This window comes from Erinaceus europaeus, chromosome 4, assembly GCF_950295315.1.
Source record: "Erinaceus europaeus chromosome 4, mEriEur2.1, whole genome shotgun sequence".
Lineage (NCBI taxonomy): Eukaryota > Metazoa > Chordata > Mammalia > Eulipotyphla > Erinaceidae > Erinaceus > Erinaceus europaeus.
In genome coordinates, this window is record NC_080165.1 from 78,390,694 (window position 1) to 78,534,872 (window position 144,179).

The following is a 144,179-nucleotide window of genomic DNA, read 5'->3' on the forward strand; positions in this document are numbered from 1 at the left end:
GAATTTAAACTAAATGGAAAACAAATAAATTATTGAAAACTACATTTGTCTGACCAATTATGATCACTTTGAAAGTATGGTATGGGATTCTGGAAGACGGTGGAATGAGAAGCTGCTAGTAGCTTGAGCTCCAACCACATCTACTGGAAAGAGTAGGATTTTTTGCTTTAGTAGGCCAGTCAATAAGGGGTCCTAGTGGTAACACCAAGGAGGTGACTATAACTCAATTTTGGTTAGAAAATAGAGTAAAAAGAAAGGGAAAATAATTTCTCTTTTAAATTTTTATTCCCAAAGCCCACCCCTCCCCCTTCCCCCCATAACCAGTCCCTGGGGGCCAGAGATCTGCTCCTAGCAGGCTCCCCTGCTGAGCTTCTTTATCAAGATTCCTGTCCCACCAGGGAGTGTCATTCATTCTAATTCTATTCCCTTCTGAAACCTTTGGCCTTTTTTCTTTCTAAGTAGCCAACCGGCTGCCTCTGCTCAGGGGGCCTGAGGCAATCTGTAGCCATCCAAGATGAAGACAGGACAGGTTTTTTACTCTGTTCTATTTTATTATCAATAGAAGATAAACTAAATGCGTACCCCTTTCCCCCCCTCCTTCAGGTTGACCAGAATTAACTCTTAGTGTATTTTCTATTGCTAGGGGACTAGATGTCTTATTCAATGCTAAATTAACTTGTTTCACTCTTCCTACCACCCCTACCTATTCTTTCCCTCCTCCCCCACATAGTTAATTAAATAATAAATAAATAAATAACTTTCCTTTCACTGCTATTTTGTTACTGTTCTTTTTCTTATCTTTTTCTTTTTTCTCTCTCTTTTTTTCTTCTTTTTCTCATTCTTGTCATCCTTTCTTCCTTCCTCCTTCAGCTTTCTGAATTCACTGATACACATTTGGGAATTATTTTGGGGAAGAAATCAGACGCAGAGTGGACTCTCTCTGCATGTATCTCTGCTCTACTTCCCTTTATCCTTTACCTACCCCTAGAATATACAGTGGATAGTACATTTGCATAACTGTCTATTCCTGCTAATCTTTTTTTTAATTTAAAAAAATATTTATTTTATTTATTTATTTTTATTTTATTTTTTAATTTTTTATTTCTTTATTGGGGAATTAATGTTTTACATTCAGCAGTAAATACAATAGTTTGTACATGCATAACATTCCCCAGTTTCCCATTTAACAATACAACCCCCACGATGTCATTTATCATCCTTCATGGACCTGTATTCTCCCCACCCACCAACTCCCACCCCAGAGTCTTTGGTGCGATATGCCAATTACATTTCAGGTTCTATATTGGTGGTGAGAATATTTCGCAGACATCTATCACATGAAACTCAGAATTTGTGCCCGTTTAGATAATTGCTTTATAAACTATACCCCACCCAATACAAAAAAAAAAGTCAGCAAACTAGGTCTCATTCTGAATTATCAGTGTATTAATTTCTTTTTTTTTGTGCCTTGTTTTTTTATATATTTTTTTCTTTATTGGGGAATTAATGTTTTACATTCAACAGTAAATACAATAGTTTATACATGCATACCATTCTCCAGTTTCCTATTAAACAATACAACCCCCACGATGTCATTTATCATCCTTCATGGACCTGTATTTTCCCCACCCACCCACCCCAGAGTCTTTTACTTTGGTGCAATACACCAATTCCATTTCAGGTTCTACTTGTGTTTTCTTTGATATTGTTTTTAAATTTCTGCCTGAGAGTGAGATCATCCCATATTCATCCTTCTGTGTCTGACTTATTTCACTCAACATGATTTTTTCAAGGTCCATCCAAGATCGGCTGAAAATGGTGAAGTCACCATTTTTTACAGCTGAGTAGTATTCCATTGTGTATCTATACCACAACTTGCTCAGCCACTCATCTGTTGTTGGACACCTGGGTTGCTTCCAGGTTTTGCTATTACAAATTGTGCTTCCAAGAACATATGTGTAATCAGATCTTTTTGGGTGAATGTGTTGGGTTCCTTAGGATATATCCTCAGGAGAGGAATTGCAGGGTCACAGGGTAGGTCCATTTCTAGCCTTCTGAGAGTTCTCCAGACTGTTCTCCACAGAGGTTGGACCAATTGACATTCCCACCAGCAGTGCAGGAGGGTTCCTTTGACCCCACACCCTCTCCAGCATTTGCTGCTGTTACCTTTTCTGATGTATGACATTCTCACAGGAGTGAAGTGATATCTCACTGTTGTCTTTATTTGAATTTCTCTGACAATCAGAGACTTGGAGCATTTTTTCATGTGTTTCTTGGCCTTTTGGATCCCTTCTGTGGTGACTATTCTGTCCAAGTCCACCCCCCATTTATGGGTGATGTTATTTGTTGTCTTGTTGTTGAGCCTGGCAGGCTCTTTATATATGTTGGTTATTAAACTCTTATCTGATGTATAGCATGTAAAGATCACCCATTCTGGGAGGGGTCTCTTGGTTTGTGGTTTCTTTTGCTGTTAAGAGGCTTTTTAATTTGATGTGGTCCCATAGGTTTATGCTTGCCTTAGTCTTCTAGGTCTTCTTAGTCTTCTTTGTAATTGGATTTGTTTCACTGAAGATGTCTTTAAAACTTATGTGGAAAAGAGTTCTGCCAATATTTTCCTCTAAGTATCTGATAGTTTCTGGTCTAACATCCAATGCTTAATCCACTTGGAATTTAGATTTTTATTTGGTGAAATACAGTGATTCAGTTTCATTCTTCTGCATGTTTCAACCCATTGTTTCCAACACCATTTGTTGAAGATACTCTGCTTTCCCCATTGAATAGTCTGGGCACCTTTGTCAAAGATTAGATGTCCATAGGTGTGGGGCCTCATTTCTGGGCTCTCAATTCTATTCCACTGGTCAATGTGTCTATTCATGTTCCATTAGCAAGCAGTTTTGATGACAATGGCCCTATAATACAGTTTGAGATCTGGGAGTGTGATGCCTCCGGTCCTGTTCTTTTTTCTCAAGATTGTTTTGGCAATTCTAGGTCTTTTTTGGTTCCAGATAAACATTTGTAGCAGTTTCTCTATTCTCCTAAAAAATGTGCTTGGGATCTTGATAGGGATAGCACTGAATTTGTAGATGGCTCTGGGTAATATATTCATTTTGATGATGTTAATTCTTCCAACCCATGAACATGGAATATCTTTCAACGTCTTTGTGTCTTTTTCAATTTTTTTGAGTAGTGACTCATAATTTTTGGTATACAAGTCTTTCACGTCTTTGGTTAGATTTACTCCTAGATATTTTATTGTTTTTGTTGCTATAGTAAAAGGAATTGATTTCTGGATTTCAATTTCTTCTAACTTAATGTTTGCATGGAGGAATTCCATGACACTGACTTTGAATCTTAATTTTTTAGCCTGATACCTTACTGTATTGCCTGATGATATCCAAAAGCTTCTTACTGGATTCCTTAGGTTTTTCTATGTATACTATCATGTCATCTGCAAAGAGGGAGAGTTTGACTTCTTCTCTCCCAATCTGTGTGCCTTTATTCCTTTCTCCTGCCTGATTGCTAGGGCAAGAACTTCCAACACTATGTTGAATAGTAATGGTGATAGTGGGCAGCCCTGTCTAGTACCTGATCTGAGTGGAAATGCTTCCAGTCTTTCACCATTGAGTATGATGTTGGCTGTAGGTTTGCTATATATAGACTCCACTATCTTCAGGAATTTTCCATCTATTCCCATTTTTTGTAGTGTTTTGATCATAAAGGGATGTTGGATTTTGTCAAAGGCTTTCTCTGCATCTATTGATATGACCATGTGATTTTTGGTCGTGCTTTTGTTGATGTGGTGGATCACATTGATTGATTTACGTATATTAAACCAACCTTGCATGCTTGGGATAAAGCCCACTTGGTCATGATGAACAATCTTTTTGATATACTGTTGTATCTGGTTGGCTAGAATTTTGTTCAATATTTTCACATCTATGTTCATTAGAGATATTGGTCTGCAGTTTTCTTTTTTTGGTTGTGTCCCTGTCTGCTTTTGGTATCAGAGTGATTTTGGCTTCATAGAAGCTGGCAGGGAGTATTCCAGTGTCTTCAATCTTCTGGAAGACTTTTAAAAGTAGAGGTATTATTTCCTCTTTGAAGGTTTTGTAGAATAGATCTGTAAAACCATCTGGTCCAGGACTTTTATTTTTTGGGAGATTTTTGATAACTGTTTCAATTTTATTAGCCATGATGGGCCTGTTGATGTTATCCACTTCCTCTTTACTTAGTTTTGGAAGTTGGTAGGTATCTAGGAAATCGTCCATTTCTTCCAGGTTCTCTAGCTTGGTGGCATATAGTTGTTCATAGAAGCCTCACACGATATGTTCAATTTCTGCAGTGTCTCTTGTGATATCTCCTCTTTCATTTACTATCCGATTTATTTTTGTCTTCTCCCTTTTTTGTTTTGTGAGTCTGGCTAAAGGTTTGTCGATTTTGTTTACCCTTTCGAAGAACCAACATTTACTTTCATTGCTTTTTTGTTTGGTTTTCCTAATCTCAATGTTATTTATTTCTGCCCTCACTTTAGTGATTTCTGACCTTCTCGTTGCTTTAGGGTTCCTTTGTTGTTCTTCTTCTAGGTCTTTAAGATGTGCAATCAGGCTGTTTATTTGTGCTTTTTCTTCTTTCCTAATGTGTGCTTGTATAGCTATGAACTTCTCTCTTAGGACTGCTTTAACTGTGTCCCAAATATTTTGATTGCTTGTGTCTTCATTTTCATTGAAGTCTTGAAACATTTTGATTTCTTCCTTGATTTCCTCTTTGACCCAGAAGTTGTTAAGAAGTGTACTGTTGAGCTTCCACATTTAGGGACTGTTACTAATCTTTTGTTGATTGTTAAGTGTTAGTTTAATTGCACTGTGGTCTGAGAAGATGCTTGGGATGATTTCAATGCTCTTGAATTGGCTGATACTGTCTTTGTGGCCTAAGATATGGTCTATCCTTGAGAATGACCCATGTGGATTTGAGTAAAATGTGTATTCCAGTTTCTTGGGATGAATGACTCTGAAAATGTCCAATAGTTCTAGTTTATCTATCTCTTCATTTAGCTCCCTTAAGTCTTTATTGATTTTCTGCCTGGATGATTTGTCAAGTTGAGAGAGTGGGGTGTTGAAGTCCCCTACTATGATTGTGTTACTGTGAATATATTGCTGTAGCTCTTTCAGTAGAAGTGTGATGTATTTAGATGGCTTCTCATTGGTGCATAGATGTTAATAATTGTTAAGTCCTCTTGATTGACTGATCCTCTGAGAATTAAGTAGTGTCCATTCCTATCTTTTGTAATCTTATCTATTTTAAAGTCTATCATATCAGATATGAGAATAGCTGTTCCTGCCCTTTTTTGTGGGGCATTGGCTTGTATGATAGTTTTCCATCCTTTCACTTTAAGTCTGTGTTTGTCTTGTTGATTTAGGTGGGTTTCCTGTCGACAGCATATTGTTGGGTTGTGTTTTCTGATTCATCTTCCTACTCTGTGTCTGTAATAGGTGAATTCAGGCCATTGACATTTATTGATATCAAAGATTGAAGATATTTTAATGCCATTCTTGTAGAGTTTTAGAGTGTTTTGATATATGTCCTATTTGTGGTGGTCTGATTGTTTATAGGAAACCTTTCAGAACTTCTTTCAGGGCAGGCTTAGTGATAGATGATTCCTTCAACTGTTGCTTGTATGAGAAGATTTTGATGCCTCCATTTAGTCTGAATGACAGTCTGGCATTATATAGTATTCTTGTTTGAAAGCCTTTCTCATTGAGCACTCGATAGATATCTTGCCATTCTATTCTGGCCTGTAGTGTTTGTATGGAGAAGTCTACTGCTAATCTTATGGGTTTTCCTTTGTAGGTGACTCTTTGTTTTCCTCTTGTAGCTTTCAGGATCCTTTCTTTATCCTTATTCCTTTCCATTCTAAGTATGAGATGTCTTGGTGTCTTTAGGTCTGGGTTAATTCTGTTTGGGAGCCTCTGGGCTTCTTGAATCTGTATGTCTTTGATGTTGTCTAGACTAGAGAAGTTTTCAGCTATTATGGCCTGGAAAATGTTTTCTTCCTCTCCTTCTCTTTCTTCCTCTGATATGCCAATAATGCATATATTGTTTCTTTTGAAGTCATCCCATAGGACTCTGTTGTTGTTTTCAGCATCTATTAATCTCTTTTTCAGATCTCTTACTTCTTTTTTGTTGTCTCTAATTAATCCTCAATCTTGTGAATTCTGTCTTCAGCCTTATAGATTCTATCCTCTCTGCCCTCTACTGTTTTGTGGAGTTCATCTATTTTGTTGCCCTGTTCTGATACTGTTTTAGCTTGTTCAATTATTGCATTCTTAGCTGAGTAAGGAAAAGAAAGGATCCTAAAGGCTGCAAGAGAAAAACAAAAAATCACATACAGGGGAAAACCCATAAGACTATCAGCAGGCTTCTCCACTCAAACTCTAAAAGCCAGAAGAGAATGGCAAGATATCTATTAGCCCAGAGTGAAAAAGGGTTTCACCCAAGGATAACATATCCTGCTAGACTTTCATTCAATCTAGATGGAGGGATCAAAACATTCTTAGATAAATAACAGTTAGTGGAGGCAACCATCACCAATTCTGCCCTGAAAGAGGTTCTAAAAGACTTTTTTTTTCTTTATTTTTTTTTATTTAAGAAAGGATTAATGAGGGAGTCGGGCTGTAGTGCAGCGGGTTAAGCGCAGGTGGCGCAAAGCACAAGGACTGGCATAAGGATCCTGGTTCGAACCCTGGCTCCCCACCTGCAGGGGAGTAGCTTCAGAGGCAGTGAAGCAGGTCTGCAGGTGTTTATCTTTCTCTCCTCCTCTCTGTCTTTCCCTCCTCTCTCTTCATTTCTCTCTGTCCTATCCAACAACAACAACAACAATAATAGCTACAACAATAAAACAACAAGGGAAACAAAAGGGAATAAATAAATAAAAATAAATATTTTTAAAAAATTTTTAAAAAGAAAGGATTAAAGAACAAAACCATAAGGTAGGAGGGGTACAACTCCACACAATTCCTACCATCCAATCTCCATAACTCACCCCCTCCCATTCTCTATCCCTCTGAGAGCATGGACCCAGGGTCATTGAGGGTTGCAGAAGGTAGAAGGTCTGGCTTCTGTAATTGCTTCCCTGCTGAACATGGGTGTTGACTGGTCGGTCCATACTCCCAGTCTGCCTCTCTCTTTCCCTAGTAGGGTGTGTCTCTGGGGAAGCAGAGCTCCAGGACACATTGGTGGGGTCTTCAATCCAGGGAAGCCTGGCCAGCATCCTGGTGGCATCTGGAACCTGGTGATTGAAAAGAGAGTTAACATATGAAGCCAAACAATTTGTTGAGCAATCATGGATCCAAAGCTTGGAATAGTGGAGAGGAAGTGTTAGGGAGGTACTCACTGCAAACTCTAGTGTACTACTGCTTTCAGGTATATATTTTGCAGTACTTTATGGATATGTGTGAGCATAAGCTCTCTCTCACAGAAACTGGTGTATATCTAGATTATGGGACTTTGTTAGAAAGTGAACCACCTGAGATGAAATTAGAGTGTACTATAAAAGGAAAGGTCTCACCCGAGTAATGAAGCTGAAGGGTTGTCATTCCACACGTGAAGTCTCTGCACAGTCTGAGGTGAAGCATGTTGAGGTGGCAATCGTTGCGTTGGGTAGGTTGTGATTGGCGGATGCAATATTATTTGGTATGGATTGAGAGAGGCATATGGGAAAATGGGCCCTATCCAAGGGTTCCAGGACTGGGGGAAGTAGGGCTCTATAGTGGAGATGTGAGGTTCCTGCTGTCTTAAGGTTCATAAAGACAATCGGTAGTTAATGTTATCATCACATTATTTGGTAATTGGGTTAACTTTGAAAAGTCTTTTTGTTAAGGTTTGCTGTACAGTATCCAGTATCTTGTATATAGCTGTGCTATTGGATGCTTCTAATCTACTTGGTCTAGGCTTTTGAGAGAGTCCGCATATCAAATACACAGCCTATATATTAAAAAGATTCAGTTTGTGTTTTAGATACTTTGAGACATACAACTGATTTTCCCCTCTCATATTAATTAACTATTGATTTATATGTCTACATTTTGCTAGGAGTGTACATAAACACCATTCCCACCACCAAAAGACTGTGAGCCATCCATCCCACCCACTCCCAACCCCCACTGGCCCAGGAAGCTGCATGTCTATCCCTCACCACAGGGTTTTTACTATGGTGCCCTACTAAAACACTTCTTATAAACAAGAACATCACCATAATACTTGAAATATATCAGAGCAAACATAAACTTGTTGAACAACGGCACTACCAACATTAAACCCATAATATCAATAAATGTCAATGGCTTAAACTCACCCATCCAAAGGTACAGAGTGGGGGGATGGATCAGAAAACATAACCCAACCATATGCTGCTTGCAAGAATCCCATCTGAAACAAGATAAACACAGACTTAAATTGAAAGGTTGAAAACCTATCATAAAGGCTAACAAACCACAAAGAAAGGCAGAAACACCCATTCTCATCACAGACACAATAGATTTTAAATTAAATAAAGTAATAAAAGATAGGCAAGGACATTACATAATGATTAGAGGATCAATCAGCCAAGAAGACTCAACAATTATTAACACCTATGCACCCAATGAGGGACCATCTAAATATATCAAGCACCTACTGAAAGAATTTCAAAAATATATCAATAGTAATACAATAATAATGGGAGACTTTAACACCCCACTCTCATACTTAGAAAGATCAAGAAAGCAGATAATCAACAAATAAATAATAGAATTAAAGGAGAGATTGAAAGACTAGACCTCTTGAATATTTTCAGAGTCCTTCACCCCAAAAAACTGGAATACACCTTCTTTTCAAATCCACATAACACATACTCAAGGATAGACCACATGTTAGGCCACAAAGATAGCAACCATAAATTCAAGAGCATTGAAATCATCCCAAATATCTTCTCAGACCACAGTGGAGTAAAACTAACATTTGACAACAAACAGAACATTATAAAAAGTCACAGAATTTGGAAACTAAGCAACATACTTCTTAGGAACCACTGGGTCAGAGAGACACTCAAGCAGTAAATACAAATGTTCCTACAAAACCTAAATACACTAATTACAGACAAAGAAATTGAAACTGTTATCAAGAATCTCCCCCACAGCAAAAGTCCTGGACTAGATGGTTTCTCAAATGAATTCTACAAAACTTACAGGAAACAGCACCCATACTTCTTAAGCTTTTGAATAAGATTGAAGAAACGGGAATACTCCCTTCCACCTTCTATGAAGCCAACATCACCATGATAGAAAAAGCTGATAGAGACACAACAAAAAAGGAAAACTACAGACCAATATCTCTGATGAACATAGATGCCAAAATATTAAACAAGATCTTGGCCAACCGGATACAGCAGCATATCAAAAAGATTGTTCATCACGACCAAGTGGGATTCATCCCAGGAATGCAAGGCTGATTCAACATCCGTAAGGCAATCAATATCATTCACAACATCAATAAAAGCAAAGCCAATAACCACATGATTATCGCAATAGATGCAGAGAAAGCCTTTGACAAAATCCAACACCCATTCATGCTCAAAACCCTACAAAAAATGGGAATAGATGGGAAACTCCTCAAGCTAGTTGAATCCATGTATAGCAAACCCACAACCAACATCATACTCAATGGACAGAAGCTGAAAGCATTCCCCCACAGATTGGGGACTAGACAGGGCTGTCCACTGTCACCATTACTCTTCAACATAGTGTTGGAAGTTCTTGCCATAGCAATCAGGCAAGAGAAAGGAATCAAAGGAATACAGATTGGAAGGGAAGAAGTCAAGCTCTCACTATTTGCAGATGACATGATAGTATAAATAGAAAAACCTAAAGAATCCAGCATAAAATTACTGGAAGTTATTAGGCAATATAGGTATCAGGCTACAAAATAAATGTACAAAAATCAGTGGCACTTCTTTATGCAAACACTAAAACTGCAGAAGAAGACATCCTGAAATCACTCACATTTACTGTCTCAGCAAAATCAATAAAATACCTATGAATAAAGTTGAACAAAGAAGTGAAAGACTAGTACACTGAAAACTATGAGTCTCTACTCAAGTAAATAGAGACTTATACCAAGAAATGGAAAGATATTCCATGCTCATGGATTGAAATAATAAATATCATCAAAATGAATATTCTCCCCAGAGCCAAATAAAATTTAATGCAATACCCATCAAAGTTCCACCAAGCTTCTTTAAGAGAATAGAACAAACACTACAATAATTTATCTTAAGGAAACCATTATCTTAAGGAAACCATCTTAAGGAAAGAAACAGAAATGGAGGCATCACACTCCCAGACCTTAAACTATATTATAAAGCCATCATCATCAAAACAGCATGGTACTGGAACAAAAATAGGCACACAGACCAGTGGAACAGAATTGAAAGCCCATAAATAAATCCCCACACCTATGGACATCTAATCTTTGATAAGGGGGCCCAAAGCTTTAGATGGAAGAAGGAGGCTCTCTTCAATAAATGGTGCTGGGAAAACTGGGTGGTAACATGCATAAGAATGAAATTGAACCACTTTATCTCACCAGAAACAAAAATCACCTACAAATGTATCAAAGACCTGGATTTCAGACCAGAAACAATCAAATACTTAGAGGAAAACATTGGTAAAAGAGTTTCCCACCTATACCGCAAGAACATCTTTGATGAATTAATCCCATTTGCAAGAAAGACTAAAGTAGAAACAAACCAATGGGACTACATCAAATTGAAAATCTTCTGCACATCCAAAGAAACTATTAAACAAACAGAGAGATCCCTTACAGAATGGGAGAAGATCTTCACATGCTGTACATAAGACAAGAAACTAATCACCAAAATATGTAAAGAGCTCAAAACATAGCACCAAAAAAGCAAATTACCACATCCAAAAGTGGGCAGAGGATATAAAAAAAACATTCACCTCAGAGGAGATCCAAAATAACAAACATATGGAAAAGTGCTCTAGGTCACTGATTATCAGAGAAATGCAAATTAAGACAACATTGAGATACCACCTCACTCCTGTAAGAATGGCATACATCAAAAAGGACAGCAGCAACAAATGCTGGAGAGGCTGTGTGGACAGAGGAACCCTTTTGCATTGCTGGTGGGAATGTAAATTGGTACAGCCTCTGGGGAGAGCAGTTTGGAAAACTCTCAGAAGGCTAGACATGGACCTTCCATATGATCCAGTAATTCCTCTCCTGGGTTATACCCCAAGGACTCCATAACACCCAACCAAAAAGAGGTGTGTACTCCTATGTTCATAGCAGCACAATTCATAACGGCTAAAACCTGGAAGCAACCCAGGTGCCCAACAACATATGATTGGCTGAGAATGCTATGGTATATATACACAATGGAATACTATGCAGCTATCAAGAACAATGAACCCACCTTCTCTGACCCATCTTGGACATAGCTAGAGGAATTATGTTTAGTGAGATAAGTCTGAAAGATAAAGATGAGTATGGGATGATCCCACTGACCAACATATGTTGAGAAAGAAGATCTGAAAGGGAAACTAAAAGCAGGATCTAAGTTGAAAGTAGGGCACCAAAGTAAAAACCCTGTAGTGAGGGGGAGAGTGGACATGCAGCTTCCTGGTCCAGTGGGTGTTGGGGGTGGGTGGGTGGAATGCGACGTAGTCTTTTGGTGGTGGGTATGGTGTTTATGTACACTCCTAGTAAAATGTAGTCATATAAATCACTAGTTAATTTATGAGAGGGGGGAAATTAATTGTATGTCTTGAGGTTTTTAAAGCACAGACTGAGTCTTTTTAATATATAGCCTGTGTATTTGATAAGCGGACTCTCTCAAAAGCCTAGACCAAGTAGATCAAAAGCCACCAATGGCACAGATACATACAAGATACTGGGTACTATACAGCAAACTCTAAAAAAAGGACTTTTCAAAGTTAACCCAATTACCAAATAATGTGATGATGACATTAACTATCCATTGTCTTTTTGAACCCTAAGAAACCTCACATCTCCACTAGAGAAACTATATTTCTCCCATTCCTGGAAGCTTAGGATAGGGCCCACTTTCCCGCATGCTTCTCCCAATCCATATCTAATAATATTGAATCAGCCGATTGCAAGCTAATCAATACAACGATTGCCACATCAACATGCTTCAGCTCAGACTGTGTCCAGAGACTTCAGGTGTGGAATGACAACCCTTCAGCTTCATTACTCAGATGGGACCTTTCCTTTCATAGTATTCTCTAATTCCATCCCAGGTGGTTCACTTTCTAACAATGTCCGAAAACCTGGATACAGACCAGGTTCTGTGAGAGAGAGCATATGTTCACACGTATCCATAAACTAGTGCAAAATATATACCTGAAAGCAGAAGTACACTAGAGTTTGCAGTGAGTACCCCCCTTCCTCTCCACTATTCCAAGTTTTGGGTCCATGATTGCTCAACAATTTGTTTGGCTTTGTATGTTAACTCTCTTTTCAGCCACCAGGTTCCAGATGCCATCAGGATGTTGGCCAGGCTTCCCTGGATTGAAGACCCCACCAATGTGTCCTGGAGCTCTGCTTCCCCAGAGACACACCCTACTAGGGAAAGAGAGAGGCAGACTGGGAGTATGGACAGACCAGTCAATGTCCATGTTCAGCGGGGAAGCAATTACAGAAGCCAGAACTTCCACCTTCTGCAAACCACAAGGACCCTGGGTCCATGCTCCCAGAGGGATAGAGAATGGGAATGCTATCAGGAGAGGGAATGGGATAGGATATGAAGATTGGGTGGTGGGAATTGTTGTACCCCTCCTACTCTATGGTTTTGTTAATTTATCCTTTCTTAAATTAAAAAAAAGTATGGTATGAATGTTTTCAGTTAAACTTTGGATTGGATGTTAGACTGATAGCACCATGAAAACACTAAAGAAGATATAAATATCCTTTTCTTATTACTAACTTAATGAAGTTTATTTAAAATGTAGGACAGGCTTCAAACAAGTTCTAAAAAGTTTTGAGTAAAACATAGAAAATATGTTGAGTTACATCTGTCTGAAAAAAAAATATAGCACTTCTCCTTACACAAGTTCATAAAAAATGTGTGGGTTTTAAGTCTGCTTTTTATGTTATTTATACTTAATACATCTCCCCAAAAATGTTTTATTATGTTTTGAAAATGAATAGAACCTCTATTTCTCAAAGTTAATGTAGATAAAGTATTATGAGCACGCAAGAAAAAAATGGATGTGGACAGATAGCATAATGGGTAAGCAAAGAGACTCTCATGCCTGATGCACCAAAGACCCAGGTTCAGTTCCATGTACCACCATAAGCAAAGCTAGCAGTGCTTTGGTGTTGGGGTCTCTGGTGGGGTAATCTTCAGGGGAAAAGTAACAGACCGGTTCTTTCTCCTTCATGACAGGGGACAACATGAAGTAAAAGACACCAGGGAGACCTGCAGCATGCTCAGACCTCAGATCTCAGGTCTCAGGTCTCAGGTCTCAGGTCTCAGGCCTCAGGTCTCAGGTCTCAGGCCTCAGGTCTCAGGTCTCAGGTCTCAGGTCTCAGGTCTTGTTTATTAGCAGGTGGACATGTGTTAAATAGAAAACCAAACAAAGGGAATTATTGAAATATGTCAGAAATTACAGGTTTCTTAAAGATCATCTTGCCCTTATGGTAGTAGGCTGGTATGACAGGAATTGATGAGATACAAGACAGTTATTCTCCATGATGCAAGCAACTTAATTATACAAAGGTATTTGAGAGAAGCATAAGGGTTAAATCAGTAGTGTGAGACAGAGAGAAGATGGATATCAAAAGGCCATATAGTTTGGAATTTCTCTTGTCTGGGGTCTGAGGTGTATGATGGAGTGTGTGATAAGCTGTGTTCTTCTGTGATCAGAGGGTAAGTTGACTTTGAGTAAGTGAATCTTAAAGTAGGCAGCCATGTGGCCTGCAGTTCATGGGGAGAAGTATTGGGGTTTCTGTGGGCCTGAGAGTCAAGAAGAAAAGAACTAAGTCTGAGTTTCTCTCCTTTTTCTCACCTCGGTTGAGAGAGACTAACAAAGAGGGTATCTTCTCAGACCTCTATCCAACAATGGGAGAGTTCTCCCTAAGCTCTATCAAGCTTAAACATAGTCCCAACACTTTGGTAAAAAAAAGAAAGAAAATGAAATTAAGAATAAAATAAAATGGCAAGATAAATTCAGTTGTATTTTATAATCTATGCAACTATAAATTTCTTCTGAAATAATATATAATGTTGAAGTGATTATTACAATTTAGTTAAGTAATAATAAGTTTTATGCGTTGTTAATATGAGTTTATGAAGAATATATTGCCTTTTAAATAGAATGTTTCATTTTATTATCACCCTTATATGATACAATCTACTTATATTCTTTCTAATGTACAAGAAATGTCAGGTTTGAGTCCAACCTCCTCTGAAGAAAGCTTTGATTCTGAGATTTCTGTACTTTTCATTCTGCCTTTCTTTCTCTCTCTAAAAAAATAATCAGCTTGAGTAAGTGAAGCCCCAGAGATAACAAAAAATACATATATGTATATATATATATATATATATATATATACACATGTCTATACACATATATATATACTTCAGATTTATAATTAATAATCATCTAAATGTAACAAAATATATCTGAAATAGGAAATAATTACTATTTTAATCTAAGTCAATTAATTTTGTATTTTAATGTCAATCAATGTAATTAATGTAAAATTATAAATATTATCTTGCTTGTAAGTGCTTCAGTTTACTTATATATTCTATACACTAACCCTCCAGAATATGAATATTTATGCTACTCTTTTTAAAAACCAGCTATTTTTTTAAGTGAGACAAGTTATTCTATTTTGGTGAAAACAATTTTCCTTGATTTATTTTCCTCATTTGATTGGTGACTATAAAATATTTTAGAGAAGTAAAAGTATATAATCTATGGGAACTTTTTGTTCTTTTATTTCTTTTTTAAAATGTTATTGATCTATTTTGTGTAGAGAAATAAAGAAGTTGAAAGAAAAGGGAGAGATAGAGAGAGAGAGAGCAAGAAAAGTGTGAGGTAGATAGTATAATGGCTATCCTTGAGGCTCCAAAATCCCAGGTTCAGTGCTAATTAATGCTCTGGTAAAAAAAAAATGTAAATAGTATTTTAAAGAGAGGGAGAGATAAATATAAATACCTGCAGCACTGCTTCACCATTTGTGAAGCTTGCTTACCTACAGAAGGTAAGTGGGTACTTGAACCAAGCTCCTTGTGCTTTGTACTATGTTTACTCTGCCAGTGGCACCACAACCCAGCCCCCTTGTTTTTATTTTTTTATTTATGTTTTTGTTATATAAGTGCAAAGACTACCACATGTTATTTCACAACTCCAGGGTTTTGTTATATAGGTGCAAAGACTACCATACGTTATTTCACAACTTCAGGGTATTTTTTTATTGTTCTTTTTTAAAATGTTATTAGTTATTTCATATTTATTTACAGGATTACATGTCAACAGAGATATAATTCCATACCATTCCCACCACTGGAGTTCTGAATCCCCAGTCTCCTTACTTCAAGCCATCACAGTTCTCCTAATGTTGCAGAAATGGGTCTACCCTCATCTCTACAGCTATCTGTCTACATTTGTACACAATTGCATCCTTTTTCTTCCAGGCCCAGTCTTCTCTTCCCCTCCAAGCCACTCATCACACCATTACTACATCCAAATGTCCCTCTCCTTTTCCTCCTCTCTCTCCTGGTGCTGATGGAACTGGAGTTCATTTCCCTCGTATCCTCTTCTCCCTATCATTTCTCCCCCACTGGGAGTATAGAAAAAGATTATTTTGGGGATATAGAAAGTAGTTCTGGCTTCTGTAATTGCTTTTCTGGGGGACTTGGGTGTTGACAGGTCTATCCATACCCTCATCTTATCTTTATCTTTCCCTAGTGGACTAGGGATTAGAAAGGGGTATCTCCGTAGCACACTGGTAAGGTCATCTGCCCAGAGATGTCAGGATATAATCATGGCAACAACGGCAACTTGGTGTCTGGAAGGTGGTAGGACATAAAATGAGACAAAATGATTAATGAACAGGAACGAGAAAACAGCAACAGAGCAGATGACATTAGAGATCTTACAGTGAAAGGAAACAAACACCTCATCACAAACCCCTGCAAGCATAAACCCGGCTTTGACCTAGCACGTTATGATTGGGCCCTCCTCAATCGCTATCGAACAGGCCATGGCCTGTGCGCCGCTATGTTCCATCACTGGGGAGCCAGAGACGACCCGAACTTCCCCTGTGGCTACAGACAGACTATAACCCACATAGTCAATGACTGCCACCTCTCCAGATTCAAAGGAGGTCTTGAAACTTTACATCAGGCTCAACCTGATGCTGTTGACTGGCTACGGAAGAAGGGCAAACGCTAGAAGAAGAAGAAGAAGTGAAAGGAAGCTAGAAAGTCCATTTTAGGGGCCTACAACTATGGTAGTTATGCCTGAGTTTGACAGCTAGCATGAAGTTGGATAGATTATTGTCTGAAAAAATGGTGGCAGAGTAGAGAAAAGGGCTACAAAGTTGGATAAGGGCAGTAAGTATCTCCCATTCTTGAAAAAGTGCTGTGAATAAAATTAACTATTTATCTCCATCCACCCAACCCAGGACATATATATATATATAAATATATGTGTGTGTGTGTGTGTGTGTGTGTGTGTGTGTGTGTGTGTGTGCGCGCACGCGCGCTCTGCAGACTCCCCTCTCCAAAGCTCTATCCCACTAGGTAAAGATAGAAATAGGCTGGAGGTATGGATAGGCCTGTGAACACCCAAGTCCAGCAGAAAAGCAATTACAGAAGCCAGAACTACTTTCTATACCCCCAAAATAATCTTGATCTATACTCCCAGTGGGGGAGATACATACACACACACACATACACACACACACACACACACACACATATAATGTTACATTTGTTATATTATATTTAGAACTAGATCATGCTTAACCTCTCAGTTTCTTTTAGTCTAAGCTCACAGCTCATGGTCATGGCTGAGGACATTGTAGGCTTCACTCATTTAAGGACCTGTCTTCCTTGAGTGGCTGGGCAGGATACTCCAGTCTCTGTTCAGAGAGACTGGGGCTGTCCCTGTCATAGCTGCTTTACTGTGAGGGCAAGGTCCAAGGAAGGCCCATGATAGGGCTTATGATAACCTTCCAGATGGAAGCTACTAGTGATGGTGTATAGAGGTGTCCATTAGAGGTCTAGGCCTATCATGTTTGTCTGGGAACCAAAAGGTCCTCTGAATAGGGCCCTAGATGATGAGGTGCTGTGATATTCACCAAAAGGACCATTATTAAGTGAGCCAGTATCTTGACTTCATCCAATTTTTGTAGTTATCTCTTTGTTTGATGAACTTAGACTTTCTCTCAGTTGTTTAAGCATTGAGTATCATTTGTTGAACCCAACCACAATTAGTTATTTGGGATCTGTCTTCTTTGGGCCTTTCTGATATATTGCCAAGCTAATTTGGTCTAAGTCTAATCGATTAGAGAATTTATGATTGATGCCTTCTTTAGGCACTTCATCCTGCTGCGACATGGAGGAGAGAGAGAGAGAGAGAGAGAGAGAGAGAGAGAAGATCCGGAGCAGAGAAAGAACACAATTCTTTATTCGTGTGGGCACCTCAGAGTTGGGTGCACCTCACGCAGCACACTTTTCTGCTTCTAACCACTGAGGTGGAAACTGGGCGAGAGAGAGAAGAGAAGAATAAGAAGGGCTTTATAGGGCAAAAACCAGGAGTGACGAGCCGGGACAGGATTGGTTGGGAAGGGCACTTGGAGAATATCGTATTAACTCTCACAGGAACTGGCACTAGCCTGAGGGGACAACATAGTGGAATGGGCGCTCCGAGAATGTCCCAACTCTCGAGGGAACTGGCACTAGCTGGAGGGGACATCTTCACAGCATCTCCCCCTTTCTTTTTACCTAATAGCCACAGTATAGGAACCTTCTGTTTTGGTTATCACATTAGGTTCACTTGTATTACTTATGATATGGTCTATTTACATAATCACTGTTTTACCTGGGTCCTGCCCTGCCTGCAGGGTATTGGTTTAATCCCCACTGGTTAGATGGAAGCTTTCTATGTTCTGTTTTCATTCTTTTTTTTGCTCTGCCCCCTCTCCTAGTCATTTCCTTTCTCTTACCACTTGCGGTGAAAAGATGCATAAAAGGCGATGTATCTGATTAATAAACAAGATACTGCTTCCCAGCTCAGTCATGAGTCCCTGGTCATCTGTCTCCCACCTGAAAAGCTAGACTGACAACTGGCGCCCCAAACTGGGACCGGCAACACTTCAACTAGGATTCTAGGTTTAGTAGATCTAAGACTGATCACCAGAGATTACAGAGTGTTATTACTTTGAATTATGTAATTGTCCCTTGTTTATGGACACATGTTCAACTGCTCTTAGTGCCCTAAACCCTAGCCTACTCTTATCTGTATCTTTGTTAAATGATGTGCCATCTAACATGGATATACGAAGTCGCATGTGTTAGGAAACATCTCACCACCTTTAAGAGTTGTGAGATTGTTATCTCAGGCTTGGTACCTCTGGGTACAGTCCACAGTCATAATTCAGTAGCAGCATAATGTGGGATAGCGGCACTAGTCGGTTGAGATCAACAGAGGTGGTAATGCAGTAAGGAATCATAGAGAAGAAATACCAAGAAGTATGGGCATAGTCCTGGAGGTTCAAGGACTAGGAGAAATGAGAACCTTTAAAGATAATGCAAGGGATTTTTGTAGACTTAGAAAAAGTTTAGAATAGCAATAATTACTTTTTATCATAATCAGGTTAGTTGGGGGTTTGTTTTCTATGGAAATCCAATGGTTAGCATCTATAGTAATATACTTGACCTCACTATGTTTTGTACTCTTTTAGTGTTATCTGAACATCTTCCTATTTTAGATACTTATAGGGCCAAATGGTCTTGATCTGTCTAGCCTAAAGTTGTAGTTGACTTAGGTATTTAAAAAGCTATATATGCAGATATGTTTTAGAGTTTCTTGAATAAGCCTATTCCCAATGTTTGATCATCTTATTGATCTAAGGTATTAAATACTTAGGCTAATGCAAGTATCTGTACTTAGGGATATGGTCTAGGCAATTAGAGAACTTGAGGTATTAAATCTATTTTCCCCCTAATATGTCACATTAATAGACATTTATGAAGATATAGATCAATAGGATTATATTTTCACACCTTTCCCATCACCAAAAGTCTGTGCCCACTCCCCTAGGTAACCATTATAACTTTCCACAGTCCAAATATAGGTTGTACTTTTTTGTTTGTGTGTTTCAATAATGTAAGTTCAGTTCTCTAAACTCCATATATGAGTGAAACCACGCTGTGGTTTTCCTTTATATCCTTGCTTACTTTGCTGAGCATAATGTGCCCAAGTTCCGTTAATTTTACCCCATAGGATGTAAAATCATCTTCTTAAATACTGAGTAGTACTCAATTAAGTATGTATTCCATAAATTTTTCATCCAGTCATCTGTTGAAGGGCATTTAGGTTACTTCCGAATTGAAGGTGTTGTGAATAATGCAGCCGTGAATATGGGGTAGATATATCCCTTCAAATTAGCATTATTATCTCTTCTGGATAAATGCTTAGGAATGGAATTGCTGATGATAAGACATTTCCATCTGTATTTGTTTAAGGATTCTTCATACTGTTCTCCATAGTGGTGTACCAGTATGCATACCCACCAGCAGTGCAATGGAGTTTCTTTCTCTCCACAGTCTCTCCAACACTTATCCTTTCCTGTTCTGTATATGAATACTATCTTCATAAGTGTTTGGTGGTATCTCAGTGTGGTTTTAATTTGCATTTCTCTGATGATGATTGAGTTAGAGCATAACCTTAAACCTAACCATAATACTGACAAAAACAATAGGATAAGAGGGGTACAACTCCACACAATTCCCACCACCAGAACTTTGTATCCCATCCCCTCCCCTGATAGCTTTCCTATTCTTTAACCCTACGGGAGTATGGACCCAGGGTCATTATGGAGTGCAGAAGGTGGGAGATTTGGCTTCTATAATTGCTTCCTCTCTGAACATGGGCATTGACAGGTCGATCCATAATACCAGCCTGTCTCTCTCTTTCCCTAGTGGGGCAGGGTTCTGGATAATCAGGGCTCCAGGACACATTGGTGGGGTCATCTGACCAGGGAAGTCCGTTTGGCATCATGGTTGTATGTGAAACCTGGTGGCTGAAAGAAGAGTTAACAACATATAAAGCCAAACAAATTGTTGACTAATGATGAATCTAAAGGCTCTAATAATTCATGTGAAGAGTCAGGGGTCTACATTTTGCAGATATTTAGTAGTCCTATTTTAGTTATATTCCAAATATCCCATTACTAGTTTTTTTTTTTTTTTTTTTCCCTGAGCCTGACATCTGATATGCAGGTGGATCCAAGTTATTGTCTGGGGAGATAATGTCATGGCTGGAAAAAGGACCAGAAAGCTGGATCAGGGAAGAGAGTCTAGCTCCCAAATACGGGAAGGTTTATAAATATTGACTATAAACCCCATCAATTTGATCTGATCTGGGGCTCATATTCAGCTTAGGAACCTATGTGACCTCTGCATACCTATAGATCTTAGCTCACATTCTGTGCTCATGAGTAGGAGCGTTCCAAGCTGCCCCAATATCAGGACCCATTTTCCTCAGGTGGAAGATAGAATATGTTGTCAAGCCTCCCTTCAGAGGATAGAACATTCTCTGTTGTTGTTGATTCACATTGAAGGCAAGGTACTATGGGGGCCCACAAAGGGGTCTATTATGTTGTTCCTGATAGAGATGACTGGTATCAATGGAGAGAGGGGTTTATTCAAGGTCTAGGCCCACCATGACTATTTTGGAATCTCAACACTCCCCGACTAGGGCCCCAGCAGATGGGGTGACCTGATAGTAACTAAAGAGTCATCATTAAAGTATGCCAGTCTCTTGCCCTTATTCAGCATTTGTAGTTCTTACTTTGTTAAGGTTAGCTTTGGAGTGACTGAGGGAAGTGTGATAGGAAGTAGGTGAGGAGGGTATCTAAGTCTAAGTAGACACTAATTCATTAGGAACTTTATGGTGTCTTTTTAGGTCTTTCTACTTGCTTGGTGCATATACTGACTCACTGCAGACTATTGTGCACTTTTGCTTTCAGGTATATATTTTTCCCTAATTTATGGATACATAGTGCATATGCCCTATCTCATGGGACCTGATCTATATCTAGGTTTTGAGACTTTGTTAGGAAGTGACAACCTGGAATAGAATTAGAGAATCCTATGAAAGGAAAGGTCTCACCCGAGTAATGAGGCCGAAGGGTTGAGAAAGAAGAACAGAAAGGGAAACTCAAAGAAGGATTTGACTGAGTTTGGAGTAGGGCATGGAAGTGAAAATCTCTGGGTAGAGGGTGAAGGTGGATGTTCAGCTTCACTTGTGGTGGAGAGGACTGCAGAGGATGGGATGGGACACAGTCTTTTGGTGGTGGGAATAGTGTTTACGTGCATTATCTTGCTTTGTATATAACCTGAAGTAAGATATTGTGATGCTCCCATATTTTTGTGTGTTGCCTTAAGAATACTTTTGCTATTTTGAATTTTGAAAGTTCCACAAAAAAATTTATTTATAAAAATAAATAAATAGGGTTCCCAGAAGATGGCGGACTGAGAAGCTGCTAGTGACTTGAGCTCTGACCACATCTTCTGGAAATGGTAGGATTTTCTACCTTTAGTAGGCCATTCAATAAGGGGTCCTAGCGGTGACACGAAGGAGGTGACTATAACTTAATTTGGGTTAAAAAAGAGTAGAAAAAGAGGGAAAAAATTTTCTTTCTTTTAAATTATTAAGCACCCCTCCTCCCCCTTACTCCCCCCCATAACCAGTCCCTGAGGACCAGCTCCTAGCAGGCTCCCCTGCTGAGCCTCTTTCTTTACCAAGATTCCTGTCCCACCAGGGAGTATCATTCATTCGAAGTCTATACCCTTCTGAAACCTCTGGCCTTTTTTCTTTCTAAGTAGCCAACCCCCACCACCTCACCCAACATAGCTAATTAAATTATTAAAAATAAATAAATAAATAAATAAATAAAAACTCTTTCCTTTCACTGCTCTTTTATGACTGTTCTTTTTCTTATCTTTTTCTATTGTCTCTCTCTCTTTTTTTCTTTTTCTCATTCTTGTCATCCTTTCTTCCTTAATCCTACAGCTTCCAAAGCCACAGGCCCCATCCCCCACATCACCAAACAGTGTGCTTTTTTGAATTCACTGATACACATTTGGGAATTATTTTGGGGAAGAATTCTAATTCAGAGTTGGACTCTCACTGTGAGTATCTCTGCTCAACTTCCCTTCCTCCTTTAGTTACCCCTAGAATATACAGTGGATAGTAGATTTGCATAACTGTCTATTTCAGCTATCCTTGTCTAGTCCTGAGGTTTTTTGTTTTTACCCTGCTCTATTTTATTATTAATATTATATAAAGGCATATAGTCCCCCCCCTTTAGGTTGAACAGAATTAACTCTTAGGGTATCTTTCATTGCTAGGGTAGTGGGCATCTTAACTATTGTGGGAGGAACTTGTCTCGTTACTCCTACCTCCTCTTCAGACTCTCCCCTCCCTCCACCTCCTAGCTAATTAAAAAAATTAAATTAAACTAAATTAAAAATAAAGTAATAAAAAAACTATCCTTTCACTGCTCTTTAACTACAGCTCTTTTTCTTATCTTTTCTCTTTCTTCTTTTTTTTTCTTTTTTTTTAACTTGTCATACATTTATTCCTTCCTTCTTCTTTGCCTTTCTGAATTTGTGAATTATTTTGGGGAAGAAATCTGACTCAGAGTGGACTCTCTATGTGTGTATCTCTGCTCTACTTCCCTTTCCCCTCTTGTTACCCCTAGAATATACAGTGGATAGTAGATTCGCATAACTGTCTATTCTTGCTATCCCTTCTTTCTTTTTTCTTTCTTCCTCACTGGGATTTGGTTACTATTTTTTCATGGACTAGAGAAATTGTTTAGCTAACTGGTAGTGATTAAACTGCTTCAATAGTTGCTTCAGTTGCTACTGTAATACCTGAGGTTGGTGAGTGCAATTGTCATAAAGGTATTTAGTACAGTGTTGCTTGTGCTCAAGACACAACAACTGAGGAACAACAGAGCATAAAAAGAAACACATAAATCAAAAAAATGGGTAGATCAAAAACAAATAAAACTGCTACTCCAATGAATGAAGACAAGAGCCCAGAAGAAACTACAAATCAGCCATAAGTAACCATAGATAAGAAAAGTATGCAAGCAATAATAAACTTATTAATCACAGAAATGAAAACAACATTTGAGGAAAGGAATGGCAGTATTAGGGAAACAACAGTTGAGACCCCCAAGGAAAATACTGATTATCTTGAGGCAATTAGAGAACTGAAAGCTGAAATAGCTGTAATGAAGAAAGAAGCTGAGGCAAGGGAAAGCAGACTAACAGAAGCAGAAAACAGAATTAGTCAGACAGAGGATGAGTTAGAGAAAACTAAGAAAGAGGTGAAAGAGCTCAAAAAGAGATTGAGAGACACTAAAAACAACAACAGACACATATGGGATGATCTCAAAAGAAGTAACATTCGCATAATTGGCCTGTCAGTGGAAGAAAGAGAGGAAGGGTAGGAAATATTCAAGTGTAAATAATAGAAGAAAACTTCCCAGACCTGAATAACAGAAAGGACATCAAGATTCAAGATGCCCAGAGAGTACCAAACAGAATCAACCCAGACCTGAAGACACCAAGACACATCATAGTCACAATGAGAAGAAGTAAGGATAAAGAAAGGATCCTAAAGGCTGCAAGAGAGAAACAAAAAGTCACATACAAGGAAAACCCATAAGATTATCTGCAGACTTCTCCACTCAAACTCTAAAAGCCAGAAGAGAATGGCAAGATATCTCTCGAGCCCTGAATGAAAAAGGGTTTCAACCAAGGATAATATATCCTGCTAGACTTTCATTCAAACTAGATGGTTACTGTTATTCTTATTATTCCAAGACAGTAAGAAACAGAAAGACAAAGAGATGCAAAATGTGACTCCACAGGACTGCTCTACTACTTATGAAGCTTTCCCTGTAGAGATACTCCTATTTGATGCCCAGGGGTTTTAACATGGTTATCTCAGTCCCATTTCTCATTTATAAAATTTGAAAACAGAATATAACAATTTTTTTGACACCTGCAGACCTGCTTCATGCACGTGAAGTGACTCCCCTGCAGGTGGGAAGCCAGGGCTCAAACTGGGATCCTAACGCCTGTCCTTCAGTGTGCTTAAACCACTGAGCTACTGCCTGACTCCCAGAATATAACAATTTTGATTTGTTGAATTTACAAGTAACCGTGTAATGTGTACTACCAATCTCTCCTTTTTTGAAAAAGTCATATACTTCCAAAGAGAAAGAAATTAAAAATTTGAAAGTGTATAGATAGATCAATTTGCTAACAAAAATGATTTAAGAATCATAGTTGTCAATCCTTAAGAAATTATGTGAAATTAAAAAAAAAACTTTCTTTATTAATCTTCTTTATCCTTCTGAAAAACATAAATGAAGTATTAGTTACACACAGACTTTTCAAATCATTATTAATTATAATATATTTCTGCTTAGGGGCCTGGTGGTGGCATACGTTTGCATGCACAAAGGCTAGGCTTCAAGCCCTTGCTCCCCACATGCACATTGAAAGATTTATAAGTCATGAAGCAGTTATGCAAATGTTTCTTTCCCTCTCTCTTTATCCCCTTGTCCTATTTCTCTCTATATAAACAATTTAAAAAATGAATGTCTACTTATCTAAACAGAGAGAAATGTGATTATCCCATTTGATCATTAGACTCTCCACTGTTAGTAATTCTATGAATTATAAGAAGTAACAAAATATAGTCTCTGTGCATAATTGGGTCATCATGAAGATATAGAAGCAAGTTTTCATGCACTCATTATAAATCATACCCTTGAGAAAAAAATATAAGCAATTGATTCTATTTTGATTTCTTCTAAAAACTCCACAATATAAACCATCTCGCTATTTTTTTTTAGTTTTAAGGCCTTGAACAGACATAATTTCTACACTTCTGCTTCTCCACTTTAGATTTGATCTTACATTATTGTAATATAAATTATGTTTTATCTTTGTAGAGTTGCTTTATATAGTTATATACTTTTTAAAGACTTTTCTTTGAATTTGTATATTACCACTATTAACTGTTTAAGGAAATGTAATACTCTGGCATTATGTGCTTTTATTGCTTGTCTGTCTTTTAGTTCAAGAGACAGAGAGAAAGTTAATGAGACCATAGCACTGAAGCTTCTTTCAATGCAGTGAATGGAAACCTCAAACCTGTGTCATGTACATTGCAAAGAAGCACACTAACCAACTGAGTTATTTATCTGGACCAGTTATTTTTTCTATTCAAAACGATTTTCTTCCTTACATTCTACAGAGCCTGAAATTTGACTTTAGAGAAACTTAACATGGTGGGGGGGGCAGGTGCACCTGGTTGAGTCAACATGTTATAATGTTCAAGGACCCAGGTTCAAACCCCGAGTCCCTGCCTGCAGGGGGAAAGCTTCAGGAGTAGTGAAGCAGGGCTACAGGTGTTTTCTCTGTCTCTCTCCCTCTCTATCTCCCCCATCCCTCTTGATTTCTGGCTGTCTCTATCCAATAAATAAATAAAGAAAATACAAAAAAAATTAAGAAATAAAAGATAAATTTAACATGATGCAGTGTTATGTTTCAGTTGTTTTCCCATATGTATAAATGGAAATATATAGGCATAGAGGAAAGCACTATGAAGAAAATTCTTTTTATGATGTTTGTGTCTGGGGCTGGATGGTGGTACACCCAGTTAGTTGAGTGCTTATGTAACAATGTCTAAGTATCTCAATACAAGCCTTAGTACAAGTCCTCACCTGTAGGAGTGAGAAGCTTCAGGACCAGTGAAACAATGTTTCAGGCTTCCCTCTCTCCTCTGTCTCCCCCTTCCTTACCAATTAATTCTCTGTCTTTATTCAGTGATTAAATAAATAATAATTAAATACATTGTGTTTTACATTGAAACAGTTATGTGCAATTCTGTGATGTCTGGTTTGAATCTGATTACTTGCATAATTATTGTCCTATATTATGTTCCCTCCTTACCCTGCCACTTGTTGTCCATAGCTCTTTCAATTGATGTAGTCTAATTAGATCTTGTAGTACTGTTAACCTCATGCTCATAGGTCAGACTTTCTATTTTCTGTATTACTTACTGGATCACAAAACATGTTTGTATTTTCTAGCTTTACTGAATCATGATTTGGGCATAAGTATATAAATAGTAAATTAACTGAATACATTTGTAAGGACCATACTGTCTTCTGAAGAATGTTTATAAATTGTAATACATCATTGTTTGTTAACTTTGATCCATAAACCTATGATATCTAGTTCTTAGCTGAGATTTCTCAACTCTATTGAATCAGATATCAAATAGGTAATAGCAAGGTCCATTATCTCCTGTACCCAGTTTGACTCCCATAAAACATAGAATGACCTCATAGAAATAAATGTAATGGGGGCAGGTGGTGGCACATCTGAGTTAAGTACACACATTACAGTGCTCAAGGACCTGGTTCAAGTCCCTGGTCCCTATATGTAGGGGGAAAACATCACTAGTGGTGGAACAGGGCTGCAGGTGTTTCTCTGTCTTATTTCCTCTGTATCTCCTCCTCCCCACTCAGTTTCTCTCTGTCTCTATCCAATAATGAATGGATAAATACAAAAACAGAAATAAATTCAATGTAAAATCTTATTGTCAAAGGTATGCCTTACTTTGATAAATTCACTTATTCTCCTAAACTAGTTTGACTCAAGAGTGTCACAATTATAAAAATTGTGGTCAGGGAGTCAGCAGGTTAAGTGCATGTGGGGCAAAGCACAGGATCCCGGTTAGAACCCCTGGGTCCCCATCTGCAGGGGAGTAGCTTCACACAGGATCCCGGTTCAAGCCCCCACCTGCAGGGGAGTTGCTTCACAGGCGGTGAAGCAGGTCTGCAGGTGTCTGTCTTTCTCTCCTCATCTCTGTCTTCCCCTCCTCTCTCCATTTCTGTCTGTCCTATCCAGCAACAACAACAACAATAATAACTACAACAATAAAAAAACAAGGGCAACAAAATGAAATAAATAAGTATTAAAAATTGTGGGTTTAAGGTCAAAAGAGAAGATAGTGGTTACGCAAAAGATGTTCATGTCTGAGGTTCTGTAGCTGAGGTTCAATCTCTGGAAAAACTGGAAGTCAGTGCTATTCAGTGTCCTGGCTTTAAATAAAGGGGGGGGGGTAAGGATTTTATGAAAATAGCTAAAGAATACACACTATTTTTATTAGCAAACACAGTGCCTTACTAATGAGGTGTAATCACTTTTAATAGGAATTTACTAATATTCCTTATAGCATCCATTATAAGGGATTCTTACATTAACAAAAAAGAAAAGAAAAACAGCTTTGTGGAGATTATGGTCTTGATGTGAATAGATACTGTCCTTGAAGTGATTCTTTTCATAATTTAATCTTATCTCTCAAAAGATGTTATCCTGATAGTGAAGATACTTTAAATGATTCAAGGGATGTTATAAAGCTTTCTGCAAACTCTTTACTAGTTCAAGCCAAAATATGCTTTCCTTTGATTGGCACTATATTCCCTTCAACTTTGTTCTTCTCTTTTCATTCAGTCTTGTACAGAGAAATTCTTTTTAAAATGCAAATTAGATCATTTTATTCCCCTGCTTCAGTTGTATTTCATTGTGCTCAAAACATAATCTACAGTTCTCTTTATGATCAATAAGGCTGACTAACTTCATTCTAACTAAATCTCCAACTTCACTCCTTATTGTGACCACTATGAGTCAATCTAGTCCTGCCCTAGTGAAATTGTTGTTTCTTAAACAAGGCTAGTCTATTTGGGACACCAAGAATTTTTACATTAGTATTCTTTTATCACATGAATGAATCATTCTATCCATTCAGTTCATATGTGAAAAATCTAGATAGGCTTTTTTTTTTAAATAAAAAAAAGTCTATTTAAGCTCACACATTCACATAGCAGAAAGAAGGATTTATCCTCACCGCCATTTCTCTAAATGGTAGTGTTTGATCTAATTATTGATGTGTAATGCATAAATCAGCTTCTTTTTTCCTTAATATTTATTTTGTTGGAATGTAATTTATCCTGTTAACATCTGTGCAGTTCACTTAGTAATTGCTAGGAAGCCTGAAGTTTGTTTGTTTGTTTGCCTACAGGGTTGTCCCTGGGGTTCAGTGCCTGCACTATGAATCCACTACTCCTGGAGACCATCTCCCTGCTCCATTTTGTTGCCCTTGTTGTTGTATTTATTGTTATTGTTGTCACTGTTGTTTTTATTCAATAGGACAGAGAGAAACTGAGAGAGCAGGGGAAGACAGAGAGGAGGAGAGAAAGACAGACACCTGCAGACCGGCTTCATCACTTGTGAAGCTACTCCCCTCAGGTGGGGAGCTGAGGGCTCCAGCTGGGGGCTCGAACCGGGATCCTTAAACTGATCCTTACTCTGATCCTTTCGCTGGTCCTTGTGCTTTGCACCAAGTGCGATGAACCACCAAACTCCCTGAAGACTGAGGTCTTTATCCTTTAGTGTATGTGTCCAGTTGAAAAAAGCTTTACATGATCTATGTCATTCAATGCTGTTTTAATATAGCTGTATCTTATATAACGACAAGAAAAGTTGCTTCTGGTCTCTCTGGTCTAATTTATAGGTGATTTGATATTTAAAAACATAATGATTAGAAAAGCATTAACAATTTAAGCCCAATGTTAAAATTCAATCAGGTGACTAATTTGAAACCTTAAGTGCTTAGATAGAAGGATGTATACTCAGACCTGAATTCTATATATTTAAAAGCTCAAGGAATTCAATCTAGTTCCTCTCTCATATTGATTAAATAGTGATTTATAAGACTATAAGTATATTAACACCATTCCCACCACCAAAGGTCTGTGTCCCTAGCCCCATTTCCACATAGTGGAGCTGAAAAATCTACCCTCTTCCTCCCCCCAAGGTTTTTTACTTTGGTGCAGTACTCCAAATTCAGTCAAGTTCTACTTTGCATTTCCATTTCTGATATTCTTTCTCAACTTCTGTTAATGAGTGAAGTCATCTCATACTCGTCTTTCTCTTTCTGACTTATCTCATGTAACATAATTCCTTCTAACTCCGTCTAAGATGTCTAATAAGATGGATTCAAAATTCTTAATAACTGAGTAGTATTCCATTAAGTGCAATAAGCAAGTTGAAAGACCTAAAAATGATATCATAAATACTCCTCTTCCCTGACCCAGATTTCTTGTCCTACTTCTAACTCTGACACCATCTCCCCAGACAATACCTTTACCCCACCTGCATGTTAGCTGTTGAGCTCAGGGAAAAATTAGTAAAGTCCTGGGCCCTTGGAATATACCTAAAATAGACTTCCTAGCTTTTTCCAACATGAAGACCCCAAATCTGTTATATTCTTACCTTTAGTTTCCTGTTTGTTAAACAACTTGTTCTGCTCTATATCCTAATGCTTTTCAGCCATCAAGTTGCAGATGCTACCATGACATCAACCTGAATTCCCTGGGCAGATGACTTCACCAATGTGTCCTGGAACCTCATCTCTCTAGAGCCCTACCCCACTGGGGAAAAATAGAAGCAAGCTGGGGTAGAGATCAACATGTCAATTCCATGTCCTACAGAGAAGCAATTACAGAAGCCAGACTTTCCACCTTCTGCACCCTATAGTGACCCTGGGTTCATCCTCCCAGATGAAAAATGAATAATAAAGCTTCCAGTGGAGGGGATGGGTTACAGAACTCTGGTGGTAAGAATTATGTGGAATTGTACCCCTCTTATCCTAAGGTCTTGCTGATAATTATTAAATCAATAAAAAAGGAATGTCTTTCAGAAAATTGAGAAATTTTACACATGTACCAACAATTGTATTTGCTGTTGACTGTAAATCCTTCATTCCCCCATTAGAATTTTTTTTTAAAAAGGTCCTACAATACATTATCAGTGAAAATATATTGAAGCAGACTTCTCAAAAATACTGTCAGTGAAAATACATTGAAGCAGACTTCTCAAAAATACTCAGAGAACTTGCTATTGAATCTCACCTTGAATCTTTCACTGTTTTCAACATGATGAAACAGGATGTGGAACTTAATTAATGAGAGTTCATTCTTGAAGACTGAAGGTGAGAAAGGTCTGAAGAATCAAAATGTCAAAAGGAATATTTAACTGGCTAGACAGATGAAAAGCCTGATTGAGAATTGTGAGTAGGAAGAAAATGCTAGAAAACAAAAGTTATTTAGTCTATTTTTCTTGCTTATTTTCTATTTTTACACTCTGTTAATTATAGTTATCACTCAAAAAATCAGAAAGACCTTGTGCTCCATTTCCAACCTTTGTTTATTCCAGCATCTCAGATACTTACACAAAAATCTTGAATGAATGAATAAATGAAGTATGTGATGGCATAAAGAATGAAAAAAAAAAAGGATGGGAACAAGCAGTGGCATACCTGGTTAAGTGAGCATACTACCAAACTCAAGTACCCCAATTAGAACTCCTGCTCCCCACCTGCAGTGATCTGCCTTCAGGAACAGTGAAGCAGATCTACAGGTGTCTATCTTTCTTTCCCTCTATCTTCCCATCTTCTCTCAATTTCTCTGTCCTATCCAGTTAAAAGGAAAGGGAAAAAGAAATAAAGAAGGAAAGGAAGGAAGGAAGAAAAGGAAAGGAAAAATGGTTGCCAGGAGCAGTGGATTTGTAGTGCTGGCACTGAGCCCCAGAAATAACCCTGGTGGCAATTAAGAGAGAGGGAGAAGGAGGATGGTAAGGTGGGATTAGAAGAAGTAAATGAAGGAGATGGAACCAAAATATCAAGATAGGTAGATAATCAAGAGTAGGTCAGTTTATGTTATGAAAATCAATAATATAAACATTCACAGAACAACAAATAAAGCTTATTTATGTTCTAATTCTGAATATGTTATCAATTATTTTAGCTTTTAGAATGAACTTAATCTGTAACTAAGACAAACAGAGACTTCTTTCAGGCTATGTTTTTACTATTACTACATCATGAAGAAAGGTAGCAAGCCCACAGGATCTTGAAGTTTATACAGATAAGTTATTTGTGTTATCTCCATTTATGTTTCATTAGATAAAATTGACATATAATTTCAAATATTGCACAGGGACTGTTAACATACTTGCAACACCAATTACATGCCTCGATTATGTGGGTTGAGCTCTAATTTTTACCCAAAATTGTATATTTAAGAAATTGTTTAATCAAGTTCAAAAGGCAAATATGATAAACAGAACAGAGTGTAAATGGTTAATCACTAACAATCACCTTATTCAACGTATGAATTTGACCAACATATACTATTGATTTTGCCTCATAAAATGTTATATTACATATGATGGTGTATGTACATTGCCCAGATGCTTCTAAGAAAGGCCTAACTACAGAATTTAGCTGAGTTGAAAAATAAGGCTAGATATTCTACAATGATAAGATTTTCACTTGTAATTTTACCCTTGGAAAATATTGAATAAAAACTACTGAATTAACACTTAACTCCCAGAGCCAGATTGTGGCTTACCTAGTTGAGTGAACATGGTACAATATGCAAGGTACAGGGTTTGAGCCCTAATACCCACCTGCAAGGGAAAGCATTTTGAATGCTGAAGCAGTTCTGCATGTGACTCTCTGTATCTTTCTTTTCTTTTTTATTTATTTATTTATTTTTAATATTTATTTTATTTATTTATTCCCTTTTGTTGCCCTTGTTTTATTGTTGTAGTTATTATTGTTGTCGTCATTGTTGGATAGGACAGAGAGAAATAGAGAGAGGAGGAGAAGACAGAGAGGAGGAGAGAAAGATAGACACCTGCAGACCTGCTTCACCGCCTGTGAAGCGACTCCCCTGCAGGTGGTGAGCCGGGAGCTTGAACCAGGATCCTGGGGCTCGAACCGGGATCCTTATGCCGGTCCTTGTGCTTTGCGCCACCTGCGCTTAACCCACTGCACTACAGCCCGACTCCCTTCTTTTTTATTTTTTTAAAGTTTTTTTTATATTTATTTATTTTCCCTTTTGTTGCCCTTGATGTTTTATTGTTGTAGTTATTATTGTTGTTCTTGATGTCACCGTTGTTGGATAGGACAGAGAGAAATGGAGAGAGGATGGGAAGACAGACAGGGGGAGAGAAAGACACCTGCAGACCTGTTTCACCGCCTGTGACGGAACTGCCCTGAAGGTGGGTAGCTGGGGGCTCTAACCTGGATCCTTACACCAGTCCTTGCGCTTTGCGCCACGTGCGCTTAACCCGATGCTCCACCGCACGACTCCCTGTCTCTTTCTTTCTATATCACCCCCTTCTCTCTCAACTTCTGACTGTCTCTATCCAATAAATAAATAATTAAAAAATAAAAAAAACTATTTAACTCCCTATTTTTCTTAAAGCTCTTTTTTGTTACATTGTGTTTTACTATGATATAATATCAAACTAATAAATAAATACCAAAAAGTACCCACATATCCTATTTCCAACAGTAATAAGTGGTCCAGATGTACAGACTTACATGTGCTTAGGTAAATTTTATCCCCTATATCTTACAATATTATTGTCTTTGTTGAAGAAAACCTCTAACCTGTCCCCATTTATTCCTACTCTGAATAAAAGAGAAATTGGTTGCTGAATTTCAAAAAAGGAAATGCATTTTATATTATTCTCTTTATTTGTAAATTGTGTCTTCTTGGACTGAAGGACAGTTATGGTGGGTCACTTGTTCACGTCATAAATTATCCAAGTTCTGGCTTTTGGATTGAGAGGATTTGGGTTGATTGGATTGGATTTGCCGTTATCCAGCATAACATGAAGCTGGTCAGATATCTTCCAATTTCCCTTATTTGGGGTTTAGAAACTTCATAAAGATGAATGTGCAGGTTTCATTGAGCATTATCATCAAATATATTAGTGATATGTACACTTGTGTATTTTATCCCTGAAATTAAGTAATAATCCTGAAAGATGTGATCTTCAACTCCAAAAATAAACAGGCTGAAATCTTGGAAACCTTCATTTCCATGGGAAACTGGTAGGATTATCTAATAGTTGTGGAAATCCAAATTTGAGTTTTTCATAAGTAGTGCTCTATTCTAAGGAGAGTACTCAAGCTGTTTGTTGGAATACCTTTGAAATTGATACCTCTTACAGTCCATCAATTGTACATAACAATCTCAAGATGAAAAAGGTGATTCATTTTTTTCTTGGAGGCCCCAAATGTGAATGCATCTTATTTGTATGATCCACACATATAAACTCAAATGAAAATACTGTTTAAGTTCTCAAATGTCTCAGAAATCACACTGTATTCAAAAAGTCAGTTAAGGCCTCTAACATAGCTTTGAAGTACTTTTTTCTGTTATTCAAACTTTGATATACTCACATTGTGAATTATGTGTTTGAGATTGTGTCTTTGGGAATTATAATTAGCCATGTTATTATTTATACACATATCTCACTTTATCTTAATAGGGTGAAGACAAGCAGAAGTGCAATTTTTGGTACAATTAAATGCCAATGAAATAAAAAGAAAAGAAAAAATAAAGTGATATTAAGAGGGATGTAATTTTTGCAATGTGCCTTACAAATGAAATTCATGCCAGTTAATAGGTAATATTTTCCAGGTTTCAAAGTATCTAATTTTTAATTTCTTTAGAATATGTTACAAAAAACAACTAAAATAATATAAATAAATGAGGAAATTATCATTTCAAACATACAGTAAATTTCTGTTGTTGATATCATATGGCCAGTGTTCTTCCACAATTTTCTGTTTGTTTTTTTTTAAGACAGATAACTTTCTTTATAATGACTTCTGTGTTTTAGCAAAGTATGTAAATATTTCTTTTTTCAGACTTTGTCTGAAATTTTCAAATTTTCACTTAAATGTCATAATAAAAAAGTGAATAAGAACTCACTCTGCAGAGCACTATGGCACAAGGTCCTAGGCTGAAGCCAAGACACCATATGGGAACATTCTGGATCAGCTACGGAAAAAAGCTTCATGAGTGGAGGAATATTGATCTGGTATCTTTCCTCTCCCAATGTCATTTTCTCTAAATAAAAAAAAAATGGGTCTAAGCGGCTACTCAACGGTATTGTGCATCCATGAGGTCAAATTCATTCCTCAGTAGTTCATTTAAAAACAATTTTTTAAAACAATGTTTTAATTGTTCATAGCACAATTCATAAAAGCTAAAACCTAGAAGGAACCCAGGTGCCCAACAACAGATGAGTGGCTAAGTAAGCTGTGGTATATATACACAATGGAATACTATGCAGCTACTAAGAACAATGAATTCAACTTCTCTGACCCATCTTGGATGGAGCTAGAAGGAATTATGTTAAGTGAGCTAAGTCAGAAAGATAAAGATGAGTATGGGATGATCCCACTCATCAACAGAAGTTGAGAAAGAAGATCAGAAAGGGTGACTAAAAGCAGGATCTGACTAAATTGAAAGTAGGGCACCAAAGTAAAAACCCTGTGGTGAGGGGGAGGATGGACATGCGGCTTCCTGGGTCGGCAGGGGGGTGGGAGTGGGGGTGGAGGTGGGCAGATGGGATGGGACACAATCTTTTGGTGGTGGGAATGGTGTTTATGTACACACCTATTAAATTGTAGTCATATAAATCACTATTTAATTAATATGAGAGGGGGGAAATTGATTGTATGTCTAACAAAGAGACTTTTCAAAGTTAACCGAATTACCAAATAATGTGATGTTAACAATAACTATCCATTGTCTTCTTGAACCCTAAGACAGCAGGAACCTCACATTTCCACTATAGAGCCTAAACTTTCCCCAGTCCTGGGACCCTAGGGTAGGGCCCACTTTCCCATATGCTTCTCCCAATTCTTTTCAGATAATATTGCATCTGCTGATCGCAACTTAATCAACACGAGTGCCACCCCAGCATGCTTCACTTCAGACTGTGTCCAGAGACTTCAGGTTTGGAATGACAAACCTTCAGCTTCATCACTTCAGGTGAGACCTTTCCATTCATAGTATTCTCTAACTCCATCCCAGGTGGTTCATTTCCTAACAAAGTCCCAAAACCTAGATTAGATATAGACCAGGTTCCAGGAGATAGAGCATATGTCCACACGCATCCATAAACCAGGGCAAATATATACCTGAAAGCAGTAGTACACTAGAGTTTGCAGTGAGTACTCCCCAACACTTTATCTCCACTATTCCATCCTTTGGGTCCATGATTCTTCAACAATTTGTTTGGCTTTGTATGTTAACTCTCTTTTCAGCCCCCAGGTTCCAGATGCCATCAGGATGCTGGCCAGGCTTCTCTGGACTGAAGACCCCACCAATGCGTCCTGGAGCTCTGCTTCCCTAGAGACCCACCCTACTAGGAAAAGAGAGAGGCAGGCTGGGAGTATGGATCAATCAGTCAACGCCCATGTTTAGCGGGGAAGCAATTACAGAAGCCAGACCTTCCACCTTCTGCAACCCACAATGACCTTTGGTCCATGCTCCCAGAGGGATAGAGAATGGGAAAGCTAGTGGGGAGGGGATGGGATATAGAGATTGGGTGTTGGGAATTGTATGGATTTGTACTGCCCCATCCTATGATATTGTTAATGTCTCCTTTCTTAAATTAAAAAAAAAAATAAAAATAAACAATTTTCACATAATTGTAGTTTATCCCCTTCATTTTGAACTGCTTAAATACTTTATTTTTCATGTGATTTTTCAGTTAGTTACATTTTGTTAGGTCAGCTAGGTGAGACTATCAAATGCAAATTTACCAAAGATAATACATCTTTCCATTCCCATCATTTTTTCATAGTCCCTTAAAGCTAGTGCATATCTTAATTAATTGTTATTAGTTTTGTCTTCTTAATGCACAACATAGCAGAAATTCACTAGCAACAAAAGAACAAAGGAATCTTACATTTCAGCTGTATTAATGAGTTAAATAAACTGATCAGAAAATGTGTTGTGCATTATACAGTGAAGAATGTGTGTTTATGGAATAGGAGTTAAAAAAAGTAAGTTGAGTAGAGATAATTTGCATAAGAAAGGCTATGAGCTCATTTACTTAATTAACCAGTAAGCATTTATGCAGTGACTAAAATGTGCAGAAACTTAGATTCATGCTGGAATATAACTCTGATCCGTATTGTCTTAATAAATGAATAATTTTTCAAAAAGAAAAATTGGAAAAGTAATGATAGTGCATTTCATTAACTATTGTGATAACACATATACATTAATGTTAATTGTTGTTTATTGAAACAGTCCACAATTTACACACAGAAATTTTACATACAGTTTCTCTGAAAAACACAGATAATGGACCATCTCATGAAAGTGCATTTGAGTGGGATCTGAAGTACACATAATGGGAAAAATAGGATTTGTGAACCACAGAAATCTTTTTAAGCACCAAACTAAATTTACATATTCAGTGTTTCAAATACTGGGAGGACACTTATCCCCTATAATGAAAGAAAAATGCCACCCAAAAATGTTTCTATCACCAAGACAAGATCAAGCCAAACTAAGTACATCCTATCATTTAGGGTATGTTCTGAATCTACACCAAAGATGGGAGGTTTTTTTTTTTACAATTATTATTATTATTATTGCCTCCAGTGTTATTGCCAGGGCTGGGTGCCTGCACCATGAATCCACTGCTCCTGGAGTCCATTTTTCCGCTTTTTATTGCCCTTGTTGTTTTATCATTGTTGTGGTTATTATTATTGTTGTTGTTGTTGCTGTCATTGGATAGGACAGAGAGAATTCGAGAGAGGAGAGGAGACAGAAAGGGGGAGAGAAAGAGAAGACTTGTTCACCACCTATGAAGCTATTCCCCTGCAAGTAGGGAGCTGCGGGCTCAAACAGGGATCCTTATGCCAGTCCTTGTGCTTCGTACCAGGTGTGATTAACCCACTGCGACTCCCGGGAATATTCTTTTGTCTTCTCAGTAAAGTATTCATGATTCAACTGTCAAAAGAAATATTAGAGTACATGTCCACAGTGTATGTACACACTATGTTAAAAGTATGAAAAAAATACATTTTCTGGACTTGACAGATAATTAGCTAGGTAAGAAGCTTTGTCTTGAGCTCATACCCTGTTCAAGTCCTAGCACCATATGGGAATGTCTTAGCAACAGTCTAAGGTCTGATCTATCTCCCTATGTATATACCTTTTCCTTTCTGTGCCTTGTTATTTCTGTCTATATATATTAAAATAATAGTAATGACATTGGTACAAAAGCAATGACATTGTACTTATGGAAGTCCCTGATTCCACAAAACCAAAAATAAATGCATCACATTTTATTTGAAAAATAATTTATCAGCTTGTTTATTTTAATTAACTTATTTGTTTTCATGACAAAGAGACCAGAGGCAAGATGTTGGTATTGGGACTGAATCTGGGAACTCTAAGAATCTCAGGAATGCATAAAAGTTTAGTGCATTGGGCTGGGGAGACAACATAATGGTTATGCAAATGCCTTTCAAGCCTGAGGCTCTGAGGTCCCAGCTTCAATCTCCAGCACCACCATAAACCAGAGCTGAGCAGTGTTCTGGTTAAAAAATAATAATGATAAAAATTAAAAAATGTTTAGTGCATGATGCCGGGTGGTGGCACACCTGGTTAAGCACACATGTTACAGTGCACAAGGATCCAGGTTTAAACCCTGGTCCCCACCTGCAGATGGAAAGCTTCATGAGTGGAGTTGCAGGTGACTCTCTGTCTCTCTCCCTCTGTGTCATCCCCTTCCCTTACCATTTCTGGCTGTCTTTATCTAATAAACAAAGATTTTTAAAAGTTTAGTGCACTACAAATACAATATATGCCTACCAGCACCTTATGTGTTTTTTATACTGTTCTCACAAAAATAACTTTGATACTTTTAAATTTTACTTATACCTTCTTTTTTTAATATTTATTTATTCCCTTTTGTTGCCCTTGTTGTTTTTTTATTGTTGTAGTTATTATTGTTGTTGTCGTTGTTGGATAGGACAGAGAGAAATGGAGAGAGGAGGGGAAGACAGAGAGGAGGAGAGAAATATAGACACCTGCAGACCTGCTTTACCTCCTGTGAAGCGACTCCCCTGCAGGTAGGGAGCCGGGGTTCGAACCAGGATCCTTATGCCGGTCCTTGTGTTTTGCGCCACCTGCGCTTAACCCGCTGCGCTACAGCCCGACTCCCTACTTATACCTTCTTTATAGGGACAGAGAAAAACTAAAAGGGAAGGGAAAAATAGAGGCAGTGGAGAGAGAGAAAATGAGAGAGAGACAGACAGACACACACACACACACACACACATACACACAGATACATGAAGCGCTATTTCATTGCTCCTGAAGATTTCCCTTGTGCGAGAGAACCAGTCGAAGTTGGGTCTTAACTCACTAATTTTCAAAGAGATAATGGAGTAATGAGATATAATTAAATGAATGCATCCTTTTAGCCACACTCAAAAAAAAAAAAATAGCTGTGTCTATGTATCACCTCAAGTGAGAAATAACTAAGATGTAAAAATAAAAGTAGATCAAAGAAAAGGCAAAAACAGAGGTACATGATGCAATAAGCATGGGGATGACTTGAGAGCTGGATAATATAAGTTTATGTTACAAACTTATTGATCTGGTTTGTGATACTATAAGCAATTTCAGTAGACAAATTTCATGGTAAAGGATTTTATCTTGTGTTTGTTGAAATTATATGTCACTATGTAAAATCAAGAGGAAAATTCTAGCATGAATAAAGTTACTTTTGTCTTGAATACTTCAATTGAATATGATTTTATAATATCTTTCTTTGCACAGAGAGAATAGGCTTACTAATGGAAACCATAATTCTATAACCATGAATCATTCAGATCATATTTAAAGATTCAGACATCTAGATATCACCATCTGAGACATTTTCACAGAACAGTTACTTTACTTTTATATGTTCTTAGAAATTTCTATGCATTTGTGAGGTAAAGTATATGCCTATGTTTGCATCATCTTGCAATACATGCAAATGATTATTTTAAAAGTTTCAACCCACCAGAATTTCAAACATTTATCATGACTCAAATTATAAGGAAACTATCTCATCTCAGACATTAGCAATGATGCAGTAGAATCTTATATGCCCTACACAACTACTCCACCACTCCCAGCAGGCCATATTTGTTATTTTTCCTTTGATAGTGAGAGAAGGAGAGACAGAGAAGGAGGAAATAAGATAGAAAGGAGACAGCAGCAGCACTGTTCCAATGCTAGTAAAAGCTTTACCTCTTCATGTGAGAACCAGGTGTTTGAACCTAAATCCTCTTACATAGTAAGGTATACATTCTACTCTCAAATTTTCATTACTATTTATCATAATTATTCATATCACTTTACCCAATCATTTCAGATTTATTTTTATCTTAATATGCAGCATATTTAGCAAAATACAGTAGTACTTGATAATTGAAATAAAATTAGTATGTATGTATATTAGTCAGGATTGTTTAGGAAACAATAGAATGTATGTATGTGTTCATGTATGTTATAGAGATATAGTATAAGGAATTTATTTTATAATTATCTAATTTAGAAGACAGAAAATTTCAAATACTTAATATAAATCATTAATATTAATTAAGTAGTAATACTGAGTTCAAAAAATTTTAAATAATTTAAAAGTATAATACAAAATTGTGATAAAATATGATAGAACAGAAAAGATATATTAAAGATGAGAACAATTCATAAAAAAGAAAATAAAAGTACAATAATGAAAATAATACATAACAATACATTAGAAGACTTACTGGGAGATAAAACATTGAATTAGTATATTTTCTAAATAAAATAATCAAAAGATATTATGAGTGAAAGATTTTAAAATAAACCAAATAAAACCACAGGTAGCTCAGTAAAATGATTTTTAAAAAGAGCTCTCCTATATAAATGTTTGAGACATTTCAAAACACTAAACATAAATGTTAATAAAATATTCTTATTCTAATTTCCTACTTTTTAGTTTCTATACTAGAAATAAGAACCTAAAAAGGAAATAGAGATAACATGACAGTATAGAGGACCTGAGATTCCTGCCATCAGAAATCAATGACATAGACACAGCAATGCATGGAAATAAACCACGTAGAAAAAGCTATTTACAGCAAAGCACACAGACAATCAAAATCTTGGTGGTAGTATACAGAGAAACAACCTCTACCAAGAGGATAAAAAGTCCCTCCACATGACAATAATTATAATCAGAAGAATTCTGTAAGAAACAGGAATCTAATTCAATGAACAGTGAACAGACTGTACTAAAATCTGAGAACCCCTACCCCATTCATACATCTCTACAGTAATACAAAAAGGAAAACTTAATCTGTAAAGGAGAAAAAAATAGGTCATGGTAGAGGTTTTTGTTGACCCATGATATCTTTTACTGTACTGTTGTACACTATACTAAAATTCAGTTTCTATAGTGTCTTATACTGTGATGCATTATTGAACAGTCTTGTCTTACCAACACACAGCCTTCCAGAATCTAAATCCTGCCAGAAACAGAGTGAGTACTGTACTATTACTACCGAAACTGACTTTCCAATCATATATCAACCCTGAACTCCCACCTACAGCAACCTAGTTGAAGATACACACATCATGATCTGGACATCACAGGGGATCAAACCCAGATCCCTGGGTTCCAAGTTTTCACAGACTATCAAACATAAAGAGAAGATAGAGTAAATCGATAATATTTTTTTTAATTTTAATTTATAAAATGGAAATATTGATAAGACCACAGGATAAGAGGGGTACACTTGCACACAGTTCCCACCACCAGAACTCCATATCTAATCTCCTCCCTTGATAGCTTTCCTATTCTTTATCTCTCTGGGATTGTGGACCCAGGATCATTATGGGACATAGGATGTGGAAGGGCTGAAGGTCTGGCTTCTGTAATTGCTTCCCCACTGAACATGGACACTGACAGGTCGATCCATACTCCAGCCCCCCCTCTCTCCCTCTCCCTCTCCCCTTCCCCTTTCTTCTCCCCCTCCCCCCTCTCTCTCTCTCTCTCTCTCTCTCTCTCTCTCTCGTCTCCAAGGTTATCACTGGTCTCGGTGCCTGCACTAGGAATCCACTGCTCCTGGACATTTTTCCCATTTTATTACCCTTGTTGCTAGTTGTAGTTGTCATTGTTGAGAAATCGAGGGGGAGGGGGAAACAGAGGAGGAGAGAAAAAAAGACACCTGCAGACCTGCTTCACCATTTGGAGGATCGTCTGCCCAGGGAAATCATATTAGCATCATGGTAGCATCTGGAACCATGTGGCTGAGTACTGAAGATACAATATTGTTAACAGAGACAGCAACTGGGAGAAAACGTAAAGGTTAGCTGATCTATGCAAACTTTCTAATATTTGATCAAAACTAAAAGTCAAAGGACATTCTCTAAAACTAGACGCTCAAGGACAGATAATCATAGAATGGGTGAGAAAAACCAACAGAAACTAGAAAAGTAAATAATACAGTAGCTGAATTAAAAACAAACAATGAATGCATTAAAAAAGTTCACCCAAGGGGACTGAAGTAAGGATCCAGGTTGGAGCCCCTAGCTCCCCACCTGCAGGGGGGTCACTTCACAAGCATGAAGCAGGTCTGCAGGTGTTTATCTCTCTTTCTTCAGCTCCTTCTCAAATTCTCTCTGTCCTATCCAACAATGAGAGCAATGACAACAATAACAACAACAAGAGCCACAAAATGGGGAAAATTGTCCTCTGGGAGCAGTGGATGTGCAGTGCAGGCATGCTCAGAGCCCCAGCAAAAACCATGGAAGCAAATTTAAAAAAAGAGTTCACTCACAGAAAAACAGAAACCATTGATAAAGTAGTAAGTTAGAAGATTCCACAGAAGAAGTTATTTTTTTAAATCCCAGCAAAAAAAAAAACTGAAACAAATGAAAGTCACACAATAAGAGCAGCAGTATTTGCATCATGAGAATTTCATAAGAAAAAAAGTATAGAAAAGGACAGGACTGTTACTGCTCTTTCAAATAAAAAAATAATATATATGTATATATATATTTTGTAATATAAGTGCCTTATTTATTCTAATTCACTGCTACACTTAAAGAAAGTTGTTCCCTATGACCACAACCACCAAATTAGTTATTTTTAAAATGGCAAAGATAATGCAAGTGCTTAAAGAATCCTATTAAGAGAGACAAAAATTCTAGCTAGTTGGTTTTTGCCATTCAATATCCAGTTAAAAGAAACTCTGATAATTACTCACTACCTTTCAAAGAAGAGTTACTAAATTACTATCTGGAATCTCACAACATTTAAATAATGGCTTTATTTTGTCCAGAATATTGGTTAAAATACCTGGGCCCCATTATATGTATAAAATTTCTTGTAAAACTTTCTATCTTAGAGACAGGCTGGGAGTTTGGATCAACCTTTCAATGCCCATGTCCAGCAAAGAAGCAATTACAGAAGCCAGATCTTCCACCTTCTGCTTAATGACCCTGGGTCCAAACTCCCTGAGGGATAAAGAATAGGAAAGCTCCCAATGGAGGGGAGGAGGTAAGGAACTCTGATGATGGGAATTGTATGGAATTGTAGCCCTCTCATCCTATGGTCTTGTTGATCATTATTAAATAAATAATAATAATAAAAACTTCCAGGGTTGGGTCGTGGCACACCTAGTTGAGCGCACATGTTATAATGGGTGAGAACCCAGGTTTGAGTCCCTGGCCCCAACCTACAGGGGGGAAAGCTTCATGAGTGGTGGAGCAGTGTTGCAGGTGTCTCTGTTTATTTTTCTATCACCCCTTCCCCCAATTTCTGACTGTCTCTATTCAATAAATAAATAAATATAATTAAACACTTTTTAAAAAGTTTCTATCTCATAGTTTCATGTTTTCCACTATAACTTGATGATTAGTGGTTAAAAAAGAACTTCTTATAAATTTTTAAATGAAGAAAATATTACAATGAAAGACAATGTTAGTGGTAATAATATACAGAAATATGTTGTGTATCTTCTAAGTTCATATCAAATCACATCCAAAAAATGTCAATAAATTTATAGCAAAATTTTTGTTTAATTAAATGAAAACCATTTTATGAAAATTGGAAAAATCTCTGAATCTTTATTTAATATTTTTCATACATTTTATGATACCTTATTTTATTTCCTCAACTTTGGCATTAAACTTGCATTTGCATTGCATAAAATTCAAAGTGTACATTAAGAGGCACAACAAAAAATAAAATAGATTTTTTTTCCAGGGCAGTTAATAACTCAAATTCAGTACTAAATTGCCACAGCTTTATAGTTCACTTTATAGTTACAGGGGTTTATTATAACCAATAGTATATTTTCTAGTTCAGAAAGTCTCCTCTTAGTAATACAGCATGCTGTTTCTATTCTGTATAATATAATATCATAATATAAGACAACAAGTGGATGGTTTCACTTATATGTGGAATATAGAGATCGGATACACATGACATTGGAAAAAGAAAAACAGAAGCAAGCAAACTGTTTTTACAACTTGTGAAAACTATGATGGTAACCATTGGGAAGTGAGAAGGTGGAGACACAGATCTTTGGTGGTGGATGTGGTGCAGAACTAGACACTGTATATTCTCTCTCTCTCTCTCTCTCTCTCTCTCTCTCTCTCTCTTTCTCTCTCATTTCCCCTGAGCCTGACATTTGATATGCAGGTGGATCCAAGTTATTGTCTGGGGAGAAGATTTCATGGCTGGAAAAAGGATCAGAAAGCTGGATCAGGGAAGAGAATAGCTCTCAAATATGGGAAAGGTGTATAAATACTGTTTACTGTAAACCCCATTGATTTGATATGATCTGGGACCCATATTCTACAAAATGGAGGACCCCCCCCCAACTCTTCATCTGCACTATTCCAGCCTTTAGGTTCATGATTAGTCAACAATTTGTTTGGCTTTATATGTTAACTTTCTTTTCAGCCACCAGGTTCCAGATGCTAGCATGATGCTAACCAGACTTCTCTAGACAGATAACCCCAACAATGTGTGCCGGAGTTACGATTTCCTAGAACCCTGCCCCACAAGAGAAAGAGAGAGGCAGATTGGGAGTATGGATCAACCTGTCAACGCCCATTTTCAGTGGGGAGGCAATTACAGAAGCCAGACTTTCCACCTTCTGCATCCCACAATGACCTTGGGTCCATACTCCCAGAGGGCTAAAGAATAGGAAAGCTATGGGGGGGGGGGGGATATGGAGTTCCGGTGGTGGGAATTGTGTGGAGTTTTACCCTTCTTATCCTATGGTTTTATCATTGTTTCATTTTTACAAATAAAATAAAATAGAAAGAAAGAAAGAAAGAAAGAAAGAAAGAACTAGACACTGTAATCTTGCAATCTTTTAAGTTAATATTAATGACAAATAAAAAAAATGAGGGTGTGTGTAGTGGTGCACCTGGTTGAACTCACATGTTACAAATAAAAAATGAACAAATAAAAAAGAATATCATAATTTAATTTGAAGACATAATCTAATTATTTTGTTGGTTTGTTAATTCATGATAAATCAATGAATGGTGATCTTTGAATATAAATTTCTGATATATATATACATTACATTTGGTTGTAGATGGAACTCAAAGGAATCACCTTAAGTGAATAAGTGAAATAATCCAAAAAGAGGCAAATATCTGAAGATCTCATTCATAGGTAAGATTTAAGAAACAAAGAAATGGAAAATAAATGGTGAAACTTTAAAAGGATATGATCAATTGCAGCTAATTCAATGATTCTATAGAGTCGGTTGAATCACTACTTTAGTAGTGAGACTGCCTGAAGCTAATTTTGTGTAATAGGAAATGACCTAGTTAGTCAAAGATAGGGTATATTGACACCTATCATGGGGAATCAAGAAATTTTACTACAACATTCTTTTTTTATCAATATTTCACCCAGTGAAGTCATATATTAAAGAATAAGGAAAAAAGAATGTAGTATAAATCTTTTAGAAATAATTGGGCAATGTAATAAGATGACTTCTAGCAATAATTAAAACAAACTAACAAGTAAAACAAAATTATTACTAGTGAGAATCACAGCAAGCATTCAAAACAAGGATAACTCCAAAAGTAATTAGGTTTCTATTAATTATTAATGAAGAAGATACAATTTTCAGCATATTATTTATTAATTTATAAATCAGGAAATTGAACACAAGTTTAAATTGCAGTAATCAAAGATTACTATAATACATTCACTCCTATTTATTTATTTTCAATATCTCAGCTTTGTATTTATTCTTTTTATTCTATTTTAATTATTTCATATTCTTAACTTTATTTATTTGGTTTCATGGGACAGAGAAAAACTTAGAGGGAAGGGGCAGATAGGGTTTTCAAGAAACAGAGAGACACTTGTAAATCTGCTTCATGCCTTTTGAATGGTTTCCCCTGAAAGTGGGGACCTGAAGCTTGAACTCAGGTCCATGAGCACTGTAATGTTTGCACTTAACTAGATGTGCCAACTCCTGATCCATGCATTTATTCTTTGACTAACTTCTTATACAACTAATTCTTCTTCTTCTAGCGTTTGCCCTTCTTCCATAGCCAGTCAACAGTGTCAGGTTGAAAAGCTTGAAAGCTGTCAGGAGCTGCTTGTTGCTGACTTTGAAAGTGACTGGGATCCATGTGGATTCAGTCGGCTAGGAAGAATCGTCAGTTTCCCCAATGAATGGGTACTCACGGGATGCACTACAGGAAGGTCGATCCAATGCACCCCTATACAACTAATGGACTTCTGGAACTAAATGGGATAAAATTTGTGCTGAAATACATACTGATCTTGAAATCTAATAATAAGATTTTGAAAGTAGAGAAATTTTCTTGCTATGGAGGTACATTTTGAATGCAACAATCCAGGAGCTTCAAAATGAGTATTTTATTGGTTGTATATATGTGTATACAGAATGTCCCTTAGATTGCATACAAATTACATACAAAGATTACATTACATACAAACAAATGCACATTTAGTTATATATTTGTTTTCTCTTAAAATTTAATACAGGCAGGAGTCAGGTGCAGTAGGTTAAGCGCACATGGCACAAAAAAAAACACAAGAACCAGTGGAAGGATCCCAGCTCCCCACCTGCAGGGGAGTTCCTTCACAGTCAGTGAAGCAGGTCTTTAGGTGTCTCTCTTTCTCTCCCCCTCTGTCTTCCCTTCCTCTCTCCTTTTCTATCTGTCCTAACAACGACGGCATCAACAACAATAAAAAACAAGGGCAACAAAGGGGAAAAATAAATAAAAATAAATATTTAAAAAAATTTTTTAAAAGAAATTTTAAAAAATGTAATACAGGCATGATATTGTTAACGTATGTGTAATAACAATTTATTTTATATAGCTGTACATTATTATTACTGTTGCTATTTTAAAGCTAATATTAATTTTGCTCTATGTGCCAGCTACTATGCAAAGCATTTTTATAACTACCACAGGCTGATAAGCTATTTTATTCCCTATAACAACATGGTGGAACAGACACTGTTATTCTCATTTTGCTCAGGAAATAAACAGGACTTTTGCCTTTAAATAATGTGTATAAGAATATACTGGGAAAAGTTACATAAATCCTTTTGAAACTGGATCATATAATCAAGAACTAGAACTCTGTTCAAACACACAAACTTTATATTGAAAAAAAAATCTTGTTAAAGCAAAGTAACAAAAGAGCCAGCTGTTTTGATATACTGATTTGATATATATCCCTTGCTAATTTTATTCATAGAATAATCAGTGGAAGATTTATTAGGTTGCTAATATAATAAAATTCTAACTTTTCATTTTCAGTTTAACTAGTACACCAGTGAAACTTCTAAAGAGGGAAAATATCAGTTTAGCAGGGCAGGTAGGATATTACAACAGTAGTAAATCATGCTTGTATGGCTGACACCTGGAAATCTCAGATTCAACGCATGTTACCACCATATGCCAGAACCAAGTGGAGGTCTTGTCTTTCTTGATCTTTCTATGTTTCTCTCTTACACATGTAATAAATGATTAACTTGCACTGCACTTTCCTTTTCTTATAATTTTAAGACCCTGCACTAATTTGCATGGTATTTGCTACAGATGATGAGTTAATATCAATCCATTATAACTTGAGTATTTATGTGAAAATGTCCTGTACTTTTGGAAGTTATCTTCTACATCTGCAACTGTTCCAAAAATAAAACTAATAGTTTAAGAAATTATCATCTGTAATTTTCAAGTAAATTGATGTGATTGTTGTTGTTGTTGGATAGGACAAAAAGAAATGGACAGAGGAGGGGAAGACAGAAAGGGAGAGAAAGATAGATACCTGCAGACCTGCTTCACCACCTGTGAAGCGACTCCTCAGCAGGTAGGGAGCAGGGGCTCTAACTGGGATCCTTACATAGGTCCTTGAGCTTGCACCAAGTACACTTAACCCACTGTGCTACTGCTCAGTCCCTAACTTTCTATTTTAAGTATGAATATATCATCAAGAAAATATAAGAATATGGGATTATCTAACTCTCAGGCAGAAGTTGAAAAACAAGATAAAAAGAGAAAACACTAAACAGAAGTTGGACTGGAGTTGGTGTACTGCATCAAAGTAAAAGACTGGGGAGGAGAGTTCAGGTCCTAGAACATGATGGGAAACTAGTGGGGGTTATATTGTTATGGGAAAGAAAAGAAGAGAAGAGAAGAGTGGAGAGGAGAGGAGAGGAGAGGAGAGGAGAGGAGAGGAGAGGAGAGGAGAGGAGAGGAGAAGAGAAGAGAAGAGAAGAGAAGAGAAGAGAAGAGAAGAGAAGAGAAGAGAAGAGAAGAGAAGAGAAGAGAAGAGAAAAGACAGGACAGGGAAGGGAAGGGAAGGGAAGAGAAGAGAAGAGAAGGGAAGGGAAGGGAAGGGAAGGGAAGGGAAGGGAAGGGAAGGGAAGGGAAGGGAAGGGAAGGGAAGGGAAGAGAAGAGAAGAGAAGAGAAGAGAAGAGAAGAGAAGAGAAGAGAAGAGAAGAGAAGAGAAGAGAAGAGAAGAGAAGAGAAGAGAAGAGAAGAGAAGAGAAGGGAAGAGATAGGGAAGGGAAGGGAAGGGAAGGGAAGGGAAGGGAAGGGAAGGGAAGGGAAGGGAAGGGAAGGAAAGGAAAGGAAAGGAAAGGAAAGGAAAGGAAAGGAAAGGAAAGGAAAGGAAAGGAAAGGAAAGGAAAGGAAAGGAAAGGAAAGGAAAGGAAAGGAAAGGAAAGGAAATGTGTGACTCACTAATCACTATGAATCTGCCTCAACCTACAAGTAGCATAGGCTTAAACATTTTACTTAAGAGAAATTTTATAATTTGCTATATATTAATATTTTATCTTTTACTACGTATATGTAGATATGTTTTAATAATTCATATATTCTTTTAATATTTTATTATCTTTATTTATAGGATAGAGACAGAAGTTGAGAGGAGGAAGAGAAATAGAGGCACCAACTGTGAAGCTTTCACCATGCAGGTGGTGACCAGGGGTTTGAACCTGTGCTTGCACACTGTAACATGTGCACTCAACCAGGTGTGCTACCACCTGTCCCCTCATATCTTCTTTGTATAGACTATGTGGGGTTACATGTCTTATGAAAATAATAGAAATGTTTAATACTTATTTTATTCCACTGATTATTTAGTTTGATTAGAAATATTTAATTTAGAGTGAAAATTATTCAAAAGACAAGCTTAAGCAGTTAATTTTATCTTCATTTTTATGATTTTTTTAACATTCTTTTTTTATGTTTTTATTTATAAAATGGAAACACTGAAAAGACGATAGTGTAAAAGGGGTGCAACTCCACACATTTCCCACCACCAGAACTCCATATCCCATTCCCTCCCCTGATAGCTTTCCTGTTCTTGAACCCTCTGGGAGCATGGACCCAGGGAATTATGGGTTCAGAAGATGGGAGGTCTGGCTTCTGTAATTGCTTTCCTGATGAACATGGGTGTTGACAGGTCGATCCATACTCCCAGACTGTCTCTCTCTTTCCATACTGCGGCAGGTGTATGGGGAGGTGGGGCTCCAGGAGACATTGGTGGAGTCGTGTGCCCTGGGAAGTTTAGTTGGCATCATGGTAACATCTGGAACCTGGTGGCTGAAAAAGAGTTATGATAGAAAGCAGAGCAAATTGTTGACTAGTCATGAACCTAAAGGCAAGAATATTATGCATAGAGATTTGGGATCTTCATTTTAGAAAAAGCTAGTAGGTCTACTTTATCTTCTATACACAGTCACATTTGTAGCTGAATTTTTGATTTTTCACTTGGGTTGCAAACATGAAGACTGATATAATTAATGTATTTGTTTAAGGATTAAAGATAATTTTTTACTAAACATAACAATTCCAGGGCTACTTGTGAGATTTAATTATTAGATCAATGAATAATCTGAACTTGGTATTATAGAATTTGCATACACTTTATTATGAGGTTAATAAACTACTTTAGAGATACATTGGTATGTTTGTATAGGTGAATATTTGTCAGATAATTTGATAAAAAGAACTACAATTTTTATCATAGGTTTCATTATAAGTGTAGAACCTTCATTAAAGGAAATATTATATATAATTAATTGTATAAGCCATGCAATCCAAGAGGTGAATTTATCATTCTTAATAGCTGAGAATTATTTCATTGTGTGTATACATCAAATTCCTTAGCCATTTATCTACTGTTGGGCATCTAGGTTGTTTCTAAGTTTTGGCCATTATAAACTGTGTTGCTATGAATATAGGTTTTCCTTTTTTGGATGAGTGTGTTTGACTCCTTCTTAAGATATATTTTGAGGAGAGGAATTGCTGGATCATATGGTAGGTCCATTTCTAAAAGGTAGGTCCTTCTGAAACTTCTCCAGACTGTGCTCCACAAGAGGTGGACCAATTTATATTCCCACCAGCAGAGTAAAACTGAAAAATATTCATAGAAGTCAAATTTCTCATTTATGTTTGTTGTAATTGCTACCTCTCCCTCTCTGCCCATCTCTCTCTCTCTATCTCTATATCTCAGTCTCTCTCTCTCTCTCTCTCTCTGTGGTGTGTGTGTGTGTGTGTGTGTGAGTGTGTGTGTGTGTTTGTGTGTGTGTGTGTATTTGTATGTGTTTGTGCAACATAAAGCACCAAATTACTACTACTAGTTGAAAGTGGTTACTGGCCAGTTAGCACATATGACTGCTTTTAGGGAAACTTAATTATCTCCACAACATAGGTCTTATAGCTAAGACCTATATAATAGAACCAGAATTCTGAAATTGATCTACATCATCTCTCTGATTCTTCAAGTCTGCATTTCTCCCCCCTCCACCCCTATTTCCAGGGAAACAAACAATGATATTCTTCAAATTCAAGTTACTTCCTAACCCATTAGGCTAATGCCTGAGGCCTTCACAGCCAGAAAATAGAAGAAGGGATACATGGAGTCTATGCTAATGTAAGTTTATGAGTTTTATTGCTCTCGCTTTAAATGATTAGACTTGACATTAAAGGAAAGGTCAGGGGGATACTGGGGATGTAGAGAGAAAATATGTATACTTATTTCTTTAGTAGTTCCAATTTTTGATTAATCTGTTTTTTTAAATTTTTTATTATTTATTTTCCCTTTTGTTGCCCTGTTGTTTTGCTGTAGTTATTGATGTTGATGATGTGGTCGTTGCTGGATAGTACAGAGAGAAATCGAGAGAGGAAGGGAAGACAGAGGTGGAGAAAAGAAGGACAGCTGCAGACCTGCTTCACCGCCTGTGAAGTGATTTCCCCTGCAGGTGGGGAGATGGGGGCTTGAACCAGGATCTTTGCACTTTACTCCATGTGTGCTTAACCTGCTCTGCTACACCCAACTCCCAATCTGTTTTTTTCATAGAAAAAGCTTTTTTAATTCAAAGTCCCGGGTTGAATCCCCGGCACCACAATAAACCAGAGCTGAGCAGTGCTCTAGTTTTAAAAAAAAGAGCTTTAAAAAAAAATCTATGGATGATCATCAGAGAAAAATTACTATTAGTTAAATAACTTATGTAACTAAAAAGGCTTGCAGTCTTCAAATTCACTTAAAATAGCTTTTGTATACTAAATACGTTCTACTTCCCATAATGTGGGTCTTTTTTTTCTTTTTTTTATTTTTTATTAAAGAAAGGATTAATTAACAAAACCATAGGGTAGGAGGGATAAAATTCAACAAAATTCCCACCACCCAATCTCCGACCCCCTCCCCTGATAGCTTTCCCATTCTCTATCCCTCTGGGAGCATGGACCCAGGGTCATTGTGGGTTGCAGAAGGTAGAAGGTCTGGCTTCTGTAATTGCTTCCCCGCTGAACATGGGCATTGACTGGTCAGTCCATACTCCCAGTCTGCCTCTCTCTTTCCCTAGTAGGCTGGGTCTCTGGGGAGGCAGAGCTCCAGGACATATTGGTGGGGTCTTTAGTCCAGGGAAGCCTGGCCGGCATCCTGATGGAACCTGGTGACTGAAAAGAGAGTTAACATACGAAGCCAAATAAATTGTTGAGCAATCACGGACCCAAAGTTTGGAATAGTGGAGAGGAAGTATTGGGGCGGTACTCACTGCAAACTCTAGTGTACTTCTGCTTTCTGGTATATATTTTGCAGTACTTTATGGATATGTGTGAACATAAGCTCTCTCTCACAGAAACTGGTGTATATCTAGGTTTTGGGACTTTGTTAGAAAGTGAACCACCTGAGATGGAATTAGAGTATACTATGAAAGTAAAGGTCTCATGCAAGTAATGAAGCTGAAGGGTTGTCATTCCACACATGAAGTCTCTGGACAGTCTGAAGTGAAGCATGTTGAGATGGCAATCGTTGTGTTGGTTAGGTTGTGATCGGCAGACACAATATTATTTGATATGGATTGGGAGAGGCATATGGGAAAGTGGGCCCTATCCAAGGGTTCCAGGACTGGGGGAAGTAGAGGCTCTATAGTGGAGATGTGAGGTTCCTGCTGTCTTAGGGCTCCAAAAGGCAATCGATAGTTAATGTTATCATTACATTAATTGGTAATTGGGTTAACTTTGAAAAGTCCTTTTGTTAGGGTTTGCTATACAGTACCCAGTATCTTGCATATAGCTGTGCTATTGGTTACTTCTAATCTACCTGGTCTAGGCTTTTGAGAGAGTCTGCATATCAATTACACAGCCTATATATTGAAAAAATTCAGTTTGTGTTTTGAAAAACTTCGAGACATACAATTAATTTTCCCCCTCTCGTATTAATTAACTAGTGATTTATATGACTACATTTTACTAGGAGTGTACATAAACACCATTCCCACCACCAAAAGACTGTGACCCATCCCTCCCACCCACTCCCAACCCCCACTGGCCCAGGAAGCTGCATGTCTACCCCTCACCACAGGGTTTTTACTTTGGTGCCCTACTTACAATTTGGTGAGGTCCTGCTTTTAGTTTCCCTTTCAGATCTTCTTCCTCAACTTCTGTTGATGAGTTGGATCATCCCATACTCATCTTTATCTTTCTGACTTATCTCACTTAACATAATTCCTTCTAGCACTGTCCAAGATGGGTCAGAGAAGGTGGGTTCATTGTTCTTGATATCTGCATAGTGTTCCATTGTGTATATATACCACAGCTTTCTCAGCCACTCATCTGTTGTTGGGCACCTGGGTTGCTTCCAGGTTTTAGCTATTATGAATTGTGCTGCTATGAACATAAGGAGTACACACCTCTTTTTGGTTGTGTGTTATGGCATCCTTGGGGTATAACCCCAGGAGAGGAATTACTGGATCATATGGAAGGTCCATGTCTAGCCTTCTGAGAGTTTTCCAGACTGCTCTCCACAGAGGCTGTACCAATTTACATTCCCACAGCAATGTAAAAGGGTTCCTCTGCCCCCAAAACCTCTCCAGCATTTGTTGCTGCTGTCCTTTTTGATGAATGCCATTCTTCCAGGAGTGAGGTGGTATCTTAGTTTTGTCTTAATTTGCATTTCTCTGACAATCAGTGACCTAGTGCAGTTTTTCATATATTTGTTAGACTTTTGGATCTCCTCTGTATTGAATGTTTTGTTCATATCCTCTGCCTATTTTTGGTTGGGGTCATTTGCTCTTTTGGTGCTAAGTTTGCTGAGCTCTTTATATATTTTGGTAATTAGTTTCTTGTCTGATGTATGGCATGTGAAGCTCTTCTCCCATTCTGTGAGGGGTCTCTTTGTTTGTTTAATAGTTTCTTTGGATGTGCATAAGCTTTTCAATTTGATGTAGTCCCATTGGTTTGTTTCTGCTTTAGTCTTCCTTGTAATTGGGTTTGATTCATCAAAGATGTCCTTGAGGTGTAGGTGGGAACGTGTTATACCAGTGTTTTCCTCTAAGTATTTGATTGTTTCTGGTCTTACATCCAGGTCTTTGATCCATTTGGAGTTGATTTTTGTTTCTGGTGATATAAAGTGGTTCAATTTTATTCTTCTTCATGTTACCACCCAGTTTTACCAGCACCATTTATTGAAGAAAGCCTCCTTCTTCCATTTAATCCTTAGGGCCCCCTTCTAGAAGACTAGATATCCATAGGTGTGGGGATTTATTTCTGGGCTTTCAATTCTGTTCCACTGGTCTGTGTGCCTATTTTTGTTCCATTACCATGCTGTTTTGATGATGATGGCTTTATAATATAGTTTAAGGTCTGGGAGTGTGATGCCTCCATTTCTGTTTCTTTTCCTTAAGATGGTTTTGGCAGTTCGAGGTATTTTCATGTTCCAGATAAATGATTTTAGTGTTTGTTCTATTTTCTTAAAGAAGCTTGGTGGAACTTTGATGGGTATTGCATTAAACTTGTTTATGGCTCTGGGGAGAATATTCATTTTGATGTTATTTATTCTTCCAATCCATGAGCATGGGATATCTTTCCATTTCTTGGTATCAGTTTCTATTTCTGAGTAGCGACTCACAGTTTTCAGTATATAAGTCTTTCACTTCTTTGGTCAACTTTATTCCTAGGTATTTGATTGATTTTGCTGAAACAGTAAATGGGAGTGATTTCTGGATGTCTTATTCTTCAGATTTAGTGTTTGCATAAAGGTATGCTACTGATTTTTGTAAATTGATTTTGTGGCCTTACAGCTTGCTATATTGCCTAATAACTTCCAGTATTTTCTACTGGATTCTTTAGGTGTTTCTTTGTATACTATCATATCATCTGCAAATAGTGAGAGCTTGACTTCTTCCCTTCCAATCTGTATTCCTTTTATTCCTTTCTCTTGCTTTATTGCTATGGCAAGAACTTCCAATACTATGTTGAAGAGTAACGGTGATAGTCGATAGCCCTGTGTAGTCCCCGATCTGAGGGGGAATGCTTTCAGCTTCTGTCCATTGAGTATGATGTTGGCTGTAGGTTTGCTATATATAGACTCCACTATCTTGAGGAATTTCCCATCTATTCATATTTTTTGTAGCATTTTGAGCATGAATGAGTGTTGGATTTTGTCAAAGGTTTTCCTGCATCTATTGAGATAATCATGTGCTTTTTGGCTTTGCTTTTATTGATGTGGTGAATGACATTGATTGACTTACGGATTTTGAACCATCCTTGCATTCCTGGGATGAATCCCACTAGGTCGTGATGAACAATCTTTTTGATATGTTTCTATATCCGGTTTACCAAGACTTGTTTAATATTTTAGCATCTATGTTCATCAGAGATATTGGTCTGTAGTTTTCCTTTTTTGTTCTGTCCCTATCAGCTTTTGGTATCAGGGTGATGTTGGCTTCATAGAAAGTGGAAGGGAGTATTCCTGTTTCTTCAATCTTATGGAAAAGCTTAAGAAGTATGGGTACTAACTGTTTCCTGAAAGTTTTGTAGAATTCATTTGTGAAGCCATCTGGTCTAGGACTTTTGTTGTTGGGGAGGTTCTTAATAACAGTTTCAATTTCTTTGTCTGTGATTGGTGCATTTAGATTTTGTAGTTCTTCTTGGTTCAGTTTTGAAAGTGCATATGTTGAGGAATTGTTCCATTTCTTCCAGATTATCTAGCTTGGTGGCATATAGTTCTTCATAGAAGTTTCGCAGGATTCTATGGATTTCTGTGGAGTCTGTTGTTATAGCTCCTCCATTGTTTACAATTCTATTAATTTGAGTCTTCTCTCTTTTTTGTTTGTTGAGTCTGGTTAGGGGTTTGTCAATTTTGTTTAATCTTTCAAAGAACCAACATTTGGCTTCATTGATCTTTTGTATGGTTCTTTTATTTTCGATGTTGTTTATTTCTGCTCTAACTTTAGTGATTTCTGTCCTTCTGGTTGCTTTAGGGTTCCTTTGTTCCTCTTCCTCTAAGTACTTGAGGTGTGCAGTAATAAGGTCATTCATTTGAGCTTCTTTTTGGTGTTTAATATGTGATTGTATGGCTATAAGTTTCACTCTCAGTACTGCTTTAGTTGTGTCCCAAATATTTTGATAGGTTGTATCTTCATTTTACATTTGTTTCCAGGAACATTTGAATTTCCTGCTTGAGTGACTCTCTGACCCAGTGGTTATTAAGGAGTATGTTGTTTAGTTTCCAAATTCTGTGACTTTTAATAATTTTCTGTTTGTTGTTAAATGTTAGTTTTACTCCACTGTGGTCTGAGAAGATACTTGGGATGATTTTGATGTTCTTGAATTTATTTATGCTGTCTTTGTGGCCTAACATGTGGTCTATCCTTTAGTATGTGTTATGTGGATTTGAAAAGAAGGTGTATTCCAGTTTTTTGGGGTGAAGAACTCTGAAAATGTCCAAGAGGTCTAGTCTGTCAATCTCTTCATTCAATTCTCTTGTATCTTTGTTGGTTCTCTTCTTTGTTGAACTGTCTAAGTGTGAGAGTGGGGTATTGAAGTCTCCCACTATTATTGTATTACTATTGATGTATTTTAGAAATTCTTTCAGTAAGTGCTTGACGTATTTTGATGGTCTCTCATTGGGTGCATAGATGTTAAAATTGTTAAGTCTTCTTGGCTTATTGATCCTCTAATCATTATGTAATGTCCTTGCCTATCTTTTATTACTTTATTTAATTTAAAATCTATCGTGCCTGAGATGATAATGGCTGTTCCTGCCCTTTTTGTGGTTCGTTAGCCTGTATGATAGTTTTCCATCCTTTCACTTTAAATCTCTGTTTATCTTGTTGTGACAGATGGGATTCTTGCAAGCAACATATGGTTGGATTATGTTTTCTGATCCATCCCCCAACTCTGTGCCTTTTGATGGGTGAGTTTAAGCCATTGACATTTACTGATATTATGGATTTAATGTACTGTAGTGCCATTGTTCAAAAAAATTTTTTTTTTGTTTGCTCTGATATATTGCCAGTATTATAGTGATGTTCTTGTTTAGAAGAGGTCTTTTAGAACCTCTTTCAGGGCTGGTTTGGTGATGGTTGCCTCCTTTAACTGTTGTTTGTCTAAGAAAGTTTTGGTTCCTCCATCTAGTTTGAATGAAAGTCTAGCAGGATATATTATCCTTGGTTGAAACCCTTTTTCATTCAGGGCTCGATAGATATCTTGCCATTCTCTTCTGGCTTTTAGAGTTTGAGTGGAGAAGTCTACAGTAATCTTATGGGTTTTCCCTTGTATGTGCCCTTTTTTTTTTTTTTTTTATCTCTTGCAGCCTTTAGGATCATTTCTTTATCCTTACTTCTTCTCATTGTGACTATGATGTGTCTTGGTGTCTTCAGGTCTGGGTTGATTCTGTTTGGTACTCTCTGGGCATCTTGAATCTTGATGTCCTTTCTGTTATTCAGGTCTGGGAAGTTTTCTTCTATTATTTACACTAGAATGTTTCCTTCCCCTTCCTCTCTTTCTTCCTCTGGCAGGCCAATTATATGAATGTTACTTCTTTTGAGATCATCCCATATGTCTTTGTTGTTGTTTTCAGTGTCTCTCAATGTCTTTTTAAGCTCTTTCACCTCTTTCTTAGTTTTCTCTAACTCATCCTCTGTCTGACTAATTCTGTTTTCTGCTTCTGTTAGTCTGCTTTCCCTTGCCTCAGCTTCTTTCTTCATTACAGCTATTTCAGCTTTCAGTTCTCTAATAACCTCAAGATAATCCGTATTTTCCTTGGGGGTCTCAACTGTTGTTTCCCTAATACTGCCATTCCTTTCCTCCAATGTTGTTTTCATTTCTATGATTAATAAGTTTATTGTTGCTTGCATACTTTTCTTATCTATGGTTATTTCTGGCTGATTTGTAATTTCTTCTAGGCTCTTGTCTTCATTCATTGGAGTAGCAATGAAAGATACCCTAAGATTTAATTCTGATCAACCTAAAGGGGGGGGAAGATATATGCCTTTATATAATATTAATAATAAAATAGAGCAGGGTACAAAAATAAAAACCCTGTCCCAGATTACCTCAAACCTTGTGATCAGAGGCAGCTGATTGTTAAGAAAGAGAAAAAAAACAACAACTCAGGACTAGACAAGGATAGATGAAATACACAGTTATGCAAATCTACTATCCACTGTATATTCTAGGAGTAGCTAAAGGAGGAAGGGAAGTTGAGCAGAGATACTGGCAGTGAGAGTCCAACTCTGAATCAGAATTCTTCCCCAAAATAATTCCAAATTTGTATCAGTGAATTCAAAAAATCACACTGTTTGGTGGTGTGGGGGATGGGGCCTGTGGCTTTGGAAGCTGTAGGATTAAGGAAGAAAGGATGACAAGAACAAAAAAAAAAAGAAAAAGAAAGAGAGAATAAAGAAAAAGATAAAAAAAAGAACAGTCATAAAAGAGCGGTGAAAGGAAAGAGTTTTTTATTTATTTATTTATTTTAATTATTTAATTAGCTATGTGGGGTGAGGTGGGGGAGGGTTGGCTACTAGAAAGAAAAAAGGCCAGAGGTTTCAGAAGGGTATAGACTTAGAATGAATGATACTCCCTGGTGGGACAGGAATCTTGGTAAAGAAAGAGGCTCAGCAGGGGAGCCTGCTACAAGCTGGTCCCCTGGGACTGGTTATGGGGGGGGGGGAGGGGGAGGAGGTGTGCTTAATAATTTAAAAGAAAGAATTTTTTCCCTTTTTTTCTACTCTTTTTTAACCCAAATTAAGTTATAGTCACCTCCTTGGTGTCACCACTAAGACCCCTTATTGACTGGCCTACTAAAGGCAGAAAATCCTACCATTTCCAGAAGATGTGATCAGACTCAAGCCACTAGCAGCTTCTCAGTCCACCATCTTCCGGGAACCCCCCTGGGTCTGTTTTTTAGTATTGATCTGCATAGCACTTTTTTCCAAGAGTTAGATTTCAACCTCAAAGCAATTTTCTAAGAAACAATTTTTTAGTTATTAACAATAGCTCATAACCATTTTTTTAATTTAAAATAATTTTAAGGGAGCTGGGCAATAACACAGAGGGTTAAGAGCATGTGGTGCAAATCTCAAGGACCTGCGCAAGGACTGGTATAAGAACCTGGTTCTAGTCCCCAGCGCGCCACCTACAGGAGGGTTGCTTGACAAGCAGTGAAGCAGGTCTGCAAGTGTCTTTCTCTCCTCCTCTCTGTCTTTCCCTCCTCTCTGGATTTCTCTCTGTCCTATCCAACAACAACAACAGCTATAACAACAATAACAACCACAACAAGGGCAACAAAATGGGAAAAATAACCTTCAGAAGTAGTGGATTTTTAGTGCTGGCACTGAGTCCAGTGATAACCCTGGAAGAAATAAATAAATAAATAAAATAGAATAAATATAATTTCCTTATTCTATATTACTCTAGCAATATACTAATTATTTTAACATTATAGTCATGTATATCTAATTTTCATTGTCTCTGTTTCTGATCTTGGATTAACTATCTTTGGGAGTAGAGGCAAACTACATTTTAAAAAATGACAGATAACTATCTATTTCTGCTGACCCTATGTTATGTTTTGATTATAGTGGTAAAAAAGAAAAAAAAAGTACTTGTGGAATCCTTTTAATGGATAGGTTTAAAGTTGCAGACATTTTACCCCTAAAATCAAGGGTTATTACATAATGAATGCTGTTATAATAGCTTATTTTCTCATCTAGAACAAAAGTTGTTATTAATATTTTGCTGCTTATCTTTTAAATAATTAAGATAGTAAATGTTTTCTAGGTATAGTTTTTATCATGAGTATGAGTATTTAGATTTAGGAGCTATCTAAAACACATAATGAGGCTTCCAGATCAGAATTTTTCCACATAGGATATTTCTTCTCTGATGCGCTTGGGAATACAGTTCTCTTTTGTTTACTAAATTAACAGTGTATAGATATATTACTCCTGAATTAAAATTTGGTATTATTCATGTAAAGCAGAAATGTTCAAGCAAAAGAGACTTGATTATCATAATTTAAATTCCTGGCAGTACTTAACCTTTCATTCTTTAAATACTCAGTGGGAAAAGAAACACCTTTAAAAAATACCTTTATTCGTACCTTTCTAATATAACCCTAGTTATAAACTCTAGAAAGCAAAACAACAACTAAAAATATTGATGAGAGTTGGGACTGGGTTTGCTTGTGGGAAAACACACACACACACACACACACACACACACACACAAGCCAAAGTGGTTCAGGAGGTGGTGCAGTGGATAAAGCACTGGATTCTCAAGCATGAGGTCCTGAGTTCAATCCCCGGGAGCACGCATACCAGAGTGATGGCTGGTTCTTTCTCTCCTCCTATCTTTCTCATGAATAAATAAATAAATAAATAAATAATTTTAAAAAGAAATCCAAAGAATCTAAAGTAAAATAAACCATAGCCCTACAAATATTTTCTTAAAACTTTCACATATGTAAGTATGCAATTCTTGAAATATTTTAATAGTTTAACAGATAATCTACACAATCAGTTTCACTTCAGAAATATATCATAATTCCATATATATATATATATACACACACACACACATATACATATGGATTTGTATATCACTACAATAATTGACCTAAATATTATACATAGTAAATAATAGTTTATGAGTATTCTTTTATCAATAATATCTCATAGATTAAAGTTCACTTGGTATTCCTTTCAAAATCATATATAATACTATCTATACAAGGGTAATTTAAATAGAAATTGTAACAAGAAATAGATATAGAAAACATAAACCTCCATTTAAAAAATTCTATTTTTGTTTATTTTTACTTAAATACATAAACAAAAATATATTTTAGTGATATAGATGTGCCCAGTCCTTACAAAATCATGCAATATTTCAAAAACATGACTTTTCTAAACAGTTATTTAAATATGGTCAGACATCTGTTACCTAAATGAGCTGCTAATATTTTTTGAATAATGGTATTTTCCTAGTAAATCATTCTGCTGTGAATTATTTGATTTTGAGTGATATGAAATGACTAACATACAAAGTGCTGTATTCTTCAAGCTTGTTTTAAGTACTCCCTGTGCCAAGGTAAGGAAAATAGACACTTTACGCTAATCTGCCATTTACATTTCCTTCAAATGCAACATTTCATATTTTAGATAAGCATAGTTCATGAAATTCCTCTATTTACTTTTCGTATTTCAAATTTAGATACTAAAAATTCTAGAAATGTATTAAAGGGTACTTTATAGTTCAGGTTGATATATCAAGTATATACTGCATCCATCATGTAGAGGAGAAGAAAAAAAAGAAAGCTCTTTCCTCTTAAACTCTGACTTAATTTATTTCCTGAATAAGTATCCATTATTTCACTAAAAGTTTTAAAATATAAGTGCATATGAGCACCTACTGCAAAAAGCATGACAATTATTTTTAATACATCCATTAAAATTACTTAAATATCTGCCCTTCTTAGTGAATTATTGTACAACTTTCTTTCAATAAAAATAACAGAAGAGAGGGAATGTTGGGCCATGAGGTAGGACCATTGCTAGAATTCTGATGAATCTACAGGCTCTTTCCCATAGACATTATACCAATTGACCTTCCTACCAGCAATGCAGGAGAGTTCCTTTTTTCCCTCAGCCTCTCTAATAGTTGTTATTTCTGTTTTTTCTAATGTATACTATCCTCACTTAGCCAGTGAAAACAAACACACCTATCTGAAAAGACCTATGCACACCAAGGTTCATAGCAGCACATTTTGTAATAGCCCAAACTGGGAAGCAATCAAGATGCTTAAGGACAGATGAATGACTAAGAATGTTGTAGACATATACACAAGCAATACTACACAGCTATTAAAATTATGATGCCATCTTCATTGCAATATCATGGTCAGAAATGGAAGGCACCATGTTGAGGGAGACAAGTTAGAAAGAGTAAGACCAATAACAAACAATCTCACATACAGATAGAATTTATAAAGAACTGTAAGGGAGGACATAAAGTTATGTTTGGACTGGGTGTTCCATATTGCACCAAAGCAAAGGACTCTGTGGAAGGAGGGAAAGGGACAGATAGGATGATAGGACATTGGGGATTTATTGTGTGTATCTCTGCTCTACTTCCCCTTCCCTTCTTGCTACCCCTAGAATCTACAGTGGACAGTAGATTTTCATAATTGTCTATTCCTTCTATCCCTTTTTTCCTTTCTCTTTCTTTTTCATTTAGATTCGGTTGCTATTTTTTCTTGAACTGGAGACATTGTGGGACTAACTGGTATTGGTTAAACTGCTACAGTCATTGCTTTAGTTACTATTGTAATTTCTGAGGGTGGTGATTGCATTTGTCATAAAGGTATTTAGCATAGTGTGGCTTGTACATAAAACAAAGCAACTGAGGAACAACAGAACATAAAAATAAAAGACACATTAAAAATGGGTAGATCAAGAGCAAATAAAACGGCTAATACAATGAATGAAGACAAGAGCCTAGAAGAAACTACAAATCAGCCAGACGTAACCATAGATAAGAAAAGCATGCAAGCAATAATAAATTTATTAATCACAGAAATGAAAACAACTTTGGAGGAAAGGAATAGCAGTATTAGGGAAACAACAGATGAGACCCTCAAGGAAAATACTAACTACCTTGAGGCAATTAGAGAACTGAAAGCTGAAATAGCTGTAATGAAAGCAGCTGAGGGAAGGGAAAGCATACTAGCAGAAGCAGAAAACAGAATTATCCAGAGAGAGGATGAGCTAGAAAAAACTAAGAAAGAGGTGAAAGAGCTCAAAAAGAGATTGAGAGACACTGAAAACAACAGCAGAGACATATGGGATGATCTCAAAAGAAGTAACATTCATATAATTGGCCTGCCAGAGGAAGAAAGAGAGGAAGGGGAGGCAACCATTCTAGAGGAAATAATAGAAGAAAACTTCTCAGACCTGAACAACAGAAAAGACATTGAGATCCAAGAGGCTCAGAGAGTCCCAAATAGAATCAACCCAGACCTGAAGACACCAAGACACATCATAGTCACAAGGAAAAGAAGGATAAGAAAGGATCCTAAAGGCTACAAGAGAAAAACAAAAAATCACATACAGGGGAAAACCTATAAGACTATCAGCAGACTTCTCTACCCAAATTCTAAAGGCCAGAAGAGAATGGCAAGATATCTATTGAGCCCTGAATGAAAAAGGGTATCAACCAAGGATAATACATCCTGCTAGACTTTCATGCAAACTAGATGGAGTCATCAAAACCCTCTCAGACAAAAAACAGTTAAAGAAAGCAACTATTACCAAACCGGCCCTGAAAGAGGTTCTAAAAGACCTCTTATAAACAAGAACGTCACTATAATACTTGCAACATATCAAATAAAAACTTGTTGAACAATGGCACTACAACACATTAAATCCATAATATCAGTAAATGTCAATGCCTTAAACTCACCCATCAAAAGGCACAGAGTGGGAGGATGGATCAGAAAATATAACCCAACCATACGTTGCTTTCAAGAATCCCACTTGACCCAACAAGATAAACACAGACTTAAAGTGAAAGGATGGAAAACTATACTGCAGGCTAATGGACCACAAAAAAAGGCAGGAACATTCTCATCTCTGACATGATAGACTTTAAATTAAATAAAGTAATAAAAGATAAGCAAGGTCATTACATAATGATTAAAGGATCAATCAGCCAAGAAGATATAACAATTATTAACACCTATGCACCCAATGAGGGACCATCTAAATACATCAAACACCTTATCAAAGAACTTCAAAAATATATCAATAGTAATACAATAATAGGGAAGATTTTAACACCCCACTCTCACACTTAGATCAACAAAACACAAAATCAACAAAGAAACAAGACAATTAAATGAAGAGATGGACAGACTAGACCTCTTGGACATTTTCAGAGCTCTTCACCCCAAAAAACTGGAATACACATTCTTCTCAAATCCACACAACACATACTCAAGGATAGACCACATGTTAGGCAACAAAAACAGCATCAATAAATTCAAGAGCATTGAAATCATCCCAAGTATCTTCTCAGATGACAGTGGAGTAAAACTAACATTTAACAACAAACAGAAAATTACTAAAAGTCACAGAAATTGGAAACTAAACAACATACTGCTTAGGAACCACTGAGTCAGAGAGACAGTTAAGCAGGAAATACAAATGTTCCTGGAAAGAAATGAAAATGAAGACACTAGCTATCTTTATAATAATATTTACACTAACTGTGTTTATAATAATATTTGGGACACAGCTAAAGCAATAGTGAGAGGGAAACTCATAGCCATACAATCACATATTAAACAACAGGAAAAAGCCCAAATAAACAACCTTACTGCACACCTTAAGTACTTAGAGGAAGAGTAACAAAGGAACCCTAAAGCAATCAGAAGGACAAAAATCACTAAAATAAGAGCAGAAATAAACAACATCTAAAATAAGAGAACCATACAGAAGATCAATGAAGCCAAATGTTGCTTCTTTGAAAAATTAAACAAGATTGACAAACCCCTAGCCAGACTCACTAAACAAAAAAGGGAGAAGACTCAAATTCATAGAATTGTAAATGATAGAGGAGATATCACAACTGACACCACAGAAATCCAGAAAATCATGCGAGACTTCTATGAAAAACTATATGCCACCAAGCTAGAGAATCTGGAAGAAATGGAAGAATTCCTAGAAGCATATGCCCTTCTAAAACTGAACCAAGAAGAACTACAAAACCTAAATGCACCAATCACAGACAAAGAAATTGAAACTGTTATTAAGAATCTCCCCAACAACAAAAGTCCTGGACCAGATGGCTTCACAAACAAATTCTACAAAACCTTCAGGAAACAGATAATACCCATACTCCTAAAGCTTTTCCATAGGATCAAAGAAACAGGGACACTCTCTTCCACCTTCTATGAAGCCAACATCGCTCAGATACCAAAATCAGATAGAGACACAACAAAAAAGGAAAACTACAGACCAATATCTCTGATGAACATAGATGCCAAAATATTAAACAAGATCTTGGCCAACCAGATACAGCAGCATATCAAAAAGATTGTTCATCAAAACCAAGTGGGATTCATCCCAGGAATGCAAGGCTGGCTCAACATCCATAAGTCTATCAATGTCATTCACCACATCAATAAAAGCAAAGCCAAAAACCACATGATTATTTCAATAGATGCAGAGAAAGCCTTTGAAAATATCCAACACCCATTCATGCTCAAAACAGTACAAAAATGGGAAAAGATGGGAAATTCTTCAAGTTAGTGGAATCCATATATAGCAAACCTACAGCCAACATCATACTCAATGGACAGAAGTTGAAAGCATTTCCCCTCAGATCAGGGACTAGACAGGGCTGCCCACTATCACCATTACTCTTCAACATAGTATTGGAATTTCTTGCTATAGCAATCAGGCAAGAGAAAGAAATCAAAGGAATACAGATTGGAAGGGAAGAAGTCAAACTCTCACTATTTGCAGATGACATGATAGTATACATAGAAAAACCTAAAGAATCCAGTAGAAAACTACTGGAAGTTATTAGGCAATATAGCAAGGTATCAGGCCACAAAATCAATGTACAAAAATCAGTGGAATTTCTATGCAAACACTAAAACTGAAGAAGAAGACATCCAGAAATCACTCCCATTCACTGTTGCAACAAAGTCAATAAAATACCTAGGAGTAAAGATTACCAAAGAAGTGAAAGGCTCATATACTGAAAACTATGAGTCATTCTTCAAGAAAATAGAAACTGATACCAAGAAATGGAAAGACATCCCATGCTCATGGATTAGAAGAATAAATATCATCAAAACGAATATTCTCCCCAGAGACATATACAAATTTAATGCGATACCCATCAAAGTTCCACCAAGCTTCTTTAACAAAATAGAACAAAAAATACATTCATTTATCTGGAACCATAAAACACCTAGAATTGCCAAAACCATCTTGAGGAAAAGAAACAGAAATGGAGGCATCACACTCCCAGACCTTAAACTATATTATAATGCCATCATCATCAAAACCTCCTGGTACTGGAACAAAAATAGGCACTCAGACCAGTGGAACAAAATTGAAAGCCCAGAACTAAACACCCACACCTATGGACATCTAATCTTTGATAAGGGGGCCCAAAGTATTAAATGGAAGAACGAGGCTCTCTTCAATAAATGGTGCTGGGAAAACTGGATTATAACGTGCAGAAGAATGAAATTGAACCACCTTATCTCACCAGAAACAAAAATCAACTCCAAATGGATCAAAGACCTGGATGTCAGACTGGAAACTATTAAATACTTAGAGGAAAACATTGGTGAAACACCTTCCCACCTAAACCTCAAGGACATCTTTGATTAAACAAAACCAATTGCAAGAAAGACTAAAGCAGAAACAAACCAATGGGACTACATCAAATTGAAAAGCTTCTGCACAGCCAAAGAAACTATCACACAAACAAAGAGACCCCTCACAGAATGGGAGAAGATCTTCACATGCCCAACATCAGACAAGAGACTAATCACCAAAATATACAGAGAACTCAGCAAACTTAGCACCAAAAAAGCAAATGAACCCATCCAACAATGGGCAGAGGATATGAACAAAAAATTCACTTTAGAAGAGATCCAAAAGGCTAGCAAACATGAAGAACTGTTCCTGGTCACTGATTGTCAGAGAGATGCAAATAAAGACAACATTGTGATACCACCTCACTCCTGTGAGAATGGCATACATCAAAAATAACAGCGGCAACATATGTTGGAGAGGCTGTGGGGATAGAGGAACCAACCCTTGTGCACTGCTGGTGGTAATGTAAATTGGTCCAGCCTCTCTGGAGAGGAGTTTGGAGAACTCTTTCAAGGCTAGACATAGACCTTCCATATGACCCAGTAATTCCTCTCCTGGGGATATACCCCTAAGATTCCATAATGCCCAACCAAAAAGATGTGTGTACATCTATGTTCATAGCAGCACAATTCATAATAGCTAAAACCTGGAAGGAACCCAGATGCCCAACAGTAGATGAGTGGCTGAGAAAGCTGTGGTACATATACACAATGGAATACTATGCAGCTATTAAAAACAATGAGCCCACCTTATCTAACCCATCTTGGACAGAGCTAGAAGGAATTATGTTAAGTGAGCTAAGTCAGAAACATAAAGATGAGTATGGGATGTACCCACTCAGCAACAGAAGTTGAGAAAGAAAAACAGAAAGGGAAAATAAAAGCAGGATCTGATTAAATCGAGAGCAGGGCACCAATGTAAAAACACTGTGGTGAAGTGGAGTGTGGCCATTGGGTTTCCCAGCACAGCAGGGGGTGTGGGGACGGGGGTGGGTGGTGGGGATGGGACACAGTCTTTTGGTGGTGGGAGTGGTGTTTATGTACAATCATATTAAAGTGTAAACATACAAACCACTATTTAATTAATATGAGAGGCGAACAACTGGTGATATGTCTAGAACTTCTTAAAACACAGACTAGACTGAGTCTGTTTAATACATAGGCTGTCTTTGATATGTTCTCTTCCAAAAGCTTAGACCAGGGAGAACAGAAGCAACCGGTAGCACAGCCATATACAAGATGCTGGGTATTATACCTCAAACCCTATCAAAGGGACTTTCCAAAGTTAACCCTATCACCAAATAATGTGACGATAACAATAACTATCCATTGTCTTCTTGAACCCTAAGACAACAGGAACCTCACATTTCCACTATAGAGCCTATGTTTCCCCCAGTCCTGGAACCTTAGGGTGGGGCCAACTTTTATGCATGCTGCTCTCAATTCAAATCAAATAATATTGCATCTGTGGATTGCAACCTAATCAATGCAATGAGTGCCACCCCAGCATGCTTCACTTCAGACTGTGACCAGAGATTTCAGGTGTGGAATGACAACCCTTCTGCTTCATCACTCGGGTGAGGCCTTTCCTTTCATAGTATTCCCTAATTCCATTCTAGCTGTTCCACTCCCCAATAAAATCCCCAAACCTAGATATAGTCCAGGTCCCTTGAGATATAGGTTCACCCGTGCCCATAAACTAGGGGAAAAATATATACCTGAAAGCAGAAGTACACAAGAGCACGCAGGGAATACCCCTCAACACTTTATCTGTACTATCCCAGTCTTTGGGTCCATGATTGTTCAACACTTTGTTTGGCTTTGTATTTTAACTCTCTTTTCAGCCACCAGGTTCTGGATGCCAGCAAGATGCTGACCAGACTTCCCTGGACATACGACCCCAGCAATGTGTACTTGAGCCCCACTTCCTCATAGCCCCACCCTACTAGGGAAAGAGAGAGACAGGCTGGGAGTATGTATAGACCAGTCAATGTCCATGTTCAGTGGGGAAGCAATTACAGAAGCCAGACCTTCTACCCTCTGCAACCCACAATGACCCTGGATCCATACTCCCAGAGATATAGAGAATGGGAAGGCTATCAGGAGAGGGGATGGGATATGGAGATCAGGTTATGGGAATTGTGCGGAATTGTACCCCTCTTAGTCTATGGTTTTGTTAATGTCTCCTTTGTTAAATAAAAAAAAAAATCAAAAAAAAAAGGAAATAGTAATAAGGCATACAGGATAGTTTACCTAGGAAAGCCTGTGACCTAGCTTTTACCTTTATTGCTATATGCCTTCCTTTCTCTTACACTGTCTCTCATTTTCCAGTTGAAAAAGTTAGTGGTTTCTTAAAAATGTCCTACAACAGAGCCAAGTGCTTTAAACATATCAAAAAGAACCAATGCCAAAAACAGTGATAAAATATCTATTTTGAATATTTAACAAAAATAGACTATTATCGTATAAAGGTGCTGACTCCAGAATTTATTTTTGGGATAATTTTAAATTCAGTAATTTAATCAGGAATACTTAAGCACATAGTTCAGCTAGTAGAGTACAGAGCTTTAATACCTGGGACTTTTTATTTTATTATTTTTTTATTGCCACCAGGGTTATTTCTGGGGCTTGGTTCTTGAATGATGTATCCACCTTTTCTGGAGGATATTTTTTCCTTTTTATTTTTATTTTCTTTCTATTTTTATTTGATGAGACAGAAATAAATTGAGGGGGGGTAGTGTGAAACACCTGCAGACCTGCTTCACTACTTTTGAAGGGTCCCCCTGCAGGTGGAGAGCAGGGGCTCAAACCTGGAAGGCAGCATAGTGAAATGTGCCCTTAACTGAGTATGCCACCACCATACCTGATACTTTCAGCTCCATGTTGGAATGATATCATTAGTTCTCTGTCTCTCATATATTTTAAATTAGAAAATAAATCTTGGGAGTTGGCGGTAGCGCAGCGGGTTAAGTGCATGTGGCTCAAAGTGCAAGGACCAGCATAAAGATCCTGGCTCGAGCCCCTAGCTCCCCACCTGCAGGGGAGTCCCTTCAGAGGTGGTGAAGCAAGTCTGCATGTGTCTGTCTTTCTCTCCCCCTCTCTGTCTTCCCCTCCCCTCTCCATTTCTCTCTGTCCTAACAACAACAATAATAACTACAACAATAAATACAACAAAAGGGAAAATAAAATTTAAAAAAGAAAAAAAGAAAAAGTAAATAAATCTTAAGACAAAATGATACTTGAGTTTGTGTTACATTATTAATTTATCAGTAACATGTTACTATGCTTTGTTGCATTTTTTGCCGGGGAACCAGACCCAGCAAATTATTAGAATAACCTGAAAGATGAGAGGTATCAGTGTGGAATGAGGAAGAATGAGAGACAAGTGAGTTGATGCTGAAATAACCTTAAGCAGACATCTGTCATACTAAAGCAGAACCCTATTTTTATAGTCTCATAAGGCTTAGATCATTAAAACAAAAATCACCAAGGTATAGATTATTAAAACAAAAATCACCAAGTAAGAACAGCATAGGTAGGGAACACCCCCTGTTTTGTGGAACATTCTCATTCCAGGGGTATTTTTCTCCCTAAAGACACATCACAGTTTCTATGTCTTTTGTTATTCCTGTACCTGTGTGCTAGGAAAATGTCCTATTGATTTAGATTAATATTCTACCTCTTTGTTTATGCCATCCTTTTGTCCCTATGCAACAGAAGTCATGGTTCATAGAAAGTTCAAGCTTGTTATGTTTCTAGGGGCCTTAAACAAATTGAACAACCCATTTTTCATAAAATATGTTCCACTGTTTGATTAAGGAGTTTTCTTCCTTACTGAGAAGGCACCAAGGTGGTGCTGACCTGGCCCACCTCTCCATAAAGTTAAGCTCTCTAACTGGAATCCATCTTCTGTGTATGCTCACTGTGTGACTTAGGTTCTTGTGTACTATTCCTGCATAAGGAAGTGGAAGTATAGTGGTGGGTGGTAGATTAAAAGGTATACTTTACTTTTGTGGCTCCCTCCTCAAAACTTATATCACATTATAATAGTGAACTTCAGAAATCCTCAGTGTGAGAAACTAAGGAAACAAACAAACACTAGACCAATATCACTCAAAACTCTCAAATTTGTAATAAATCAGGATATTTCTTAGAAATTGTCATGGCCAGTAAAGGACTAAAGAGATATGATTCTAAATAAAACAATGTTGACACAATAGCTCTTTTTAGATAGTATGCAACATGCAGCTTTGTCATGTGAATAACTGATGTTCCAGTCTAGACTCCACTGCGTTAAAGGGAACTTCATTGCTATGCTATCTCTTTCACTTTTTCCCCCTATATCTCTATTAAATATAGGATCTGGAGACATGGTAAAAATATATTTGGTAAAAAGTCAGGAAATATGGTTATAATATATGTCTCAATTAATGATTATCAATATTTTTTCTTTGTGGAAAACTATACATGAGTGGTGGCAATAATTGTTTCTATGGGGACTCATTACTGTAGCTGCATTTTTTAAAAATCTAAAATATTCTAAAGTATATTATTAAAACTGAAATGCATAGGGTTGGGTGGCAGTACACTTTAGTAGAGTGCACATACTACTGTGTACAAAGATTTGGGGTTCAAGCCCCTTTGTCCTTAACTGTATGGGGTAAATTTAACAAGAAGTGAAGCAATGATGCAAGTGTTTATCTCCCTCTGTCTCTATTTCTGTAACAAAAGAAAAACAAAACTACTACAAGGAACATTGAAGTAATAGTGGAGGTGCCTAACTCTAGCAGTAAAACTGATGACTAAAATGAGAATGCGTCCCACAATTCAACTGAACTCACTTTGAGGAAAAACAAAACAAACAAAAAATGAAGAATAACTTACCTCCTTTGTTCCACTAAGTATTCAGGTGTAGCATACTCAGAGGATCCTGCTGGATTCTTGCTGGTGCAGTATATTAGCATCTGTTCTAATGTTTGACTTTTTCTTTTCTTGTATCTATCAAAATGGATACAAACAACTATTTCATCCCAAAGATATGCCTAATTAATTTAGCTGATGTGAGACAAGGTAATTTGAGAATGTATGATTTGATAATGCTGCAAATAAAAAGGTCCCTAGAATTCTTCTGACCTCAAAACATAATAAAAATAAAAATAGAAAGGCTGGACAACGGGCCTCTTATTCTTGATGTGCACACATGTCTGCACATGTATCTTCTTTTTAATGCTGCCTTACTTCAGTAAATGCTTGCTTGGCTTGACACTCAATATTGACTTTGTGATTCTTCACTGGTGTTTTTCTGTGACTCATCCTATAAATTTTCTAGTGGAATCCCTAGACCTGTTAGCCTCCTTTACCTTCAGCAGTGCATAGATTTTATTCATGGGCTTTGTCTGTAACACAAATTTGGGTGAGAGACTATGAATATAATAGTCATTCAATTAGATTCTTTTTCTAAATGCCTGGCTACATGACACTTTACCCATTTGACGCATTTTTTTCCTGTGAGTGTGATTACTCTGTGAGTAGGTAGCTTCTTCTTTTTTTTTTTTTTTTCCTAAAAGCTCTGTGGTTAATTAAACAAAGTTTATAGAATGTGGCACTTGCTGAATTCTGATTAGCAAGCTAACTCTACTTCTTGTTATATTAAATGTATGCATAGCTGCACTGATTTGTTAAATAGGCAAGTAGATTCTGGTGTTTTCTTTTCTTTCCTGGCTTTGTGTAAACAACCCTCCTCTCTTACACTCCCAACTCCACAAGAAAAGATACAGAAACAATTTTAGTGTTTTGAAGATTCTGTCATTTCTCCAATTTATTCTCTGTGATACGAGGAAATGAATGCTTTGGGGTTCACTGAAGTGTTGCTTAGGAGGGGGATATAACTCAGAATTTCAGTTACTTAAAGGTGGATCACCTAATAGTTTCATATCTCCAAACTGGTCTATGACACACTGTATATTACCACAGAGCATTAACCTCAGTGAATTCAAGGCCCAAGGTAACAAAAGGATACGACTTTTACTCTTTTTTTATTTCTGGTAACCATAGACTTCTTATTTCAGACTATGAATGAGTATGTCATTGTCTTATATATCCTCAAATATTATAATCAACCCAGTATATTGCAATTTTCTGCCATCTGCTCCTGCCTTCCATGGGAAGAGATATTTTCAATTTCTCTATCTCTATTGCTTTTTTCTATTTGTATTTTTATTTATTTATAAAAAGGAAATATTGACAAAACCATAGGATAAGAGGGGGTACAGCCTCTCACAATTCCCACCACCAGACCTCCGTATACCATCCCCTCCACTGATAGCTTTCCTATTCTTTAACCCTCTGGGAGTATGGACCCAAGGTCATTGTGGGATGCAGAAGGTGGAAGTTCTGGCTTCTGTAATTGTTTCCCAGCTGAACATGGACGTTGACAGGTTGATCCATACTCCCAGCCTGCCTCTCTCTTTCCCTAGTGGGGCAGGGTTCTGGAGAATTGGAGCTCCAGGACACACTGATAGGGTTGTCTGTCCAGGGAAGTCTGGTTGGCATCGTGCGTGCTTAAGCAGGTACACCACCGCCTGGCCCCATGTCAGACACTCTACATTTTTTTTTTGTTAACTCTTCAAGCCCCCTCAGGGTTAGAACCAATAAAATAATTTACTTAAGGATATAGATAAGCTTCAGCTTTGTCACCCAGGGTCCTACTCAAATCCCTACCAAAGTGGTAAAAACATATCATGAGCTGCCACCAGGTTAACTAGAAGCCCTCCCCATAAATGCAATAGCTAAGGGTACTAACTCCAAAGAAGAGGCCAAAAACACGAGAATCGGGGGCCAGGTGGTGGTGCACCTGGTTGAGTGCACGTGTTATAGTGCGCAAGGACCCAGGTACAAGCTCCTGGCCCCCACCTGCAGGGGGAAAGCTTCACTAGTGGTGAAGCAGTGCTGCAGGTATCTCTCTGTCTCTCTCCCTCTCTATCACCCCCTTCTCAATTTCTGACTCTCTCTATCCAGCAAATAAAGATTAAAAAATAAAAATAAAAAACAAGAGAATCACTACATGTTGACTGATACGGCAACAAAAGCAATCACCTGTGACTGCTGGAAGCACCTGACAGACCATGTAGAAGACATTCTAAAGAGGGTGGAAAAGCTAATGACACCTGAAAACCCACTTCTGGCGATAACGTCTCAATTCACAGTTAGTTCCAAACAAAAGAAGGTAATGGACTGATTTCTGGGGTGGCTTCTGACAGGATACATCCTGATGTCTGCAAGAGGTGAAGTATATTGGTCTCATAACTTAATCCATATATATATATGATTTATTTTTTACTTGGGGGAGATCCTGAATGTCCCATTTCATTTAATGATAATTTTGATACTGGCAGAAATTGGCTAACCCTACCAGATAAACTATCCAATTGTGGTGAGGAAGGTTGTTATGGAGGAAAAGGATATCAAAGTGGCTGACATATGTTGTTTCTGGTTTTTTTTTAACAGAGAAATTGCCTATAAAGATTTTCTTGATATTGTATCCAAGTTGCCCCTCAGTGGCACATGAATTATTTTCAAGGCAACTGTAGCACAGAACATATTAATGTTATCGAACCTTAAATGTTTATACAAAAAGCAGAGGTCCCTAGACAAATACAGACTGAAAAAAAACCTCACACAAGCATGATGTTAAGTGCTATTTCATACACTTTTAGCAAATTTACTGACCTTTCTTGGGGAGTCTGGCACTCTGTTAATTTAACCACCTAGTCTACGTTAAATAATTAGACTGTAGAGAACTGGGGCCACAAGGCCTTCTGGTTCAGGAATGTAATGCTGTTTGGAACTTTAACTATTCAGGACTGGCCACAATGTGAAATTCTAGCTTAGCAGGTCCACTCCTGAGACTTCATAAATTAGAACAGTTTTCCCATTTCAAAAATTATATCTGTATAGTAGCATTGCCATTTTTCCCCTGAACTCATAGGGACATAATAATAATATTTCATGCACAGCCTTTTACACAGGCATGCTATTGTTCTCACCCATAATATAATGATATACACCTTCAGACTTTATGTATTTGCTATTATTAATGAAGCCCCTAGTGTTATTAGTGTATTTAACTAGCCCTACAAGTCAGATTATTGATAATTTTAAGATACCTGTCCCTGTCAACTAGACCTCCTTAACACTTTACCTACCACAGTATTACTTATTTATACATTACTTTGTGTTTTGTGTTAAAACAAAGGGCTGAAACCTAGTGCCTGAAATCTTACCCATGATGGTTGGATGACTATGCATTAGCACAGATTACCTCTGCATTAGAACATCTGAGGCACACTAAGAAATTACTTGGTCTTCTACTCATTTTTATTTTATTTTTCAAGGAGTGTATATTAACACCATTTCCACCACCAAAGGACTGTGCCCCCCCACCCCCAGTGAAGCTGAACATCTACCCTCACTCTCCACCCAGAGATTTTTATTTTGGTCCCCTACTCCAAACTCAATCAATTCTGCTTTTTGAGTTTCCCTTTCTGTTCTTCTTTCTCAACTTCTGTCTATGAGTGGGATCATCCCATACTCATCTTTGTCTTTCTGACTTAACTTATTTAACATAATTCTACTCATTTGTATTACTGTTGTCACAGTCATGGTGGCCACAGTTGCTATTGTATTGGCAATTCTTCCACATGTTATACAGATAATCCAACAGATAGATGAATATTTTCAGAATGTTACCACTAATGGTGCAGTGGTGCACCTGATTAAGCACAGAATTTACTATGAGCTAGGGCCTGGGTTCCAACTGCTACACTCCACATACAGGAAGGAAGCTTAAAGCTGTGAGTGTGACTCTCTTTTTCTCTATCTTCTCCTCCCCGAAATGGCTGCAAGGTACAGTGGATTTGTAATGAAGGCACTGAGCCCCAGTAATAACCTGGGTGCAAAGAAGAAGGAAAAAAGTTGCCTCTAAGTCACACTAAGAGAACTATTGGTGACTTACAGAATTGCCTACAGATACAGATGACTTGATTCAAACAAGAGCCTCAAATAATGACAATAAACCATCTAAATGATTTGACATATTGGCTCAACCCCCAGAATTGGTTTTCCAGGCTAAAATTTCATTATTGGATTCTCATGCTATTTAATCATATTTCTTTTATTTCTGATAGCCTTCAAAATGATTTGTCCTCTAGTCCCTCACTTCTATAGTGGTACATGTTCAGAAAAGTCACCTCTGGGTTTTCAATTAGACATTAAACTCATCTTTCAGAATGATCTTTGGGCATCCTGCATCTTCAAATGCAGCAATGAAACACATTCATATTATAGGTTTGAACAAGTATATCACAATATACACATATTCATTATAATTATACCATATATCCTAGTTTAATGCCTCCCCCCCAAAAAATGCTATCTTAACTATTTATCTCTCCTTTTCCATGACCACTGGTAAGCACACTTTTTTTCTTTTCTTTTCTTTTCTTTTCTTTTCTTTTCTTTTCTTTTCTTTTCTTTTCTTTCCTCTTTACTGGGCCATTGTCGGTCTAGCTTTGCAGGCAGGAGACAGACGACCAGGGACTTATGGCTGAGCTGGGAAGCAGTATCTCGTTTACTAATCAGATACATCGCCTTTTATGCATCTCTTCAACGGAAGTGGTAAGGGAAAGGAAATGACTAGGAAAGGAAGTGAAGCGAAAAAAAGAGCACGAACAGAACATAGAAAGCTTCCATCTAACCAGTGGGGATTAAATCAATACCCTGCAGGCAGGGCAGGGTCCAGGTAAAACATTGATTATGTAAATAGACCACATCATAAGTAATGCAAGCAAACCTAATGTGATGATCAAAACAGAAGGTCTTATAAGCAGAATTTAGAAGCATACCAACAGGCCATGGTTTCACTTTATCTAGAATGTTATATGGTTAAAATTATATACAATTGTAGTACTTTCACATTAGCATCACCCAGCTATAATATTCATCTATCTTATGTACATTCATGACTTAATAGCTCATTTCATTTAATGTTCAATAGTGTTCTATTGCTTAGATGTGCAACAGTTTATCACACATTTGCCAAAGCACATTTTTGTTGATTCTAAATGTTTAGATAATTTTAAATGAAATGGATATAAACACATATGTTCAAGGTTATGTGTAGTATTATGTCTAACTCATTTGTTTAAAACTAAGATGCATAACTGTTGGGTCATGATAACAATAAGTTTATCTATTTTAGAAACCGTCAAACTGCATGACAATGTATCTGTAAACTCTGTATTCTCATCAGTAATAAAGGAGTATTTCTTTTTGATACCCATTCTGTCTAAATTTGGCATGCAAGTGTTCTGAATCATTAATCATTCTAATAGGCTTATAGTCATATCTCACTATGGATTTAATTTGCATTTCCTTAATGATATGTGTTGTGAAGGATGTATTTTTTAATTTATTTCTTTATTGGGGAATTAATGTTTTACATTCAACAGTAAATGCAATAGTTTGTACATGCATAACATTCCCCAGTTTCCCATTTAACAATACAACCCCCACTATGTTATCTATCAGTGAAGGACATTTTATATACTTACTTCTAACTTGTACATATTCTTAAGAAGTCATCAACTAAATGTTTGACTCATTTCTTTTAAATTTGTGACTTTGCATTGTTGAATTTTAGGAGATATCTTTATATCTTAGATTACAAGCTTTTTTTCTTTAATCAGATGTATCTTTTTGCAACTATTTTTGACATGTACATGATGCATCTTGTCCTCTGCTGAAAAGCAGAAACTACTTCCTGAACAACAGAAACTTTTAATATTAATGTTAATGAAGTCCAGGTTATCAATTATATGTATCTATTTATCTATTAATATTGTTTCATCTATGATAGTGCTGGGGATTTAACTTGGGACTTTGGTACCTCAGGCATGAAAGCTTTTTGGATAACCAAGATGCTATCTTCTCAGATTTATTTATTTATTTATTATTTTTATTGCCACCAGGGTTATTCCTAGGGTTTGGTGCTTGCCACTGCTCCTGGGTTTACTCTCCTCTTATTATTTCCATATATATGGAAATATATATATATATATATATAGAGAGAGAGAGAGAGAGAGGGAGAGAGAGAGAAAAGGGGGGAGAGGGAGTGAGAGAGAATGAGAATGAGAGGGAAGCAGGTAGAGTGGGTAAGGAAGAGACTTGTGAAACTGTTCCACCTCTCATGAAGTTTCTACTCTTCCCCTCAGGCTAGAACTTAGGTACTTTTGCATGGTAAAGTATGCATGCTACCAGATGTGTTACCATTCAACTCCTATAAATTATTTCTAGAAAGATGCAATTTATTTGTTTTATAAGGGAGAGAAAAGGAAACTGCATGGTCAGAGCACTGTTCAACATTGACTTATGGGGTGTCGTCAAAGGTTGAAGCTACCATACTACATACCTCTGCCTATTTTTCCTGCCTCTGTTATTTCTAATAAACACAAAGATTATGCCTCTGGTGTTGAACCAAAAATGTCATTACCATATCCAAGTTTAAATAGTTTTTTTTTCTATTATATTATCTTTTATGTGTTTATAATTTTGAGTTTTACATCTATGTCTATGACCTACTGCTGGGAAATTATGCAGATGCAGTCACATCTGCCATGTTGTTCCCTCAGGCTACTGCTAGTTCCTGCGAGAGTTGGGACATTCTTGGAGTGCCTGTTCCACCATGTTGTGCCCTCAGGGCATTGTCTATTTCCCCGCGATATTTGGAATGCTTTGGTTACTCCTCCCCCTCCCATTCTCACGAGAGTTATTATCCTATCCTGGAGTGCTATGGTTACTCTTCCCCTTTCCCATTCTCACGAAAGCTACTCCTATAAAACCCCTTCTTCTTCTGCATCTTGCTCTCTTGCCGGCGCTTCACTTTGGTGCTCAGATGCAGGAAAGGTTACTGCGTGAGTCGGCCATTTTTGCTACCTCCACGTGGCCCAACCTGTTTCTCTAGCACCCAACTCTGAGGTGCCAGCGCAAATAAAGATTTGTGTTCCCTCTTTGCTCCGGACCTCGTCTTTTTCTTCTCCGCTGCTCGCACAACAACAACCTACTTTGAATTAACTTTTATGCAGAGTATAGTATGTCTGCCAATATTCTTTATGTTAATGAAGATTTTCAGTTCATTGGCAACATTTGTTGAAAGAGTATCATTTTTTATTTGTACCACTTGCTCATTTTTAAAAACATGAGTTGGGGACCCGGCAATAGTACATTTAGTTGAGTGCACATTTTACCCTTACAAAGATCCAGGTTCAAGTCCCTACTCCTCACCTGCTAAGGGGGAATCTTCATTAACAATGAAGGAAGGCTGTTGGTATATCTGTTTCTCTTTCCTCTTTATCTCCACCACATAATTTCTCTTTCCTATCAAGAAAAAGAGAGAACAAGGAAAGAAGATAAAAAATAAGAGGAAAAGAAAAATAGCCACTGGGAAACATGGCCCTATTTTGCAGGCACCAAGCTCCAGAAATAACCCTGGTGACTAAAATAAATAAATAAATAAATAAAAAGATTAGTTGAAGGACCAAGTAGTAGCACCCTTAGTAAACATAGATATTGCCATATGCAAGAAATCTAGTACAAATCCCTGGTCCCTGCTCAAGCAGTTAAGCAAGTCTGAAGGTGGCTATCTTTCCCTCTCACATATCCTTTTTATTTGTATTTATTTTATTATTATTTGTTTTTTTATTTAAGAAAGGATAAATTAACAAAACCATAGGGTAGGAGGCGTACAACTAGAAGCATATGCCCTTCCAAAACTGAACCAAGAAGAACTACAAAATCTAAATGCACTAATCACAGACAAAGAAATTGAAACTGTTATTAAGAATCTCCCCAACAATAAGAGTCCTGGACCAGATGGCTTCACAAACGAATTCTACAAAACCTTCAGGAAACAGTACCCATACGTCTTAAGCTTTTCCATAAGATTGAAGAAACAGGAATACTCCCTTCCACCTTCTATGAAGCCAACATCACCCTGATACCAAAAGCTTATAGGGACAGAACAAAAAAGGAAAACTATAGACCAATATCTCTGATGAACATAGATGTCCAAATATTAAACAAGATCTTGGCCAACCGGATACAGCAACATATCAAAAAGATTGTTCATCACGACCAAGTGGGATTCATCTCAGGAATGCAAGGCTGGTTCAACATCCATAAGTCAATCAATGTCATTCACCACATCAATAAAAGCAAAGCCAAAAACCACATGATTATCTCAATAGATGCAGAGAAAGCCTTTGACAAAATCCAACACCCATTCATGCTCAAAACTCTACAAAAATGGGAATAGATGGGAAATTCCTCAATGTTGGTATGTATGAGACCCCTTCTGTTTCATTTGGTTTAAATCCCCCCTGCTTAACACTATTCTATTTACATAACCACTTCATTCTATTTATATAACCGCTGTTAACAAGCACCTCCCTCCAGGGCATTGGTTCAATCCCCACTGTTTCATGATATGTTTTTGCTCCACCCCCCCTCCTTGTCACACCCTGATCCCTTCTTTATCACACCCTGATTTTCACCAGTCACTTTTCTCTCCACCCTCTCTATGTCACATCCTGTTTCCACCCTACTTCGCAAGTATATATAAAGACAGCATTGTGAGTTTTACAGTACCTTTAGTTTAGCTCAGCTCGGCTTAGATTGCACTGCGTCCTGCATGAATAAAGAGATACTGCCTACAGCTCAACCATGAGTCCCTGGTCATCTGTTACCCGCCCGTGAAGCCAGCCTGGCGAAAACAACATAACCCATCGAAAACAACACCTCAAGATAGTGGAGTCTATATATAGCAAACCTACAGCCAACATCATACTCAATGGACAGAAGCTGAAAGTATTCCCCCTCAGATCAGGGACTAGACAGGGCTGTCCACTGTCACCGTTACTCTTCAACATAGTGTTGGAAGTTCTTGCCATAGCAATCAGGCAAGAGAAAGAAATCAAAGGAACACAGATTGGAAGGGAAGAAGTCAAGCTCTCACTATTGCAGATGATATGATAGTATACATAGAAAAACCTAAAGAATCCAGCAGAAAGCTACTGGAAGTTATTAGGCAATATAGCAAGGTATCAGGCTCCTTTTTATTTTTTTAATCTGCCCTATATAATCATATACAAAAGGAAAGAAAAAAGAAAAGAAAAAACATGTCCATTGGGAGCAATGGATTTGTAGTGCTGACACTGAGCCCCAGTGGTAATCCTAGTGGCTAAATAAATAAAGTAAATTAAATAAATTAATAAATAAAACACAACTGAATTCTTAATAGAATAACTTGCACATGTTTATAGTTTTTCCTCACTATCCAAAGTTACCATGTCCCTATTTGGTACAATTGGGTAGCTTTTTTTCCTTTTTGTTTATTTAACTAGGGGGTTATTATTACTCTTAATTTACATAGAAATTATAAGAGAATTCTAAGGAATTTACCAAATCATGCCAAATGCAAACATCCTTTTTCCAAATAACAATGATACTGCACATACTTTATTTATTACAGCAGTTTGATGAGTTAATTAGCTTATTTTCCTAACATTGTACTTAAAGGAACAAAGCCTTGATTAGACTAAATTGTCTAAGATCATTGAGCCAGAAGGTCCTAGAATCAAAGTTTACTGTGGGCAATCTGCTTCTAGATTCTGACCCTTAAGGAGATGTGCTACATAAACTCATGAATAAAATGTTTCCTTGAAGAGAAAAAATACGTGTGGACATGTAGACTCTGGTAAGCAACATGACTCATGCATCTGTGAAAACTCCTAGTAGTGACAAGTTTTACAGAACCTAGCATCAATTCTGAGAAATGGTTTGCTATATAATATACATCTGCATTATAAAAACACATTTTATTAACATTTTCAAAATGGTACTGTTTTATAACTTCTGTCATCCATTGTTGAACCAGAAATCGGCGATATATTGAGTATTAATACAGACAGTGTTACAAACTCTTAAAACAGACTGACACTATTGTTAGAAGATAAATTATGCAAGCTTGGTCATGTACATCTGTTGATTTGCCAGAGAGCTAATTAAAATGCATTAAAGCCATTATGCTGGTTAAAGGCACTTTTTGAAATTTTATAAAATGTCATTTATCTAGTTAAAACCCATACTTGTTTTGCTCTGTTGCTAAAAAAAAAAATCACTAAGGGCACATATTTTGCATATAAATCTACCTCTAAAGAAGATATGTAAGCTTCCTTTGCCTTTATTTTGAATAGAATACAGAGTGTTTTTATGTACTTATTTTTTTGCCTCCAGGGTTATTGCTGGGGTTCAGTTCCTGCACTATGAATTCATTGCTCCTGTAGGCCATTTTTCCCATTTTGTAGCCCTTGTTGATACCCTTGTTGTTGTTATTATTATGGTTATCATTGCTGTTGTTGTTGTTAGAACAGAGAGAAATTGAGAAAGGAGGGGAGATGAGAGGTGAAGAGAAAGACAGACACTTGCAGACATGCCCTGAGCAATTCAGCAGGTTTAGATTATTATTATTATTATTATTATTATTATTATTACTCAAGAGTTATTTCTGGTGCTCAGTGCCTACAGAAAGACTCTATCACTCCTGGTTTTAATTAAAAAATAATGCATAATTTTAGTTAACTGATAAGTTTAGTTGATATCACTACTATGTAATCATAACTGTGCTTTATGAAATCAGGAAATGTCAATTCAATTATTTTTCAGTTATTTATGCTATATTAAGGTGAATAGATTCTGTATTAACTTTAGTAGTGTGTGTTTTTGGTAACAGTTACATTAAATTTTAGTTAAAATTGGAAAATATTACTGTCTTACCAGCATTAAGAGAAATTTTCTAATCAACAGAACTGGATATTTCTTTTTCTCTTTTGCCTCAGGGGTTATTGCTCGGGCTCAGTGCCTGCACTATGAATCCACTGCTCCTGGAGGCCATTATTCCCATTTTATTGCCTTTTGTGTGTGTGTGTGTAGTTGTTATTGTTGTAGTTATTGATGTCATCACTGTTAGATAGGACAGAGAGAAATGGAGAGAGGAGGGGAAGATAGAGAGGGGGAGAGAAAGATAGGCACCTGCAGTCCTGCTTCACTGCCTGTGAAGTGACTCCACTGCAGGTGGGGTGCCAGGGGCTCTAACTGGGATTCTTAAGCCGGTCCTTGCACTTTGTGCCACTTTCGCTTAACCTGCTGTGCTACCACCCAACTCCCCCTCAAGATACAATTTTAATATTGTCTAATTCAATAATTTCACCAACTTCATTATACTGTGAAGCATATCTGTAAATTTTTACTTCTACAGTTTCAATTTACTTTTTTATAAATTCAAAATATTTTTCAATTTAGTACATAATCTTTAATGACATCTATATGTTAGCCTTGAGGTGGTATGGTAAGTAAATAATTGGCTTTATAAGTATGAGGTCCTGAGTTTGACCCCAGCATCATATGTGTTATAGCAATGCTCTGGTTCACTCTCTTTGACTCTTTCTATCTCTGATTTTCCTTGTGTGTTTTTATATTATTAAACTATAAGTAAATATTTTTAAACTACTAATAAAATTAAAACTTCAGCTATTCTAAAGGGGATCTAATTTTTGGCTATATGCCATAGAAATAATTGTATTTGTGCGCATAAAGGAGACAAATACTTATAAGAAGAAAAATGAGAGAAATATTCTTAAACTCAAACTATTAATCAATAGGAAAATTAATAACAGTCATTGTAGCTATACAATAAAATATTTTCTAAAAGTTGGGCATTCACAAAATAATAGCAAGCCTATCTATCTCCAAATATCCCCCCCTGGAAAACAACAGTAACTGATGAGCATAATTGAAATAAAAAAAGATGAACTAAAAGTTAACAAAGAGATCCAAGAAAGAGAAATACAAAAAGAACCCTGAAAAAAATCATAACTCCATGTTGACTGCTATAGTATATTATACTATGCCCTGCAATGTGCTTTAAGAGTCGGTACACATTGACAGAATAGTTAATGAAAGCTACTAGACAATCAAACAAGTAGCATAAAGAACATCAACTAGAAGTTCTAGAGAAAAATAATAATCCATATATGTATTCTCTATAGTGGCCTCCCAGTGGCCGAGCAGTGTGGAGGGAGCCCACGCCAATGCCCTGCACGCGGCTGCGAGCTAGTTCATGTGGGCGGGCAGTGGGCAGAAAGCAGTGTGTGGCCCAGAAAGAAATGTTCCAGAAACAGAAAAACAGTCTCATGAAGAAAGGGCAGAGGCCTTTGGAAACCTCTTCACAGTCAGAAAAGCAGCCCATAATGGATTCACTTATCTGGGGGATGCGCAGGTTAGGTCCCATGTTGAGCACCATATGTCATTAGAGTTCAGGGCGTCAGTAGGCCGGGGTAGCTTCACGGCGGCAGTAGACAGAGACTCGAGGACACGGCTGAGCAGGGAAGCTGTATTTCTTTATTCAGGAGCAATGATTCAAAAACTAATCTAATCACCACAAGTTCTGTCCTCCATCCTTCTCCTCTGGCGACTGCGGCAGGAACTCAGGAAGTACGTAGGGTAGGGGGCGGGGAGAAGGGAGAAGCACGAAAAGGCAAAGACTAAACCACAGTCTCCCAGGGGGAGGGGGAGTGAGACCAAACCAATATGAAGCATACCGATATATACACATATTGATTACTAATAATATAAAAATACAACTTGAATTTATAATGTAATGACACTCAGTAAAATGCATACCTATGTGCATGAAAACACTCATGTAGCACATGACTGAAATTGTAAAAGTTCATTGTACATGAATTGAAGTACTACCAAGAGACAAAGGGAGCTGACAATAAGTAAAATTTGAAAAAAGTTCTAATTGATAATTTCTTAGAATGATTAAGTGTATCAAATTAGAGTTTGCAAAATATGTATGAAATCAAATCATGCTCTCCCCTTCCCATCTTTCCCACACTCCTCAGGAGAAAGTTCTCAACTTGGACTTTTCTTCTGTACTGTACCATGCTGACCTCAGATAAATGTTTCTTCCTCAGAAAAATAATACTGCTGTCTTTCCTATCATCTGCCTTTTTTATTTTTCATTGTTGAAGGTCTGTTTATCTGAGTTTCAGGTCCTCTGTGTAAATCACCCATATGTAGTTGTACATTTGTGGTAATTATTTGTGGAAGTAAGGGTAATGCCTCCTCCATGTTCTGCTACCTTGAAACCACTGTTCTTTAGTTACCTTATATATAGATTCTCCTCTCAAACAATTTATCCAATTTTATCTCTAATTCTGAAGCCACTGAAAATTATTCATTTATTTGATCTTCTTATAATACATTGATGCATGCCTGGTCATGGCTAACCAGGTTAAAAACACACATTTCTATGCTCAAGGATCCAGCTGCCAACACCCCCCTCACCTGCAGGAGGGACCCTTCAGGAGCACTGAAACAGATCTAAAGGTACCTGTGTCTTTTCCTTTCTATCTCCTCCTCACTCTCATTTTCTCTCTGCCTTATAAAATAAAAAGAAAAATGTGGTCAGCAGGAGCGGTGGATTTGTTGTTCAGGCACTGTACCCTAGTGATAACCCTGATACAAAAAATATATATGTATACATATAGGCATTTATAGCAATATCTGATAACATGCAAGCATATTCTCTTTGATTATATAAATATCTCCTCTGGAACACAGTGATTTTACACATAACCAAGTTAAATCTAAAGATATACTTTAAGTTTTCTTATTTTGTGAATTGTTACTCATCCTGTGATAATATAACTTACAACACTTAATATCTCCGATTAGGGATGTAAGGCTATTGATGATAATAAAACCTGAAAATTTGAACAGGTAAGTAATTTCAATATAAGGCTCTATAAGTCATGGTGAATAAAATAAGAAATTGAGAGGGATATGAAGTTATAGTATGGGACCTGACTATAATTATTTTTTATTATTTTCTAATGGAACTATTATTAAATTAGAGGAAAGCAATGTATTTTTTTCTAAAGAAAAAATAGCAACTGCATCTTTTCTACTTGTGAATTTTGATGTTTAGGTCTTCTTGTCTTACCCAAATGGAGGTCCACTGTCAAATGTTGAGAAAACAACAAAGAACAACTTAATAGTTAAATGAGTTATCGTTTGTTTATATAAATAAAAGAGTAGTTTCTATATTAATTTATAAAAATATATTTTAAGCTCCTACTTTGTATTTATCACCTGATATTAGGTTCTACTTTTCTTCTTCCCTTGTTTTTTTTTTCTGTTTCATTGAACATTTCTTTACATAGGCATATACATACTCATATTCCTGCTTAAAAAGGTTAAATCAATCTGAAGTACCTTAGCATGGTGGAAGTGAAAAAAATCTGAGTTTATCACTTAAAACACCAGATTAATTAATTGTTGTTATATAGAAACATGATGATTGACTATGGACATCGAGCATGAAGTATCCCAATAACCTATTCACATAGAAATAGCTTTGAAAAAAAATTTGAAAAATATTAAATTCTTTAGAAATAATATCAAGAACAAATAAAAATGAAAAGCATTTACATAAAAAAACTGATAGCAGAACTGACATGGTTTTCAAGAAAACAGAGAAATTAAATAAATAAGGGCTTTATCAGAAATTGTGCAGTGCTTGGGAAAATCCTCAATGATAGAACAAAGTGTGTATGAAGTCTTGAGTTAGATTCCTGGCATCACCGAATTCTCTCTCTCTCTGTCTCTCTCTCTCTCGTTCTCTCTTCCTTGAATAAATAAATAAATAATTTTTAAAAATATTGAAATAATAAAGAATGAAAAGTGAATAAGAGGCATTTAAAAGCAATCTGCATATTAAGGCATTTTGTATATAGTAGAAAACCAGGCATAAGATATACATGAAAAAAACTTTTTTTTAACATGAAGAATTTTTAAGCAAGAATTAATGTGAAGAATTGCTTTCAGAAAATAAGCACTTAATGAAGCATTTTACTGCATTAGTATATTAGCCATTTTTATGATCCCAGTGTATAAGTAAAGAAAAAAAAAGTAGGTCCAGGCAGTGGCATACAGGATTTAAGCACAAATAGTATGAAGCTCAAGGACACGTGCAAGAATACTGGTTCAAGCCCTAGGCTCCCCATTTGCAGTGGGCTCACCTCACAAGTGGTGAATTAGGTATGCAGGTGCCTATCTTTCTCTCTCCCTATCTTCCTTCCCCTTTAATTCCTCTTTGTCTTATCCAGTAAAATGAAATTATTGGCCTTCTGTATCAATAGATTTGTAGTACGGGCATTGAGCTCTAGTTCTTTTTTTTTTTTTTTTTTTTTTATTTAAATTTTTAATTTAAGAAAGGATTAGTGAACAAAAGCATAAGGTAGGAGGGGTACAACTCCACACAATTCCCACCACCCAATCCCCATAACTCTGAAGGCAAAAAAATAAACAAGGACCTGAAAAATAATGGTCAGTGAAAAAGACAAAGACTGTCCTATCAAAATTACTTTTGATCCAAGATATCTATTTGCATACTATAAATCACAACTCCTTGATAAACAATATCATAGTTTTTAAACAGTGTCTTGTTTTTTCTTTCTGACAAGATAGTTTGCAGGGAAAGTATGTTTACTTTGTTATGCATTTCAGCCCAGCCTCCCATCACACTGAATGAAACTTCAAAGCTATAGTAACTTCCAATCTTCTACTCTCTTCCTATCTAAAAAAGCCAGCCTTCAGAGTTGAAGTGTCAGCTGCACACACACACACACACACACACACACACACACACACACAAAGTATTATGGTTTAATGGGTGGAAATAGAGATATGAAATAATTTATTCATTAAAATTAAATAAGTAAATAATAAACTTTAACCTGTGATTACTTTGTAGTCAGTCTACAACATATGATCTAAAATATGTTTCTTAAAACAAGCAAACCAAAGACAGGTAGATGCAAAGAGAAATAGATAATAGATATACAGATTAATAGGTAGAACTATAAGACATGCAAAGAATTGTAACTTATATGCTTAAAAAAATACAGGTAAAGATAGACCTGTTTTGACGAGTTTTTTTGTTTGTTTGTTTTTTATTTAAGAAAGGATAAATTATACCAAAGGAGACTACCCAGGAACTAAACAAGACAGGACTAGAATGACCACAGGAAACCAGTAAATCAATGATGAGTACAAACACGTGTGGCTGGTGACAGAAAGGAGAGAGGAGCCTAAGGAGAGATTAAGTGGCTGCTAACAGTTTAGCAGTTTATCAGTTGAGACACCACCTCCAGTCTGCTCCACCAACAAGGGGACAGCTTAAGGGAGGAGAGGACTCCCCAGAGACTCACCAAGTGCAACTCTGAGTCTCCATTGTTACGACCCTCAGAATCTGGAGCAGCGACAGGGAGGGACACCAGGGGACAGAGATCTAACTCAGGAGAAATCCTATACCTCAGTGGCATAGCTGAGGGGCTGTGAAACTCTCTTTGCATAACCACTGGATTATCTCTGCCACACCCTGCTTTATCTCTTGGTCAGGAGTCAGTGATTAAGCTGAAGCCTATTGATAGTTTAAAAGCCCTCAGGCTCCCATAGCCTACAGGGAAGAAAAAAAAAAGGCTTTTAAACCACTGAGCTCCAACTCAGAGATTTAAATACTATTGAAACAACTGTTAACTTCCACCACTGTGAAACCTTTAATTAACTTACTTAGACACAAGTCAATCCAGGCAATAGTGATTAATAATTTGAAAAGTACTGATAAAGGGAGCTCATAACATAATATATAAAATGGTTAAAAAAAAAAGAAGAAGAAATATTGGAGAATTGAACCAGGACAAGAGCCCAGCTAAAAGTCCTCCAGAGGGTGAAGCACAAAATAACGGGTTAACATCCAAACATTAGCTAAGGAAATAATAACAGGAGTGAGTAAAGAATTTGAAAAACTTATTATCAGAAATACAGGAACAACAAATGAGAATATGGAAGAAAATACTTATTATCTCATGGTTATTAGAGAGCTGAAAGCTGAAATCACTGAGTTAAGAATGCAACTAGCTGAACAAGCTAAAACAGTATCAGAGCAGGGAAACAAAATAGATGAACTCCACAAAACAGTAGAGGGCAGAGAGAATAGAATCTATGAGGCTGAAGACAGAATTAGCAAGATTGAGGATGAATTAGAGACAACTAAAAAAGAAGTAAGAGATCTCAAAAAGAGATTAATAGATGCTAAAAACAACAACAGAGTCCTATGGGATGACTTCAAAAGAAACAATATATGCATTATTGGCATACCAGAGGAAGAAAGAGAAGGAGAGGAAGAAAGAATTTTCCAGACCATAATAGCTGAAAATTTCTCAAGTCTAGACAACATCAAAGACATAAAGATTCAAGAAGCCCAGAGGGTCCCAAAGAGAATTAACCCAGACCTAAAGACACCAAGACATATCATACTTAGAATGGAAAGGAATAAGGATAAAGAAAGGATCCTGAAAGCTGCAAGAGAAAAACAGTCACCTACAAAGGAAACACATAAGATAGCAGCAGACTTCTCCATACAAACACTACAGGCCAGAATAGAATGGCAAGATATCTATAAAGTGCTCAATGAGAAAGGCTTTCAGCCAAGTATACTACATCCTGCTAGACTGTCATTCAGACTAGATGGAGGCATCAAACCCTTCTCAGACAAGCAACAGTTGAAGGAAACAACCATCACCAAGCCTGCCCTGAAAGAAGTTCTGAAAGGTCTCCTATAAACAATCAGACCACCACAAATAGGACATATATCAAAACACTCTAAAACTCTTCAAGAATGGCGTTAAAATATCTTCAATCTTTGATATCAATAAATGACAATGGCCTGAATTCACCTATTAAAGACACAGAGTAGGAAGATGGATCAGAAAACACAACCCAACAATATGCTGTCGACAGGAAACCCACCTAACTCAACAAGACAAACACAGACTTAAAGTGAAAGGATGGAAAACTATCAAACAAGCCAATGGCTCACAAAAAAAGGGCAGGAACAGCTGTTCTCATATCTAAAATGATAGACTTTAAAATAGATAAGATTAAAAAAAATAGGAATGGACACTACTTAATGCTCAGAGGATCAGTCAATCAAGAGGACTTAACAATTATTAACATCTATGCACCCAATGAGAAGCCATCTAAATACATCACACTTCTACTGAAAGATCTACAGCAATATATTAACAGCAACACAATCATAGTAGGGGACTTCAACACCCCACTCTCTCAACTTGACAAATCATCCAGGCAGAAAATCAATAAAGACTTAAGGGAGCTAAATGAAGAGATAGATAAACTAGAACTATTGGACATTTTCAGAGTCATTCATCCCAAGAAACTGGAATACACATTTTACTCAAATCCACATGGGTCATTCTCAAGGATAGACCATATCTTAGGCCACAAAGACAGCATCAGCCAATTCAAGAGCATTGAAATCATCCCAAGCATCTACTCAGACCACAGTGGAATTAAACTAACACTTAACAATCAACAAAAGATTAGTAACAGTCCCAAAATGTGGAAGCTCAACAGTACACTTCTTAACAACTTCTGGGTCAAAGAGGAAATCAAGGAAGAAATCAAAATATTTCAAGACTTCAATGAAAATGAAGACACAAGCTATCAAAATATTTGGGACACAGTTAAAGCAGTCCTAAGAGAGAAGTTCATAGCTATACAAGCACACATTAGGAAAGAAGAAAAAGCACAAATAAACAGCCTGATTGCACATCTTAAAGACCTAGAAGAAGAACAACAAAGGAACCCTAAAGCAACGAGAAGGTCAGAAATCACTAAAGTGAGGGCAGAAATAAATAACATTGAGATTAGGAAAACCAAACAAAAGAGCAACGAAAGTAAATGTTGGTTCTTCGAAAGGGTAAACAAAATCGACAAGCCTTTAGCCAGACTCACAAAACAAAAAAGGGAGAAGACCCAAATAAATCGGATAGTAAATGAAAGAGGAGATATCACAACAGACACTGAAGAAATTCAACATATCATGTGAGGCTTCTATGAACAACTATATGCCACCAAGCTAGAGAACCTGGAAGAAATGGACGATTTCCTAGATACCTACCAACTTTCAAAACTAAGTAAAGAGGAAGTGGATCAACATCAACAGGCCCATCACAGCTAATGAAATTGAAACAGTTATCAAAAAATCTCCCCAAAAATAAATGTCCAGGACCAGATGGTTTCACAAATGAATTCTACAAAACCTTCAAAGAAGAACTAATGCCTCTACTTTTAAAAGTCTTCCAGAAGATTGAAGACTCTGGAATACTCCCAGCCAGCTTCTATGAAGCCAACATCACCCTGATACCAAAAGCAGACAGGGACACAACCAAAAAAGAAAACTGCAGACCAATATCTCTGATGAACATAGATGCGAAAATATTGAACAAAATTCTAGCCAACCGGATACAGCAGTATATCAAAAAGATTGTTCATCATGACCAATTGGGATTTATCCCAGGCATGCAAGGTTGGTTTAATATACGTAAATCAATCAATGTGATCCACCACATCAACATAAGCAAGACCAAAAACCACATGGTCATATCAATAGATGCAGAGAAAGCCTTTGACAAAATACAACATCCCTTTATGATCAAAACACTACAAAAAATGCGAATAGATGGAAAATTCCTGAAGATAGTAGAGTCTATATATAGCAAACCTACAGCCAACATCATACTCAATGGTGAAAAACTGGAAGCATTTCCACTCAAATCAGGTAAACTAGACAGGGCTACGCACTATCACCATTACTATTCAACATAGTGTTGGAAGTTCTTGCCATAGCAATCAGGCAGGAACAAGGAATTAAAGGGATACAGATTGGAAGAGAAGAAGTCAAACTCTCCTTATTTGCAGATGACATGATAGTATACATAGAAAAACCTAAAGAATCCAGCAAGAAGCTTTTGGAAATCATCAGGCAATACAGTAATGTGTCAGGCTATAAAATTAAGATTCAAAAGTCAGTGGCATTCCTCTATGCAAACACTAAGTTAGAAGAAATTGAAATCCAGAAATCAATTCCTTTTACTATAGCAACAAAAACAATAAAATATCTAGGAGTAAATCTAACCAAGGAAGTGAAAGACTTGTATACTGATAATTATGAGTCACTACTCAAAGAAATTTTAAAAAACACAAAGAAGTGGAAAGATATTCCATGTTCATGGGTTGGAAGAATTAACATCATCAAAATGAATATATTAGCCATAGCCATCTACAGATTTAATGCTATCCCCATCAAGATCCCAAGCACATTTTTTAGGAGAATAGAAAAAATGCTGCAAATATTTATCTGGAATCAAAAAAGACCTAGAATTGCCAAAACAATCTTGAGAAAAAAGAACAGAACCAGAGGCAACACACTCCCAGATCTCAAACTGTATTATAGGGCCATTGTCATCAAAACTGCTTGGTACTGGAACATGAATAGACACATTGACCAGTGGAATAGAATTGAGAGCCCAGAAATGAGGCCCCACACCTATGGACATCTAATCTTTGACAAAGGTGCCCAGACTATTCAATGGGGAAAACAGAGTCTCTTCAACAAATGGTGTTGGAAACAATGGGCTGAAACATGCAGAAGAATGAAACTGAATCACTGTATTTCACCAAATGCAAAAGTAAATTCCAAGTGGATCAAGGACTTGGATGTTAGACCACAAACTATTAAATACTTATAGGAAAATATTGGCAGGACTCTTTTCCATAGAAATTTTAAAGACATTTTCAATGAAACGAATCCAATTACAAAGAAGACTAAGGCAAGTATAAACCTATGGGACTACATCAAATTAAAAAGTTTCTTCACAGCAAAAGAAACCACTACCCAAACCAAGAGACCCCTCACAGAATGGGAGAAGATCTTTACATGCCATAAATCAGATAAGAGTTTAATAACCAACATATATAAAGAGCTAGCCAGACTCAACAACAAGACAACAAATAACCCCATCCAAAAGTGGGGGGAGGACTTGGACAGAATATTCATCAAAGAAGAGATCCAAAAGGCCAGGAAACACATGAAAATGCTCCAAGTCTCTGATTGTCAGAGAAATGCAAATCAAGACAACAATGAGATATCACTTCACTCCTGTGAGAATGTCATACATCAGAAAAGGTAACAGCAGCAAATGCTGGAGAGGGTGTGGGGTCAAAGGAACCCTCCTGCACTGCTGGTGGGAAAGCAAATTGGTCCAACCTCTGTGGAGAACAGTCTGGAGAACTCTCAGAAGAGAGTTCTCCTACCCTATGATCCTGCAATTCCTCTCCTGGGGATATATCCTAAGGAACCCAACACATCCATCTAAAAAGATCTGTGTACACATATGTTTTTGGCAGCACAATTTGTAATAGCCAAAACCTGGAAGCAACCCAGGTGTCCAACAACAGATGAGTGGCTGAGCATGTTGTGGTATATATACACAATGGAATACTACTCAGCTGTAAAAAATGGTGATTTCACCGTTTTCTGCCGTTCTTGAATGGACCTTGAAAAAATCATGTTGAGTGAAATAAGTCAGAAACAGAAGGATGAATATGGGATCTCACTCTCAGGAAGAAGTTGAAAAACAAGATCAGAAAAGAAAACACAAGTAGAACCTGAAATGGAATTGGCATATTGCACCAAAGTAAAAGACTCTGGGGTGGGTGGGTGGGGACAATACAGGTCCATGAAGGATGATAAATGACATAATGGGGTTGTATTGTCAAATGGGAAGCTGGGGAATGTTATGCATGTACAAACTATTGTATTTACTGTTGAATGTAAAACATTAATTTCCCAATAAAGAAATAAATTTAAAAAAAAGAATGGATAAATTAACAAAACCATAGGGTAGAAGGGGTACAACTCCACACAATTCCCATCACCCAATCTCCATATATCCCACTCCCTCCCCTGATAGCTTTCCCATTCTCTATCCCTCTGGAAGCATGGATTTAACCATATAAATGGTATTTCAAATTACACATTATACATCTTTTCAGAGATCTTAAAGGTAGTATAAAGAAAAAAAGACTTGAGGCTAGGTGGTAGTATACCTATCACGCACAAGAACCTGCGTTTGAACCTCTACTCCTTAAGTGCAGGGGAGGAAGCTTCGTGAATGGTGTGGGTGTCTTTTTCTCTCCCTCTTTGTCTCTGCTCCTCTCTCAATTTTTCTCTGCCCTATCAACTATAATAGAATGACTTTAAAAAAAAATGGAGTAAATGTTCAATGGGAGTGGTGAATTTGTAGTGCCTGCACCAAGCCCCAGAGATAATCTTGATGGAAATATTAAAAAATAATAATAATAAAGAAGAAATGAAAATAAAATCAAGAAGAAGAAAAAAAGATATGAAGAGTATATTGTACCTATTAGTTCCTATGGGAAAAATAAAACAGAAATTGTATTTCTAAATAAATAAGAGTTTAAAAATACAATGACTGAAATATAAAATGTCATAGTGAGTTTTATTGTGTATTTGAACTGGCAGAGGAGTAATTAGTAGATTTGAAAATAAATTTATAGAGAACATGTAGAAGTCAAAGAACAAAGATGAAAATATCAGATGAAGGAAATTAGAGAAATATGGTACAGTTGTAAGAATATCCTATATATGCACAGAGAGGATAAAGAGAAACAAAAAAAGTCTGATAATTTTATATCTACAAACTTTTTAAGTTTGTTGAGAAACAATAATGTATACATTCAGGAACACATTAGAGTCAAGTAGGATAAACACAAAGATCAACAGACATTATAAAATTTGCCTTCGAAGACTGAAATGAAGATTGCATACATAGCCATAGCAATAAAACTAAACAATATTTAGTTTCATGGTTATACATGACTGTATTAAGCTGCAAAAAATGTAACTGGGAACATGGAGGAGTAAATGGTATATACTAACTGAATTACATTTCAATAGCTATATGTACAAAAAAGATATATATTTAGCCCTCAAAGTTTCCCTATTAAAAAAAAGAACACAACACACACAAAAAAGTAAATTCTAAATGGGTCAAGGACTTGGATGTTAGACCAGAAACTATCCATTACTTAGAGGAAAGTATTGGCAGAATTCTTTTCCATCTAAATTTTATTGGCATCTTCAGTGAAATGAATCCAATCACAAAGAAGACTAAATGAAAAGTAAACCAGTGGGACTACATCAAATCAAAAAGCTTCTGCACAGCAAAAGAAACCCCTACCTAAACAAAGAGTTCTTCCACAGAGTGGGAGATCTTTACCTACAATATAGTAGAAAAGAGGCTAATAACCAAAATATATAAGGAGCTTGCCAAATTCAACAACAAGAAAACAAATGACCCCATCAAAAATTGGAAGAAAGTATCAACAGAATATTCTCCATAGAAAAGATCCAAAAATGGAGTTGGGCAGTGGCACAGCGGGTTAAGCACAAGTGGCACAAAGCACAAGGACCAGTGTAAGGACCCCTGTTCAAGCCCTGGATCCCCACCTGTAGGGGAGTCCCTTCACAAGTGGTGAAGCAGGAGTGCAGGTGTCTTGTCTTCTCTCCCTCTCTCTGTCTTCCCCTCCTCTCTCCGTTTCTCTCTGTCCTATTCAATAACAATGACATCAATAACCACAACAATGTTAAACAAGGGAAACAAAGGGGAAAATAAATAAATATAAAAATAAATAAAAATTAAAAAGAATAAAAGATCGAAAAGATCAATGATCATATGAAAAAATACTCTAAGTCAGAGAAATGCAAATAAAGACAACAATGAGATACTACCTCACCCCTGTGAGAATGTTATACATCAAAACAACAGCTGGAGTGATTGTGGAGACAAAGGAACCCTCCTGCACTGTTGGTGGGAATGTAAATTGGTCCAACCCCTGTGGAGAGCAGTCTGGAGAACTCTCACAAGGTTAGAAGTGCACCTTCCTTATGACCCAGTAATTCCTCTCCTAGGGATATATCAATGGGACTAAATCAAATTGAAAAGTTTCTGTATAGTAGAAGAAACCACCACCCAAACAAAGAGACACCTCCCACAATGGGAGAAGATAATCTCTTAAAACTATTTTTCCAAACATCTGGTTAATTTCAGGATCATGAATGCTAGCAATAACAAGTACATTATTTTCTGACAGGGGTTGTTTGTAGACCTTATTCAAATATTTAATTAAGGAGTGTTATCAAACTCCTAAATTTAACTGAAACTTTATTGTCCAGCCATTCCCAGTTATCTTCTGTTTGTATGTATGTTTATCTCAACACTTAAGTCTGGTTAAATTTAGAGTAAATGAATGCTGACATACATATTTTGATCAACAATGAAAAAAAAAAGTCCATATTTCAAAGCCATTGTATCTATCAAATAGAAATTCTAAACGGCTTAGCTCAGTGTATATATAAGCTATTAAAAATATTCTACTTTGACAAAAGAAGAGAAACTGAACTGAGAAGAATTTTCATGTATTTTGATATAAATTGACTGTATCTATAAATATAGTTACTGAAATAATAGTCAACATGTAACCTTGGAAGAACTATTGCATTTTACAATGGAAGAAGTAGAGACACAGAAATCTTGTGGTGGGAACTGTGTGGTATGGAATTATATCCTATTATCTCGTAATTTTATAAATCAATATTAAATCACTAATCAGATTTTTAAAATAATATATTTAGAGGTGTTCTGAGAAAATAATAAATTGAAAAACCACTTACTCCTTTCCAATGAATATTATTTCTTACTAGAGAACCATCAGTTTATAATTCATTCATTATTAAAGGCAATCAAAGTAAGTTTATTTTTATAGTAATAGTACATATAAATCTATATTTTACATACATCTTACATAATATGTTTGCGAATATTTTGCATGTATCCAATTTCACTTTTTACTAAGTTCACCAAAATTTGTTAACAAATGAACTGGGCAGGGGAGACAATATAATGGTTATGCAAACAGACTCTCATGACTGAGACTCCTAAATCCCAGGTTCAATCCCCCGCACCACCATAAACCAGAGCTGAGCAGTGCTCTGGTGTTTCTCTTTCTGCCTCTCTCTCTGCATCTATCTCTCTCTCTCAAAAAAAAAAAAAAAAGAAGAAAGAACTAATACAAACTATCAATCATGAACCAAGTATCAACTGTTTTTGTAGCTTTTATTATAAAGCAAAAATCGTTGAATATGAAGTATCTGAGTTCAAACTGAATGTTTAGTCAATAACAAATTAATTTAAATGTTCCAGTGTGTATTTTCCATAAAAATTGATCAATAGTGAAGTATAGCATTTAACTTGAAGTGGTGAAAATAGGGTAGTATATAGAGTTGTTAATTTTAATGATGTATGCATGTTAATAAAACTTTGCAACAGAAAGAAGTTAATCACATTATAATGATAAGGAATATTCAAATTACTTTTTAATAAGTTTCTATCATGAATATGTTAAGTAAAAAATTCTATATATTTTAATAATATAATTTATAGCCACCTGCCCCTCAGAAGAAAAATAATTATTATCTCCAAAAGGATTTCATCTTGCAAAACAAAAATCTGGCACATGTGAAGACAAATGGATAACTTCATTATTCAAGGAGAAGTTGACTTGACTTATGTAATTGTTTACAGGAGGGTTTATTTATTTATTTATTTATTCCCTTTGTATTGCCCTTGTTGTCTTATTGTTGTTGTAGTTATTATTGTCATTGTTGATGTTGTCATTGTTCGATAGGACAGAGAGAAACGGAGAGAGGAGAGGAAGACAGAGCTGGGTAGAGAAAGATAGACACCTGCAGACCTGCTCCATTGCTTGTGAAGAAACTCCTCTGCAGGTGGGGAGCCTGGAGCTCAAACCCAGAACCTTATGCTGATCCTTGTGCTTTGAGATTCTTAACCCACTGTGCTACCGCCTAACTCCCTCGGGTTTTTTTTAAATAAATTTATTGGAGGCTAAATGGGTTACAGTACAGTTGTTGACACTTGGGTACAATTGCCCATCTCCCCAAATAGCTACAGCTATTCACAAAGCATTCTCTGCCTCAATGTAGGTTACTTTTCTCCATTAAGCAGATTAACCTAACACTCTCTGCAACCCTTCCTTTGTTTTCTTCCCCAGAGTCCTTTTCTTTGGTGATGTATACCACACTCAGTCCAAATATTACTTTATGCTTTCACTCTTTGGCCTTGTTTCATAAACCCCATGTGTATATGACATCATCTGCTATTTGTCTTCTTTTTGGCTTATCACATTTAACATGTGTTCTTCAAGTTGCATCCATGATAAGGGAAATCAGACAACAGTTATCTTAAACTCTTTCAATTTTGGCATAGTAGTGTTGGGAACCTTTACTTATGGTGAGCAAAATGACTGTGGGACATGAATGTAATTAGTAAATGGCTGACATCAAGAACATAGGACAGACAGATATAATAAGCAAATTCACAAGAGATTATGGGTACAAGAGACTATTTAAGCAAGCACTTGGCAGCAGTTCAGTTTTTATGTCTCTTTTGTTTGGTTCTGTGCCTGTTGCTCTTTGCCTGCCCTCTCTGCCTTCTCTAGAACCCTTACTCTGCCATTACCCCTGGGACCAGAACATGTGTATCTAAATATTGGTCACTAAGCTTAAAGGCTCATAGCTCCCCACCATATAGGTAGCCTATCTTCCCCCCTTTGCTTATTTTGCTGCCATAGTTTTATGCATCTGAATAAGCCTGCATTGTAACAAGCCTCACATCTTGTAGATCCCTAACAAAAGAGCACCACAGAAGTCTTCTTGTTTTTTAGTTGCTATATATGGGCCAAAGGTGGAGCATGAACCCATGCCCCTGAGATTAAGAGTTTCATGCTCTTTATATATGGCTTTGTATGGCAAAATAAATATCTTGAGTCCAAACTTTCCAATATGCTTTTTTGTTCTTAGAAATGATGACCAACAATACAAAAACATGTACATTTGTATTATTTGAGGTAAGCATTTGGTTTTCTAATAGTCAAGTATTCTAAAAACAGTATGGTGTTTCTGTCATGCTTCACATGTATCTCTTGTTCTTTGATATTTTAATGTTAAATTTTTATCTACAAAAATATAGAACTTAATAAGTATAGCTATACCTCAATGTAACTTTTCCTTTCAAAATCATCTGTCTAATGACAAGAAACAAAAGAAGTATTAACACATAATGTTCTTCCAAACACAAACTTAGAGGTATAAGAATTTAATGGCACAATATTTATTTTTATAATATTTTTATACAGCACTAATGTATATGTCAATTCTAGCATGTGAAATAAACAGAAAGAAAAAGGACATCAGCTCTTAGTGCCTTTAAAGAAAGTCACAGTTGCATTACTTTTTAACAATTGTTAACTTTTGTTACCACCCGGGTTACCACTGAAGTTCAGTGCCTGTAAAACAAATGCACCACTCCTGTTGGTCTTTTTTTTTTTCCTTTTCCACTTTCATTTGATAGGGCTGAGAGACATTCAGAAAGGAGGGAGAGTCTGAGAAAGAAAGATAAAGACAGAAAACTTCAACCCTTCTTTAACATTTAATGAAACTTCCTTGCTACATGTGGCATCTAGGGGCTTGAACCTTGGTCTTTTAGCATCATGATATTATGTATCCTTAACTGAGTGCAACATAGCTCAGACTCTGGGTTTTTTGTTTGTTTGTTTTGTTTCTTATTTCTTTTCTTTTCTTTCTTTTTTTCCTCTTTCTTTTTTCTTTTCCCAGCTGCTCTACTTATAACTAAAAAATGGTGGTGACATGTTTTATTTCAGAAATTGCAATGAGAAGTTGACTTTATTTTCAAGTATATATATATATATGGCAATTTTAGTAAATAATTTACATTGAAAATAAGTCAAAGTCAGGTAAGTAGTTATATATATATATATATATATATATATATATATATATATATATATATACATGTATACATTTGGGTGAATCTATGTACATGAAGAAAAACACACACACACACACACACACATATATATATTTCAAAGAACTTTTAAAATTTTTTTAAAATTTCTTTATTGGGGAATTAATGTGTTACATTCAACAGTAAATACAATAGTTTCTACATGCATAACATTTCCGAGTTTCCCATATAACAATACAACCCCCACTAGGTCCTCTGCCATCCTTTTTGGACCTGTATTCTCCCCACCACCCACCCCAGAGTCTTTTACTTTGGTGCAACATGCCAATTCCAGTTCAGGTTCTACTTGTGAGGAAAACACATATTTTAAACTACATGTTATATTGCATTTGTTTATAATGCATAGTGACCAGAAATATGGTAGCTGAGTGAGTAAAAAGAGAATGCAGATTGAGTGTGGTAAAACAGTGGAATAATAAGTACTTTGAACCGTCACATAATAACAGAATTAAAATAGTTCATCTTGTAGAGCAACAGACTTTCATGCCTGAATTTCCCAATTCAATCCCAGACTATATTTATCAGATTGTTTTACTGAGTCTGTTTTCTCTGCTTCATGTGAGACTCTAAAATATGCAATAAAAATATTATTTTAAAGTGCAAAACAAAGAAGGGCTGAGGAAAAATTATAGTTATTTTTCAAAAATGTTTTATACCTGCCAGTCCAAGGTCCCAGGTTCAATTCATGGACCACTATAAAGGAGAGCTGAATAGCACTCTAATTTAAAGTATTAATAATAAAATAAAATAAACAAAGACTATTTTAGTTTATTGTCATTGCCTGACCTTCAGCACTCTGACCCAATTTTTTCAGATAGAGAAAAATAGGAATAGGTAGAGAGAAAGAGCCCATGGTACTGAAGTTTCTTCCAGGGCAGTAGGGGCCAGAACTTAAACCCAAGTTTTGTGCATGACAACAAAGACACACAATTCAGGTAAGTTATCTTGCTAGACTTACATTTCTGGTCTTGATAGTTATGCAACTATTTTTATATAACTACTTAAAAAAAAAATATATATATATATATTAGTCCTGGGTGGTGGTGCATCTGGTTGAGTACATGTTACAGTGCACAAGGACCTGGGTTTTAGCCTCTGGTCCCCACCTGCAGGGGGAAAGTTTTGTGAGTGATGAAGCAGCACTGCAGTTGTCTCTCTTTCTCTGTCCTCTTTCTCCCCTTACTCTCTTGATTTCTGGCTGTCTCTATCCAAGTTAAAAAAAAAATACATATAGTAACAAAACATATTTATTATTTACCAGTGATCATGTAAATTTGTAAGTAAAATAGAGGAATCAACAACAGAATAAAAGGAGTGATAAAACTTTGTGTCTGCTTTATGCAGAAGAAGGTGATTTAGTCTTTGTACCATGGAAAATTGCATCTTGCAAGAAAGAAGTTTTAAGTAAGTGATCCTATTATATGTCTGTAGCACAGAGAAACATTGAGAGGGGAGAGAGAAAGATAATTACATACAGACCTGCTTCACTGCTCCTGAAGCATCCCCACTACAAATAGGACAAGGGCTTGTACCCAGGTCTGTGTGCAGAACCTTGCACATAGTTCTATGTGTACTTAACTAGGTGTACCACTGCTCACCCTGCCCCCCCACCCAGTCTTTTTATATCTTAGTCCATAACATATTACTTACTTCTTGACTAAATAATGCTATCATACAATTCTACAAATTTTCCTTGACTTTATTTTATTTTTATATAATTAATTTCAAGATGTAAATATCATAAAGTTTGATAACTATTTCCTTTCTGGATTTTTTATGGTGAAAGCTCAATCTATGTCCTTGCCTCATTTTTTAATGGGGGTTGTTTTGTGTTTTTTACTTCTGTTGCTGAATTTAATGAGCTAATTATTTATTTTGGTTATTAGCTATTCATCTGTTGTCTCTTTCAATAAGGGCCAAACCTTGTGGTGAGCTGCCATTCCAATTTTTTCCTATATTATTGCTCTGACTACATAATTCTAATGTCTTCTCTGTGTTCCTTTACTTTATAAGTGGAAACTTAGGGAAAACATTATACAATCAGAGGGGGAAATGTTAGGGGAAGATGGCCAGAGTACTCTGAATACAAGTTCTAGTGGGACTAAAAACTTTTGTGACCAGGAACCTTTCTTTTTGCTCCTTCACTGAGAAGGAAGAGAATTTGGAGAAAATCTGAGGAGGTCAGGCCTTATTTTTCCTTACCTGAAAGTGAAGAGGAAGCCTAAGTACAGCTGGAATTATAATAAGCATAAGTGTGGTTTAGAAAGGAAGTGAAGGTGGGACCTTAGAAGTAAAAATAAACAACATTAGCTTCCACAGAGGGTCACCCATCTTTGTCAGAATGGTTCATGAGCTTTTCTTTCATCAAAAGTTAAATACTGATGGTGGGGATAGAGGGTTTGCTTAACCAGGTACAATACCACCTGGCCTCATGTATCTTTTTTTATACTATCTTTAAGATCTATGAAAAGATGTATAATGTATAATTTGGAATGTCATTTTTATGGTTAAATCTAAAACTGATAAATTGTTCAAGTACTATTTATTTTGTATCTTAAATTATTGCATTGTGTATTTTGTTTATTTAACAACGTGAATGTTAAAACTAAAAATGCTTAATGATTCATGACTTTGTATTTTTTGAAATTTTACTAAAAGTCCTTAGAATAAAATATGACTTACTTAAGCATTTATTCTTTGTGTATGACAATTTGCTTGCAGGTAGACTAAAATCAAGCTTGTAAGTAATAAAGTATAACACAGAAAACAGGTGATAGATAAGAATATAGATTTCTAAATGATAAATATGTCATGTTCTTTAGAAAGAATAGAAAACCCAGAAATAAGCCTATGGTTATCTAAATTTTGACAAGAAGACCTAAAATATTAAACAAAGAAAGAAGAGTCTCTTCAAGAAATGGTGTTGGAAAAACTAGCTTGAAATATGCAGATGAATGAAACTTAACCATCACATGTCAAAATGAACAAAAGTTAACTTTAAATGGACCAAAGGCATAGATGTAAGACTAGGAACTAGAAAATTCACATAAAATTCACAATAGTAAGTGTTGGGTCTCTGGCGGGGTGATCTCCAGGGGAAAGGTAACGGACCGGTTCTTTCTAGAGTAAAGACACTGGGGAGCCCTTCAGCATGCTCAGAACTCGTTTATTAGCAAGGTGGACATGAGTTAAATAGAAAACCAAACAAAGGGAATTATTATTGAAATATGTCAGAAATTACAGGTTTCTTAAAGATCAGCTTGCCCTTATGGTAGGAGACTGGTATGACAGGAATTGATGACATACAAGACAGTTATTCTCCATGACGCAAACAACTTAATTATCCAAAGGTACTTGAGAGAAGCATAGGGGTTAAACCAGTAGGGTGAGACAGAGAGAAGATGGATATCAAAAGGTCATATAGTGTGGAATTTCTCTTGTCTGGGGTCTGAGGTGTATGATGGAGTGTATGATCAGGTATGATCTTCTGTGATCAGAAGGTGACTTTGAATAAGTGAATCTGTGGCCATGTGGCCTGCAGTTAATGGAGGGAAGTATTGGGGTTTCTGTTTCTTCTTCTTCTAGCGTTTGCCCTTCTTCCGTAGCCAGTCAACAGCATCAGGTTGAGCCTGATGTAAAGTTTCAAGACCTCCTTTGAATCTGGAGAGGTGGCAGTCATTGACTATGTGGGTCATAGTCTCTCTGTAGCCACAGGGGCAGTTCGAGTCGTCTCTGGCTCCCCAGTAAACAGGATGGACGAAGATATCCGCGTATATTGGCAGGTCCGGTCGAGCGTAGACTTGGGAAATGAACTTAGACGATGCCGCATCCTGACGAATATCTGGCGGGGAGATGTTGCTAAGAACTGGCAGCCATGGAACTGGGGAGCAACGGATGGTTCCATAAATTATCCTCATGGAGGAATATAATTTGGAATTGACCAAATGGACATGGGGGCTACGGAACCATACTGGGGCACAGTATTCTGCAGTGGAATAGCATAATGCCAGAGACGATGATCGTAGTGTGGAAGCGCTCGCACCCCATGAGGAGCTGGCCAGTCTTGCAATGATGTTATTCCTCGCACCCACCTTTGCTGCAGTTTTTATGAGATGTTCTTGAAATGACAGGGTGTGATCGAGAGTAATGCCAAGATAGACTGGCTGGGCTTCATGCCGGATTCTCATATCATCAAGCTGCACATTAAGCTCACGTGAGGCCAAGGCATGGTGTAGATGGAAAACAGATGATACCATTTTTGCAGTGCTAGGGATTAGTTGCCATTTTTTACAGTAATCAAATATCAGAGACATGTCTTTCGTGAGTGTTTCCTCGAAGATGTCAAACTTGGATGCCTGAGTTGCACAGCAGATGTCATCGGCTTAGATGAACTTCCTTGAAGAAGTTTCTGGAAGGTCATTGATGTAAATATTAAATAGCATAGGAGCCAGAACAGAGCCCTGGGGGAGGCCACTTGAGACAAGTCTCCATCTGCTAGACTTGTCACCCAGATGCACCCGGAATCTTCTGTTTTGGAGAAGAAACGATATAGTGTTGGCCACCCATGGAGGCAGGCATCTTGAGATCTTGACCACGGTGCCAGACCATGTCATAGGCTGCTGTGAGATCAACAAAGACAGCACCAGTCTTTAAATTCTTCTGGAATCCATTTTCAATGTAAATTGAGAGGGCCAGGACTTGTTCGCAGGTAGATCTTCCTGGGCGGAAACCAGCTTGGGCGGGCGATAGGAATTTCTCTGTAAGAGGAGAAATTTGTGACAGAAGTAGCCTCTCAAGGAGTTTGTAACACACAGAGAGGAGAGAAATTGGTCTATAGCTGGCGGCCAGTGTTGGGTCTTTCTTTGGTTTCAAAGCAGCTATTATCTTCACACGACGCCAAATTTTGGGCATAGATTCGGATTCCAAGATGTTGGACAGGAATGTAGTGAGCCACTTCTTTGCCGTGGGGCCCAAGTTAAGAATGAGTTCTGGGGTGATGTTATCATAGCCAGCAGCCGTTCCTGGTTTAACCCTCTTCAAAGCATCTTCCAGTTCAGACAGTGTAAAGGGAGAGATTTTTGGAGATGGACAAGATAACCAGAAGTGGGATGACCACTCATGGGAAATTTCTCTTTTCCAGACTGGGTTGATCTTAGCACGTCCAACTTGATTAGGTGACTGGCTACTGAGTTTGGAGATACGGGAGGATAGGAGACAGGAGAGGGTTGGCTACCGTCACCCAGACTATGAAGAAGCTTCCAGGCCTTCCTACTTGAGTGGGTGAAGTTCAGACTTTCCGTGAGTTGTTGCCAGCAGGCTTGGCGTGCTGCATCCAGGGAGGCAATGAGATGGTTGGCCACATCTGGGTCGCCCGACTCATCATACTGCTTTAGTAGTTGCTCGCATTCAGCATCAAGACAAGGCATATAGTTAGCATGTCTCCCACGAGAAATAGCTTGGGAAGCTGCTTTGAAGATGGCTTGGCGGAAGCGCCTGTAGGAATCTTCAGAGGGGATAGAGTTAATTGAAATTGCAGGAATAGATTTGTTGGTAAGATCACTAAACAGACGCCAGTTTGCTTTCTGAAAGTTACATCTTAGTTTCTCCGAGCACAGAATCAGTGGGAGCTGGAGACCAATGTGGATGATAGCTGGGCAGTGATGACTGTGCGGGAAGATCTTGAGAACTTGTCTCGTAGCGGGAAAGGCTTGGCCGTTGACTGTGCTAATCCAGCACAGGTCGGGTGACGAGTCTTTATTCCATCTAGCACTGTGAAAAGAGCCTGGCTGTTTGGGATTGTATAATAGGGAGAGTTCATTCTCTGAAGCCCAGGGATGCATTGGATCGACCTTCCCATGGTGCATCCCATGAGTACCCATTCATTGGGGAAACTGAGGATCCTTCCTAGCCGACTGAATCCACATGGATCCCAGTCACTTTCAAAGCCAAAAACAAGCAGCTCCTGAAAGCTTTCAAGCTGTTGGTCCTGCTCTTCGAGTCCTCCAACTTAATGTTGAGGAGCTGTCCTTTGCCAAACGCCTTCTTATTGGTCAATTGGCGATACAGCATCAGGTGAATGTTATTTGCCTACAAGAAACACATATAGCAGTCGATGAAGCTGCTCGATTCACCATCAGTGGATTCGATTTAATATGCTATAATCTCCATCCTAAACATGGCCGAGCCATCTATGCCAAATCGTATCTTGCGGACGTTTACCATATGGCCTCTTCGACCTTCTACGACTCCATTACTATTGAAACTATTTAGCTCGTCAATGTATATTAGCCTCCCAGTGCCTCATGGGATAATGAGGTCCTGCTTAGCCCGAATCACCCAGCCGTTTACGTTGGAGACTTTAATAATCATCACCAAGTCTGGGGATATTCCTCCACTTATGCTGACGGCTCTATCTTAGGGGTTTCTGTGAGACTGAGAGTCAAGAAGGAAAGAACTAAGTCTGAGTTTCTCCCCTTTTGCTCACCTCGGTTGAGAGAGACTCACCAAGAGGTTATCTTCTCAGACCTCCATCCAAGGATGGGGGTAGTTCTCCCTAAGCTCTATCAGGCTTACACATAGTTCCAAAAAGTAAGGAAAAAATAGTAAGGCAAAAATAATAATAAAATGGACTAGACTAAACTGAAAAACAGGATAACAAAGGGAATCATCTCCAAAACAGAAAGACATCATGTAGAAGGGGAGATTATTGTATATGGTACATACAGGATAAAGGGCTAATAACTAAAGTATATGAAGACCTTACTAAACTTAGCAATAGTAATAACAATAACAACAACAAAAACCAAACAACCACATTAAAATAAGTGATATTGACATGGACAAAATCTTACCAATGAAAAAATCCAGAGGGCAAACAGATATATCTGAAAGTGTTCGAAATAACTATGTTAATCAGAGAAATAAAAATAAAGAGAATAATGAGATACTACTTTATACCAGTGAAAAGCCATACATTAGAAAAGAGGAACAATAAATGTTGGTAAGGATGTGGGTGAAACAGAACTCTTCAATGTAAATTGGCCCAACTCTTGTTGAATACAGTCTGGAGATTTTTTTAGAACAATAGAAACAGACCTCTCTTATGACCCAATAATTTCTCTCCTGGGGATATATCCAAAGAAAGCAAAAACATCTATCTAAAGAGATCTATGTACACCTGTGTTCATAGCAGCATAATTTTCAGTAGTCCAACCCTGGAATTAACTTAGATGCCCAATGACAGATGAATAGATAAGAAATTTTTGTGTAATTCTATAACTAAGATTTCATTTCCATAGAAGTACCTGTCATTTCATCAATTTCCAGATCCTTTCCAGAATATAATAATGCCATGAAGTTATCACTGTTATGGCAAATTTTCAATTTTTCAGTGGTTGATATTGTAACTTACTATTAAATGATTTAGAACATTTGTTTTAAATCATCTAAGATAATTTCAAACATAATTACATTAAAATCAATTGATTATGAAATTTAATCATATCTGCAAACTCAATCTTTGCCATTAAATACAGCTTCAGTTAGTAAGTATTGTCTCAGTGAATTTATATGTCACACTAATAATCATGAGGAGAAAATTATAGATTATCTCTGTGGGTACCAAATGTAAGCTTTGTATTTCTCTCAAAGATTCTGTTGTTATTCTCATCTCCTTTGAAAATTTCCCTTGTCATTATGTCATCCAAATGGGATTGTTGAGAAAGATAATTAGTAAGGTTACAGTTTTAGAAAGCTTTTCCCCCTAAAGAACCCAAAGCACTGCCAGACTATGCCATGTCAAAATAAATGATGTATTTTAAAAGTCATGTTCTCAGTGTGATAGCAAGGAAATGTTTTAGACATTTTGGAAGCAGACTGATTAAATATGAAATTAAAGCACTGAGTTGGTGATTATGTTCAATATTACTATGTATTTCAAAACTTCATAGTTGTATTTCATAGTAGGAGCAGAAGATTAAATAAAAAATAAAAATGGGGCAGGTACTCCAGTTCCAAGTGAGTGCACATGTCACCCTTCACAAAAACCTACACTTAAATACCCATCTTGGGGGGGGGAGGCATCACAACGAAGAGGAGAAGTAGTGCTGCAGGTGTTTCTCTTTCTCCTTCCCTCTAGATATTGCCCTAGCCTCTCAATTTCTCTCTGTCCTATTAAATAAAAGAAAGGAATAAAAGAGAAAGACATGGTCACTGAAAGTGGTGGATTTGTTGTGCAAGCACTGAGACCCAATAATATCTGTGGTCGCAATGAAAAAAATCCAGGTCCTGGAGGTAATGCACCCAGTTAAGTACACATATTAGGAAGAGAAAGAACTCAGGTTCTAAGCTCTTCTCCCTACATACAGGGGGCCAGCTTCAAGAGTAGTGATGCAGATCTTCAGGTTTCTATCTTTCTTTCTCCCTCTCTATCTCCCCTCCTCTCTCTCAATTTCTCTCTGCACTATATAATAAAAATATGAAAGAAAGAAAAAAAATGGGGAAAATGGTGTCAGGGAATGGTGTATTTATAGTGCTGGCAATGAGCCCCAACAATAATCCTGGCTGCAGTAAAATAAAAAGAAAGGAAAAAAAAAAACTTTAAAAATATGTTGGAAACTTGGTAATTATATTTGAATGATTTACTTATCTATACTTGGATTAGTTTACTTGATTTCTACATGCAATATAACAGTAGTGGGAAGTCTGTCTTCTTTAATAGCTTCTCTGCTGAACATGGACATTGGCAGGTTGATTCATACCCCAACCTGCTTCTCTCTTTCCCTAGTTGGGTAGGGTTCTGGAGAGGTATGGTTCTGTGACATATTGATGAGGTTGTCTGCCCAGGGAATTCAGGATGACATCATGGTAGTGTCTGAAACTTGGTGGCTGAATGATGGTAAGATATAAAACAGAACAAATTGTTTAATATCAGGAACCCAAAGGTGTAAATAGAGCAGATGAAACTAGGGGTTCATAACAGGAATGTAAAGTTACATCTTCCCATGGGCACAACAAATCTAAAGCTGCATATAGAATAAATTACAAAGAAAGAAACTTGAAAAATGAACAAAAAGAGGTCCCATAAAAAGTATGATAGGAAATGAGTACCTAGTGACCAGAACTGGTGTTTATATGTAGATAGTGAATTTAACATTATAATAAGATCACATCAACTTGAACACTAAATGGAAAAGGTAATAAAATTAACTAAGTTACAGTAATTAGTCAGGGATACAAAAATATAAAATGGGATTAAAATTATAAAATGTGAAATGATCAAAATTATTTTTAATTATGTTTTTATGAGAAAGATAGGAGAAGAGAGAGGAAGAACCAGACACTCTGGTACATGCGCTAATGGGGATTGAACTTAGGACCTCATGCTTAAAAATTAAATTCTTTATCCACCACACCACACCCTGGGTCACAAATTTTTTAATTAAAAAATTATGGCCACTAGTCAGGTGGTAGTGCAGCTGGTTAAGCGCATGTGTGACAAGCGCCGAGTACCCGCTTAAGGAACCCGGTTTGACCCCTGCTCCCCATCTGCAGGGGAGTAGCTTCACAGGCAGTGAAGCAGGTCTTCAGGTGTCTATCTTTCTCTCCCCCCTCTCTGTCTTCCCCTCATCTCTCGATTTCTCTCTGACCTATCCAACAATGACATCAATAACAACAACAATAAAAAGGGCAAGAAAAGGGAAAAATATATATATATTAATTGCACCCAATTATTGCTGTGGCTAGGTGCCAGCACTATGAATCTTCCATTTCTGGAGGCCAGTTTTTCCACTTTTATTTTCTTTCTTTATTTGACAGGGCAGAGAGAAATTGAGAGGGGAGGGGAGACAGACAGACACATACACACACACACACACAGAGATAGATAGATAGATAGATAGATAGATAGATAGATAGATAGATAGAAATAGAGAGAGAGAGACTTGTAGACCTGCTTCACTGCTAGAGAAGTGTCACCCTTGCAGGTGGGGAGTGGGGTTCTAACCAGAATCTTTGCACATGGTGGTATATAAGCTTAATTGAGCATGCCACTGCCTGACCCACAAAATTATATTTTGTTTTAAATCTCTTGGCATGTTCCTTTTCCCAGCTTCACATTAAAAAATATATAGTATTCATAGTATTCTCTAAATCCATTCCAGGCAGTTCAATTGCTAACAAAGTCCCCAAACCTATACCAGGTCCCATGAGATAGGGCATATGTTCACATGTATTCATAACTTAGGGCAAAATATATACCTGAAAGCAAAAGTACACAATAGTCTTCAGTGAGTCAGTATGAAGTTCATAATGAGATAGTGTCTACTTAGACTTAGATACCCTCCTCACCTAGTTCCTATTATACTTTCCTCACTCACTCCCAAGCTATCTTATCAAAACAAGGACTACAAAAACTGAATAAGGGCAAGACACTGGAATACTTTAATGATGACTCTTTATTCACTATCAGGCCACCCCATCAGCTGGGGCCCTATTGGAAGAGTCCTAAGAGTCCCAAAGAGAAATGATGGGCCTACACCTCAAATAAATCCCTTTCTCCATTGTTACCAGTCATTTCTATCAGAAACAACAGAATAGACCCCTCTATGGGCCCCCATAGGACCTTGCTCTCAACTTGAATCAACAATGATAGAGAATGTTCCATTCTCCAAAGGGAGGATGGAGAACATACGCTTTGTTACACCTGAGGAACATGGGTCGATACTGGGGCAGCTTGGAGTGTTCCTACTCATGACCACAGAATGTGAGCTTAGATCTACAGGGATGCAGAGGTCACATAGGCTCTTAAGCTGAATATGGGCCCCATAGCACATCAAATTGATGGAATTTACAGTCAATAATATTTATAGCCCTTTCCCATATTTAGGAGCTACTCTCTTCCCTAATCTGCTTTCTGTTCTTTTTCTAGCCATGACATCATCTCCCCAGACAATAACTTGTATCCACCTGCATATCAGATTTCAGGCTCAGGGGGAAAAAAAAGTGTAGCCACAGCCCCTTTAGAATATGACTAAAATATGCCTACTAGCTATCTAGAAAACAACAACCCCCCCCCCCAACTCTTCATCTGCACTCTTCCAGCCTTTAGGTTCATGATTGGTCAATAATTTGTTTGGCATTTTATTTTAACTCTCTTTTCAGCCACCAGGCTCCAGATGATGCCAACCAGATTTTCCTGGAGAAACAACCCTGTCAAGCTAACATTGCATGTGAGAGAGATGACCCAGGGACTAAGCTCATAGCAGCAAAGCAATACAAATTTTTATTCATTCGAACGCCCCAGAGTTGGGTGGTAGCACACCTGGTTAAGCCACATGGCGCCAACTGCAATGGCCGGTATCAGCCTCTCAGTCTGCCTGCCTGCCCTCCTTCAGGTAGGGACATGGAAAAGACAAGACAGAAATGGAAGTGGCTTGAGAATACCATACATGGTTAGGAAAGGGGTGGAGAAAGGCAAAATGGGTCCGAGAATGGTATGGACCTCCCCAGCAACTGTTGCTAAGGTTTCAACTGGTAGGATTAATACTAATGCCCTGGAGGCAGGGTGTGTCTTGAGGGTAGAAAGAAGATAGATCAAAGGAATGGAATGGGTGGGGATCTTTCAGGCAAAACAGTGATTATGTAGATAGGCCATAGTATCAGGAATGCTGGGTGCTTTGTGAGCCAGCCAAGCTCAACCACATCCCCACAATTTCCTGACACAACCCCACCAATGTGTCCTGGAGCTCAGCTTCCCCAGAGCTCCACCCTACTAGGAATAGAAAGAGGCAGGCTGGGAGTATGGATCGACCTGTCAATGTCCATGTTCAAAGGGAAATTTGTTACAGAAGCCAGCTGTTCCACCTTCTTCATCCCGCAATGACCTTGGGTCTATACTCCCAGATGTTGAAATAATAGGAAAGCTATCAGGGGAGGGGAGGAGACACAGAGATCTGGTGGTGGGAATTGTGTGAAGTTGTACCCCCCCCCTTATCCTATGGTTTTGTCAATGTTTCCTTTTTATAAATAAAATAAAATAAAATAAATAAAATAAAAAACCCTCACAATTCTACTTCAAGTTCCTAAAATTCTTGTTTTTATTTTTACAGTATAGACATGTCATATATCTTAATTGTGTATATTGTAAAGAAGAGAGTTTAGTTAATCTTTTAAGAACAGCCTATTGTACTCTGACTTTCAAAAATGCCATATTGAAAAGATCATCCTTTCTTCAGTGTATAAGGCTTTTACTAGACAGTTCTGCAGGGTTGATAAGTGTCTGATTGGATTTTGGAATTGTGTATAACTTTAACTGAGTATGTGTAATTTATCTGTGAACTGCTAAAAAGTTAATTTTATTACTTTTTTCAATTTTTTTATTATCTTTATTTATTGGATAAAGACAGCCCAAAATCAAGAGGGAAGTGGGTGATAGAGAGGGCAACAAAGAGACACTTGAAACACTGCTTCACCATGTGCAAAGCTTTTTTCTTGCAGGTGGGTAGTGGGGACTTGAACTGAGGTCCTCATGCATTGTAACATGTGCACTCAACCAAGTGTGCCACCATGTAGCCCTGTTATTTTTACCACTTTGGGAGAAAAGTAAGTATCAATGTTAGGAAGGTATACCTTTACTCAAATCTATGAAGCTTTTCTCAGTTCCTTCTTTTGTTATACATGAACTTTAAAATAAGTTTTGAATTTCCCCCCAAACTCATTTATAATACAAGTTCAATAAAGTCATAAATATGTAGTACATATTCTTTGTGACTGTCTTCCTTCATGTAATATGTTTTCAAGATTATTTCATTCATTACTCAGTGTATCAGTAGTTTCATTTATTTTTATTGGGAGAGTGAAAGAGAGAGAGAGTGATCTGATACTTTCTCTTATGAAGGTATGGAGCAGGGGCTCGAATCCCAGTCCTCACAAATCAAAATGCATGAGGTAAACCATATGTGCTCAGTCCCTAGTCTCCTGATTTAGTAAATAAATTCGTAATACTAGGTTTTGTTGGTTCCATAATGTTTTTTCCAAAATCTCTCATCTCGTATGTGAATTTGTATATTTAGTTGCAATGTTTTATATGTTAAAATAAGTTTATTCCATAAATGGTTTTAAATATTATATAAAAGCACTGTTACCATGAAAATGCTAAAAAAATACAGGTAAAAACTATGGTATGAAAATGAAATCTTTAGAGTTAAATACACATATATTCAATATTTTGTAACAATTTCATTTTACCAGTGGGCAAACATCAATTCAAAATCAATTCAATAGAGACTCAATCAATTCATAAACATTGATTAAACATTAAATGCTCTTCCACAAATTATTACCCTCATGTTTGGAAAGGAAAACACTGTCTAACTGATCTGGAGCTGGATATTCTCCTCTCTAATAGAAGAACACCTTTTTATAATTGTATATGTTCATTCATTCATATAAATTATCATAAAAATAAATGAATATACTAGGATATTGTATAAATGCATGGTCAGTGTATAAATGATTTATTGGGACTGGAAGTAGTAAATGTTTGTGTCAAGAAGTGCAAATATTCAATAGTAAATGCTAAATTCTAGAGAGTAAATTAACATGAATATTGTTAACAACAATCTATTTCATTCTTGGAATTTGCTTGAGAGAATATCTTAAATGTTCTCATCACAGAGGGAAACACTATGTTAAGTATATGAGGTCATGGGACTTTATTAATTTGATAGAGATGATTATTTTAACAAAGCATATGTATATCAAGTCATTCAATTGTACACCTTAACTATCTACTTATTTGTGAATTGTACTTCTCCAAAGCTGAAAAAAAAAAAGATATATACTTTCAATTAGCTGAAACATGTTGGAAAAGTGACTTTTTACTCTCAGAAAACATAATTATTGACAAACAATATAGTCACTTTCTATATCTTATCTTCCCTTGTTACCATGACTGATATTTAATTAATAAGTACAATGGTTGTATAGTACATAAAGATAAATAAGAGACAATCCTGCAACAGAAAAAGTATGTTATAAATGCTACAAAATTTAGTTGCTAAAAAAATCAAATACCATCAACATATACTGTTATCATTAAACTAAAGTCAATAATATGACTTCAAATTTTTAACTATATTTAGCAGTGTCATTTCATATTCACAATGCAACAGTGGGATGATATTTTTATTAAAATACTAATTTCAGTTGAAGACTAGTATAAGGAAATGGAAAAAGATGATGGATTGCAAAACAAGTGAAATGTGACCTCCATTTGAGAGATACATTGATTATTGATTACATTCATGGAATTAATGTTTAATATATTTTCTTTTCCAAGAATACATTTTTAAAAATTTTTTTATTTCCTTTATTTATTTGTTTTTCCTGGTCATGCTTGGCACCAAACCTAGGGCATTTGAGGTGGATGCTCTACCACTGAGCTATATATCAAGTCTAGATTATTTCTATTCCTTCTATGATTGTTGTGGCAGGTTTTACGTTTGTTTGTTATCAGTGTATGAGTCATTAGTACTATTGCATGTTTTACTGAAGATTAAAGTGTTAATTCCATAGTGGAGATAGAAGAGACATCTCAAAAGTGTCTCTTGACCTATCTATATAGTTGTTTACTCCCATGATATGTACTATCAGACACTTCTTGGGGTTCTTTCACAATTATTTGTTATCAGTAAATGATGGAATTTCTGGAAAAATAAACTGCAAGCGATAACTTTTTTAGTTTCTCCAGTCTATACTCAGCTTTAATTCATCAGCAAGATTAGCTAAACTGTATCTGTATTTAATTTCATAATTCATATTCCATGGAAAGGTTTGACTTCTCTCCTTGTAATCACTGTCACTTTTTAGACTTGGTAGTCAGTTCTTGTTGTATGATCAAGTTCTATGATGAGTTTCAAAAATATTGCGCATTCTTGTAACAGTTGAGAAATGCTATTGAAAGCTCCCTACATCCGTGAAATCGGAATGAGAATATTCATTAATCACTTACAATGCTAATGATTTACTTTTTTAAAATGTTTCACTTTTTCGTTAAGCACACACACATATTAGTCTCTAACTGAATCAACATAGAAGGATTAGCATGACAAACTATTGCTTACTGATATTTAATAAATCAAGACTGAAAGAACTGGAATAACCTCTATAATTAGAAGTCAAATGCTATTTTATAATTAAAATTACTCATTCAAAGACAGTAAAATAAATTTTATGTTTTCAATTTGAGGAATAAAGAGACATTAAAAACTATTGAAATTTAAAGACAAAAAAGACTTACATATGTACAAAATAAGCAGAGAGAAAAATCAGATATCAAGGTTGAGGAGGTAGCAATAGGTATGGCAGAACAGACTTTGATGCCTGAAGCAATATAGATCCTAGGTTCAATTTCCAGCACTACTATAGTAAGAACTGAGCAGTGCTCTGGTAAAACAAAAAGAGGAAGGAAGAAAGGAAGGAAGGAAGGAAGGAAGGAAGGAAGGAAGGAAGGAAGGAAGGAAGGAAGGAAAAGAGAAGGGAAGTGGAGGGAAGGGAAGGGAAGGGAAGGGAAGGGAAGGGAAGGGAAGGGAAGGGGAAGATGGACTGAAGGAGGGAGGGAGGGAAGGAAAGGAGGAAGGATATGATATATGATACATCTGACTGAATTTGCCATTACATTTCACTATTTAATTAAAATCTAAACATTTTATTAAACAATGAAAAAATCTAGACTTGCTTTTAATTATGTAAAATTGTGTTTTAAATACCACTTCTGTGTTATAATACACATACCTTCTTCTTTACTGCTTTAGGTACATGTTAGTTGTATATACATTTTTAGCAAGAACCTATACTAATATTGGTTAAAAAATAAAACTGGGGGGGAAATCTTGATATTTGAACAGAAAAAATTCCTTATTCCTTATGAAAAATTATTCTAACAATATTGACAAATATATATATAGCCCCAGGAAAGTATTTTACTTATGACTTTATAAAATAATCTTATTTTTATTAAATATGTACCCAGATTAATAACATATATAGCTGTCTGGTGTTAGGAAGAAAATTAACATACATTGTAATTGATTAAAATATATTATAAAACATATATCATTTTATGTTATATAAATACTTAAATATATATATATATACATAGTAAATACTCATTTGATCTATATGTTTTAAAAACAACTAGATAATTTTCCACCTAGTATTGAAAGCATCATGCAACTTGAATTTCTATTCAAGCAGTGTGTATTTTCTGAAACTAAAATCAATATACTGTTTTTTTAAAAGAATTTATTTAATGAAAGTGGTAAAGAGAAAGAACAGAGCAACATATGCTAGAGAGTAAAGGGAAAGACTAAATAAAGAGAATGTTGAGGTCCTAGTGCATGTTGGTAGAAAAGGAACTAGGTTGTGGTTGAGAATGTTTTGCAGCAACTACCATGGTGAGATGAGAAATAGTACCTACATGTCAACAACTTTATTGTAAACCATTACCCCTTTTCTCCTGATAAAATCATAAAACACAAATTGACATTCTTTACATATAAAATTTTTTCAGATAACATAAGTACCATAGATGAAGTTTTTGTTTTAAAAGCTTTACTCAACAAAATAGACTATAATCTGGAGGGTAAAGATTCTAGTTAAATTATTCTTTCAGGGGCTGGGTGGTAGCACAGTGGGTTAAGCACATGTGGTGCAAAGTGCAAGGACCAGTGTAAGGATCCCAACTCGAGCCTCTGGCTCCCCACCTTCAGGGGGTTTGCTTCACAAGCAGGGAAGCAAGTCTGCAGGTGTCTATCTTTCTTTCCCCCTCTCTGTCTTCCCCTCCTCTCTCCAGTTCTCTCTGTTCTATCCAACAATGATGATATCAATAACTACAACACTGAAAAGCAACAAAGGCAACAAAAAGGGAAAATAAATAAATATTAAAAAATTATTCTTTCAAAAACAGTACAAGATTGAACTAGGAATACCAAAGGATACCACCTGGGACCACAACAAGGCAGGACTAGAATGACTTCAGGAACCCACTAAACCACCAGTGAGTGCAAACACATGTGCCTCTTGGACAGGGAGGAGCCTAAGGAGAGATTGAGATACTGGTAACAGTCCAGCAGCTTGCCAGTTGAAGCACCACCACCAGTCTGTTTTACCAACAAAAAGACTGCTTCAGGGAGGAGGGGACTCCCCTAAGACTCACCAGATGCAACTGGAGCAGGCTGGAGCAGCAAAGGGAAGGACTTGTGCTGACATCTGGGAACAGAGAACTGACCAAGGAACTCAGGAGAAGGGCTACACCTCAGTGGCCTAGCAGTAGGGCTGTATAGTACAAGCCTTTCCACACTGTGCTCCTGATGAGAACATGGTGAATAATTGCCTCAGAAACTACAGACTATAAACAAGACTTGTTTAGAAACTCACAGGGCCCAGCAGTGCTGACCAGTTTGGCAAAGAAGCTGAATTGACCCTAGAGCGTTGGATCCTTGGGGTGTGAGAAGCCTACTTATAGTTTAATAGCCCTCAGATTCCCATAGCCTACAGGGAAGAAAAAGAACAAAAGAGACTTTTAACAGCCTCTGTTCTCCAACTCAGGAAGTGAAATAATATTGAAATAACAGTTAATTTCCACAACTTTGAACTCCCTAAGTACCTTACTTAGACTCAAGTCAATCCAGCAAGAGTGATCAGTAATTTGAAAAGTACTGAGAGAGGCTCTTCATAACATACTATATAGAATGATTAAACCAACAAGAAGAAATATTGGAGAAATGAAACAGAGGACAAAAGTACAGCAAAGGTTGAAGCACAAAACAATGAGGTCAACATCCAAACACTAGGTAAGGAAATTGTCATAGGACTGAGTAAAGAGTTTGAAAGAATTGTCATAAGAAATGCAGAAACAACAAATGAGACTCTGGAAGAAAACACTAATTATCCCAAGGTTATTAGAAAGCTGAAATAGCTGAGCTAAGAACACAACTAGCTGAACAAGCTAAAACAGTACCAGAACAGGGTAACAGAATAGATGAACTCCAGAAAGCAATAGAGGGGAAAGATAATAGAATAAATGAGGCTGAAGACAGAATTAGCAAGATCAAGGATGAATTAGAGACAACTAAAAAAGAAGTAAGAGATTTCAAAAAGAGATTAAGGAATACTGAAAATAACTACAAAGACCTATGGGATGACTTCAAAAGAAAGAATATACACATTATTGGCTTACCAGAGGAAGAAAGAGAGGGAGGGGAAGAAAGCATTCTGCAGGACATAATAGCTGAGAACTTCTCTAGTCTAGACAACATAAAAGACATAAAGGTTCAAGAAGCCTAGAGGGTCCCAATCAGAATTAACCAAGACTTAAAGACATAAAGACACATCATATTTAGAATGGAAAGGAATAAGGATAAAGAAAGGATCCTGAAGTCTGCAAGAGAAAAAACAGAGTCACCTACAGAGGAAAACCAGAAGTATGGTTTTCCTGAAGCAGACTTCTCCACATAAACACTACAGGCCAGAAGAGAATGGCAAGATATCTAGTGAGTGCTTCAACCAAGACTACTGTATCCTTCTAGACTGTCATTCAGACTAGATGGAGGCATAAAAACTGTCTCAGACAAGCAGCAGTTGAAAAAATCAACTATCACCAAGCCTGCCCTGAAAAAAGTTCTGAAAGTTCTCCTACGAATAGTCAGACCACCATAAGTATGCCGTATATCAGAACACTCTAAAATCTGCGAGAATGGCGTTAAAATATCTTCAATCTATACTGTCAATAAATGGCAATGGCCTGAATTCACCCATTAAAAGGCACAGAGTAGGAAGATGAATCAGAAAACACAACCCAACAATATGTTGTCAACAGGAAGCCCACCTAACTCAACAAGACAAAAACAGACTCAAAGTGAAAGGATCAAAAACTATCATACAAGCTAATGGACCACAAAAAAGGAAAGGAACAGCTATTCTCATATCTGACATGATAAACTTTAAAATAAATATAATTAGAAAAGATAGGGATGGACATTACTCAAAGGATCAGTCAATCAAAAGGACTTAACAGTTATTAACATCTATGCATCTAATGAGAAGCCAGCTAAATACATCAAACCATCTACTTAAAGACATACAGCAATATATTAACAGCAACACAGTAGTAGTAGGGGACTTCAAAACCACACTCTCACCTTGGCAGATCATCCAGGCAGAAAATCAATAGAGAAACAAGGGAGCTAAGTGAGGAGATAGATAAACTAGAACTATTGGACATTTTCAGAATCATTCACCCCAAGAAACTGGAATATACATTCTGCTCAAGTCCACATAGATCATTCTCAAGGATAAACCATCTGTTAGGTCACAAAGACAGCATCAGCAAATTCAATAGCATTGAAATTATCCCAAGAATCTTCTCAGACCACAGTGGAATTAACCTAAGACTTAGTAATAACCAAAAGATTAGTAGTAATAGTAAAAACAGTACAAGATTATAATAAGACTAACTGAAAAGTCCCAAAAATATAGAAATGAGTCTACATATTGTCATTTGACAATATTCTGACCAGAGGAATATTGTGAAGGGGTTAAAAACAAAATACAGATAGATGTAAAAACCTTAATTTTAGGATGAGGCAGTTTGTTTTTACCTATACTTTAAAGCAGCTATAATGTTAAGAACTTATAAATGAATTTTACCAAATAATTTAGTAAAAGAACAATAGAGCTTATTTTGATGCAATGAAAATAACTGAAAATTTAGGAAGAAAATGCAGCTGGAATCTTTGATATGCTACTATGTTTTTATTATTCAAACTTAGTATTTTAGTTAAATTTTGTTTGTTTCCTGATGAGCTGTTGAAAAAGTTGTATATATACACAATGTTATAATACTCTTTTTTTTTTTTTTTTTTTACCAGAGCACTGATCAGCTCTGGTTTATGATGGTGCAGGGGACTGAACCTGGGACTTCAAAGCCTCAGGAATGACAGTCTGTTTGCATAACCAATATACTATCTACCCCTGCCCACTATACTCAGCTTTTAAGAATGATGAATCCTCCTTCTTCATATAATTTTGAATGGAGCTTGAAGGAATTATGTTAAGTAAGATAAGCCAGCAAAGAAGGATGAATGTGGGATGATCTCACTCATAGACAGTACTGAGAAATAAGAACAGACAAAGGAAACACACTGTAGTATTTGGACTGGATTTGTGCATTGGATGCAAATAAAGAACTTTGGGGAGAGGAGAGCTTTCAATTTCACCATATGGGAGTCAAAGTAGGGAACAACCTTTGGATGGAAGGAGAACGGTTAAATCCTACTCTTACTAACTTAAAGTCTTAGAAATCACTACTAACTCAATAATACAGGAGAAAAATACACTGAACATTTTAAGTTCTAAAAAACACGTTTTTATATATATATAACATTAAGACTTGAATAGTTAATTCTCTAATTTATTTAATTATGTGCACTTCTTTATGCAAGACTAAAGTAGGTAAATAAAAAAAGAAGTCATTATTTACTTAACATCAAATAAAATTACTGATTGCTGATTTTTATGTATTTTAGTAGTTTCTCAAGTACGTTCAGAACATGCTTCAAATAAAATTAAAAATTAAAATATAAAAGAAGCATTAATAAAAATGTTAATTACTATAATTTAATACAACTCCACTTTTTGTACACTAGAACTTCTTTTGGAGTGCTTAGTTTCTATGTCTGTAGAGATGACTCAGTAGATAACACAGGACTTGCAGTAGTGCTTTACTGTTCTCTCCTTTTCTCATGAAATAAGTATTTTTAAATGTTTTATATTCAATAGTTTCTTGATGTCTGTACAAAAGACTCCACTTTTAATTTTGAGCTTTCAAATACAAACTTCGTTTTCTTCCTGGAACACTGCACAAAAATAAGATGCTGCATTTAATCTTTATTTTACATTACTTTGATTGAGTAATTTCACTAATAATTACAAGTTGATATAACTCATTTTGATTTTGTAAAAATTAAGATAATGAAGAACACTAATTTATCTAAAAATGACTAGTAGTAAAACTCCATCTTTTAATCAGTGTTTCTCAGAGCCAGGGAACATGTAATTTCCTCTATTATTATTAAACTACTAAAAGTACTCCTTTTGCAATGAGTGCCAGTAATGATGTTTATTTCTTCTAGTTTTAGTAGCCAATTTAAGTAGTGTACTATGTACTTGGATATAAATTGCATATTTAATTTTAACATAACACTAAGATTTCTATATGTAACTAGCTTATGTTTTTGAATCTTTTTTTTTTCTCATTAACTATGAGGTAAAATATATGTGTATTAGCATCCCTGAATATTGCTATGAAGTATGGGTCATCAGATCTAATGAAAAATGCATGATTAATGACACTATAATGGCTTAATTAAAATAAATGGGCAAAAAGTAGAAAACAAGAAATACAGTACTAGGATATGTAAGACATGGTCAGTTAAGCAAATAAACCCAATACAAATGAAAGTATTTAAAACAGAAGACACTGACCTCGCAAACATTTGCCCATAAATAACACAAATCAATGTTTTCAAATGTATTATTCATAACTTGAATAGCTATTAATTAAATGTTGATCCTTGTACAGGTAAGTGATAAGGAATGTTAACATGTAAATAAACTTCCCTATAGCCTTTATACTATATTGTTAAATCTTAAGGACTCTCACAATGTGACAATATGCAATAAAGGACATAGTTTTAGTCAATAGGCCTTTTATAACAAATTGCAATAGTATGGGTGGTATAATAACAAATACTTTTTTTTCCTCCCCAAGATGGAAAATTAAAGTCCTATTTTATCTATCATATGATGAGAACTTTGTGGTTAATCATATGACCATCTTGCTATTTATTCACATGGATACAGAGAGAGACTAGATATCTGCTTATAAGAGCACTCATTCCAGCAACATCCACATGACTTAATTAATTTTTAAAGACCTTGTTTCCAAGTATAGTTATTTTGGGAATTAGCCTTCATCAAATGAATACTGGAAGGATGTAAATATTTAGTTTTTAGAGAATATATACAGAACATAAAGCTAATATGGACAATGGTAATGAAAATAAAATCTTTAATTTTTTTTTATTGTTGTAGTCATTGTTGGATAGGACAGAGAGAAATGGAGAGAGGAGGAGAGAAAGATAGACACCTGCAGACCTGCTTCACTGATTGTAAAGTGACTCCCCTGCAGGTGGGGAGCCAGGGGCTAAAACCGGGATCCTTATGCCAGTCCTTGCGCTTTGAGCCACCTGTGCTTAACCCGCTGTGCTACCACCCGACTCCCAAAAATAAAATCTTATGGAGTGAGATGGTAGTCAGAACCTTATAAATTTGGGAAATTGGGACCAGATGGTGGTACACCTGGTTGAGAACATGTGTTACAGTACACAAGGACCCAGCTTAGAGCCCCCAGTCTCCACTTGCAGGGGGAAGCTTCATGAGTGGTGAAGTAGGGCTGCAGGTGTCTCTCTGTCTTTCTCCCTCTCTATCTTCCCCTTCCCTCTTGATTTCTGACTGTCTCTATCTGATAATAAATAAAGATAATAAAAAAAAACTAAAAAAGTACATATCAATTAAAAAAAACTGGGATATTAACAAAAGCTACATGAAGTTGTGAAGACCTTTCAGGAGTAATAAAGCATGTCAGAAAGTGCCTTTCTCTACCTATTTATCTGTCTCTTTGTCTGTCTGTCTATTTATCTATCAAGGATCATCCATCTATATCTCTGTCTCTATCTTTATGTCACTCTCCCCTCTCAATTTATCTCTGTTCTGTCAAAACAAAAATGGTTGGGGGTGTGTGGGTGCAGAATAAAATGGCCACCAGGAGTAATGGATCTGTAGTTCTAACTCTAACTCTTAAAAAAAAAAAAAAATGTTCATCCAACAATGTGTCCCAGAAGCACAACACTCCAGAGCTCTATCTCACTAAGGAAAGATAAAAACAGGTTGGGTGTATGGATCAACCTGCCGACATCCATGTTCAGAAGGGTAGCTATTACAGAAGTTAGACACCTTCTGCACCCTATAAAGAATATTTGTCTATAATGGATAAAGAATAGTGAAAATTCCAATGCATCAAATGCATCATGGAACTCTGGTGTTGGGAAATGTGTGGTGTTGTACCACTATTATTTACAATCTTGTTAATCATTATTAAATCACTAATAAAAATATATTTTTTATTCTCTCCTGATAATGCAACCAGAGAACCAGGCAATATACTGGGAGAAACCAATTTTTTATTAGTAACTATTGTTTTTTAAACATTCATTTTATTTATTAACATAATTTTGTCACTACACATCACTGACATTTATTAAATCACTAATAAAGATATTTATATTTTTTGCTGGTGCTCACTTAGGCGGCCTCACAACAGAGGTAAGCCGCTGGCCTTCCCATCACAGGTTCTAGTGACCACGTGATGTAGAAAGAAGTGGCAGGGGAAGCTCAGGTATGAACTTACAACTTTATTCTGAGAAGGACAACTTATATTGCAAGTAGAACAAAGGACATTTTTCACATATGTCAGTAATCACAGGGTCCCAAAGGTCAGATACCCCTATGGTGGGGAGGGGTAGGAATGATGAGAATTGATGAGATAACAAAAGGTCAGAGCAATTAGTTTCCATGATGCAAGACATGTTAATTAACTAAAGGTATTAAGAAAAACAGGCCAGCAGAGTGAAATGAAGCAGAGAAGGGCAGATCTTGATGTAAATCATAAATATCAAAGGACAAGGAAATAAGGTGTGGGGGTCTCACTGCCAGGGTACTGGTAAGGCTGTGATGGAGTATGCTTATGTGTGTGGTCAAAAGGTGGTGAACTTGTAGTAAGCGTAGTGAACTCTAAGGGGATTTGCAAGCAGGCAGCCATTTGGTCTGCTAGCAGGGGAATGAGTTAACTGTGAGAGGTTGCAGGCCTTTGTGATGCTTGAGAGACCAACAAAAGGAAACTGAGTCATGGAAACTTTCCCTCTTAGTTCCATCCCTGGAAGGGAGAGACTGACAAGTGAGGTGTTTTTCCAGACCTCCATCCCAAGGATGGGGAGAGTTCCTCTAAGATCTACCATGCTTTCACATAATCCCACATTTTTTATTCTCTCCTGGTAATGCAACCAGAGAACCAGGCAATATATTGGGAGAAGCCAATTTTCTATTAGTAACTATTGTTTTTTTACATATTCATTTTTATTAACATAATTTCATTATTACACACCATTGACATTTTACCTTGTAAAATAAACTATACTTATATATAAAGAATCAAATGAGTATGACATTGTTTTGACCTATTTTTATTAAGTAAGAGTATAGAATACATGTATTTATTTATGATTACATGTACTCAGAATCAGAGATTTAATGTCATATAACCGATCACTGATAACATAAGAATGACTATTTTCTCTAGACAGAGAATATCTGAACTTGCATTTTGGTTCCATGACTAAATAAATTTGTTTGTAATATGGAAAAAAAATTGTGACCAAGAACTTCAGAGTCTCCCAGGCACAAAGTCCATTCAACATTTCTGATAGAAAGAGAGAGAAAGAGAGAGAGAGAGAGAGAGAGAGGGAGAGAACGCACAAGAGAGTGTTTGTATAAAACTTCATAAATACTATGAAAATATGAAGTAAAGAATAAGAATGCACTGGCAGAGGCTAGGGCCGGTGATGCAATGGATAACACATTTGACTAGGAATCAGAAGAATGCACTGGCACCATTTTAGATGAAAATTCAGGAAAACCCTCACTCTAAGAAAGTGATGTCAGTTTTATGATGGAACTGGGCCCTCTAATGCAATTTTTTACTGCTCTGAGTCACTTTTTTTCACTCACATGGAGAGGCACAGAAAGAGGGATGAGAAACCATAGCATAAGGTTTCCTCTGTTATAGCACCTGCCAGTAGTACAAGGGCTCAAATGAGGATTTTCTGGGATGCAATGTAGGCATCCTACCCATGAAGTATCTCTTCAGCTTTTGAAAGGTGACAGTTGAAGAGTATTAATAGAATCCAGGAAATAGGACAAACAGCCTTCAGGAAGCAGGGATATGTCAATCAAAAAGGAGCACCCTGTGCAAAGACTCTGAGCACGATTGTTCTCAGTGCATTTGAAGGACACTAAAAATGCAAAGGTGTCCAAAAATGAGAAACTGCAGAGTCCAACAACAACTGATATTGGAGAATGATTAAGAACTATTATAAGAAGTAAGAAGATAAAAATTCAGTATTAGGATATATAAATCATGGTTACTCAAACAGATGAATTCAATAAAACTTAAAGTATTTAAAATATAAAATATTTACCTCAACTACTTGCTCATAAATACAACCAGTTAATGTTTGCAAACATATTATTCATTACTTCAACAAACAATTATTACTTAAATATTATATTCTAACTTGAGTGGATAACAACTGAGGAAATATTTATTCATTTGTTTATTTATTTATTTATTTTTACCTCAAGGGTTATTGCTGGGACTCTGTGCCTGCACTATGAACCCACTGCTCCTGAAGACCATTGTTTCCCATTTTTTTTTGCCCTTGTTGTCATTACTGTTATTGCTTTTGTTGGATAGAACAGAGAGAAAATGAGAAAGGAGGGGAAGACAGAGGGGGAAGAGAAAGATAGACACTTGCAGATATGCTTCACCCCTTGTGAAGTGATCTGGGGCTCCAACTTGGATCCTTACTGATCCCTGTGCTTGGTGCCACTTGCACTTAACCTCTGCACTACCACCTGACCCCAGGTATTTGTTGTTTAACTTGTCTGCCTTTGAAAAGCATACAACTCATGGGATTCAAACAGAGGAGGAATAAGAAATCTTTAGTTTTGAGAATCACATATTACAAATAGGGTACCACAGACTGTGGCACCAGGGCTGGAAATATAAAGGTAAACAAAAATGATAATTGTTGAATTTGAATATATAATTTGAATTGTTAATATACCCACTTTTGATTTATATGCTTGTACACTTAATTTTTAAAAGTCTTGACCAACAGAACCTTGATATTTGGAGTGCTGAAGAACTATATCCCTGTGATTTTACAAGTTTGTGAACCATTTTATACACAAAGTAAATGTTTTATCTACTCCGTGTTCATAAAAAATGTTAAGTGCCCTTATAAAAGCTGTGTGAGTTTATTTTTATATTAATTTTTTTGCGGGCATCAACCTTATTGCTGAGATTTAATTTGTGCCTACATGACAAATCAACCACTTCATCAGGCAAGGAACATGAGCTTGAACTCAGGTCCTTGTGCATAATAAGGTGAGTGTTAAACTAGGTGTGCCATCATCTACCACCTATCATGAAGAAATAAGAGGGCCCTGGTTGAGTGCATATGCTAACAATGCACAAACATCTGGGTTCCAGCTCCCAGTTTCCACCTACAGGGGGAAAGCTTCAGGAGAGACGAAGCAAGGCTGCGAGTATCTCTATCTCTCTCCCTATCTCCCATACCCTCTCAATTTCTGGCTGTCTCTATCCAATAAGTAAAGATAAGAAAAGAAAAGGAGAGAAATAAAAAAACTGTGTACAATAGCCTTGTGATACTTCTTCCAATCATAATACTAATTGATATTTACGTGAAAAAAGAATAAACCTAGGAGGTCAGGCTGTGGCGCATGTTGCGCAAAGCTCAAGGACCTGAGTAAGGATCCCGGTTCGAGCCCCCCCCCCCCCCCCCCGCTCCCCACCTGCAGGGGAGTGGCTTCACAGGTGGTGAAGCAGGTCTGCAGGTGTCTAACTTTCTCTCCCCCTCTCTGTCTTCCCCTCCTCTCTCGGTTTCTCTCTGTCCTATCCAACAACAAACAGCATCAACAATGGCAATAATAATAACCACAACAAGGCTACAACAAAAGGGGGAAAAATGGCCTCCAGGAGCGGTGGATTCATGGTGCAGGCACCGAGCCCAGCAATAACCCTGGAGGAAAAAAAAAAAAAGAAGAAGAAACCTTTACTTTTCTATATACTACACCAACCATCAACTAATATATTTCTCCCCCATGGTGTACTGGATAAGTGACAATGTGGTTTTCTCCACGTGGATAAAATAATTCACAAATTAGCTTATAGTCTAGGTTGAATCTGTACTGAGGTTATTTTACCCCTTGATATATATATTTCTTTGTACCAATATTATACTTCATGTAAATTTATAATAAATTTTGATAACTAATAGTATAACTAATTCAACTTTATTCTTCAGATTGATTTGACAATTCATATATATTCAAGTATAATATATATAACTTTAAGTAACCTAATTATTTTAGAGGTGGTAGTAACCTGACTGAGAATTATCTTCAATTCTTTATGATTGATTTAATTTTCATCTTTGAGAGTAGGCTATGCTGAATAAAATATTGGAAATATTAAAAATATTATAAATGTCATACAAATTAAATTTTATATAACACAAATTATGTAAACACTGCTGTCAATAAACTTGAATATTTTCATATACTTTCATTTTTTTAACTATTTTTTTAGTTAAAAATTACAAATTCATTAAATTTTATTATAAAATGACCTTGCAATGAAATAAAAAACACTTCTATTTTACTTTACTTAGTAATAATTAAAACGCCCAAGTATGAATACCCAATTCCTTTTTTTCATTATCTTTATTGTATTTATTGCATAGAAAAAGCCAAAAATCAAGAGAGAAGGAGGTGACATAGAAGGAGAGAGACAGAGAAACACCTGCAACACTGCTTCACCACTTGCCAAGCTTTCTGCCTGAAGGTGGGGACCTGGGGCTAGAACCTGGGTCCTTGTGCATTTCTACATGTGTGCTCAACCAGGTGCTCCATGACACTCCATTTCTTTTTTTTAATTGGGGAATTAATGTTTTACATTCAACAGTAAATACAATTGTTGTTAAAATTCGTAAGCTCTAGCCGGGCAGGCTAGCTTCACGGGCGGGTAACAGAGACGACCAGAGACAGACGGCTGGACAGGGAAGCTGTATTTCTTAATTCAGGAACAATGATTCATAAACTAAGACAAACTAATCACAAAACAGAACTCTGCTGTCTCTTTGCGGCGGCACAAGCACTCTCTCTTTCTCTGGAACTCAGGAACCCTCTCTTACTCTCGAACTCAGGTACTCTCTCCAACTCTTCCTCTGCAACTCAGGAACTCTGGCGGGGTTCCTTCGGGGCAGGGCCAAGCGGGCCTGCGAAATTTAACTGGACTGATCCAATTCTCTTGGCGGGGGAGAACTAGAACCCAATGTAAAGCATACAACAATTCCCCCTTTTCTTTTAACTAAATGGCTACAGTATCAAGGGTGTGGGGTGAACAGAAACCTATATTGTACAGGCATTTTTATAAAAAGAAACTGGCACAAACATGGAGAAACATGCAAGCAAATAACAAGAACCAGTGTGTTGCTAAGGGAAGGCCTGAGGGGGCCATATCTGCCTCTGTGGGATAAACTTTATCAGCTTAAAAAAAACATTTCTTGCCTCTGGGGGGCTACTTGCCTCGACGGGCATTTGCATGGGGGTGGGGAACAGCCTAGAGTCCCAAAGGCAGCTGGCTGCAATTTACTTACTATGAAACAAAACTTGTTATTAGCATATTTCTAATAGAGAAGGAATTTGAGACTTTTACATAGCAACAATGTCTTTTAACCTTTTGTTACACCCATTCAAGATGGAGTCACGTTGTACTCAGGAAAGGAAACCTCAGGCATGAGAATAATTAGCATAGCCACTGTGCGATCTACCATTTCTAATAGAGAAGGTAATGGAGAGTTTTACATATCAACAAGTCTATTTAACCTTTTGTTTAGCCTAACTTAGTTAAAATATATTGATTGTTAACTAATTTTTACCTCAGACTTTAAATGTAAGTTAATTTTATCTTTGTGAGAATTACATTGAAAACCTTTTTCATTTAATTTTGACTAGTAAGAATTTAGCCTTAAAGCTACTGTTTACCAAACTTTAAACATACACATAAACATGGTCATTAATATACGAGGAGAGAAACCTTTGTTACGAAGACATGTCATTTTAAACACGAATTTAAATCTGTACTGTCTTAGTTGTTGGGGGGGGGGGTTCACCATCCGGAGGTGGCTTCCCACGCAGCTTCACTTCTAGGAATTGCAGGTTGCGATCTCTGCACAAATCTCTGTGTACTCCAGCTTGTTTGCCTTCAGACCGGACCGGCAGCTGGAGATCTCGTGTGCCCAGTTTCGGCAGGGAGCCCGGGGGTCCGGGAGGCCCGGGATCGTTCCAGAATTTATAGCAAGAGGGCAGGCGGGCCAGCATTGTAGAAGGCGTGGGCCTAGATGCCCAGGGGTGGCAGCCATGATAGGCCGCCGCGGCCTTGCCCCATGGCCCTGTCATGTCTGCTTCCCTGCTCGCAGTGGCTGAGCAGTGTGGAGGGATCACACATCTAGTGCCCTGCGCCACGCGGTGGAGATCCGGCTCCTGCGGGCTGGCCTCGGGCTCTTGCGTGTTGGAATCGGGCTCCTGTGGGCTGCGGGGCTGCGGGGCTGCGGGCACGGTGCGCGGGGTTGTCTGGGCACAGCCGGCTGGCTGGCTGTTTAACCAGGTGGAAACAGCAGCTCCGCGCCTCGCCTCCCTCCCGCTGGCTATTCCCGCTGGCTGTTCTGAGTTCGCCCGAGCGAGTGGAAACCACAGAGTGGTCCAGAGATAAATGTTCCAGAAACAGCAAAACAGTCTCATGAAAAAAGAGCAGAGGCCTTTGGAGATCTCTTCACAAGCAGAAGAGAAGGCCATAGTGCATAGGTAGCCAAATTGTCTTTACTTATCTGAGAGATGCGCAGGTCAGGTCCACGTGGGCGCCATTTGTTGTTAAAATTCATAGGTTTTAGCCGGGCGGGTAACAGAGATGCTGAGACAATGGCTGGGCAGGGAAGCTGTATTTCTTAATTCAGGAACAATGATTCATAAACTAAGACAAACTAATCACCAAACAGAACTCTGCTGTCTCTTTGCGGCGTCACAAGCACTCTCTCTTTCTCTGGAACTCAGGAACCCTCTCTTACTCTCGAACTCAGGTACTCTCTCCAACTCTTCCTCTGCAACTCAGGAACTCTGGCGGGGTTCCTTCAGGGCAGGGCCAAGCGGGCCTGCGAAATTTAACTGGACTGATCCAATTCTCTTGGCGGGGGAGAACTAGAACCCAATGTAAAGCATACAACATACAATAGTTTGCACATGCATAACATTTCTCAGTTTTCCATATAACAATACAACCCCAACCCCCACTAGGTCCTCTGTCATCCTTCTTGGACCTGTATTCTCCACCCCTCACCCACCTCAGAGTCTTTTACTTTGCTGCAATACACCAATTCCAGTTCAGGTTCTACTTGTGCTTTCTCTTCTGATCTTGTTTTTCAACTTCTGCCTTAGAGTGAGATCATCCCATAGTCATCCTTCTGTTTCTGACTTATTTCACTTAACATGAATTTTAAAAGGTTCATCCAAGATCGGAAAAAAACAGTGAGGTCACCAATTTTTATAGCTGAGTAGTATTCCATTGTTTATATACACCATGACTTGCTCAGCCACTCATCAGTTGTTGGACACCTGGGTTGCTTTCAGGTTTTGACTACTACAAATTGTGCTGCTAAGAACATATGTGTACACAGATCTTTTTGGATGGGTGTGTTGAGTTCCTTAGGATATATCCCTAGGAGAGGAATTGTAGGATCATAGGGTAGGTCCATTTCTAGCCTTCTGAGAGTTCTCCAGACTTTTCTCCACAGAGGTTGGACCAATCAACATTCCCACCAGCAGTGCAGGAGGGTTCCTTTGACCCCACAACCTCTCCAGCATTTGCTGCGGTTACCTTTTCTGATGTATGACATTCTCACAGGAGTGAAGTGGTATCTCATTGTTGTCTTTATTTGCATTTTTCTGACTATCAAAGACTTGGAGCATATTTTCAGGTGTTTCTCAGCCTTTTGGATCTATTCTGTGATGAATATTCTGTCCAAGTCCTCCCCCTATTTTTGGATGGGGTTATTTGTTGTGTTGTTGTTGAGTCTGGCAAGCTCTTTATATGTTCTGGTTATTAGCCTCTTGTCTGATGTATGGCATGTAAAGATCTTCTCCCATTCTGTGAGGGGTCTCTTGGTTTGGGTAGTGGTTTCTTTTGCTGTGCAGAAGCCTTTTAATATGATGTAGTCCCATAGGTTTATGCTTGCCTTAGTCTTCTTTGTAATTGGATTCATTTCATTGAAGATGTCTTTAAAATTTATGCAGAAAAGAGTCCTGCCAATATTTTCCTCTAAGTATCCTCTAATTATCTAAGTAAGACAGAGAGGGCGAGAGAAAGATAGACACCTGCACACCTGCTTCACCACCTGTGAAGTGACTCCCCTGCAGGTGGGAAGCCGGGGGCTCGAACCAGGATCCTTAAGTGGGTCCTTGTGCTTTCCGCCAAGTGTGCTTAACCCGCTGAACTACAGCCTGACTCCCTTACTAAATTATTTTTATAAAAAAGAATTATATAAAATGATTTCACTGAGGAATAGTCAGATGGAAAGGATACATAGGAAAAGTTACATGGTAAAGGCATGGAGAATCCAGTTCTTCTCCAGGTACTTAAGTTACCTATACACCATGTTCATTAACCTAGGAGCTTTAAGAACTCTATCACTTCACAGTGTGTGTGTGTGTGTGTGTGTGTGTGTGTGTTTTAATTTATTTTTTATTTAAGAAAGGATAAATTAACAAATCCATAAGGTAGGAGTGGTATAACTCCACACAATTCCCACCACCCAATCTCCATATCCCACCCCCTCCCCTGATAGCTTTCCCATTCTCTATCCCTCTGGGAGCATGGACCCAGGGTCCTTGTGGTTTCAGAAGGTGGAAGGTCTGGCTTCTGTAATTGCTTCCCCGCTGAACATGGACGTTGACTGGTTGGTCCATACTCCCAGTCTGCCTCTCTCTTTCCCTAGTAGGGTGGGTCTCTGGGGAGGCAGAGCTCCAGGGCACATTGGTGGGGTCTTCAGTCCAGGGAAGCCTGGCTGGCATCCTGATGGCATCTGGAACCTGGTGACTGAAAAGAGAGTTAACATACATAGCCAAACAAATTGTTGTGTGTGTGTGTTTTAATTGCAGCTTTGTTACTAATCACTTGATTAATTCACTTTCAACCACACTTTTCACTCTGGTGGTCAGGATCTGGGGATAAACTCTGTAACTGCTATCAAATCATTGCTTCCCCTTGCAGCCAGCCTCCATAGTTAGAGTTTTTCAAATATATGTAAAACATGCTTCTTATGAATAATAGATAAACTTATTTCACTTGCACTCCCTGAAACAGTTTCAAAAACTAGCTATAAAAATGAAATTCTAACATAAGATATTAGTGGGTGGAAGGAATACTAGAATGGTTATGCAAAAAGACTCTCATGTCTGAGTCTTCAAGGACCCAGGCTCAGTCCTCCATATCACTATAAACCAGTTGAGCAGTGCTCTGCTAAAAACAAAACAAAATCTAAGTAGAAGATACTTGATTAGTGTAGTATCTACTTTATGGTGTCTTTTTAGGTCTTTTTGCTTGTTTGCTACATTCATTAACTCACTGCAAACTACTGTGCACTTTTGCTTTAATATACATGTTTCCCCCCAACTTCTGGATACATGTACATATGCCCTATCTCATGGACCCTGGTCTATATCTAGGTTTTGAGGTTTGTTAAAAAGTGTACCACCCAAAATGAAATTAAGGAGTCCTATGAGCTAGGAAATGTCTCACCAGAGTAATGAAGCTGAAGGGCTGACATTCCAGGCTTGATGTCTCTGGTTGCAGTCCGAAGTGTAGCATGTCAAGGTAGTACTGGTTGCATTGATTGGGTTGAGACCAGCAGATGCAGTATTAGTTGGTATGAATTGGGAGAAAAATGCAGTAAAGTGAGCTCCACCCTAGTGTTTCAGTACTGAAAGGAATATGAGCTTTATAAAGAAAGGGAAAGGTTCCTGAAGTCTTAGAATTGAGGAACAGTCAAACTCAAGATACCATACTGTTTTATTTGGAAATTATAAGAGTTCTTAGAGTTACGTGTTAGAAATAGAGAAATACATACTTTTTAATATAAATTATAGATTTCAGAAAAAGATTATGTTTGGTTGATTGACTAAATTACTGGTTGAACAAACTCTTCTTTAAATCATTCTGCAGTATTAAAGTTGTCAAGATTTTTACTCAATCCATCCCAACAATTTTCACAAAATTAAGACACAATGCTTTTCTTCATTTTTTTAGTGATTTAATAATGATTAAGAAGATTATAAGATAACAGAAGTACGATTCCATGAAGTTCTGACTATCAGAGTTCCATGTTCCATCCCCTCCAATGGATGCTTCCCTATACTGGAACCCCCATGTGAGTATGGATCAACATTCTTTATGGAGTGCAGAAGATGGAAGATTTGGCTTCTGAAATTGCTTCTCTGATGAACATAGATGTTGACTGGTTGAGTGACCAGTGGTGTTGGAGAGAATGATCTATTAGAGGTTTAGAACCATTATATTACACAATGCTTTTCTAATGCTAAAAATAAAGTAAAAAATCAACATAGATTTTTCTGTTATTTGTTAAGCTAAGTTAATTCTATAATTAGTTCTACATTTATAACTTTTTGTGGAGATTAGCATGAGACTAATCAGGAAATGACAATAACACTTAGGCAGTTGCTCCAGCCAAAATACCTGTAATCATCTTGGCTGACATGTTTGCATTCTTGTCTAATCCATCTGCATATTTATTCAGCTCTGACATCATGTTTTTGAGGGAATCTGGCTCTTTCTCACAGTCATCACCTTCATCAGTCATGTCAACCACTGATTCTACTGCTTTCTTTTTTCATTTTGTTACCAGGATTATTGCTGGGCTTAATGCCTACACATCAAATCCACAAGTCCTAAAATATTTTTTCTTTAATTCATTTTACTTTAATTTTTACTTGATAGAGACAGAGAGAAATAGAGAGGGGGAAGTAAGAGAGAGAGAGAAAGAGCAAGGAAGAGAGAGAGAGAAAGAGAGAGAGGGAGAAGCACATGGCAACACTATTCCACTGATGTTGAAGGTTCCTCCCTTTAAGTAGGGATTAAGGTTTGAATTTGGGTACTCGGACATGGTGATGTGTGCTCTCTACTGGGTGTGCCACTGTCCTGGAAAGTACTTCATACTTGGTCTTCCTGATTCCTTTCCCCTAATTCTTTTTTAGAAAGAGCACATATAGGGGAGTCAGGCTGTAGTGCAGCAGGTTAAGCACACATGGCGCAAAGCGCAAGGACAGGCGTAAGGATCTGGTTCAAGCCCCAGGAGTCACTTCACAAGCGGTGAAGCAGGTCTAAAGGTGTCTGTCTTTCTCTCCCCCTCTCTGTCTTCCCCTCCTCCCTCCTATCTCTCTGTACTATCCAACAATGAAATCAATAATAACAACAATAATAACTACAACAACTATACAAAAAAACAAGAGCAACAAAAAGAAAAATAAATATTAAAATATATTAAAAAATTAAAGAAAGAGCACATATTCTATGAGACTTTTCAAAAGAAAGAGAAGAAGAAAGGGGAAGAGGAGAAGGAGTAGAGAAGGAAGAGGAGGAGGAGGAGAAGCCTGAATCAGGAATAAAGAAACAACTCACTGGGCACATCATATATGCCTTTCTACATAGGCAGGCCAGGTTTGATCATTGGCACCAAATAGAAGAGTCTCAGTTTGTCTTGTCCTCTCTTTTGGCCAACTTCCCTTTCTTCTTTTTTCTACTTAACAACAACAATGAAAACATCAGTTGCAGAATTATGGAATTAGACACACATACACACCACAAATATTCAAAATTGTAATCTTCATAAATTTATTTCCTCTGTTTAAAAGAATAAACATATTTGAAGTGTTTACTTGAGTTTGGCGCCTTAGACCATTCGGCCATCCTGACATGCTATGAATAAACATATTTGAATAAACATTATATATTTCAGCATTTCCATTAATTAAGTATAAATTTAAATATGTATATTAGAGATTCAAATCCACATGTGCCATGAGAGTTCCTGGTTCCTTTCCCATGTCTTTGAGTAAGCAGCAGCCCAAGAACTCTCATGGCTGAGTGGGAACTCAATCCAATGTTTTATTGATTAGAAAAGAATATGCCTTTATACCTTCTGAGACGGAGTGGCAGGCCAGAAAAAGGAACTGGGTAGGAGATTGGGTGGAGAGAAGGAAAAGAGCTCGAATTCCATCTAACCAGTGGGGATTAAACCAATACCCTGCAGTCAGGGCAGGTCTCCAGCTGTTGGAAGGTTCTAACCAGTGGGGATTAATCCAATGCCCTGCAGGCAGGGTGGGTCTCAGGAAAAACAGTGACTTTGTAAATAGACTACAGCATCAAGAAATGCAAGGGAACCTAGCGTGATGACCAACACAAATAGAAACAGAAGCAGAATTAGCCAAAGGAGAAATGATGACCAACAATTATTATTATTGAATTTCTATTTTAATTATTATATTTATTTATTTATTGGATAGAGACAGCCAGAAATCATGAAGGAAAGGGGGGACAAAAAGGGAGAGAGGCAGAATGACACCTGCAGCACTGCTTCACCATTTGTGAAGCTTTCCCCTTGCAGGTGGGAACTGGTTACTCAAACCTGGGTCATTGACCATTGTAACATGTGAAGTCAACCAGATGAACCACCACCCGATCCCTTATTGAATTTCTAATAATTGTTTTCCACTCCAAAACCATTTTCATTTTTTTCAATTTTTCAAATTCTACCTCCTAAGCTATTTATATAAATACAAGATTGAATCAAGCAGTGGTTGGCAGAAGTGGAAAACTGCCCTTGATTCAATGCCAAATTATAAATTACTGATCATTGTGTTTAAGTTCCTGACCAGCAGAACACCTACACAAGAGTAACATTATCACCACATTAAAATCTACCAATGACAAACAAATTATAATTGTTTGGAAGAAAAGGAACATCTTTCTAAGAGACAAAATGAATCACATTTACTCTTTCTTGCTATTTGTGAAGCATATCATGTTGTAATAGAAAGAAATTTGTTTGACAAGCATGCATCTTTCTTGTGAATTCTTGAAAAAAATTAAAGTAAAAATGTTTTGAAGATGCATTCGATGAGTTTAAAAAGAATTCTTAAGCAATCTTCAAAATTTGAGATGTTTAAATGTTTATTAACTATCAAAAATATGTTCCTCATAAACTGTGTTTTCAGCTTTAGTCACTATTTTCAGCTGAATAAAAGTGACAATATAATAATATAAATGAAAGATAACAAATAATGAATAAAGACTCAAGGATGTATTTTAATGTAGAGAACTGTAAGTTTCAGTTTTGGTAAAAATAGTAATTTATATCATATGAGATAATAAAAAGGAATCAAAGAGAATCGAGTATCAAATTCTATAAATTCTTCAATAGAGTAATGAAGCAGTAAAATAGAAAGGAAAAAGAGCATAGAGAACAAAAAATGAAAGACCTTTCATGCTTGTAAAAGAATTCTTGTTAGGTTTCTTATGAAAATAAAAAAATGCATAAAGTGTAATTTCTCCTTTCAGGACATTAGAATTATCCTGTATAAATTTAATTTTAATTATTATAAATTAATGAAATGATATAGCATAATTAAGACATATTTCTGCTTTCTGACTCTCAACACATACACTCATTTAGACTAAATGAATATTGAGAATTTCCAAACAAATCAAATATCAGTGGACAGGTAGTGGTGTGCTCAACAGAGCAGACAAGTTACAATGAGCAAGGATCTAGGTTCAAGCCCCTGGCTCTACCTGTAAGGAGAAGCTTCACAAACTGTGAAGTAGTGTTGTAGATGTGGCTCTCTTTATCAATATCTCCCTCCCCTCTGTCTTTATCTAATAAACAAATAAATAAAATGAAATTAAATTTAAAAGGAATTAATATAACCTTAGCAAGCTCACAAAATCTGTTTTGACTAGCAAAAGCTTAAATTTAATAGATAATTAATTTGAACAATAATGTGTGTAGATCAATGGGAGTAGATTATAACTCAGAATATGATATCCCTTACCTACACCTTTGTAGAAAAGGAAAAATATTGTCTCTTTTGTTCTTCTAAGCTCTTTATCAGGGCACTCTTTGCTAAAATTTGCATTATCAAAAAAGAAAAACAGACATAAATGCATTATATATGTATGCTTTGTGTATATTTGGGAGATACCCTGGATAATTAGTAAACTATCTGGGGTGTTTCAGATTATAAACTAAAATGCCAGCTTCAATTTAAACATTAAACATAATGCTTAGGGAATAACTCACTAGGTGCAAAATCTCGTGGAGTCCATATCATCTTCACAGTGATTCAGTTCCTTTTCTACTTCTTATTTTCTTCTTGGCTTTTTAGTTCTTCTCTTCTCTTCTCTTCTCTTCTCTTCTCTTCTCTTCTCTTCTCTTCTCTTCTCTTCTCTTCTCTTCTCTTCTCTTCTCTTCTCTTCTCCTCTCCTCTCCTCTCCTCTCCTCTCCTCTCCTCTCCTCTCCTCTCCTCTCCTCTCCTCTCCTCTCCTCTCCTCTCCCCTTTCCTCTCCTCTCCTCTCCTCCCCTCCCCTCCCCTCTCTTCCCCTCCTCTCCTTTCTTCTTTCTGTTCTCCCTTCCTCTACTCCTCCTCTCCCCTTATCTCTATCTCTAGCTCTCTGTCTTCTCTCCTTCCAATTCCTATGTTTAGGCTTACAATGAAAACTCTAGTTAATCTTTCAAGAAATCCCCATTCTTCCTCCTACCTGTTCCATTTATTACTCATATTCCATTGATGCCTAAATTGTACATTCAAGAGAGATATTACTCTGTCCTCCAGTGGAGGAGTCTAAGTTTGGTGGAAACTCTATTCCAATTTACTTCTCTGGAAAAAAAAGTCAATCAGTTAATCTAGATTAATTATGTGTGACAAATAATGCTATCTGTCAATGATTTCACTTGTGAATTATTCATCACATATCTTCAAAACATGTATAGAATGAACTATATATAATTTTCTTGGATGCACAAAAAGAATGTAGTTTACTTCCATTGTTATATATATACTCTTAATTAATAGATTTTGGATCACATAATATTTTTGTATAGTATTTATTTAATACAGAACAGTAAGTGAAAACAATATGTGAAACCTTGACTGTTCTGTATTGTATCGCACCAAAGTAAAGGACTCTGAGTGAGGAGGAAAAGGAATGAGATGGAGGGATATTGGTGTCCTATTCTATGAGGAAGGATGAACATCTAAGATGCAGGAGCAAGGGCTGGGGAGACAGCATAATGGTTATGCAAACAGACTCTAATGCCTGAGGTTCCTAAGTCCCAGGTTCAATCCCCTACACCACCATAAGTCAGAGCTGAGCAGTGCTCTGGTGTTTCTCTCTGTGTTTCTCTCTCTGCATCTCTCTCAAAAATAAAATAAATAAAATTTTAAAAAGATGCAGGAGCAAATATCTTGTGGACATCTAGACATTGATCATGTGGAGATGAAAGACTGTACTTATGTGTCAACAACTGTACTGTAAATCTTCAACCCCCATAGTAAATCTAAATTCTTTTCTCCATGTCTGACTTAGTGGTAACTATTAGTGAAGACAGAATGATATGATAATATTGTTACCCACCAAAATTAAATATAGTTTTCTTATCCCACACTTCCTAAGTCAAATGGTTCTTCACTGTTTAGTAATCTTTCTGAAACATGTGTTTTATATTTTATTGTAACTTTGAAAATCAGATATGATTCTGAGAAATATTCAATTTTGTTTTCTTATTTACCCAATAGTAATAATAAAATATTTTGTTATAGAATTTTTGAGTCTCTGTTCAAAATAGTTTTATATCAAAATCATGAAGTATATTATATTATTGTGTGCTGACCCATGTTTTAACAGATTATATAAAATTCACATCTTTCATTTGTTAATTACTACTACTGCTTAATGTTCTTAAAAATGGCTTAAGACACAGTAAGCATTAGTACATTGGTAAAAATGAAAAAATGTAATTTAAATTAATCATGTTACATTAAGTTTAGATATCTTTGGCTTATTCTCTGGATGTTCAGATTCACATTTATCCTTGAAGAAGCATTGATGTTTCTGAGAAGTTAACTAATTTTTCAAATATACCCTAAATATAACACCTGATGTACAATTTGAGTTCATATATTTTATTTTCAATAAAATATGTATCTTTACTTAATCATTTTGTCTCCAAGGTGCAACAATATATAAAAAAAAAAAAAGCCTGTTTCTATAGACAACTTTAGTGCTTGTCACCACAGTTTTACTGCTCTGAATCAACTATTTACGATAGACAGAGACATATACTGAGATCTAAGAAAGATAGCACAATGCTAAAATTTCTTCCAGTCATGTGGGGGATGGGATAAAAACTGTGATGTGTGCATGGCAAAGGACTCACATTTTCTGGGTGAGTTATCTTCCTGGATCTATTGAAATGTTTTTATTTTTCATTTGTGATTATAATGGGTTATGAAATTCTAGGGTTGTAGGGTATAGTTCTACATCACACCCACCACATAAAGTCTGTGTCCCCACCCTCCTACCTTCCAATGATAGATAACACCATAATTTTCAGAAATTTTAGAGAGAGTTTGCTTCTTTCTTCTTTTTTCTTTAAACAAATTCATGAATATTAGTTCTCTAGATTCCACATATGAGTGTAACCATATGATAGTTGTCTTTATCTCTTTAGTTATTTCACTAAGCATAATCACCTCTAGTCCCATCTATTTTGCCTCAAAGGATACTCTATCATCTTTTTAAATTGCTGCATAATACTCCATAAAATTTAAATCCCATAACTTATTTTTTTATGCATTGACAGCTTTTGTGCATGCTTGGTGCCAATGTCGCCAAATTAAATTAATTATAATACCTGAATTGTAAACCTTATAGGCTGAGAGAGAAGGTAGATATGCAAACAGATTATTAAAATAAAAGCAATTTTTGAGATAAGTATGTGCAAAATGCCCATCCTGTTTGAGGAATGGGATGTGGGATCACTACAGGTACAAAGGAAATATGGTTGAGAAATTGTGTTGAACTTTGTGTTCCCAGTAAGTACAAAACTTGGCTATGGATGATTCTCAGACAATATTTGTTGCTTGCGTTAATTGCCATTTGTTGGCAGAATGGTCTTCATGTAGTTGTGGGAATAAGAGACAATGCACTCAGAAGAGCACCAGGGCCATTCTTCCTGCAAGGGCCTCCTTCACAAAACACAGTAATAATGAATATTTCTAGGGTCTAGAAGATCAATGACCTTTAGAATATCCAAAGACTACAAAATCTGAACATTCACTGATAGATCTCAATGGGATTGATGGTGTGAATTTTGTAGGTAGGGTTATGTTTCTTTAGTCAGCCATCTGTCAATGGGAATTTAGGCTTCTGTCACTCTGTGGTCACTGTGAAAAATGCAGCAATGAATATAAGGTTTCATATGTTCCTTTGGATAATTTTTGTGTGTCCTTTGGGTAACTAAGAATGAGATAGCTAGGTCATACAATATTTTCATTTGTTTAAGGACTCTCTGTGTTTTCCTAGAAAGGGGTTTCATTGGTTTTCATTTCCATAGCAGTGCAGAAGGATCCCATTTTAAATTCCTCAACCTCGTCAACACCTATCATTTACTCTTTTGTTTATGCAGGGATTTTTCACAAATGTGAGATGGAATCTTTCTGATGATAAGTGAAGTAGAATATTTCTTTATATGTCTGTGGTCATGCATATTTATTGTGGTCATGCAACAGAATTGTCTGTTTAGTTCTTTGACCCACTGTGGGGAAAGGCCCACTGTCTGGGAAATCCAGGCCATCATCTCTATGAGAGTCTGAGAGGGCTGACCTTGAGTCTCCTCCTCACAGGACAGATGGTAAGTAAGTCCTCACCCGACCTCATGACCTTAAGATGAATGGAATTTTCTAGACAGGGAACCTTTCTACACATGCTTCCTCGTTGCCTTTGAATAAAGACCATGAATTACCTTATATAGCTAACTGAAACCTACCACAAATATCCTTGTTTTGCTTAACTGCTCACTTCCCCCCTGCCCTGAGGTGCTCCTGATTCACCTTTAGAGAGAAGCTTACCTATGCATGGTGAGCTCATGACCAGACCTTATAAGGTAACTTCCCAGCAATGATCAAACATCTGATAGGTCAAGACTTAACCCTGTATTGTGTGTGTGGCTTAATGATTGTCTTAAACTTTTCCTAACCCTTGGGTATATCTACCTGCTTGAACCCCCGAATGAACAAGTTGTCTTTCTGAAGCTTCTCCCAGAGGTGGTCCTGATTCCTCTCCGTGCGTTCTCCCTCATCAGCAGGGTTCCCAAGACCACCAGGGATGGCCTGTCTCCCCCCACCCCCTGTTATGTGGTTGTGGGCTGATGCAGAGGAGAACCTTTTTTTTGGTTATTATTTTTTTACTTTTATATATTTGTTAAACTGTACCAGTTATCTATACATGTTTGATACCAATACTTTGTCTGATGTATAAATATCTTCTCCTGGTTACTATGTTGCCTGGTTATCTTTAGGTAGCTTCCTTTTGATATACAAAAGCTTTCTAGTTTAATATAGTACAATTTATTTACTCTTATTTTTAACTCACATACCTGTCAACTCAGTCTCCAAATATTTCTTTAACATTAAAATCATGTAATATTTTGCTGACATTAGAAAGAAATTATATTCTATATATTTTAGAATATCTGGTCTAATATCTAGATTGTTGATCAATTTTGATGAAATCTTGATGCATATTGTTAGATGATTATCTAGTTTAATTTTTACGTATTGCTTTCAGTTGTTCTAGAAACATTTGTTTGAGGCTGTTTTTCATCATTTAATATTCTGAACATTTTTATTCTTTATTTGTTTATTTATTTATTTATTTATTTCTGAAAGAAATAAGAGGAGAGAGAAAGGATCAGGCATCACCCTGGTGCATGTGCTGCTGGGGATGGAACTCATACCTCATGCTTGAGAGTCCAACTCTATCCACTGTGCCACTTACGGGAACATGAACCTCTTTGTATTATATTAAATGGCTATAAATGTGTGGGCTTTCAGTTCTTTTCCATTGATTCCAATGTCTATTTTTGTTCTAGCACTCATGTTGTTCTAATTACTATTTCCTTGCAATATAAACTAAAGTTAGAGAATGTGATGCCTCTATTTTTATTCTTTTTTTTTTTCCTTTTGAAATATGCTTTGTTTATTCATGATTTTTTGTGTTCCCACAAAATATTTTGGCCAAATTGTTCAGTTTCCCCAAAGAATGCCATTTTTTTTTATTTAAGAAAGGATTAATTAACAAAACCATAGGGTAGGAGGGGTACAACTCCACACAATTCCCACCACCCAATCTCCATATCCCACCCTCTCCCCTGATAGCTTTCCCATTCTCTATCCCTCTGGGAGCATGGACTCAGGGTCATTGTGGGTTGCAGAATGTAGAAGGTCTGGCTTCTGTAATTGCTTCCCCGCTAAACATGGGCATTGACTGGTCGGTCCATACTCCCAGTCTGCCTCTCTCTTTCCCTAGTAAGGTGGGTCTCTGGGGAAGCGGAGCTCCAGGACACGTTGGTGGGGTCTTCAGTCCAGGGAAGCCTGGCCGGCATCCTGATGGCATCTGGAACCTGGTGATTGAAAAGAGAGTTAACATACGAAGCCAAACACCATTGGTTTTTTGATAGAGATTGTGTTCAAGTGGGAGATTGCTTTTGGTAGAATGACCATTTTAAGCAGGTATATTCTTCCAATCCAGGAACAAGAAATGTCCTTCAATTTCTGTGTGCCCTCTATTAATTTTATCAGTGCCCTATAGTTTTTCTTGTAAAGGCCCCTCACCTCCTTTTTGAGGTTAACTCAAATGTATTTTATCTTTTTGGATTTTATTATAATGGGATTAAGGTATTCAGTTTTCTATTATCTAATTAGTCAGCTGTATATAGAAATGCAACAGATTTATGAGTATTGATTTTTGTATCCTGCTACTTTACTAGATTTATTCACTGTCTCCAGTAGATTTTTTTTTTTTACTGAAGTCTTAGGGATTCTCTAGGTATACTATTATGTCATTAGTTTCATTTATTCCTTTCAGATATCTATATATGTCATATATATTTCTTGCCACATTAAAATGTTGAGATTCTCCAGGACTTTGTTAAATAATAATGGTGATAGTGGACATCTTGTCTGGTTACAGATTTTAAGATGATAACTTTTAGTTTTTATCCATTGAAGATGATGTTAGTTGTATATATATATATATATATATATATATATATATATATATATGGACTTTATTATGCTGAGAAATTGTCCTTCTATTTCCAATTTCTGGAGGATGATTAACATAAATAAATTATGAAATATTGACAGTTTCTAATGTTTTTAAGGGAGTATGCATTACCTGAAGGTCATCACAATGACTGCACAGATCTCTGACTCACTTATACCTATCACATTATAGATTAGAAATTCTGCAAGTACAGGAGAAACTTTATAAAATTCTATGTATTTTATGTTAAGGTCACTGACAGTGATCTTTTAAAAATGCTAAACTAAATGAATATTTTATTAGACACCTTAGAGAGAAACTTAAGAGTAGAAGAGGTATAGCACATGCTATGTCAGAAAAAGAGTAAAATAAATGACATTGAGACACTGACATTGTAAAATATTTAGGACAATGTATCTATTAAGATTTTGAAGTTATATAAAACTTCCTGCAAAAGAAATACATCTCTTTTTCTGACATGAGATGAATATAGAGTAGAATGACCATAGTACATTCATTATTGCATACTGTCTAAATTTTTTTATATTCTCAGAATGCACAGGGACAAATAGACTTTTGTAAATATTTGTCTCAAAAATAAGATACTAAGAAAATTGTATTTTCCTAGTGATAATCTAGAAAACTACAGAAGGTGAATTTTTTCCTTGAATTTGTCTTAGATGTTGATTGTGTCTCCCTACCTATGCTTTTTGTCTTTGTGTATCTTCTTGGACACATGCAGACACATTTTTTTTTTCTATGAACACAGCAGTCCCAAAATATTTTTTTAAAAAAGTAAGCTACCTTTTACAAAGAACTCTGCCATATTTGTTTTTACCTGGTGATCACCATGCAGCAAGCAAAGGGTTTACTACTAGATGAGAATGTGGAAATCTAAAAAGTTCAGCATCTTCTTAAAGGTTTCATAAACAGATGATATTAAACATTAAACTCAACTTTTCTTCATTCTTCATGGTTTCGTCTTTCTCTTCCTCATCCTCATCCTTCTCCTCTTCTTCTTTCTCACACTGAGAAATACATTCTCCCACTCATTCCACAGAAAGATGATGAATATCAAAGCTGATCTTTGATATTCCTTGTTCTCTAGAGAAGTTTCTCAGCTGGGCAGAGCTGGAGGTCTGGGTAGAGTTGTGGTCTCTGGATTCTCTGGTAATTTGGTGGGTTCCAAAGTAGTTCTAGTCCTATCTTGTTGCAGCCCTCGGTGATCTCCTTTGATATTCCTAATTTTATTCATTTACTTATTTCTTACAGAGCACTGTTCAACTCTGGCTTATGGTAGTGCAGGGGCTAGAACCTGGAACTTTGGAGCCTCAAGCATAAGAGTCTGTTTGTATAATCATTATGCTACCTATCCTTCACCCAAGATAAAAGACAAAGGATATCCTACAACTAAGCACTATCATTTATAATATTTATCTTAAGGATAAAAATTGGAAAGAAATGATGGATCCTTTGTTCTTAGCACCATTACTTACAATAATCTAGGTGAAATAATCTAAATATGTTATCAACTTAAATGAATAGCAATGTATGGATGAATGAATCAATTTTTGATTCTGGGAAAATAAAGTTCAAACATGCAAAAGAATGAAACATGAACACTATATCTCATTGTGCCTACATGTTAATTCTAAATAGGTTGAAGACTTGGATATTAGACTAGAAACCATCAAACATATAAAA